We start from the raw sequence: 102,148 nt of genomic DNA, 5'->3' as shown, positions 1-102,148 counted from the left end.
GCATAGTGACGGGCATCTGTAATCGCAACTATTCAGGAGGCTGAGGCAGGAGAATCACTTGAACCCGGGAAGTGGAGGTTGCAGTGAGCCGAGATCATGCCACTGCACTCTAGCCTGGGTGACAGAGCAAGACTGTCTCAAAAAATAAAAAATAACAAAAAGTGAATAAGCCAGGCACAGTGGCTCACACCTGTAGTTCTAGTTATTTGGAAATCCGAGGCAGGTGGATCATTTGAATCCAGGAGTTCTGGGCTATGCCATTCAGGTGTCTGCACTAAGTTTGCCATCAGTATGGTGACTTCCCAGGAGCTGGGAACCACCAGGTTGCCTGAGGAGGGGGGAGCCAGCCCAGGTCAGAAACAGAGCAGGTCAAAACTCCCATGCTGATCAGTAGTGGGACTGCACCTGTGAATAGCCACTGCGCTCCAGCCAGGACAACATAGCAAGACCTCGTCTTAAAAAGTGGACAAAAAGGCAGTGGCTCACACCTGTAATCCCAGCATTTTGGGAGGCCAAGGCAGGAGGATCCCTTAAGGCTAGGAGTTTGAAACCAGCCTGATCAACATTGAAATCCTGTCTCTACAAAAAAATAAAAAAACAGCTGGGCATGGTGGTGCATGCCTGTAGTCTCAGCTACTCAGGAGGCTGAGACAGAAGGATCTCCTGAGTGCAAAAGTTACATGGGGCTACAGCAAGCTGTGATTGCACCACTGCATTCCAATCTGGGCAACAGAATGTGACCCTGTCTATAGTAAAGTGGACAAAAGACCTCCACAGACACCTCCCCAAAGTAGATACCCAGATGGCAAGGATGCACGTGAAAAGAAGATCCTCATTATCAGGGCGTAATCTCAGCTACTCAGCAGGCTGAGGTGGGACGACTGCTTGAGCCCAGGAGTTTGAATACAGCAAGACCCCATCTCTCAAAATAAAAATAACAAGAGGTAGAGAGACCTGGGCTAGCAGTTAGTATGCTCAGCCCCCTTGTCATGGGACGCCTGGGAAGCTTCAGAGAGTCCACACCAGCAAGAAGGCTCTCATCAGACACACCCCTCGGACCTTGAACTTCCCAACCTCCATAACTGTAAGAAATAAATTCCGGCCAGGCACAGTGACTCACGCCTGTAATCCCAGCACTTTGGAAAGCTGAGATGGGGGATCCCTTGAGCTCAGGAGTTTGAGACCACCCTGGGCAACATGACAAAACTCCATCTCTGTAAAAAAAAAAAAAAAAACACTACAAAATCAGCTGGGTGTGGTGGTACATGCCTGTAGTCCCAGCTATTCAGGAGGCTGGGTGGGAGGATCACTTGAGCTCGGGAGGTTGAGGCTGAGTGAGCCGTGACTGTGCCACTGCCACTGCACTCCAGCCTGGGCAACAGAGTGAGACCCTGTCTCAAAAATAAGTAAATAAATTCATTTTCTTTATGAATCACCCAGTTTCAGGTAGTCTGCTATAAGCAACAGAAAACTAACTAAGAAGCCAATCTGAAAGGGCTACAAACTTGTGTGATTCCAACTCCATGACATTCTGGAAAAGGCAAAACTATGGAGACAATAAAAAGATTAGCCAGGGGTTAGGGCAGGGAGGGATGAGTAGGTAGAGCACAGATGATATTTAGGACAGTGAAAATACTGTGTGTGACACTGTAGCAGTGGATACAAGAATGTGCAGCACCAAGAGTGAACCCAAAACCGGATTTTCAGTGATCATGACGTGACAATGTGGGTTCATTGATTACAAGAAATATACTACTCTAGTGGGGAATGCGGATGATGGGGGAGGCTGGGTGTGTGGGTGAGAAGGGGCTATATGGGACCTGGGTGCACTTTCTGCTCTATTTTGCTGTATACCTAAAACTGCTCTAAAAATTAAACTTTAGGCTGGGCGCAGTGGCTCACCCCTGTTAATCCCAGCACTTTGGGACCAAGGTGGGCGGATCACCTGAGGTCAGGAGTTCGAGACCAGCCTGGCCAACATGGTGAAACCCAGTCTCTACTAAAAATGCAAAAATTGGGCTAGGTGCAGTGGTGCGTGCTTGTAATCCCAGCTACTCTGGAGGCCGAGGCAGGAGAATTGCTTGAACCCAGGAGGTGGTGGTTGCAGTGAGCCGAGGTCATGCCACTGTACTCCAACTTGGGCAACAGAGCGAGACTCTGTCTGAAAAAATAAATATATAAAAATTAAACTTTATTAGTTAAGAAAAAAGATACATTGAAGTCTTAACTCCCAGTACCTCAGAATGTGGTCTCATTTGGGGATGAGGGTCTTTCCAGAAGTAATCAAGTTAAAATGTGGTGATTAGGGTGGGCCCTAATCCAATATGACTGTATCCTTATAAAAAGGGAAAATTTGGAGACAGATAGGCACACCAAGGAGAGGCCATGTGAAGAGGAAAGCAGAGGTCAGGGCAATGCTTCCGAATGCCAACGACTGCTGGTGAGAGGATGGGACCCATTCTCCCTGGCAACCTAAGAAGGAACCAACTTTGGAAATGCTTTGATCTCACGTATCTGGCCTCCCGAATGTTTAAGCTACCCAGTCTGTGGTATTTGCTACAGTAACCCGAGCAGACTGATACTGTCCCTAATAAGGCTTCTGGAGAAGCTGACCTATGGCAGCTGAAGGGGCTGGATTAGAGTCGGGGACATGGGGGTGAGGGGTAGAGGTGGCAAGGACAGCAGGCTTGAACTCAGGCAGTGGAGACAGAGACATTTACGAAGACTCGGGGCTGGGACAGGTATGAGGGGCAGAGGGAGGTGAGCAGTGGCTTTTTTCCTTCCCAGGATCCTGGGTACTGTCCCCACAGCAGAGGCACAGCCTTTGGCGCTGGAGCTGTGGGAGCCAGGCAAGCCCCTCCACTCCTTGGAGGCTGTCTGTACAATGGGAAGCACGTGGCAGGAGCCAGCCTGGGAGCCTCGCACATGGCGCTCAGCCTGCGCTCATTTCTTTTCTGGTAGACTGGATTCCTGCCCAGGCCCCAACTCCAGGTGCTGCTGTGGGTATTAGAAGGGGCGCTGGGAGCTGAGATGTGAGCTCTCTGGACAAGGCTATGTACCCACAGCCCTGGTTCCTGGGACTCAGACACCTCAGGCTGCGGAACAAGACATCTGCTGGTGCGGCCTCCAGACTTTTGCAGCCAGGTCACCTGCAGAGAGAAACAGGCACCCAGCTGTGCCCTGCTGTTGAGACCAGGTGCCGTGACGCAAGGCTCCATGGCCCAGCCTACTCCTAAATCCTCCAGGTCTCTCCAGCCACTCAGGAGTGCTCAAGTCCAGTACTCCTCCCGGTCTAAAGGGATGAGGAAAAGGTCCCTAAGGCCAGGCAGGGTCCATTAACAGCAGGGTGAGAGGAGGGAGCCTGAGGTTTTAGGTCCAGGAAGAGCCTCAAGGGCAGGACAGAACAAAGCCTGCTGGAACAGACCCCTCGGTGATCAGCCACAGGCTACCTCTGCTTCCCACTAGAGAAGGGACTGGCCCGGAGTACACTGGGGCCCAAGGAAGCCCTCCCCAGGGTCCCTACTGGAAGGGATTATCAAATTATTTATTCCTCCTCCAAACCCTACGTGGTGAGGCCCTGCTGGGTCCTGCGCATAGTGTAGGCTTGGGCAGCGGCCAAGAGATGCCCCACAGCAGTCACTGCCAGAACTCACCTGAGGCCACCAGAAGCCCCTAGAAGGTGTCTTATTTGGGTAGTGGCCGAAACCCTCTGGCTGTGGGGAGGAGGACAGGTGCCTCTCCAGGCCCTGGATCCCTCTAGGGCACAGGCCTGGAAACGGCCTGCCTCCCCAACGCCATTTAAATCCCCGCAGGGTAAGAGGAATACCACCACATCTCATTTCATTCTACAGATTTGGAATTAGGGCTACTTTTCCCCAAAAATCTGCATTTTGAATAGTACCATCAACATGTAAATGTATTCAACACATGCAAGTGTGTGTTTGGATTTCCTGGAAGAAAGTTATCTGGGGCTGGCTGGTCTTCTCCTGCCCAGCGCAAGCCTCCCTGAGCCCAGACAAGCTCTCTCGGGTGGTCCTGAGCCCCTTGCAGTTGAGTCTGGCCAGCTCTGCACCCCAATCCCCCCCACACACACACCAGGGGCCTCTCCCCAAAGGCGATGTGTGTTGTTGCTCTCAAGAGCAAGAAGGGGCTGGGGTGGTGGCTCATGCCTGTAGTCCCAGCACTTTGGGAGGCCGAGGCGGGTGGATCACCTGAGGTCAGGAGTTTGAGACCAGCCTGGCCAATATAGTGAAACCCCATCTCTACTAAAAATACAAAAATTAGCTGGGTGTGGTGGCATATGCTTGTAGTCCCAGCTACTTGGGAGGCTGAGGCATGAGAATCGCTTAAACCTGGGAGGCAGAGGTACAGTGAGCTGAGACTGTGCCATTGCACTCCAGCCTGGGCAACAAGAGTGAGAAACTCTGTCTCAAGAAAAAAAAAAAAAAGAGCAAGAAGGAACAGGTCCGCACCAGACACCTCTGGTGGGTTCCTGCAGAAAGGAGGCCCTCGTCTGAGGTGCTTGCCATTTGCAGGTGTGTCGTCCGGGCTCATCTGAGAGGCTCCAGGGTGGGCTGTTGATGCTTCAGTCCCGCAGGATAATGCTTTGGGCACAGAGACTGCTGGGACGTTCTGACAGCCAGGGCTGCTTCCCCATCCCTGAAGGCTGAGAGAAGTCGTCCTTGGAGGGCAGGCCTCAGGCAGGTTGGTACGGGCCATCGGAGGGGGGCCTGGGTCCTGGGTGGGACCAGAGTGACCCTGAGCAGGTGGTCAGGGACAGTAGCAGCCAGGCAGAGCCTGGCTCTTTAATCTCTTTATGACTCTCCTCTTTTCTCTAACCAAAAGCTCTGTATCTGGCTGTCAGCCGTATAGTCACCGCCTACTCGGGGCCTACAGCCCTAGGAGGGAGAGTCCTCTCTCCCTTCCATGTGGCTCTTCATGGCTGCATGTCTGGTACCTCCTGGCCCTGACCTCCCTATAAAGGCTGCTGCCAAAGGAGCCCCTGAGCCCTGGCTTGGCCTCCCCAACCCCCACCAGGGCTGGGGTCCCCCAGGGGCCAGGCTCATTGCCGTTTCCATGGAGATGTGTGCACTCTGACCCCAGCCTTTCTCTGTCCCAGGCCAGATAAAGAGGGCTTCCAAGTGGAAACCAGCAGCCTCAAGCTGCCCCGCCTCCCAGGCCCCAGGTGGCTCCTGCCTCCAAGGAGGGGAGGGAAGGAGGCCCCATCCCCTCAACTCAGGGCCCAGCAGGTCCAGAGCTGAAGCAGAGCCGCAGCTAGGGCCAGAAGGGCCTCCCCTGAGGCCCTCCCAACAACCCTTTCCCAGCCTAACCACTCTGGTCTCCGGGTTGGAACCTCACCTTTCCCAAGTTCTGGCTCTGTCCCAGCTCCCACTCAGCCCAAAGGCCACATTGGTTCCCTGGGATGGCCCATGGGAGTGACAGCTGCAGCCACTGGAAGCCCACGGGCAGCACTGCAAGGCGTCTTAGGGCCATGTGAGCAGAGCTTCCACTGAGTTGGGGTCCCCATCGGGTAGGGGTGATGGACATGGGGGCTGAAATCCAGCTGAGGAGCCCCACTTCCCTCCCTGTGTCCTGGCTGAGTCCCAGTGGTCACCTCCAAGAATAAACCACACATCAGGACCAGGCTTCAGTCGTGGGGGCAACTGGAAATCTATCTCCCCACAAAGATGCTTCCTGGAGAGGCCACCCAAGCAAGCAGAGCCCCAGGCCTCAGAGGTGACCCGCACTGGTGTCACCCCTTGGACAGTCAGACACCCACCTTTGGCAAGCACCAATCTGAACTTTACCCCTCTCGCTGTGCCAGCTCTCAGCTGAGGGACAACTTCCTCTAGAGCCCTCCTTCATCCCCCATAGCCCCATGAACACTACCTCTGGACTGGACTGGGGGGCTCCCAGGCCAGGTTCCCGCTCCTACCAGTTTCTTAGGACCACAAAACGCCAGAAAGTTACCCTCATCGTTCTGGAGCCTAGGAGCCTGAAAACAAGTTGCCAGCAGGGTGGGAGGTTTTGGGGAGGGTCCTCCCTGGTATCTCCTCAGCTTCCGGTGCTTGCCTCAGTCCTTTGGTGGCAACCTCTGATCCCTGGCTCCGTGGTCACGTGGCCTCTGCCTTGCACATCGCCTGAGTCTGTTTTCTCTTAGGAGGAGCACAGATCTATTGGAGTAGGGCCCTTCCTAATAACCTTATCTTACCTTGATTACATCGGCAAAGACTCTATTTCCAAGTGAGCTTGCACTTAGAGATACCAGGTTAGGGCCCGAAAATCTCTCTTTTGAGACAAGGTCTCAGCTCTGTCGCCCACGCTGGAGTGCAATGGCACGATCACGACTCACTGCAGCCTTGACCTCCGAGGCTCAAGCGATCCTCCCGCCTGTGCTTCCTGAGTACCTGGGACTACAGGCCCATAAGACCACGACCGATTTCGTTTTTTGTTTTTTTGGTTTTTTTGGTGGGGGGGTCTAGCTATGTTGCCTAGACTGATCTCAAACTCCTAAGCTCTAGCAATCGTCCTGCCTCCACCTCCCAAAGCACTGGGATTACAACCATGAGCACCTGGCTCTACAACACCTCTCTAACTAGTTGCAGGACCTTAGCAACTACAGTTGGGACCTGGTGTCAGGTCAGAGCCAGCCCCAGGGCGTGGCGCTCACCTGCACGCCTTCTCCCTCTCCCCAGGACGGCAGGGCTGGGACTGGTGATAACCAGGCAAGCGCAGTGTCCAGGCAGGAGAAGAGGCCCGCGGGGTCCTTGACCGCCCTCAGGGCACCCACTCAGCCACGACCCCCCCACCCCCAACTCCCCAGTCCTGGCCTCGCTTCCGTGGAGGCCCTGGCTAGGCCCCGCCCCGTCCCAGGCCCCGGTTCCCGCGCACCCCGCGACCCCGCCCCAGCCGGGCTCTTCGGATTTTGCAGCGCGAGGTCCCTCTGAGGGAAGACAGCGAGGCCTGGGTGCCGCGCCCCCCACTTCCTCCTGCCGCCCCCGCAGCCCCCGTTCTGCACAGGGACTTCCCCGGGGTCGGGACCACCCAGAGCAGGGCGCGCGGCCATTGCTGCCCACTCACTCTGGCTTTGGCTAAAGAAACATTGTTTCTTGCTAAAATAGCACTTCTTTTTTTAATTATGAAAATGGCAGGAAATTAAAACCCACAGCAGCAGAAGGAAGAAAATAAAAGTTCTTCCTAAACCCTGTGCCTGCAGCGACGTCTTTGGGGAGCGCGTTGGGCCGCTTCTTCCCTAGACTGGCGACCGTCTTTGGCAGCCTGAGTTAGGGACTGACCAGGGACAGCCAGAGTGCCACCCCAGCCAGTCTGGGACAGCCACGCAGGACAGAGGCTGCCTCCCCTTCTGCCAGCCAGCCAGATGTTTTACTGTTTTTTACTGCAATAATTTTAGATTTACTGAAAAGCTGCGAAGATCATAGGGAGTCCCCCAACCTGGTTTCCCCTAATGGTAACATCTTACATTTCCAGGGTAGCTTGGTGGAAACCAACACTGGTCCCTTACTATTAACTGATCACCAGGGTCAATTCAGAGTTCACCAGTTTCCCCACAAATGTAGAAGGATCTAAAAAGCAAATCTGGCTGGGCACAGTAGCTCCCGCCTGTAATCCCAGCACTCTGGGAGGCCCAGGCAGGTGGATGGCTTGAACCCGAGTTGGAGACCAACCTGGGCAACATAAGGAGACCTCATCTCTACAAAAATTTAAAAATTAGCCGAGCATGGTGGTGTATGCCTGTAGTCCTAGCTACTCCAGAGGCCGAGGCAGGAGGATTGCTTGAGCCTGGGAGTTCAAGGCGGCAGTGAGCTATGATCACGCCACTGCACTCCAGCCTGGGTGACAGAGACTCTGTCTCAAAAAATAAAAAATAAAAAGCAAATCTAGGTGCAGCAAACCACCGTGGCGCACGTTTACCTACGTAACAAACTTGCACGTTCTGCACATGCATCCTGGAACTTAAAGTACAATAAAATTAAAAAAGAAAAGAAAAGAAAAAAAAGAAAATCTATGTGCAGAAGGTGGAGCCCAGCCAGAGCACCAGTGTGCAGCACCCCACTGAACTGGGGGCAGTAGCACAGCTGGAATCTGTGGGGAAGGCCCTGGAGAGGAAAGGGTTTGCAGGGAAGCCTGAGATGTCCCACTGTCCTTGGCTGAGGAGTGGGCTGCACCTGCTCAGGATGAGGCCACCTGGACTTAACAGGAAGCAACTGCCATAGGAATTCTGGCCCAGCCTGCATGGAGAGACCTCATTCTAACCTCATCAATGTCCTTCATGAATGCTTTGGTACCTGGCTCCAAACCCCTCTCAGCCCACAGGCTTGGTATGCAGCTGAGACGCCAGGACCCATGCCCTGGGAACTGGGACTGTGTCCTAGAGCAAATTCTCTAGGCACATCCTGTCTTAGTTATCTATTGCTGCATAATGGACTACCCTCAGTTCTTCCCCATGTGGGTCTCTACAGGCTATCTGAGTGTCCTCATGACCTGGCAGCTGGCTGTTCCCAGAGTGGAAATCCAAAAGGGAGCAGGGAGCCTGTAATCCCAGCATTCTGGGAGGCCAAGGTAGGTGGATTGCTTGAGCCCAAGAGTTCAAGACCAGCCTGGACAATGTGGCGAGACCCCATCTCTACAAAAAAATACATAAATTAGCCAGGCATGGTGGCGTGTGCTTATAGTCCTAGGTACTCTAGAGGCTAAGGTGGGAGGATCCCTTGAGCCCGGGAGGTGGAGGCTGCAGTGAGCTATGATTTTGCACCACTGCACTTCAGCCTGGGCAACAGGGCGAGACCCTGTCTAAAAAAAAAATATATATATATATATATACACACACACATACACATATATATAGTGGGTTCCATTGATTCAAATAAAATTTTTTTTAAATTAAATAAAACAACAACAACAAATTTAGGTCAAGCATGGTGGCTCTTGCCTATAATCCCAGCACTTTGGGAAGCTGAGGCAGGAGGCTCACTTGAGGCCAGGAATTCAAGAACACCCTGGGCAACATAGTGAGACCCTGTCTCTACAAAAAATTAAATAATTAGCCAGGCATGGTGGCACATGCTTGTGGTCCCAGCTACTCAAGGAGGCTGAGGCAGGAAGATCGCTTGAGCCCAGAGGTCAAGGCTGTAGTGAGCCGTGATCATACCACTGCACCCCAGACTGGGCAACAGAGTGAGGCCCTATTTCAATTAAAAAAAAAAAATCCAAATGCATAGCCCTCCCATGTCCCAGCCCAAAGCCACCACTTTTTTTTTTTTTTTTTGAGACGGAGTCTAGGTATGTCTCAAAAAATGCAATGTAGTGTAGTGTACACTGGAGTGTAGTGGCGTGATCTCAGCTCACTGCAACCTCCATCTCCGGGGTTCAAGCGATTCTCCTGCCTCAGCCTCTCAAGCAGCTGGGATTACCGGCATATGCCACCATGCCCAGCTAATTTTTGTATTTTTAGTAGAGACGGGGTTTCACCATGTTGGCCGGGATGGTCTCGATCTCCTGACCTCGTGATCTGCCCACCTCAGCCTTCCAAAGTGCTGGGATTACAGGTTCGAGCCACTGTGCTTGGCCCAAAACCACCACTTTTATCTGCAGGTGGTTCCTCAGTGGGGTGAGAGGAGGCTGGAGGCTGGAGGCTGACCTCCACTTCTCCTGCTGCGTGTACCTGGCTAAAGCTTCTCCCAGCTGCAAGGTGACCTGGTATCCAAGGTTTTTCTCCTGGGCTGTCACCCTAGCCCCTGCCATCACCAGTAAGTGCAAGCACCCTGTGTGGAGCATCCCACTTTCGTCAGCTTACTTGTTCTGGTACCTGGCTCCAAACCCCTCTCAGCCCACAGGCCAGTGATCCTGCTATCTTCTGCTGTCTCCCGCTGCCCCCTCCTGTTCTTCCCTTTCTTTCTCCCCAGTTTCAATTCCTGGGACAAGCCTCATAGTCTCTTGCAAACATCCTTGTCTCTCTTCCTTCATCATACTTCCCAGCAAATCCCCAATCTGGGCAAATGCAACTCTGGCTGCTTTTCACCAGAGCATGGGTCAAGTGCAGCACACAACCCTTCTAAGTCTTCCTCTAGTTCGCTAGCTGGTTCCCTAACCTCCCTAACTAGATCCCTAACCCCCCTCCCTAACTAGATCCCTAACTTCCTCCCTAACTAGATCCCTAGCCCCCCTTCCCTAACTAGATCCCTAAACCCCCCAACTAGGTCCCAACCCCAACTAGGTCCCTAAGCTGCCTGACTAGTCCCTAGCCCCCTCCCTAACTAGATCCCTAACTGCCCTCCCTAACTAGATCCCTAACCGCCCTCCCTAACGGGATCCCTAACCTCCCTAACTGGGGCCCGTGTGCTGCCTGGGCTTCCTGCCCTGTTTCTCTACTGTCACTTGTATACACACCAAGTGACTATGGAAGGTTATGTGTGATTTGTGAGGAACATAGGGAGAAGGAAAAGGAAGTTTCCCCAACCAAAAAAAAAAAAAAGGAGAAGAGAAAAAGGCTAAAAACAGTGCTTGCTATTAAACCACTGCACCATGGTTCTGTGCCCTTGTTCTGCTGCATATGGAGATGTGGGACTGGACGGCCTCATTCCAGCCTTAAGGGTGCACAGTCAGCTGGCTGGATGCCAGATTTCTACTTATGTCTTTTGACCTATTTTTTTTTTTTTTTTTTTTTTTTTTTTTGCGACAGTCTCGCTCTGTCACCAGGCTGAAGTGCAGTGGCACAATCTTGGCTCACTGTAACCTCTGACTCCCTGGTTCAAGCAGTTCTCCTGCCTCAGCCTCCCGAGTAGCTGGGATTACAGGCATGCACCATAATGCCCAGCTAATTTTTGTATTTTTAGTAGACAGGGTTTCACCATGTTGGCCAGGCTGGTCTCGATCTCATGACCCCGTGATCAGCCCGCCTCGGCCTCCCAAAGTGCTGGGATTACAGGTGTGAGTCACTGCGCCTGATCACAGCTATTTTAATTGTTGAAAATTTATCTAAGATCCCACCCTGCCTGGGCTGCACGAGCATCGCAGACAGCACCTGCCTGTGTCAGTCCTGCTGTTGGCTCTCCGCTGCCAGGCTTTCCTTGTTCTGGTCCAGGGATGGTGGGTCATCCCAACTGCAGGCGAGGGTGTGTTCCACATTTCCTCACACCCAGCACTTTGGGCAGGGTGGAGACTGCGGGGAGGGCTTCCCTCCTCTTTCAGTGTCATTCAAAGTCCTGTAAACAGGCACTAGCACAGATGGGGCAGTCACCACCTCCTGCCTGGCCTTGCCGGGACACCTGGGACCCCACAGCATTAACGGGAGGAGCACTGTTTCTTGCACCCTCCCCGGGGTCACCCTCCCTAGCCAGCATCGGGCAGGGTCATCTGGTGCTCAGAACCAATGTCCAGACCAGGACTAGGACATACAGTCCTACAGCTGGGCCATAAAAAGTCCTACAGCTGGGCCATAAAAAGTCCAGTTCTTTCTGACCCTGACCAACTGTCCACTCCAGCTCAGGTCCAACCCTGGGTGGGGAGGCAAGGACTATCCTTCTGTATCCCCCTCTTGCCTCTTGGGGGATGAGTGGAAAAGGGGCCCCTTCATGTCTGTTGGCAGCACAGGCGTAGGTTCAGGCCTAGTTGTGCTTAAACTCAGTCTGCATTTGATGTCTGCAGTGCCCACTGACCGGTGTGGACACAGGGACTTACAGACGGCTTCAAAGTGCCCTGCACTAAACAATGCCCCCTTCTCCCACTGAGATGGGGAATCCAAGCCCATCCAGGCCCAGTACCTGGCAGTTCCTGCTGGGGAAAACCACCCAGGCAAGCAGGCTACGTTTTCCTGATGGGTGAGGACCGACTGCATGGACAGCAGGGGCAGAGGGGACCCTGGGGAGGGAGCCTCCTAGGGAGATGTGCCATTCAACCAGCCTCTCAAGACTGGGGAGCTGGCTGGCATCAGGCGTTTCACACCCCATGCGCTCCAGGGAACAGAGATGCTGAGTGTGCACTACAAGACCCTCCCCAGGCGGTGCCCTGAGGTGCCGCGGAGAAGCAGAAGGAGGCAGGTTACATCCCTGAACAAGACAGAGGGCAGGGCAAGTGCTGTGCTGGGGATCTCCTAGCTGGAGATCTCCACCAGCTGGGCCCCCAGCGCCGCAGGTCCCCATATTTCTCCCTGCCTGCTTTCTCTGCCCCAACTCAGGGATCCTCATCTTAGGGAAGGAAGGGGAAGGTGGAGCTCAGAGGTCACGGTCTGCTAGGAGGCTGCACGGTCTCTCTCCCCTGGACTGCTCAGGGCTGGCTGTTAAACTGGGCTGGGGGAGGCTCCTGGGAGACGGCGCATGAGCGGTCCGCGAGCCCAGCCCAGCTGTGGCGGGAATTCTGGAGACTTCGAGCCAGGTCCTTGGCGTCCTGGGCTTCGGCTGTTCCTTCTTGGACTGGGAAGTGGAGCGGACAGGGTATGGCCCAGGTTAGGAAATCTGGCGCTCTTGCGGCGCGCGGGACCCCAGGGGCTGCTTAGGCCAGAGCGAAACGAGGGGTCCCCCCGCGCCAACGCAGGACCCATATCCACCCCTCCCGCTCAGACGGGAGGACGCGGTGTGCCGGGATGGGGGGCTGCTATGCTGGCTGCGCCGCCACCCGGCCTAGTGCCCTCGCCTCCAGGGGCCGGCATGGCCCTGTCCTTCGGGGCGGGACCCTGCGCTCCCGTCCCCCCAGTGGTGACGGGGACCCCCGACGCCGAGCAGCGCCGTATCTGGGGAGCGCCGCCCGGTACGCAGGGAAGAGGCACTCAGGGCTGCGCGCGCCAGAGTGCGGACCGCCGAGGGCAGAGCCACAGAGCAGGGGGGCCGGCGAGGGACCGCGGCCGAGGGCGTCGAGGGCGCCTCTCCATCCCCAGCGTCCCCTGACTTGCCCTTGGAGCCCCAAGCTCCCAGGAGCCGTTTTCTACTCGTGGGTGCAGGACTTAGTCCCAGAAAAGTTCCGGACACACGCGCTGCTGCCGCCGCCCGGAGACGAAAAGACAGTCCCCGCGCAAGCGCGGCCGACTCCCTCAGCTCCTGCGGCCGCCACGCTGGGAGCCCCGGCGTCCACGGTACGACGGGAACCAGGATGCAGCGAGCCCCAGGAGCCAGCCGCCCCGGTGCACGCCGGGACCGGTAGTCCGCGCCTCAGGGTACTCCGCCGCTCCGGTGCACGCCGGGATCGGTAGTCCGCACCCCAGCGTGCAGGCCGTCCCGGTGCACGCCGGAACCGGTAGTCCGCGGTGGCGCGGTCCGCCCCTCACCTGGCCAGCGGCGGGCGCTGAGGGGCCCAATGGGAGCCGCGGCTTGGCCGCCCCGCCCTGCGCCTCCGGACGCCTGTGCCGGGACAAGGCCGCCGCTGGTGCCGGGTCCTTGAGCAGAGCGCCTCCCGTCCGAGGCCAGCCGCCTCTGTCAGCCGTCCGCGCGGGCCGGGTCTGAAGCGCCGCCGGGACGGCGAAGAGCCGCGGCCGCCGCGGAGAAGGAGGCAGCGCAGGAGGCCGGAGCGGCCGCCGCGCCCGAGCACATGGCGTCCATCTTACTGAGGAGCTGCCGCGGCCGGGCGCCCGCCCGCCTCCCGCCGCCGCCTCGGTACACCGTCCCGCGGGGTAAGCGGCGGGCGCCCCAGGGCGGGGCCGGCTCCCCGCTGGTGGGTCGGGAGCGCGGACGACCCGCGGGTTCGGGCTGGTTGTCACGGCGATGCGGGGAGCCCGGTGGTCCCGGCCTCCGGAGCCCCTGCGGGACCGTGGGGCCCCGGGTCTCGTCGCGGGCTGGGCCGCCAGCGCCGGGCGGAGCCGCTGGGCCTCTGCCGCGTGTTGTGACCTTAGGCGGCCGGGTCCCCCGGGTCACTGCCTCAGAGACAGGCTTGGGAAAATTCTGAAGGGCTGGGCAGCCCTGGCGCGCCCTGCGCGAGTAAGCTTGGTGGAACGTGTCGTCCACGCACGAGGACGGCCGTGCCCTTTGGTCACGTTTGGGGTCCCGGAGACGAGACTGGGTGGGCAGGGCAGACACCGGCGAGCAGGACCTGCTGGGCTGCAGGAGCCTTCCTGGTCCGTCACTGATGAGGTGATGCCAGCACCTACAAACCCCTGTGGTGTGATTAGGCCGCGACCTGCACCCGGGGAACACGGGGACTCCGGAGCCGCTGAGGGTCCTCAGGGTGCGTGGCTTTAGCCCCCCTAGCCTCAGGTGCTGTCTGGAGTGAATGCTGTCCCAGGATGTGCCCACCTCCTCTCTCTCTCTAATTAACCAACTTATTTGAGTTTATGTCCTTATTTGTAAAATTGGAATAAACATAAAACTTGCTAAGAGGGACTCAAGTAAAATAATTAGTGCAGTGGTGCGATCATACTCCCTGCACCTCAAACTCCTGGGCTCAAGCTATCCTTCTGCCTCAGCCTCCCAAGTTGTTAGTTGTGCCACACAACACCCAGCTAATTTTTTTTTTTTTTGTAGTTTTTTTGTAGAGACAGGGTCTTGATATGTTGCCCAGCCTGGTCTTGAACTCCAAGGCTCAACTGATCCTCCTGCTTTGGCCTCCCAAAGTGCTGGGATTACAGGAGCCACCATGCCCAGGCACCCAGCTTCAATATTCTTGTCTCTGTTCCCCACCCCCAGAGAGACAGATTGAAGTTGCCCTGAATGTATCCTCCCAATTCTTGTATTTTTTTTTTTTTTTTTTAAAGACAGAGTCTCAATCTGTTGCTCAGGCTAGAGTGCAGTGGTGTGATCTTGGCTCACTGCAACCTCCACCTCCTGGGTTCAAGTGATTCTCTTACCTCAGCCTGCCGAGTTGCTGGAATTATAGGCACCCGCCATCACGACTGGCTAATTTTTGTATTTTTAGTAGAGACTGTTTTCTCCGTCTTGGCCAGGCGGGTCTCGAACTCCTGACCTCAGATGATCCACCCACCTCGGCCTCCCAAAGTGCTGGGATTACAGGCGTGAGCCACCGCGCCCGGCCCCCAATTCTTGTAATTTTTTTTTTTTTTTTTTTGAAATGGAGTCTCGCTCTGTCATCCAGGCTGGAGTGCAGTGGCATGATCTTGGCTAACTGCAACCTCTGCCTTCCAGGTTCAAGCGATTCTCCTGCCTCAGCCTCCTGAGTAGCTGGGATTACAGGCGCACACCCTCATGCCTGGCTGATTTTTGTATTTTTAGTAGAGATGGGGTTTCCCCATGTTGGTCAGGCCGGTCTTGAACTCCTGACCTCGTGATCCACCCACCTCAGCCTCCCAAAGTGCTGGGATTTCGGGCGTGAGCCACCTCGCCTGGCCAATTCTTGTAAGTTTTACAATAATGGCTGGTTAGCCACTGAAACTTTTGGAGTGGTGAGAGGATGTTGAGTGGTGGAACTGCACAGTCTGAAGGTGGAGCTCAGCATGTGGTCTTTCCAGTTGCTGTGTTAGATGTTAGAGCTCTCTCTGGACCTCTTGATGGTGATAAAAGTACTTTTAACACTTCGTGCTTATGTATCAGATTTTTGATAAATAATAATAATAATTAGCTTTTTATGTGCGATTCTGTCATTTCAGGAACACAAATGTCTTCTGTAGTTACTACTGTGCTTTGTGACAGGGACACTGGCAGGTCTGCTGTAGAAACAGTAGGGATTTCAGAGCCAGTGAGACCCAGGGCTGGACTGTGGAGGAGGTCCCTGAACTGATGAGTGATAGACCGAGTGGAGTGCTGCAGGCCCCTGCTATTAACATCTTAGATGAGTAGGGTTCGTTGTCACAGTTAATGAACTGACCTTGATCTGTTACTGTTCACTAAAGTCCATAACATATTCAGATTTTCTTTACTCTCCCGTTCTTCATTCTGAGGTCCTTTTTCTGTCCCAGGACCCATCTGTACCACCCTTCTTGATTGCCTCTCAGGCTTTCCTTGTCTGCAGTGACCTTGACAGCTTTGAGGAGTACTGCCCAGGTGGAGTGTAGGGTGCTGCTCTACTGGTATTTCTTGATGTTTCCTCATGATTAAGCTGGGAAAGATGGTTTTTCAGGAGGAAGACCACAGAGGTGAAGCATCCTTATCACATCACGTCGAGGCTCCATGCTGTCCAAATGATTTGTCACTGTTGATGTTGACCTTGATTAGTAGGCTGAAGTGGTGTTTGTCAGGTTTTTCACTGCCCAGTTACTCTTCTCCCACCTCTCTATATTGTCCTTTTTGGGAGGAAGTCGCTTTATGAGCAGAAGCAGGGTTGACTCTAAGGGCTGTGTGGGAGAGGTGACCTCTGGCCTGAGCCGCCTGGGGACAACAGTGCCATTTGTTGAAACTGGGGAGGACTTGGGGAGGAGCAGAATGAGGAGGGGCGCTAGTTGAGAGTTCTTGGAGGTGTGGACTGTGCCGTGCCCATCAGACCTGTGGGGCGTGTGTATTCAAGTCAGGGAAGAGATTGCCTGGGGAGGAGGTGGAGGTCAGGTAGGGAGGATCTCCCAGGAGTGGCACGGGTGAAGCCAGGTGAAGAAAGGTTTGTTTGTTCTTTGACCTGATCCTGGCACCAGCACTGAGGGCTGAAAACCCTGGAAGTTTCCTGAATGATGGGAGTGTCTTTTTTCATTTGTTTGTATTTTGAGACAGGGTCTTGCTCTGTCACCCAGGCTGGAGTGCAGTAGCTTGATCATGGCTCACCGCAGCCTCTAAGCGATCCTCCTGCCAGCTGATGTTTTAAAATTTTTGTAGACAGGGTCTCTGTTGCCCAGGCTTAACTCCTGAGCTCAACAGCGATCCACCCTCCTTGGCCTCCCAAAGTGCTAGGATTACAGGCATGCGTTTGGGAGTGTCTTCTGTTATTTGTTATCACTGCACCTGAGTTTATGCTGATGAGGTGACTCCAGGCAGGCCCTTAGATTGAGGTGCTGGCCATGCTGTGATTAGAGGGTGGGAACTTCCTGCCCCTTCCAGGGAGGGGAGAGGGTTTGGAGATTTAGTTCAGTCCCCATGGCCAGTGGGCCAATACTGTAATCAGTCATGAAGCCTTGATGGGAACTTCTGGATGAGGAGGCTGTTGAGGCTTCCCACTGGTGTCCACCTAGCTCCACAGGAAGAAGGATCCTGTGCTGGGGACCTCCCTGGCCTTGCTGTCTGGTTGTTCCTGGGTACCAGGTACCCTTTATAATAAACTGGGATAGTAAGTAGAGCCCATTGCTGACATCTGAGTCATTCTTGTGAATGATCAAAACCAAGGCGGTCATGGGAACCCTCAAATGTGTGGTCAGCTGAAGTTGGGTAAGCCTGGGCACATGGAGTGGGGGCAGTCTTGTGGGACTGAGCCCGTACCCTGTGAGGTCTGCACTAACTCTGGGTAGTGTCAGTATGGAATTAAATTGTTGGACTCCCAGTTGGAGAATTCGTTGGTGTTGGAAAAAAGAACAGAAGGGCTCCCAGCAGGGCCTGGCCACAGATGACACCTGTGCTCGTGAGGGACATGGAGCAATGATCCCCATCACCCCGAACGGCCTTGACTGGGGGTTCCTTGGAGAGCTGGGGACAGAAGCCGTCAGAACAGGTTTTGGGGAGAGCCTAGTAAGGGAGCCAGTGGGACAGGCAGTGTTAGAGAGAAGGTAGGGTCACTGGGGGACAGATCAGGGAACTCTGGGAGACCTGCCAGCCTGCCTGCTTGCCGGGCGGAGCCCTTGAGGCACAGGAGCTGGCCGGGGCAGGGGTGGAGGGGCTGAAGGTACCATGGTGTGGGGAGGATAGCGGAGAATGCGCTGGGCCCTCTTCATGTGGAGAAAGGTGGGGGCCAAAGCTAGTCTCAGCTGGAGTGAGAAGAGCCGTGGCATGCTCACGTGTGCTGTGCTTTGAATTTTAACTTAAAATGTAACTTGCTGTGTATGAGAACATAGCCAACATTTTCCCCTTAACCCAGCTCCCAGTTCACAGACCGGACTGTTACAAGCCCTAAATGTGGCACGTAGTAGGAATTTCCTTCCCCACAGAACCAGGAGAGTTGCCTCCTGTTAAATGAGGTGAAGTGACGTTTCGGTCCACTAGGAGCAGGGTCAGTGCCTGCCCTCCCCATCTTGTCCCTCCTCTCACGGTGGCTCTCGTTGCCGGCTGGAGTGAGCTCCCCCCATCTTAAAGCTGCACTTGCTGCTCCCTGGCTGTTGACTCATTGCAACCCCACTGCCTGGAGGTTCAAGGTCACTGGGCATCTCAGGGTGCTACCTGCTGTCTCCCGGCACCGCCTATCCTCTGCACAGCCTGGCCTGGCACCTCCGTGGGCTGGTGCCTCTGGCCCTGCTGCTCCTATTCCAGTCTTGTTCCCAGCATGAAGTTTGATCACAATGGGCTCTGAATGTCAGTAATATGAATGAACTCTGACTTTATGCTTATAGGAACTAGAGCAAGTTGGGGAAAGCATCAAAAACATGTTGAAATCCTAAAAATGTGCTGTACACTTATCACTGTTGTTTATACAAGAAATGGCTTACTCTTGGTGTTTTTGTGGTTCTTCTCTCTTTTTTTTTTTTTTTTTTGAGTGCAATGGCGCGATCTCAGCTCACTGCAACCTCTGCCTCCCGGGTTCAGGTGATTATCCTGCCTCAGCCTCCCGAGTAGCTGGGATTACAGGCACCTGCCATCATGTCCGGCTAATTTTTTTTTATTTTTGTGGAGATGGGGTTTCACCATGTGGGCCAGGCCGGTCTTGAACTCCTGACCTCAGGTGATCCACCCGCCTCAGCCTCCCAAAGTGCTGGGATTACAGGGGTGAGCCACCATGCCCGGCCTGTGGTTCTAGTAATTCTTTTTTTTTTTTTTTTTTGAGACAGAGTCTTGCTCTGTCGCCCAGGCTGCAGTGCAGTGGTGCGATCTCAGCTCACTGCAAGCTCCGCCTCCCGGGTTCACGTCTGTGCTGGGATTACAGGCATGAGCCACTGCGCCCAGTCCGGTTGTAGTAATTCTTACAGCTCTTGCCCCTTGGGATCATTGCTTGCTCTATAGGGCTGTCTGCATAGAGGTCATGTTTCCACTAGAGCCAGCTGAAGTGAGTGGGGATGGTGCCACCGGTAGGAGTGCTCCCTCCCTAGGGCTGGCCTGCTTGGCTTCCCTCTTGGGGTGTCTGGAGTCAGGATCTACTTGAGGCTTCCCATCTTTTTTTAGGACTACTTTCAGATACTGTTTTCATAACTGGGGCAGACCCTTCACTTAGCAGTGCTCTGAAACCTTCCAACACTCAGAACTGGCTTCCAGAAACTTACAGAGGTTTCTACAAAAGAGATCTGTATTCTTTCAGATTTTTTTTTTCTTTTTGAGACGGAGTTTCACTCTTGTTGCCCAGGCTGGAGTGCAATGGTGCGATCTCAGCTCACTGCAACCTTTGCCTCCCAGGTTCAAGCGATTCTCCTGACTCAGCCTCCCAAGTAGCTGGGATTACAAGCATGTGCCACCATACCCGGCTAATTTTGTATTTTTAGTAGGGACGAGGTTTCACCGCTGGTCAAGCTGGTCTTGAACTCCTGGCCTCAGGTGATCCACTCGCCTTTGCCTCCCAAAGTGCTGGGATTACAGGCGTGAGCCACGGCGCCCCGCCTTCTTTCAGACTTAAAAGAAGGTTTCAGGCTGGGCGTGGTGGCTCACGCCTGTAATCCCAACACTTTGGGAGACCAATGCAGGAGGGTTGCTTGAGGCCAAAAGTTGGAGACCAGCCTAGGCAACAAAACGAAACCCCGTCTTTACAAAAATTAGCCTGGCATGATGGTGCACACCTGTAGTCCCAGCTACTTGGGAGGCTGAGGCAAAAGGATCCCTTGAGCCCAGGAGTTCAAGGCTGCAGGGAGCCATGACTGTACCACTGCATTCCAGCCTGGGCAAAGTCAAATAAATCAAAATGAACAAAAGGCTGGGCACGGTGGCTCATGCCTGTAATCCCAGCACTTTGGGAGGCCAAGGCGGGCGGATCACCTGAGGTCAGCAGTTTGAGACCAGCCTGACCAACATGGTGAATGAAACCCTGTCTCTACTAAAAAAAAAAAAAAAAAAAAATTAGCTGGGCATGGTGGTGGGCACCTGTAATTCCAGCCACTCAGGAGGCTGAGGCAGGAGAATCGATTAAACCCAGGAGGTGGAGGTTGCAGTGAACCGAGATCATGCCATTGCACTCTAGCCTGGGCGCAAGAGCGAAACTCCAAAAACCAACAACAAAAAAAGGTATCAGTATAAATCCCTGATTTACTACTCATTTATTTTCCCCTGTTCCTGTTACAGGTAGTCCAGGGGATCCTGCTCATCTCAGCTGTGCCAGCACCCTGGGGTTGAGGAACTGCCTGTGAGTAAATCAGTATCACTCTGCACCTGTCTGTTTGAAAACAGGGTTTGAAAATGGTGGAGAGTCAGGAGTGACTCTTGATTTTTGAGGGAAACAGTGTATCCTACTTTCCTGTTCTTTGTTTCTTTTAAACCTTTATCTTTCCATTTTGAAAATGATTGTCACATGCCTCAGTGAATCTATAGGCAGTATAGAAACATTCCTAACCTCAGTGCCCAGTTGCACTTGGAGAGCTGGGGACAGAAGGCTTCCTGTCCCGTAACAGGAATTAAATGGAATTTAATTGTTGGACTCCCAGTTGGAGTGGGCACTGGCCACTGTGCCCTCAAAGTGCCCAGTGTCAGTATTTTGATGTACAGCAAGTCTCATTTAATGTCTGTAGGTTCTTGGAAACTGCAACTTTTTTTTTTTTTTTTTTTTTGAGACAGAGCCTTGCTCTGTCACCCAGACTGGAGTGCAGTGGCACATGCTTGGCTCACTGCAACCTCCGCCTCCCAGGTTCAAGTAATTCTCCTGCTTCAACCTCCCGAGTAGCTGGGATTACAGGCATGCCTCACTGCACCTGGCTAATTTTTTTTTTTTTTTTTTTTGAGACGGAGTCTCGCTCTGTCACCCAGGCTGGAGTGCAGTGGCGCAATATCAGCTCATTGCAAGATCCACCTCCTGGGTTCATGCCATCCTCCTGCCTCAGCCTCCCAAGTAGCTGGAACTACAGGCGCCCGCCACCATGCCCGGCTAATTTTTTGTATTTTTAGTAGAGATGGGGTTTCACCGTGTTAGCCAGGATGGTCTCAATCTCCTGACCTCGTGATCCGCCTGCCATGGCCTCCCAAAGTGCTGGGATTACAGGCATGAGCCACCGCGTCCGGCCGCACCTGGCTAATTTTTGTATTTTTATTAGAGACGGGGTTTCACCATGTTGACCAGGCTGGTCTTGAACTCCTGACCTCCCGTGATCCGCCTGCCTTAGCCTCCCAAAGTGCTGGGATTATAGGTGTGAGCCACCATGCCTGGCAGAAACTGCAACTTTAAGGTCCACGAATAACGTTTTATTATAACTTTGGATGAGAAAAGAAATTGGTTTTCTTATGTCTTTTTGCTTAAGGTTGCATTTTCTTTTTTTTTTATTATTTTTATTTTTTTTGAGACAGTCTCGCGCTGCCGCCAAGCTGGAATGCAGTGGCGTGATCTCCGCCCACTGCAGTCTCCACCTCCCGGGTTCAAGCAGTTATCTGCCTCAGCCTCCCGAGTAGCTGGGATTAGAGACGCCGCCACCACACCCAGCTAATTTTTTTTTTTTTTTTTTTTTTTGAGACCGAGTTTTGTTCTTGTCACCTAGGCTAGAGTGCAGTGGTGCGATCTTGGCTCACTGCAACCTCTGCCTCCCGGGTTCAAGCGATTCTCCTGCCTCAGCCTCCCTAGTAGCTGGGATTAGAGACGCTGCCACCACACCCAGCTAATTTTTGCATTTTTAGTACAAAAGTAGAAAATTTTCACCACATTAGCCAGGCTCATCTCAAACTCCTGACCTCAGGTGATCCACCTACCTCGGCCTCCCAAAGTGCTGGGATTACAGGTGTGAGCCACCGCGCCCAGCTGCTCCCGTTATTTTCTTTAGTGAGTTCTCCAGCAGTTGTTCCTCCCTGGGGACCAGTTCCCCCAAACCTCGTCAGTCTGAACCTTCCTTCTAGATGAGCTGAACCATTTCACTTCTAAAACAGTCTTTTTGGGATTGTATCTGAAGTGTCATTAAACCAGTTGGGAAGGAATATTACTTTTTTTTTTTTTTGAGACAGGATCTCATTCTGTTCATTGCCCAGGCTAGAGTGCAGTGGTGCAATCATGGCTCACTGCAGCTTTGATCTCCCAGGCTCAAGCCATTCTCCCACCTTAGCCTCCTGAGTAGCTGGGACTACAGGCATTACCAACATGCCTTGCTAAATTTTTTTCTTTTTGGTATTTTTTTGTAGAGACAGGTTCTCACTATGTTGTCCAGGCTGCTCTTGAACTCCTGGACTCAATCAGTCCTCCTGCCTTTGGCCTCCCAAAGTGCTGGGATTACAGGTGTGAGCCACTGCACCCGGCCTGTTTTCTTTGTATAGGCCACATGCATTGCATTTTAGATAATTCCCAGATGTTTATTATTTTCATTATTTCTTTTCATTATCTTTTCTAAGTGATCATTGCTGTCCCGTAAGTTGCTAAGTTGTACAATTTTCTTGTATCTGGCCCCTTTCCTGTTATTTGTTCAGCTCTTGTAGCAGCCCAGGTTTAGTTTATGGCTGTGATCTTAGTACATAGTAATCATCTGCCTCTTCTTTCCCAGGGCTTCTGCTTCTGAGGTGGTTTCATTTCTTAGCTCAGTAGCCAGATCTGTGTCAGAACAGCTGTAGTCAGTCATGCGGTATCACAATAGCAGAAAATACAGGATCTAGTGTTTGTGACATATGATGTTAGCTTTTGGGTTTAAGTAATCTTTGTTCTGTCTGTTACTCTTTTTATTAGGAATGGATGTTGAATTTGTCAAGCAACTTTTTAGCATTTAAATTTCATACTAAAACATAAATGCTGGCCGGGTACGGTGGCTCACACCTGTAATCCCAACACTTTTGGAGGCTGAGTTGGGCAGATCACGAGGTCAGGAGTTCAAGACCAGCCTAGCCAACATGGTGAAACCCCATCTCTAATAAAAATACAAAAATCAGCTGGGCATGGTGGTATGTTCTTGTAATCCCAGCTACTCAGGAGGCTGAGGCAGGAGAATTGCTTGAACCGGGACCCGGGAGGTGGCAGTTGCAGTGAGCCAAGATGGCGCCACTGTACTCCAGCCTGGGCTAACAACAAAACATAAAAGCTGTAGTTTATTCACGTAACTTTTTTTAAAGTTACCAATTTTGAACATCTACTTAAAAATTTAAACAATGAGGACTGTACAGCTGTTTTGATGGACTTGTCTGCTTATCAAGAATTATGGATGAGGCCGGGCACAGTGGCTCACGTCTCTAATCCCAGCACTTTGGGAAGTTGAGGTGGGCAGATCACTTGAGGCCAGAAGTTCAAGACCAGCCTGGCCAATATGGTGAAACCCCATCTCTACTAAAAATACAAAAATAACTGGGTGTGATGGTGCGCGCCTGTAGTCTCAGGTACTTGGGAGGCTGAGGCAGGAGAATCGCTTGAACCCAGGAGGTGGAGGTTGCAGTGAGCCAGGATCACACCGCTGCACTCCAGCCTGGGCAACTGAGGGAGAGTCTGTCTCAAAAAAAATAATAATATAATAATTATGGATGAGGCAAGGTGCAGCGGCTCATGCCTGTAATCTCATGCCTGTAATCCGAGGCGGGCAGATCACTTGAGGTTAGGAGTTCAAGACCAGCCTGGCCAACATGGCGAAACTTCATCTCTACTAAAAATACAAAAATTACCTGGGCGTGGTGGCACATGCCTATAATCCCAGCTACTTGGTGGCTGAGGCAGGAGAACTTCGTGAACCTGGAAGGTGGAGGTTGCAGTGAGCCCAGATTGTGCCACTGCACTCCAGCCTGGATGACAGAGCAAAACTGTGTCTCAAAAAAAAAAAAGAAAAAAGAATTATGGATGGTGGTAATGTTTCAGCAGCCAAAAAATTTTACTTTTTATTTGGTCACACAATATAAACACCTTTGCATTTTTAGTACAAAAATACAGTTTTCACCACATTGGCCAGGCTCATCTCGAACTCCTGACCTCAGGTGATCCACCTACCTCGGCCTTCCAAAGTGCTGGGATTACAGGTGTGAGCCTTGTAGTCACCAGATAAGTAGCTATAAATGGTAACCATTTACATTAGTTTTTGTAAACAGTTATTTTACAGATGCAGGTAATCCTCAGATGAAATGGCCCAGATCTCTGAGGGTGAGTAGGTGGATCATTTTTTTGGGGGGGGTGCGGGAGACAGAGTCTCACTCCATCGCCCAGGCTGGGGTGTAGTGGCACAATCTCGGCTCACTGCAACCTCCGCCTCCCAAGTTCAAGCAATTCTCCTGCCTCAGCCTCCCGAGTAGCTGAGATGATAGGCGTGTGCCACCATGCCCAGCTAATTTTTGTACTTTTAGTAAAGACGGGGTTTCACCATATTGGCCAGGCTGGTCTCAAACTCCTGACCTCATGATCTGCCCGCCTCGGCCTCCCAAAGTGCTAGGATTACAGGCGTGAGCCACTGTGCCTGGCCTTTTTTTTTTTTTTTTTTTTTTTTTTCTGTAGAGACAGGGTCTCACTATGTTGCCCAGGCTGGGTTCGAACTCCTGGACTTGAGCAGCGCTCCTGCCTTGGCCTCGTGCAGTGCTGGGATTACAGGTGTGAGCCATGGTGCCCAGCTGATAGAGCATTTTTTTTTTTTTAAGACAGTCTCACTCTGTCACCTAGGCTGGAGTGCAGTGGCACAATCTCGGCTCACTGTAGCCTCTGCCTCCCTGCAGCCTCCACCTCCCAGCTTCAAGCAGTTCTCACGCCTCAGCCCTCCAAGTAACTGAGATTACAGGTGTGTGCCACCACGCCCTGCTAATTTTTGTAGTTTTAGTAGAGACAGGGTTTCACTATGTTGGCCAGGCTGGTCTTGAACTCCCAGCCTCAAGTGATCCACCCACGTTGGCCTCCCAAAGCGCTGGGATTACAGATGTGAGCCACTGCGCCCTGCTGGAGTATTTTTGATCCAAGAGAACATCGTGGACATTATGTAGCAGCTTCCAGCCTTCTTTCTCATAGAAACAAAGGCAGAGAAGCAGCACCCAGACTTTGGGTAAGCAAACTATAAGACAGCAGTTGTGAGACCCAGCAAACTTGAATCTCACTCAGTGGGGAAACCTCAGCTGATGTGAGGCTATTTTTATTTCTAAATCTGTACTTAGCGTGAATGCTGATGGGATTTGCCGGGGGATGTTACTGTGGTGAGGACCAGGCCCCTGCAGGTGTGCCCAACTCTGGATGGCTCCCTGCCTTCACTGAATCCACCGTGTGCTTCTCTGCCTGGTCTGTTTTTCCGAGTCTTCGTCTTTGCCTGTCAACACCCCGTGACTGCTGGCATCATGCCTTCTTGTGGAAGCCACCATCTTCCTTGCTAACTGAGGGTTGTGGAGTTGTGTAATTCAGCTTGATGCAGGGAGGAGGTGTATTCCCATGTGTGGGCACTGTCATCACCCACACAGGGAGGTGAGCCCACCTCACAGAAGGAACACAGCCTGGCCAGGGGGCAGTCTGAGCCTGCGTGGGCTCTGCTGCATTCTGTGTGGCTCGGCTCTCGGCACGCCTTGACTCAAGACTGCGTGGATTCAGGGGCCCCTTCCTGGCTCAGAGGTGACCCCAGAGCTGAGGAGAACCTAGAGACATGGTGGCTGGGGCTGGGCCAGCGCCCGGAGAGAGTCTGAAGCTGCCCTCACAGGGATTGGGGAGGTGACCGAGGTGGGGTGCCTGTCCCCCTTCCCACCCCTCCCAGGCCTCATTGGTGTCCACCAGGCACCTTCCACGTGTCTTATTTCCCGTATTCTTGAGAACCTCTCCATGAGGTCAGTGTTGGGTTTGCATGTCTGTAATTGAGGGAAGATTTTGAGCCTGGGAGAGTTCTTGGGGGAGGTCCCCAGACCATTACTGGTGCAGAGTGGAGCCCCTGCTGCTCGGGCTTCTGATCCTGGTGTGTGCTCGCTCTAAGCTGCCCTGGGCTGACAGTGCCCTGCACCAGCCGCACTGCCCTCTCTGGGCTGCAAGCCGAGGATCCCCATCTGAGAAACAAGCAGCGGGTCCAGAGAGTTCCCCGCCTGGCTTCCAGCCCTGATTGGTGGCTTCGCCGAGGCTGCAAGGCGGTGGTAATCACGAGAGCCACGTCGTTGGTGGGTGTTCCCACGTTGCAGGTACCGTCCTGGTACTTAGTATCTGTTAACACACAAATTCACGAGGAATGCTCCCAAAGCACAGAGAGGTTAAATTACTCAGTCAAGTTCACGCAGCAGTAAGTAGTGGAGCTGGAATTTGAGCTCTAACAGTCTGCTCCGGAGCTCGGGCCTTGCTGCTGGCGTCAGGCCAGGCACAGAGAGCTGATGGAAGCAGGAGGAGCTGATGTGAAGTTATGCGACACACATGGCCTTTTAGGTGAGCTCGGGCCACCCAGGGGGATTTGTGTCCAATCAGCAGGGGAGTTTCTAGTGTGCCAGGCAAGACACGCAGGAGATCGTGAGGCTGAATGGGCCTCGCGCAGGTCAGCTGTTTGAATTTTGGACTGTAAATGGTGGTGTGGCACCACGCTGCGGTCAGATGATGGTCTCTGTGTTGCACACAAACCATAGGTTCTGGGCCAGGCACGGTCTATGCTGCAGAAGCTTAGGCTGCAGTGGCCTCCTCAAGGCCTTTCTGTGGGTGGATATGGCACAGGCGGCCACTGGGGCCGATGCAGCGTGGACCGAGATGGGTCTGGGTTAGTGCCAGCCTCCCACTGCTGCCTGTGAGGCCTCGAGCCTGCTCTCTGGCCCTCGCTGGCCTACATTCCAGTTGGGAGAAAGCAAATGTGGTGCACACAGTGTGCACCTGGTCTCTAAGACGGCCAGATGTCAGCAGGGCACCCGCTAGGAGGCAGCACTGTGGATGAGAGGCGAGAGCGGTGGAGTGGTCAGGGAGGTCTGAGTGAAGCAAGGGCATGAGCTAGGGATGTCCAGGCGGGGGGGCAGGTGTGAGGCTCTGGGCTTGGAGCCTGCTGGTGCCGGACAGAGTGGGCAGGTGGGTAGAGGAGGAGGAGATGGGCCTTGGCCCTTATTCTTTGGATTTTGTTGTTTTGCTCTGGTGCCTGCGGGCAGCTAGTGTAGAGGTCTGAGGTCAGCGAGCACCCTTACTGATTTGCAGGACTTGTTCAAGAGCCACGGGTCTTTCCAGAAAGTCACTTGTTGGAGGAGAGGACCTCCAAAGTCAACAAAGTCTCTGCTCTGCACTCCATTCCCCCACGAAGTGCCAAAGCAATGCACCCTACCTCCCCAAGTCTCTGGGAGTGGGCCTGGGAGACCCACCCAGGGATCCAGCCTTTGCTGATTGTGTTTGTGTCTGACTTGCCTGCCTTTCTGTGGGGATCGCCCGCCCATGCTCCTGTCTGACGTGCTGTGGGGCTGAGGGGGCTGCACACTGTCCTGGCCTCCCTTCCGAAGGGCTCCCCAGCGGGCAGTGCAAAACATCAGGAAGTAGGTGGGATTGTGTGTGGTTGTGACATGGCATGGCACGGGGCATGTGGGTTTTGCTGCTGTTGGTGTTCGGTGCTGAGCTGTCAAAGGCTAGTGCTGGCTCTTACTACTGTTTTCCACTCTTCCCTTTTCAAGGAATGTTCCATTTGGCTGCTGCACTCCCATCCACCCTGTGTACCCATCCTCCAGAGGCGATCACCTCGGCTGTTGGACTCTGAGGCCCGAGTGCCTTCGCATAGTGTCGAGAGCACCATGGACCTCTACCTCTGTGGGTTTTGTGGCTGTGGGACCTCAGTGCCTTCCTGTGCGTGGCTGGCACTCTTCGCGCCCTGTCCGCGATGACTCGGTAGTAGAGAAGTCCCTCAAGTCCTTGAAGGACAAGAACAAGAAGCTGGAGGAAGGCGGCCCGGTGTACAGCCCCCCCGCAGAGGTGGTGGTGAAGAAGTCCCTGGGGCAGCGGGTGCTGGACGAGCTGAAGCACTACTACCATGGCTTCCGCCTGCTATGGATCGACACCAAGATCGCGGCACGCATGCTCTGGCGCATCCTCAACGGCCACAGCCTGACCCGCCGGGAGCGCAGGCAGGTAATGGGGACATGTCTAGTCCTTTCTTTTTTTTCTTGCTCTATCACCCAGGCTGGAGTGCAGTGGCGCAATTTCCTGGGCATGGGCGATCCTCCTGCCTCAGCCTCCCGAGTATCTGGGACCACAGGCATGTGCCACCACACCTGGCTAATTGTTTTTTATAGATCCAGGGTCCCACTTTGTTGCCCAGGCTGGTCTCAAGGTCCTGGGCTTAAATGATCCTCCCACCTCAGCCTCCTAAAGTGTTGGGATTACAGGTGTGAGGGCACGGCCCAAATTCTTTTCACTCTGTAGATTGCTTGAAAAATATTTTTAGTGCTTGCTTTCTGTTTGGTAGAGAATAAAAATCGGTAAAACCTATTGCCTAGGAAAAACTCAGTTTACCTGTGTATTTCCTCTACCCTCCACCACAACAGTCATCAACATAGAAGACCACGCAGCAGACACCAGCTGGGTGTCCTCTGATTCAGTTCTGATACTGTCTACCCAGAGATAACATCAGATCCCACAGGGTGAGGGCTCTGTCCCCAAGATGACCCCTACCAGTCTCAAGTCCAGGCCTCTCGGAACTTCTGACAGACTGGCTTCAAGTTAGGTTCCCACCACCCCCCCTTTGTTTTTTTTTATTATTATTATTTTTATTTTTATTTATTTATTTATTTATTTTTTGAGACGGAGTCTCACTGTCGCCCAGGCTGGAGTGCAGTGGTGCGATCTCGGCTCACTGCAGGCTCCGCCCCCCGGGGTCCACACCATTCTCCTGCCTCAGCCTCCCGAGTAGCTGGCACTACAGGCACCCGCCACCACACCCGGCTAATTTTTTGTATTTTTAGTAGAGACGGGGTTTCACCGTGTTAGCCAGGATGGTCTTGATCTCCTGACCTCATGATCTGCCCACCTCGGCCTCCCAAAGTGCTGGGATTACAGGCGTGAACCACCGCGCCCAACCTTATTTTTATTTTTTGAGGCAGAGTCTCACTCTGTCGCCCAGGCCTGAGTGCAGTGGCACAATCTCGGCTCACTGCAACCTCCGCCTCCTGGGTTCAAGTGATTCTCCTGCCTCAGCCACCTGAGTAGCTGGGACTACAGGCATATACCATCACACCCGGCTAATGTTTGTATTTTTAGTAGAGAGGGGTTTCACCTGTTGGCCAGGCTGCTCTCGAACTCCTGGCCTCAAGTGATCCACCTGCCTTGGCCTCGAAAAGTGCTGGGATTATAGGCGTGGGCCACTGTGCCTGGCCCCCTCTTTGTTTTTAAATTGTTTTGTTTTTGTGGGTACATAGTAGGTATACGTATTTATGGGCTACATGAGGTGTGACACCCACCCCTGCCCCTTTGGGTTTGATTAATTTGCTGGAGCGGCTCACAGAACTTAGAGAAACACTTAAATTTATCAGCTTACTATAAAGCATAGTGCAAAGGATGCAGGTGAAGAGACCGTAAGGCAAGGTATGTACGGGGAAGGGGCATGGATCTTCCATGCTTCCCAGGTTGCAATCCCCGGTGAACCTCTACCGTGTTCAGCTTTCTGGAAGCTCCTTGAACCCAGTCCTCTTGGGCATTCCTTCCCTCAGGGAATAGGACGGAACCCTCTTTAGGGAGGGTCTTAAAACCCATAGTCAGGAAGTTGGGAAGATTAGTGACCTGCCTTAGGGCAGGTGAAAGGAGCGTAGAGAGGTCAGAGGCCTGCCCCCAAGGCCTGACACACCTAACATTATCACAAGACTGTAACAAGGGCAGTAGAGCCAGGAACCGATACCTGTCATAACACCACACCTATGGAAAGGCGCACCTCGCCACCGAATTGAATTGCAACACCGTCTGCTCCTGCTTCAACTCTTTCCCACCAGCAGTTTTCAGCACACACCTCCACCCACTCTCGATGCCTTCACCCTCTTGATGCCATGCCCTGGCTCTCCACTGCTGTTTCCTGGGGGGGGGTCTGCATCTGCACAGTTGCACCTCTGCTGCAGGTGCAGGCCCTTTCTGTCTTAATTGCTTCAAGGTCTGTCTGGAGGGGCTGCGCGCGTCCCTCTGGGTGAGTTGTTTTTATTTTTGGGATCCGTGCTTCTGACCCCAAGGTTCCACATCTGCCATCTGTGATAGAACCTGCTCGCTCACCAGTGCCCAGGCTCTTGGGGCTCCTGGTTTGTCCTCTGGTGCACCAGCTCCTGCTGTCCTTCACGGTTCTGAAAAGATTCTCCATTTTCTGTCTTTGTCTCGGGGCTGCAATCTAGATGTTTTCTTTCTATTTTATTCATTCTCTTTTCAGCTGAAGTAATCTTGTTTAATGCAGCCACCAAGGTTTTATTTTCAGTGCCTATGTTTTTAACTCTAGAAGCTCAATTAGTTTATTTTAAATTAATTTTTTAATTTAAAAGAGATGGAATCTCACTTCAGAGGGGTAAACCTTGTGTGATGTAGGTGGTGAGCTAGTTTCTTCAGCACAGATATTGTTTGCTTCTGTGAGAGCCATGGGACACCATGGGCCTCAGAGAGTGCAGCCCTATGTGGGAATCGAGTCCACTCTCTCCCAGGTGCAGCCTCATCTCCTGTCTGCTCCATCCTTTCCTCCCAAGAACACCTCATGGTTTCTAGCTCTTGGGGTTTATATTACGTTTTTGTGGCTCTACTGTTTATTTACTTATTTTTATTTTTGAGACAGGGTCTCGCTCCCCCACCCAGGCTGGAGTGCAGTTGCAACCTCATGGCTAACCAAAGCCTCAGCCCTCCCGGGCATAAGGGATCCTCCTACCTCAGCCTCCCATGTAGCTGGGACCACAGACGCACGCTGCCATGCCAGGCTAATTTTTAAATTTTTCGTAGAGACTGGGTCTCACTATATTGCCAAGGCTGGTCTCAAACTCCTGACCTCAAGCAGTCCTGCTGCCTCGGCCTCCCAAAGTGCTGGGAGGCCTCCCAAAGCCACTGCACCCGGCACCAGCCTTCCTTTTTAAAGATAATCCTGGCCGGGCGCAGTGGCTCACACCTGTAATCCCAGAACTTTGGGAGGCCGAGGCAGGCCGATCACGAGGTCAAGAGATGGAGACCATCCTGGCCAACACGGTGAAACCCTGTCTCTACTAAAAGTACAAAAATTAGCCGGTCGTGGTGGCGGGCGCATGTAATCCCAACTACTCAGGAGGCTGAGGCAGGAGAATCACTTGAACTCAGGAGGCAGAGGTTGCAGTGAGCCGAGATCGCGCCCACTGCACTGTATCCTGGAGACAAAGTGAGACTCCATCTCAAAAAAATAAAAAGTAAAAAAAAAGATAATCCTGTGCACTGAAATGTGCTCTAAAAGGTTGGGATTTGTAGTTCTGCTTTTGTGTTTACAAACATTTAAGAAGTTATTTTCTTGGTTGGGTGTGGTGGCTCACGCCTGTAATCCAGCACTTTGGGAGGCCAGTGCTGCAGATCACCTGAGGTCAGGAGTTTGAGACCAGCCTGGCCAACATAGTGAAACCCTGTCTCTACCAAAAATATTTAAAAAAATTAGCTAGGCGTGGTGGCGCATGTCTGTAATCCCAGCTACTCTGGAGGCCGAGGCAGGAGAATCGCTTGAACCAGGGAGATGGAGATACAATGACCCAAGATCGGGCGATTGCACTCCAGCCTGGGTGACAGAGCTAGATGCCATCTCAAAAAAAAAAAAAAAAAAAAAACAAAAACTTGTAAATTTGGATTTTAGTGATGGTTTTGCAATGTATAAATTTACCAAAAATCATCAAATTTATTTAAAATAGTTGAATGTTATGGTATGTAAATTACACCTCAGTAGAACTGCTAAAAAAATTAATGAGGCATATCAAAAAATACATGTGCCAGCTTTAAGGATATGTCCTGCCCAAATATGGCACCGTTTGGGAATAAAGACAGCCATAAATTGTAAATCAGTCAAAAAAAACAGGAGTCCATGGGTCCAGTGCGATAAAAAACAGAAAAATGAATGTATAGGAAGGCAGGGTTCTCCCCTCCTGCAGATGACAAGATAGGAGAGTTAAGCAGCCCCTGTTTTGTGCCCATGAGAGTGGAGGCTGGGTCAATGAGCGCGGGGTCGGGAGAGAGGCTGATGAGGAGGAGGACATTGCTGCTCTCAGGGCGTCTCCCTGGGAACGCTCACTTGTTGCCAGTGGAAACGCAGGAAACGTAGGAACTACATGGAACACCTTGGCCAAGGGACCCCTGTGAGCAGCACCAAGGAGGGGCAGCATCACCCGCGCTGTTTTCCAGCAGTTGTTCAGGCTTCACAGGGATTTCTGATTATTTCAAATTGGATGTTTCTTTAATGGCATCAAGTACTAGTTTGTTTATGTCAATGAAATACTTGGGTTTTTTCCTAATGATTGCTTTGTAGTATAGTCTTAGGAAACACAAGAGAAGCCCTCCTTATAGAGCACCCTCCAAGAGAAGGTGTGGCTCAGCCTATCCTGGTGACTCTCCACCACGCTAGTAATGCCCAGTCCTCAGCCTGCAGCCCTCACTTGCTGGTCCCTGAGCCCAGAGTGCTGGCCGGTGTCCTTGGAGGACTCGATCGCTGGGAGCACCCAGTGGCCCTTGGTGTCAGCACCATACCCTGCTTTTCTGGAGGCTGCTGGTACCTGCTTTGGACCCTGAGAAAGAAGTGGGTTTTGGGAATGGTCTGCTAAGTGGTTCTGGAACTTAGAGTCCTCAGTGGGTCCTGTGAGTCGCTGCCTGAGGTTGTGCCTATAAACCATTATAGGAGAAATGCTCACACCCCTTGCCCCTGTTCCCACATGTGCTCTGCTCCCCTCTGATGGATTCCGCCCCTTCCAGTTTCTCCGGATCTGCGCTGACCTCTTCCGCCTGGTGCCGTTCCTTGTGTTCGTGGTGGTGCCGTTCATGGAGTTTCTGCTGCCTGTTGCTGTGAAGCTCTTCCCCAACATGTTGCCATCCACATTTGAGACTCAGTCACTCAAGGTAAGGGCAGCATCCCAACTGCTTGTTTTAGAATGAGTCTGACATTCATTGTGATAGCTTCCTTGTTTGTGACTTTTCAGGTGCTAGATATTTTTGAGACTTTATGTATCTTCATATTGTCCTTGTGCTGTGCAATAATTATTTAGTGGATGCTGGGTTTTGGATTTGTTTTTCTTTATTTCGTTATTTATTTATTTATTTTTGAACGAGGGTCTTGCTCTGTCACCCAGGCTGGAGTGCAGCAGTGCGATCTTGTCTCACTGCATACAACCTCTGCCTCCCGGGTTCAAGCGAATCTCCTGCCTCAGCCTCCCAAGTAGCTGGGATTATAGGCGTGTGTGCCACCATACACAGGTCTCGCCCTGTCACCCAGGCTGGAGTGCAGTGGTGCGATCACGGCTCACTGCAGCCTCAAGTTCCTGGACTTAAGTGATCCTCTTGTCTTAGCTCCCGAATAGCTGGGACTACAGGCTAAGCCACCACATCTGACTAATTTTTTTTTTTTTTTTTTTTTTTTTATAGACAAGATCTGCTATGTTGCCCAGGCTGGTCTCAAACTCCTGGGCTCAAGTAATCCTCTTGCCATGACCTCCCAAAGTGTTATTATGGGTGTGAGCCACTGCTTCCAGCTCAATGTATTTTAAAATACAGGTTTCTAGACCAGGAACACTCCCCTACCAGTGCTATAGGGGAGTCATGAGGTCCTTCTAGGGCAGGGTCAGCCAGCTGCAGCCCACAGGCCAGATCAGGACCCTGCCTGTTCTCAGTAGAGCCCTGTGGGGACCTGCGATGCCCAGTCATGTGTCTTGTCTGTGAGGCACCAGCAGAGTTAAGCCTTTGTTTTAGACCACACAGCCATGAAGGCCAGACGCTTTCCTGTCTAGCCCATTACGGAAAGTGTGCCAATCCTTGCTTTAGGGAATCACACGAGTTTGTTTGGTTTTGTTTGTTTGTTTGTTTGTTTTTGTTTTGTTTTTGAGACAGAGTTTCGCTCTGTCACCCAGGCTGGAGAGTGCAGTGGTGCAATCTCAGCTCACTGTAGCCTCCACCTCCTGGGTTCAAGCGATTCTTGTGCCTCAGCCTCCCAAGTAGCTGGGATTACAGGTGTGCATGCCTGGCTAATTTTTGTGTTTTTAGTAGAGACAGGGTTTCACCGTGTTGGCCAGGCTGGTCTCAAACTCCTGACCTCAGGTGATCCACCCACCTTGGCCTCCCAAAGTGCTGGGATTACAGGCATGAGCCACTGTGCCCGGCCCACACGGGTACTTTTTAAAACCATGAAATAAAAGAGTTTGAGAATGTATTGCACTTAGATGAGAGTCAGTGTTTTATGAAATGTTTCTGGGAGTGGGGGTCGGGCACAGGCGTGAGATGTTTTCCTTGCCCGAACCACAGTCTGAGCAGTTGGAATGCAGTGCCCTCTCTGCCTTTGCAGGAGGAGAGGCTGAAGAAGGAGCTTCGGGTCAAGCTGGAGCTGGCCAAGTTCCTCCAGGACACCATCGAGGAGATGGCCTTGAAGAACAAGGCAGCCAAGGGCAGCGCCACCAAAGACTTCTCTGTGTTTTTCCAGAAGGTGCTGTGATACGTCTGAGTCCCTGTGACCTCACAAGGGAGCCTTCCCTGATTTTCTGTTTCCCTTTCGCTGTGCTCAGCAGAGTGGAGCTCCTCCAGGTGCTGGCTGGCGCTTGAAAGTTTACCCAGGAGGCTCAGTCGGGGGCCAGTGGAGTGTTAGGAGTCTGCCCTCACGAGCTCCCAGTGAGTTGAGCTGTGGTGGCTGCACCTCGTCAGCCTTCAGAATTATGGGCGTCTGTGTCTCATCACCCTGCAGCTGTCCAGGAGCAGTAGAATCTGACCCATGAGGAGCCTGAGACCCTGATGGTGTGAGGTGTGGGTGGCTTGGCCGGGCTCCTCTGCTGGGCATTGGCCTCTGGCTGGAGTCAGTCAAGAAGGTCCCAGGTCCCAGGGGCTGGTCAGAGGCCTGGACTGTGGGAGCAGTGGGGGCTGGAGAGGAGGAGCGGCCCTTGAGGTTTCCTGCGGGCATGTGGTGAGTGAGGTGAGGATGGGGAGAGGGCAGCTGCCACGGACGAGATCCCTGAGGACTAGATGGGGTTCACGAGGCCAGTGTTGTTGGCTTGAGGGACTTGTGCCACTTTGGAGTGAGAAGGATGTGTCTGAAGTGCAGGAAGAGCTTAAACCAGGGGCGAGAAACTCCAGCCATGCGTGTGCATTGTCTGTGGGGTTTGCCCGCTGCAGCACAGAGGCGAGTGGTTTCCATGGCTGCAAAGCCAGAAACACTTGCTGTCTGGCCCTTGACAGAAAAGACTGCCAGGCCGAGGCCTAACCACGGAGAAGCCTCTCGGGAGGAGGCGACACAGCCATGGGGCTGCTGAGCCCCCCAGGGAGTGGGTGGTGGTTCCAGCAAGATGTTTTAGGGGGAGCCATGCTTTGGGAGCCTCACCCAGGACGTTGTGCCTTGCAGAGCAGGAGGAGGGGCCCGTCCCAACCTTTCCTGGGCCGCCCAGCTGCCAAGAAGGATGTGCTTGCAGTCACCTGCATTGGGGTGTGCTGCATAGGGCGGCTTCAGGAGCACACCTGAAACAGTGTCTCAGAGCTGGCATCCTGCATGTTACAATTTGAGTTGGGCACCAAGTCAGGCTCGTCCTCCCTCATCTGTCACCTCTGCTAGGTACCCTCCTAGCCCAGCTCTTGGCAGAGACTGAGCTGGTGGCTTGTCCCTCAGGTGGTAGGAACTGCAGAGGATCGCCCAAAGGGCCCTGAGTGATCCGCGCTAAGGGACTCTAGCTCTCCCTAAAGAGCTAGATGGCCACCCCTCCCCCAAGGCTCAGGCAGTCATCCGTGGGAGATGCAGGTGCACACAGGTGCACCTCTTCCTGCCCCAGAGCAGCAGAGTCCCGGCCACTTCTGTGGCAGAGAGAGGATCACAGGACCTGCATGCAGCAGCCTGTGGGCCCGGGCGTCTCCCCCAGCAGACAGCAGCCTCAGCTTTGCTGGTTCAGGCAGGAGAGGTCCACAGGCCAGACGCCACCTTTCCCCAGGCTAGCCCAGCACCAGAGTCAGAAGTCAGTGGTTTGAGGCCAAGCTGGGCAGGTGACTTGAGGTCGGGTATTTGAGACCAGCCTGGCCAACATGGTGAAACCCCATCTCTACTAAAATACAAAAATTAGCTGGGTGTGGTGGCGCAGCCTGAAATCCCAGCAACTCGGGAGGCTAAGGCAGGAGAATCCCTTGAACCCAGGAGGTGGAGGTTGAAGTGAACCGAGATTACACCACTGCATTCCAGCCTGGGTGACAGAGCGAGACCCTGTCACAAACAAAAAAAAAAAGAAGAAGAAGTCAGTGGTTTGAGTCCCTGAGGATGAGAGGCAGCACCCTTTGGGAATGTGGTTGGTCGTGGGAGGGAGCCGGGTGGGCGCGTGTCCCGGGGATGACCCTTGTGACCACTTCCGCAGATCCGGGAGACAGGGGAGAGGCCCAGCAATGAGGAAATCATGCGTTTTTCCAAATTATTTGAGGATGAGCTGACCCTGGACAACCTGACACGGCCGCAGCTGGTGGCCCTGTGCAAGCTGCTGGAGCTACAGTCCATCGGCACCAACAACTTCCTGCGCTTCCAGCTTACTATGCGGCTGCGCTCCATAAAGGCAGACGACAAGGTGAGCCTGGCCATACTCCGTGCCACAGCTCTGGTGTTTTACCTTTTTTTTTCCTGATGATAAAAGCAGCATGTCCTCATTGTAGAAACTCTGGAAGATGCTGAACGATCGAAAATAAGCTCACTAGGAGTCTTGCCACTTGCAGATTGCAGATCCTTTGAAGATGGATGTCTTTTCTCTGGCACCTTCTCAGATGATCTCTCTGTTTGGATTTCGTCAGATTTATAATAACTTGCTTAGGTGTGTCTGTCTTTGTGTTCATCCTGCTTATTGATGACAGTGCCTCTCTGCCTCTCTCCTCACATCAGGGTCTTCATCGAGGGTCCATTTGCCCCTTTGCCCTGTCCTGTCCATCACACTTGCTTGCCTGTGTGCTTCACGCCCTTTTGTGCTTTCAGGGCGCTGCCCTCCTTCTAGGTCTGATTACTCCTTTTTTTTTTTGAGACGGTGTTTCGATCTTGTTGCCCAGGTTGGAGTGCAGTGGCGAGATCTCGACTCACTGCAACCTCCGCCTCCTGGGTTCAAGCGATTCTCCTGCCTCAGCCTCCAGAGTAGCTGGGATTACAGGTGCCCGCCACCATACCCGGCTATTTTTTGTATTTTTTAGTAGAGACAGGGCTTCACCACATTGGCCAGGCTGGCCTCGAACTCTGGACCTCAAGTGATCTGCCCACCTCGGCCTCCCAAAGTGCTGGGATTACAGGCATGAGCCACTGTGTCCGGCTGGTTACTCTTTTATTCATACTAGGAGCTCTTAAGATTTCAGTTCTCAGGTAAAACTGTTCATCTTGTCATCTGTCTTTTTGAATGCACTAACCCTAGTTCACATTGATTACTCTAATAACTGGGTGGTCCGTAGGCCTTTTTCTTTTGCTCTCCCTTCTGATTTTGTTTGTAGTGTTTAGTTTTTCCTGAATGCAGGCATTGTCTGTGGAAGACAAAGAGGTTCAGGGCAGTGTTGAACTCTTCCAGGAAGAGCCTGCCTGCATCTCTGGTGAGCAGGTTGAGGGCCAGTCATTTCCATGAATCAAGGCAAGGCCATGTGGGGAGCCTGTATCCCGCCCTTGCCGGGACACAACAGGCACCCCAGCCCTGGTGGTGATGGTGTCAGAGAAGGCTGAGGGGGCCAGCCCCTGTGGTGTCAGTGGAGACCAGGTGGGGGCTTGAGCTTTCCTCTCATCTGACAGTGTATCCGCCACACTCCCCCACCACTGGGGTGGCCTTGGGGGCCCAGCGGAGAGTTGGGACTTTGACCACTGCCCAGCAGGAACAAGGTCACGTCTACCATGGTGCCAGTGGGAGCCAGGTGGGAAACAGTACTGAGATGCTTCTGCCCTCCTGCTGGGGGAGACACCTGTGAGAGCCAGAACTCCCACCCACCCGTTCCCAGCGGTAGCAAGCAGCACCGCTGTCCCGCAGATGTCTGTGGAGGCTGGATGGGGAGCCTGCACTTCTTACGAGGCAGCGCTCCCACCACTTCTAAAATATGCCTGGGATTTCGCTTATGGATGTGAGTGAGTGACAACATGGAGAGGTCAATGCCATTGAGAGAAATGTGTTACCCACAGCTCCCCTGTCACTCAGCCCCACAAAACCTTCACACCCATGGGGAGCAGTAAGCTGGGGGGGACGATGCCTGCCTTCCTTGTCTGCAGTAGGTGGAGACATGTCTGACTGGGCAGGAAGGGAAACACAGACGTTAGGGTTTGCGGTTGGCCCATGAAAGCTGGACCATAGGGAAGTGGAAACAGCTTTGGCCTTGTTAGCTTGGTCCTGGGATTGGTAGATGCCAGATCATCAATTGCAAACTCTGTGCAAATTAGAATACCCACCGCCCATGCCACCATGCACCGGAGGAGGTCAGCTGCAACACACTGGAAGTCAGATCTAGAGTCAAGAAGCGGGAAGGTATCAGTGAATGAGAAAAAGCAACGCCTGGTACCAACCCTGAGATGACAGTTAGAGACCCTGCACCTGGGCCTCAAACAGCCACCAGCGCAGAGCTCCAAAAGCCACAACAGAGCAGAACATGTGAAAAACAGATCTGGGCAAAGAAAGAGAAGAAATATGTTATTAATAATAATAAAAGATATTGAGAGAAGATATTAAGGCCAGGCACAGTGGCTCACATCTATAATCCCAGCACTCTGGGAGGCCAAGGTGGGAGGACTGCTTGAGCCTGGTAGTTTGAGACCTTCCTGGGCAACATAGTGAGACCCCCCACCTCTACAAAAAAATTTAAAAATTAGCTGGGCTTGATAACTTGCACCTGTAGCTCCAGCTACTCAGGAGGCTGAGGCAGGAAGATTGCTCGAGCTTGGGAGATTGAGCTTGCAGTGAGTTGTGATTGTGTCACTGCACTCAGCCTGGGCAACAGAGGGAGACTCTGTCTCTCAAAAAAATTTGAAAAAGAAGAACCAAATGAAAAATTACAACTGAAAAATACAATATCTAAAGTCAAAACCTGGGTGGGCTCAACAGCAGAATGGATAAGGTAAAAGACAGAACCAGTAAACATTAAGATAAAATGATAGAAATTACCTGTTTGAACAACAGAGAGAAAATAGTAGAAAACATTGCACAGAGCCCCACAGCCTGTGCTGTAGCAAGTGTCGACCATCTGTGTCATCTGATGTTCCGGGGGAGAAAGGATAGAGCAGGGCTGAAAAAGTACCTCAAGAAATAATGGCTGGCTGAAAACTTCCCAGGCTCAGTTAAAGATGTAAATCTGCAAATTTCAGAAGCTGAGTGAACCCTGAGTAGGATAAATCCAAATAAATTCACAGCAAGTCACGTCAGAGTCAAACTAATGAACCCTGAAGACAAAGGGTTTTTAAGGCAGTGAGAGAAAGGCATCGTGTGTGTGTGTGTGTGTGTCGTTTCATTTATGAATGCCAGGTCTTTTTTTGGGTTTTGGGGGAGATGGTGTCTTGTTCTGTTGCCCAGGCTGGAGTGCAGTCCACTGGCACAATCTCAACTCACTGTAGCCTTGATCTCCTGGACCCAAGCCATCCTCCCACCTCAGCCCCCTGAATAGCTAGGACCACAGGCCTGTGCCACCACACCGGCTAGTTTTGTTTATTTTTCTTGTAGAGATGAGGTCTTACTATTATGCTGCCCAAGCTGGTCTGGAACTCCTGGGCTCAAGTGAGTCTCCCACCTTGGCCTCCCAAAATGTTGGGATTACAGGCGTGAGCCACTGTTCCTGGCCAAGAACGGCATCTTTACCATTAGGGGAAAATTTGAATGACAATGGATTTCTCATCAGGAACTGTGGAGACCAGAGGAAGTGGAGCATTATTTTTCAAGTGTTAAAAGAACTGTCAATCCAGGATCTATAACCAGCAAAAATATAGCAATGATGGGGAGCCAAGGCAGTATCAGAGGGAAGGAAGCTAAGACTGTGTCACCAGCAGACCTCCCCTAAAGGAAGGGCTGAGGGAAGCTCCTCGACCAGAAAGGAAACAGTAAGAGAAAGTACCTCGGCGCAGCAGGAAGAGTTCCCAGCAACCAGGGCGAGGGTCGGCATGGCGAGCTGCCCTCTCCCTGCGCCTTCTGCAGCGAGCGGGGCTGAGGGACGGGCTCCACGGTGTGGGTGGAGGCGACGATGTGAGTGGAGGCGACGGCTGAGACTCAGAACAGACGGAGGGGAAGCTTCAGCACTTGCCTTCGTGGGTGGAGCGCCGACTCCACTGCACTGCAGTGAGCTGCGTCCGTGGATTGTGTATCGTGATCCCTAGAGCAACACTGAAAATGGTGCACAGAGACTCCAGACCACCAGAGCGAAATCAAACGGAGGCCAGCCAGCCCCCAGGAGGACAGGGAGAAGAAAGCAGACAGAAAGCATCTTCATTCCTGATCAACTGGCGGAGCCCAGCTTAGTGGGCGAAGGGTTCGGCTAAGGAGGGCACGCATGCTGCAGAATTCCGCATGGCAGTGAGAGGCCTAACCCGGCACACCCATAGCACCCCCAGTGGGTCCTCAGGGAACCCCAGAGGTGACTCCTGCATGATCCTGTTCAGAGAGCACTCCAGGTGACAGCAGCAGACATGGAGACAAGCGCGTCTGTGAACGGGCAGCACCGGGAGCTGGGGAAGGTGGCCTCTGTCTTGACTGCGTGGGTGGCATGTGCTAATTGCAGTGCTGCTGGTGAGACATTATGCTAGGGGAGGCATCTGATGCATGGGAGCTTTGTTACTTGTTAAAACTGGATGTGTGTCCACAGTTACGTCAAGTTTGGTTTTAGAAGTGGAGGTGGTGGTACTGTCTACCCCACAGGGTGGTTGTGATGTGGAGTGAACTCTGAGATGGGGGGCCCTGCTGCAGAGTCCTGGCGTGGGAGCCCTGTTGCCGGCATCTGCCTAGCAGTAGCTGTCATTACTTCTCCGTGTCTCTCTTCACCTGTTGCTCCCTGTATGCCTTGGTGTCCTCTACCTCTGGGACTCCTGTTTGCTTTTCCAGTTGGTGTCACAGTGACCTTGGGCTGAGCAGAAGAGAGGGGTCCTTTGGGTATGAGGTCAAGATGTGTCTTCAGAGCATCTGGTTCCCTCGCCTTCCGTCCCTCCTTCTTTTCCATCCTGGGCACACTTGGGCAGATGGGGGACTGGGGGATCAGGAGAAACAGCAGGTGGCAGGAGTGGCCAGGGTGGGGCTGGTTCTGCCATCAGGACAGAGGGTTGGAGGTGGACTTCTTTGTCTCGGGGTTGATCGTGGCCGTTCTGCACTTCCCAAGATCCTGACCCTCCGTCACAGGCTTCCAGTCACTTCTAACCTAGAACTGGGCTTTGGTGGCCGTGGTTTGATTCTTGCTTGGCAACATCTGTTAGCCACTTACTCTGGAGGGTGTTCACACAGACACTGTCACCCACCAGCAACTGTCCCAGATGATAATTCACTGCTTTGTTTTCTAGCTGATTGCTGAGGAAGGGGTGGACAGCCTGAATGTCAAGGAGCTGCAGGCAGCGTGTCGGGCACGAGGCATGCGGGCCCTGGGCGTCACGGAAGACCGCCTGAGGGGTCAGCTGAAGCAGGTGCGTGAATATTGGCCTTGTGCCAGGCCGGCACGGGCTCAAGGGAAGCATCAGCCTTGAAAGGTCACTCGGAGGCTCTTCCCAAACTCTGGACCGGCCTGGCGAGGCGACACTGTGACCTCTCTGGGGACGGCCAGGATATTTGGGCTGTTTCTCGCCCTTCCGCTCTGACCGCATTCACACCCCTGCATTCTCACCTTTCGTTGCCTTTTGAATATTGCTTTGATTTTTCTTGTTTGCTTTTAGTTGATTTTAAAGACCTTAATAACTTACTATTTTGGTTATCTGTAGTCAGATGAGGACTGGAGTTCACCTCTGAGATGTCGGACGTGTTCACATTTTGACTCTTTCTGAACTGGGGCCATGGAAGGTTTGGGTGGCATGGCACGGTCTGACTTTGGAGCCGCCCCTTCTCTTGGCCACGCCCTATGCTGGTGCCTGGTTCCCAATGCCATCAAATTGAGTGGCTTGTAGGTCGGAAAGTGACAGCCCCAGCCACTCACTCTTACATGGAAAGGTTAAGGGGTGCAGGGCTCCAGCCGGTTTCCTCCCGGTGCCCTGGCACTGGCATGCCCTTGTTGGCAGTCATCCTCCTCCCGGGTTTTTCACACAACCTGCAAGTGTAGATGAAGGTGTGTTTACACACTTCTCCTCTCGACACAGACAGTATTTATGGCATGATCCTGTGGCACCCCCTGCCTTCCACAGCCGCGTCTTCCATCGGATTCCCCAGCAGAGCCTTCTCTGTGTCTGGCATGGGTGCTGACCTCCCTAGCACTCTGCCCAGCCTTCTGGAGCTCCGTGGGGATATGGGCCACACACACAGGGGTGTCTGAGCAGGGGGGCAGGTGCTGTCCCTGCCCAGGCCCCTCGGCCCCCAGGGGAGTGTGGCGCATTGGGGGCCCGAGTGTCATGTGTTCACACTTTTCCTTCTCTACCCACCTCTCGGCGGTGCCTTTCTTCTCTTAGGGTTTGTTCTCATATTTTCTCTACCCACCTCTCCTCAGTGTTGCCTTTCTTCTCTTAGGGTTTGTTCTCATGTTTTGCCCTGTGTTCAGTTTGTCTCTAAATATTGTCACGGTCTTTCTTGCCCATTTGGAGATTGTCTTGGTGTTACTCAAGCAGCCAGCCCCGGAACCTGGCCTGTGCAGAGCCTGCAAGGGCCCGAGTGCTGACCGGCCTCAGTGACACTGCCTCTGTGGGCCCGTATATGTTGACCTGGGCTGGTCTTGTTTCTTTGTTTGAGACAGAGTCTTGCTCTGTCACACAGGCTGGAGTGCAGTGGCGCGATTTCGGCTTGAAACAACCTCCGCCTCCCTGGTTCAAGCAATTCTTGTGCCTCAGCCACCCAAGTAGCTGGGACTACAGGTGCACACCACTATGCCTGGCTAATTTTTGTATTTTTAGTAGAGATGGGATTCGCCATGTTGGCCAGGCTGGTCTCGAACTTCTGACCTCAGGTGATCTGCCCACCTCGGCCTCCCAAAGTGCTGGAGTTACAGGCGTGAGCCACCGCGCCCGGCCCCTGGGGTGTTTTTAAGTGAAGAGTTGGTGCCCTGTTCTGAGGCCCTTGGGGTCCTCGCTGTGGGGGTTGCTGACCCCTAAGCCTCTCTGGTGTTTTGTTTACTAAGGCCGTCATCGGGTCACGCAGCACAGCAACAAACAGACCTTGTAGAACTTGAGACACCATCTTCTCTGAGAGCTATTCTGGTGATGAGATGGGCGGACCTGCTGTGGGGCCAGCAGGGTTGGGGGGCTGCCCATCTGCTGAACCTGGCCTTGGTTGCAGTGGCTGGACCTGCACCTGCATCAGGAGATCCCCACATCACTGCTCATCCTGTCCCGGGCCATGTACCTCCCGGACACCCTCTCTCCAGCCGACCAGCTCAAGTCCACACTGCAGACCCTCCCAGAGATTGTGGTACGTGCTGTCGGAGACCCCTTTTACCTCATCTCTTCATAGGTGGCTCCGCTCTTCTGGGGTGGGGGGAGGTGTGCAAGCGCACTCATTCCTCAACCATGGGCGAGGAGCCTACCTCCCACCCCCTCGCTAGTGCCCCCACCCAGCCACCTGTCCCCTTCCTTCCATCCCTCCTCACCAGCCCCTTGCCTGCCATCCCCCGTGTGGCACAGTTGCCAGTGGTCCCGACCTGGCCACGTGTTGGCTGCTGTGGATCTGGGCCGCGGCCCTTGGAGCTGTGCCAGCAGCGCCTATGCTCCTTCCCACATGTCAGGAGTCATCGGGCGAGCGCAGAGGGCGGCCCAGGGGCCTCCCAGCAATTGCGGGCAGCACCTCGGCAGTGCCTTCTGTCCTGTGTGTGTGAAGCCCAGGTGGTGACAGGGGCAGGGGACACAGGACAGAGGTGAGGGGCAGCAGGGGCCTCTGGTGGCTTCTGGGCTCACCCACAGATGTACCCTCTTCTGAAGGCAAAGGAAGCGCAGGTGAAAGTGGCCGAGGTGGAGGGCGAGCAGGTGGACAACAAGGCCAAGCTGGAGGCCACGCTGCAGGAGGAGGCGGCCATCCAGCAGGAGCACCGTGAGAAGGAGCTGCAGAAGCGCTCGGAGGCGGCGGTAAGCGGTGGTCCTGCTCCGTGCCGCATGGGGCTGTCCTGAGCCAGCCTCCCTAGAAACCCCCGCACGCCCACAGTCTTGGCCTCCCGCGTGCTTGCCCTGCAGCTCTGTCCTGCATGTTTATTTCCTCCTGGAGTGGTCAGGGAGGCAGGGTGCCCGGGTGTGAGGGCTGCAACTCTGACATGGGGACTCCCCGATGGCCACAGTGGTGCTCATGGGAGATATACCTTAGCCATCTCAGAGGGGCAAGCTTAGCATATGGCAGTGCCCACCCTCTCCTCAGGGACTTGCTGTGAGGGGCGCTGGCAGAGGAGCTTCAGGCTCCCCCAGCCTCTGGGCTCCTCTTCAACGCGGGCCCTGTGGTCCTCTTGGGTCACATGCATAGTGCCCACCCACAGGCTCAGCCTCCTGCTCTGCAAGTGACAGGGCAGCTTGGGGGAGTCTTGGGGAGACCAGAGATGGATAAGGTGCTCTAGCCTGTTCTGGAGAGGGCCCCAGGTGACCTGGCAGCTGCATGGAGCCTCCCTAGGGACCTTCTGTGGCAGGTGTGCTGCCCAATGTCACCTGCAGGCCTGCTCCCAGTGTGGCCTCTGCCATATGTTCTGAGCTTCGGGGAGCAAGAAGACTGCTTCTGTGTGATGGCGGGCGCTGGGCCGGTGTCGCCTTGCCTTTCAGAAGGATGTTGAGCCCGAACGTGTGGTAGCTGCTCCCCAAAGGCCGGGGACCGAGCCACAGCCAGAAATGCCTGACACAGTCCTGCAGTCAGAGACCTTGAAGGACACTGCCCCCGTGCTGGAGGGCTTGAAGGTAATGAGGCAGGTTCTGGGGCCCTGGAAGCTGAGGAGGGCATGGCCTGGCTTTGTGGACAGTTGTGGGGCAGGGATGGGGACAGGTTAGCTGGGGCATCTATAGCCCTCAGTGAGAGGAGATGGTGCAAGGGGTTGAGGATGGAGGCCACTGGGCTCCTAGGAGGCTTGGTGGTTAGGAAAAGAGTGAGTCCGGCCGGGCTCCGCACTGTGCCTGGGTGCACAGCAGCTGACGCTGCCGTGAACTTAGCACCCTGGCCCACAGTGTGGCAGGTAGAGATGCCAGTCGGCAGGTTTCAGGGCCCTTTGCCAGCTTGCCCAGACAGTGAAGGGGTGTGGAAGCCAATGTGGCCCCTCAAGGTGGAGCCTCCTCCACAGGCCCAACCTGCTGTCACCTTCTGTGGGGTGATCTGGGCTTGGGGCATCTTCAGACTCCCCATGCGAGCCTGTGAGGTGCAGCCTCCAGGCGCCTGTGCTGCCTACCTGGTGCGCCTCCTGGTACCTTCCATCTTGAACTCGCGGGCTGAAGTGCAGTGGCGCCATCTCGGCTCAGTGCAGTCTCAGCCTCCCAGGTTCAAGCAACTCTTCTGCCTCAGCCTCCCAATATCTGGGAGTACAGGCGTGCACCACCAGACCCAGCAAATTTTTGTATTTTTAGTAGAGAGAGGGTTTCACCATGTTAGCCAGGCTGGTCTCAAACCCCTGACCTCAAGTGATCTTCCCGCCTCAGCCTCCCAAAGTGCTAGGATTACAGGTGTGAGCCACCACGCCCAGCCATAAAAAAAAAATTTGGCCAGGCGCAGTGGCTCACGCCTGTAATCCCAGCATTTTGGGAGGCCGAGGTGGGCGGATCATGGGGTCAGGAGATCGAGACCATCCTGGCTAACATGGTGAAACCCCATTTCTACTAAAAATACAAAAAATTAGCCAGACATGGTGGCATGCACCTGTAGTCCCAGCTACTCAGGAGGCTGAAACAGGAGAATGGTGTGAACCTGGGAGGCGGAGCTTGCAGTGGGCGACAGAGTGAGACTCTGTCTCAAAAAAAAAAAAAAAAAAAAAATTTCACTTTTTAGCAAATCAAATAGAACTATTCTGTAAAAAGAATCATGATCACATGGGATTTGTCCAAAAAATGCAAATTGGCTTGAATTTTTTTTCTTTTGAGATGGGATCTCACTCTGTTGCCCAGTCTGCAGTGCAGACATGACCTTGGCTCACTGAAGACTTGACCTCCCAGGCTCAAGTGATTCTCCTGCCTCAGCCTCCCAAGTAGCTGGGATTATAGGTGCCCACCACCACACCCAGCTAATTGTTGTATTTTTAGTAGAGATGGGGTTTCACCATGTTGGCCAGGCTGGTCTCGAACTCCTGACCTCAAGTGATCCTCCCACCTCGACCTCCCAAAGTGCTGGGTTTACAGGCTTGAGCCACTGTGCCTGGCCAAAATTTTTAAAATGTAATTTCCATATTAACAGACTAAATTAGAAAAGCTGGGAATGTTTATCTCGGTAGCTGCAGAAAGAGCCTGTGGCAGAACCCAGTATCTGTTCCTGATATGCAGATGTCCTGCACATGCAGGCAGCTTTCTCAGCCCAATCAAAAGCATCTGCAGAAACACCTCCAGCTGCCGTCACCCTCAGTGGTGAGACGCTGATGAGGTTGTCTGTCCTCACTCTGAGCTCAGCATCAGCTTGGGGGTTTCAGTCAGGGCAACTGAATACAGAAAACAAAACCATATAGATCAGAAAGGAAAAAGGAAAACTCTTTATTCACAAATGGTGTGAACAATCAATTGGGCTTCACTATGGTAATGAGTAGTCAGAGAAGGTTTGAACAGTATGGCACCCCCCAAAATGAACTACTTAGGGATACATTTGGAAAAAGATATGCAAGTGCTGTCCACGGAGTACTGTAAAATGTTGCTGAGGGAAAGAAAAACCAAACAGAGAGGCTGGGCGCGGGGCCCACACCTGTGATATCAGCACTGTGGGAAGCCGAGGTAGGAGGATCGTCTGAGTCCAGGAGTTTGAGACCAGCCTGGGCAACATAGTGAGACGCCGTCTTTACAAAAAATAAAAAGTTGGACAGATATGTCAGTGTGTGCCTGTAGTCCCAGCTCCTGGGGAGGCTGAGGCAGGAGATTGCTTGAGCTTGGGAGATCAAGCCTGCAGCAAGCCATGATTGCACCACTGCCCTCCAGCCTGGGCAACAGAGTGAGACCCTGTCTCAACAAACAAGACAAGAAACACACGACCACAGGGGCAAATCTCAAAATAAGTGAGTGAGAGAAGTCAGACAAAAAGAGTGCTTGCTGGATGATCCGTCTATCTAAGATGCTAGAAAGTGCACCCGAGTCTGCAGTGGCAGGAGGTGGACCTGAGGTTGCCTGGGGGTCGGTGGTGGGACCCAGTGGGGGCACAAAGATGCATTTGGAGGTGACTCTTTGACTGTAGTGAAGGTTTCACAGTACACGTGTCAATTCATAGATGACACGCTTTAAACAAATGGGGTTTGGCATATGAGGGCAGACAGTGACTGCGTGCAGCAGCCAGCGTAGCAGTGAACCTGAACCCCGCTGGTCTGTTGTTACCAATGACTGTCCAGTGAGACTCTTGCCCTGGGCTGCCCGTATAATATGAACAGAGCAGCTGGTCAGTTGGGAACAGGCCAGTTCTTTCCCTTGGCTCAGGCTTTGTTGTTTGCCCATTTTTATCCCAGGAGGAAGAGATCACGAAGGAGGAAATCGACATCCTCAGCGATGCCTGCTCTAAGCTGCAGGAGCAGAAGAAGTCACTCACCAAGGAGAAGGAGGAGCTGGAGCTGCTGAAGGAGGATGTGCAGGACTACAGCGAGGTGGGTGGGATTTGCTCCCTGGACTCTGAGACTGCAAGAAGAGTAAAATCGCTGTGCTGGCCCCAAAAGTGTTACATAATACTTCCGTCAGATACTTGATAAGCTGGCCAAAGAGTATTTGGAGAGGACAGCACATTATAAATAAACCTTATTCAGTAACCTTTCCACAGCCATTCCGGCTGGACCAATCCTCTGTAATGTGGCTGTGTGCTGTTCTGGCCACAGATGTGTGTGCACCTTTTTTTTTTTTTTTTGAAAGAAGGTCTTGCTCTGTTGTCCAGGCCAGAGTGCAGTGGCACAATTTCAGCTCATTGCAACCTCCACCTCCTGGGTTCAAGCAATTCTTGTGCCTCAGCCTCCCGAGTGGATGAGACTGTAAACATGTGCCACCATGCCCAGCTCAATTTTTTGTATTTTTAGTAGAGACGGGGTTTCACCATGTTGACCAGGCTCATCTCGAACTCCTGGCCCCAGGTGACCGACCTGCCTCGCCCTCTCAAAGTGCTGGGATTACAGGCGTGGCCACCGTGCCTGGCCACATCTTTTAGTTTCTAAACATGGGAAGGTGTCTCATGAAGAGTTTGGTCACTTGACGAGATCTTATTCATGATTACGTGAAAGTGGCTTTTTTCTTTTTCTTCCATGGTGGTTTGTTTCCCTTTTTTTGTAAATATTACTTCCTAATAACGATTTTTTTTTCTTTCTTTCTTTCTTTTTTTCTTTTTTTGAGATGAAGTCTAGCTCTGTCGCCCAGGCTGGAGTGCAGTGGCGTGATCTCGACTCACTGCAACTTCCGCCTCCTGGGTTCAAATGATTCTTCTGCCTCAGCCTCCTGAGTAGCTGGGACTACAGGCATGTGCCACCATGCCTGGCTAATTTTTTGTATTTTTAGTAGAGACAGGGTTTCACCATGTTGACCAGGCTGGTCTCGAACTCCTGACCTCATGATCCACCCGCCTTGGCCTCCCAAAGTGCTGGGATTACAAACATGAGCCACTGTGCCCGGCCCCTAATACGATTTTTTAAAAACTGTTTTCATAGCTCTGTTGGGAATGATAACTGATTTTTCAATTGGCAAAAATAATTGGCCATTTCTAGATTTATGACAGCCCTCATGCCATGTGGGTTCTCCACTGGATGTGAGGTGCTTATCACCAGCTCAGCCTGTTCCTTCCCTCCCCTCCCCTCGCCTTCCCCATTCTTCCTCATGGTGTTTACTCGTGGGAAAAAAACAACTTGGAATTTAAAAAGACACTTAAGGCTGGGCACTGGTGGCTCAGGCCTGTAATCCCAGCACTTTGGGAGGTCAAGGCAGGAGGATCACTTGAGCTCAGGAGTTTGAGACCGGCCTGGGCAACATGGTGAAACACCATTTCTGCAAAAAATACAAAAATTAGCCAGGCATGATGTTGTGTGCCTGCACTCCCAGCTACTCCAGAGACTGAGGCAGGAGGATTGCTTGGGAGTGGGAGGCTGGGAGTTGGAGGCTGCAGTGAGCTGAGATCATGCCACTTTACTCCAGTCTGGGTGACAGAGCAAGACCCTATCTCAAAAAACAAAGACACTTAATTTCCTTGATTAATTAGTTCACTTAATTTTTCTTTGACAAATGTGAAGGAAATTGAGATTCAGAGTAGATTCTATGTCTTTTGCTTGCAAGGCAGTGTACAAAAATAAGAAATTTGTATGATAGAAATACAATTTTATAACTCTCTGGTTTGAATTAATGGGTTTAATTACCTTTACAAGTTAATTTATTACCTTTTTTTGTTGTTGTTTGAGATAGGGTCTCGCTCTGTCACTCAGGCTGAAGTGCAGTGATGTGATCTTGGCTCACTGCAGCCTCCACCTCCTGGGCTCAAGCCATCCTCCTGTCTCAGACTCCTGGGTAGCTGGCACTACAGGTGTGCACCACCATGCCTGGCTAATTTTTTGTTTGAATCTTGGTAGAGATAAAGTCTTGCTATGTTGCCTGGTCTGGTTTCGAACTCCTGTCCTCAAGTGATCCTCCTGCCTTGGCCTCCCAAAGTTCTGGGATTACAGGCATGAGTCACTGTGCCCAACCAGATTCTTTTTTTTTTTTTTTTTTTTTGAGACAGAGTCTCGCTCTGTTGCCCAGGCTGGAGTGCGTTGGCATGGTCTTGGCTCACTGCAGCCTCTGCCTCCTGGGTTCAAGCGATTCTCCTGCCTCAGCCTCCCAAGTAACTGGATTACAGGTGCCTGCCATCATGCCCAGCTAATTTTTGTATTTTTAGTAGAGGCGGGGTTTCACCACATTGGCCAGGCTGGTCTCGAACTCCTAACCTCAGGTGATCCGCCCGCCTTGGCCTTGCAAAGTACTGGGATTACAGGTGTGAGCCACTACACCTGACCCCCTTTTTCTTTTAAGACAAACTTTTTACAACCAAAATAATTTTATTAGGACTTGCAGGAGATCAAGAAGGAACTTTCAAAGACTGGTGAAGAAAAATACGTGGAAGAATCTAAAGCCAGCAAGAGATTGACAAAAAGGGTGCAGCAGATGATCGGGCAGATCGATGGCTTGATCTCGCAGCTGGAGATGGACCAGCAGGCTGGCAAGCTGGCCCCGGCCAACGGCATGCCCACGGGGTGAGTGGGGTGGTGGGCGCGGGAGAGGGATCGGAGACTCACATAGGGAGGCTGGTCCCTTTGCTGGATCCGAGCTGGGCCCTTCTGGCTCCAAAGGGCACATTGTAGCCTCTGCCTGGCTGCCTCTCCACCTTTGACCAGCAGTCCCAGCCAGGAACCCTCTGGCATGTCAGTCTCTGCCTCTCCGAGAGCAGTTCGTCCCTTCCTGGCCCCTCTTCCTCTTCCCACAGCCCCCTCTCCTCCCGCTCCAACCTCCGCCTCTCTTGGCTTCTGTTTTCTCTAATTACCAGGCTCTCTCTTGCCTCTCCCTCTTCCTGACCCCACCCACGCTCAGTAATGACACCAGCTCGGGCAGTCGGCCTTCTCTGTGCCCGACATGTCCCAGATTCCTGCGCAGCAGTGGCTGAGGGAGCTGCCGTTTTGTGAGTCCCTTCTGGGCGAATGAAACAGCTGTTGGGTGACCGCTGGTGCCCTGCAGGTTCCAAATCTCCACCCCCACACCCACAGTGTTGTAGGTGGGCTGCACGTGGCACCCTGCTCATGCTCTCGTCCCTGCTCTTGGAGGCCCTCATCTGCCCAGGGCACTACAGCCCCCATGATCGTGAACGTATTGCCAAGTGGCCACAGGCCTGAGGACAACAGCCCAGCAGCCATGGCCCCAGAGGGGCGGCCACTGAGGGGCAGACATGCCCGTGGAAACCCTGGACCTGGTGGTGTTTCTGTGTTTGTGTCCACGCTGGCCCTGGGAGCTCTTGGCAGTGTATGCAGGATGGGATCATGCCTTGGGGGTCCGTGCTGGAGGTTGCCTGGCTCACGCGGAGCCGCCTGTGTCAGTGCTGACCACTTGCAGCCACAGGTGTGGGCAGTGAGGCCCCGTGTAGCAGGACGCCTGCCCGTGGCTACATGCAGGCTGTGCTTCCACAGGGAGAACGTCATCAGTGTCGCTGAGCTCATCAACGCCATGAAGCAAGTCAAGCACATTCCCGAAAGCAAGCTCACCAGCCTGGCCGCAGCACTGGATGAAAACAAGGATGGCAAGGTCAACATCGACGACCTCGTCAAGGTGGGCCTCGCTGGGGACCACGCAGGCCATCCGCCACCTGGTCTGGAGTGGGGTGGGGCAGGGGGACTGTTCATTGCATGTCCGGCATCCTCCTGGGCAGCTACCCCCTCCTGTCAGGGGTTTGGGTCTGTCACTGCGACTGCTCCTTTAAGCCGCTGCTCTCATTTGAAACATCAGAAGTGAGAAATTATTGAAGTTACAACTCAAGTGTTGAGACAGAAAACGCACCTAGTGGCTACGCATGTCCCTGGACCCCGCCCCCAGCTGGTGGCACTGGGGAGCCGGTGGGGGGAGTGGCAAACACCTCTCAGGGGCCCCCGAGGCTGAGGGGCGACTGCACAGGGAGCCTGGGGGCACTTCACACCTGCCGGGGGCCCCCGAAGCTGAGAGGCAACTACACAGGGGAGCCGCGGGGCAGCTTGGGCACCGCCCCGAGGCTGAGAGGTGACTGCTGGGCTGAGCTCCCAAGTGCAGCCACTCAGGTTCCAGGGTAGCCCCGGAGACCCTGGCCCAGGATCCAGTCTCTGGAGGGAAGGCAGGGCTCTAGCCTGAGTGCGCACACCAATTTTCCCAATCACTGACATCTCTGAGGGGAAGCTGCCTCGTGGCTCCCGGTGCATGCATCAGGTTAGTGATTTTCCAGACGTCTAACAGAAGTGTTGGCTGGTTTCTTGCAGTTCAGTTTGGAAGCAGGGATCATGTATCTACTGCACAGCTGCCCTTCCCTTCCCTGCTAGTCTGGGTGGCAGAGTGGGGACAAGGTCCCTGCATGTCACCCCACTCTGCCCTGGGAAGCCATGGCCCAGGTTCCTGGCCAGAGCAGGAACTTGACCCTGGCAGCCCCATTGTGCTGTCTGCCACCTGTCAAGGCAGCCCCCTGGCTCCTTTGTCCTCCCACTCTGAGCCCCTTCCCCAGGGTCTGTGGCACCCCTTGGGGGAATTGGTGCTCTGAGGACCCTGGGGCCCGCAGGCAGTGATTGCGTGCATGCTGCTGCCACCCCAGCTGGGGCGGCTGACGGCGCTGGCGCTGGCCCCGCCTCCGCCTCACTGTGCTGTAGGGCGCAGCCACCTGAGCCTCTCCCTTTCCCACGTGTGTAGGTGATTGAGCTGGTGGACAAAGAAGATGTTCACATCTCCACCAGCCAGGTGGCTGAGATTGTAGCAACACTGGAAAAAGAGGAGAAGGTGGAGGAGAAGGAGAAGGCCAAAGAGAAGGCAGAGAAGGAGGTCGCAGAGGTGAAGAGCTAGAACCACTGGCTTGGGCACCTGTCCTCCTGCTGTGCCGCCACCCTGGCAAGGGCCGTGAGGGCGATTGCTTTGTGGTGATTCTCAGTGGCTCATCTAATATTTTGGCTGGAATAAGTCAGAGACTTCCATAATCAAGTAAATTTTAATTTTCATCATTCCACGGAGATTCAGTCTGTCTGGAATCCCGGAACCCCTCCACAGAATCGTGTCTGGATCCACACTGTGGTGTGGCTGCCATGGCCTCCTGGCTCCAGAGGCAGCTGGGCCGGGCCAAGGCAGGAAGGCGCCCCCATGTGTGTGGCCTCACGTCTCAGCATCTGACTGTGCTGCCCTGTCCCCAGGGAAGAGAATGAGGACCACGTGGACTCCGCCCACACAGAGCTGGCTGCTGTGCCCACCCTCGGGCGTCAGGAGACACAGCCTGGCCTCCTCAGGGCTGAAGATGCCTCCATTCGCCTGTGGACCTTGATTTCTAGATTTCAGTGTCAATAGACCTGTCTTCCTGCACACTTTCAGTTGGATGTGGGTCACTGTGGAGACAGAGGTGTCTGCCATCTCTGTGGCCTCTGGAGAGTGACGTCTCCCTGCTGGGAGTGCTGGTTCTCACGTGCGGTTTCCCTTGTGTATCGGAGCTCTTTCTCGGCTTTCTATTTCCCCCAGTTCTTTAAGCAGTCAATTGGCACAGAGTTTCCCACGCTGGTCTGCCTGCCCCAAGAGCCGCGCGACTCCGACGCAGCCCTGGCCATGGGGCTCCCTTGGGTGGTGCTTGGGCTGCGTGCCACGGGGGCTGCAGTGGATTCACTGTGTCAGGGATGAGCCTGGCTTGGGGGTTGGTGGGGCTCTGAAGCGCATTTGGGGTTCTTTGTAGCTTCTAATGTGAGGTTTGAGTCCAGTGCACCCACAGCAGCATGCCCTTCTCACCCCTTGCAGTGTTGCAGGCTCAGGCCCCTGGGCTCCTTCAGCAAGCAGGCTAGTCAATGAGGCATGAGGATCCGGCACAGGGCATCCCCTGGGGCTTCAAGGGCAATACCCCCGTGCTTAGGGTTTGCCCTGTGCCCTCTGGGTGGGGTGGCCTCCCCGCACTCGGCACTCGGCAGCATGGCCAGGCTGGCCAGGGCGTGGGCAGGTGGTGTCCTGTGGCACCTCCACCCTCCTGCCCAGCCGGCTGTGTCACACTCATCTTTTTAAGGTCAGGTTGGTTCCTGGCAAAAATGTACCTCCAGGGGCCTCCAAGCATAGGATTTGGAAGACAGGAACGGCACAGGCGTCCAGGAAAGCAGCTGCACTCAGACAATGCCTTCTCCATTACTTGAAGCTTCGTTCTGTTCAGCCATTAAAGAAACTTGACAAAATAGGAACAGGAGATATTTCTCGATTGTAAACCTTTGTGCAGGGACAGTTGGCTTCCAGAGGCTTTCAGATTTCAGTTATTTGAGAAGTTTGTTTTAGATCCTTAACTAATATTTATGAATTCTCTCACCCTGTGTAAGTAGCCTGGTGTTCGTTTGTCCAAGTGTACTTACCCTTGAGAACAAGTCTTGCAGTTGCCAGGTGTGTGCAGACGCCTCTCCTGTGAGCCGCATCGCGGGCCCAGTCAGCTGCCCTGGCTCTCGTCCTCGTCCTCACTGCCTTGGCTGAGCACTGTTGACGTGAACAGCCACTGCAACAGGCAGCCCATCCCACTGTCCCCTCTGCCCTGGACTCCGCGTGGCCTCCGAAAGCCAGCTTGCCCTCCGGGTGCTGCAGGGGCTTGGCAGGTGGGGAAGGCTCTGGTGGGTGCCTTTGGTGGCTTCCGTGACATCAGCCGTGCTCTGATGCAGGCTTGCTCCCTCGTCATCCTCCCTCATCGTTCTGTGTGCATTTTTCTCTATGTCCTGACCTTTCTGCTTGCACCTAAAAGTGGTGTCTGGGTGCAAATGTAAGCAGTGGTGGATCCAGAAATATGAGCTTTGTGTAATAAGCTTCTTAAAACAGTCCTTTCTTACACCTGCCCAGGGCCAGACCCTCGGTCTTGGCCTTTTTCAGGAGCTAGGATATCTGCGCCTGGTGAAAATGAAACGAATTCCTGATTTAGGAATTCAGTATTTCCTCCTCACTCCAGCTAAGCACTCACTTTTTTTTTTTTTTTTTTTTGATACAGAGTCTTGCTCTGTCACCCAGGCTGGAGTGCAGTGGTGCGATCTCGGCTCACTGCAAGCTCCACCTCCCGGGTTCAAGCGATTCTTCTGCCTCAGCCTCCTGAGTAATTGGGATTACAGGCATGCGCCACCATGCCCAGCTAATTTTTTTTTTTTTTTTTTTTTTGAGACAGAGTCTTGCTCTGTCACCCAGGCTGGAGTGCAATGGCGTGATCTCGGCTCACTGCCAGCTCCGCTTCCTGGGTTCACGCCATTCTCCTGCCTCAGCCTCCCGAGTAGCCGGGACTACAAGCACCCGCCACCACACCTGGCTAATTTTTTTTGTATTTTTATTAGAGACAGTGTTTTACCGTGTTAGCCAGGATGGTCTCGATCTCCTGACTTCGTGATCCGCTCACCTCGGCCTCCCAAAGTGCTGGGATTACGGGCAAGTTTTTATTAGAGATGGGGTTTCATCATGTTGGTCAGACTGGTCTTCAACTCCTGACCTCAGGTGATCCACCCGCCTCAGCCTCCCAAAATGCTGGGATTACAGGCATGAGCCACCGCGCCCGGCCTCAACTCTCAGTTCTAACGCAGGGATTCAGGAATTGGGCTTTCAGACTCCTTCTGCAGTGTCACAGTCCAGACTTTTTTAAAATGAAGGACACCCCGCAGTGGCTCGCAGTGGGTCCCAGGGCTAGCAGGAGCGTGCTGGGGAGCCGGCTCTGTCTTTGTTCGCAGTGGGTCCCGGTGCTGGCAGGAGTGTGCTGGCGAGCCGGCTCTGTCTTTGTAAATCCTTCAGGGGTCCTAGGGCTGACTCCACCGGACAGCCCGTCCTGGGCCGTGTTAAGCACCTTTTGTAGAAATCGTATTTTTATTAAAACATCAAATCTGTGTTCCTGTAACAGTGCAGAGTAATAATATTTCTGAACCATTGGGCACACAGGAGCGAGTGGAAGCTGGCAGAGCCGTCCACGTGGCTGCAGGGGCTGGGCCTTGGGGCGCATGTGGCTGTGAGGCCAGTTCCAGAAGGAGCCTCACCATCCCTGGGGGTTTGAGTGCTGGGCCGCCCTCCATGGGTTCAGCCCTTGGCTTCATGCTTCCTGCTCTGCAGGATGGGCCTGCAGGGTCAGGAGACCCACGTCCCCAGGTCCTGTGACAGCGTGAGCTGCTCATGGAACAGTGTGGGACGTTCTCCAGGCCAGTGGCCCTGCCACCTGGTCATGCTCTCTCTGCTCTGGGGACCTCAGTGACTTCTTGGGAGTCCTGGGGTTAGGGGCTGGGACCCTCGCCGAGGTGTCACCCAGGAGGGCCAGCTCTTCTGAAAGACTCCTCAGGCCGCTGAGGGGAAAGAGCACCGAGTACTGCCCTAGGGAGTCCTGGATGAGGCAGGGCTTTCAGCCTGCAGTCCAGCCCACAGGCAGGGCCCAGACGCCCTGAGGGATGTGTGATGGCCTGGGGCCATGGAGGGCAGCCACCAGCCCGGACCTCTGGGTGCCTACCTGCCTCAGCGTGGCCTGGCTGCAGGAGTGCGTGGATGGTTCCAGCGCCAGGATAGCAGTGTGGTGTCTTGGCTCCCGACCCTTCTCAGTGGACAGAAGCTATCCTTTAGGTGCTCTGCCCACACTGGGACCAGGCCCTGTGGGCACCTCACGGGCTTCTCTGCGGCCCTGGCTGCTGGTTTGTTCACACTGAGGGTCCTCCCTCGGGGCCTCCCTTGACCCCTAGGCCCTAATTAATCAGAGGAAATGATGGACCCACAGCTGGGGTGGGAGGTGCTCACTCATGGGGACAGCAGCCCAAAGAGCTGTGAACAAACCAGGTGCCCTTGGTGACCCCAGGAGCCACCAGTTGTGTCCTGGAAGCTGGGCCTCCCATGAGACATGTCCCCCTCAGAAAGCCATCAGCAGACAGCAAGGGCGGGGACCCTGCCAGCCTAGAGCACACCCAACCACTAGAGGGCACCCTGATGGTGGAGGTTCAGTTGTGCTGACAGCTGGGGTCTCTCATGGGCTCACTTTATGGGACAGGGGGAGGCAGCCAGGGAGCCCCTGGTGGGGCAGCTTCAGGGACTGTGCCCTGCCATCTGGGGTCGCTAAGGAAGCACTCTGAGGAGGAGGAGGCTGGCCCACCAGCACCTTCATGGGCCACTGTTCTCCCGGTGGCCCAGCCCTTTGGTCCCCAGCACCCATTCAGGATCCCACTGTGCCCACCAGAGGTCCACCAGAGCCCTGATGGGAGAGGGGCCTTAGGTTGTAGCAGGGACACTGCCCAGCCAGCGCTAGGGGGCGCTCCCGGCCTGCGCTTCGAGCCCCATGCTCTGCCTGCCTTGGTGTGGATGCTGGAACTGCCTGCCTGTTGGCCTGGTCCCCCCACTGCCCTGCGGGCCTCAGCCTTCAGGCCCATGTGGGCCTCCCCATCCTGCCACTGTCACCAGGCGTCCCATGGCCAGGCCTGCCTCTGGGGCCCAGCATGGGGTTTCTGGGCAAGTAGGGGCATTAGGGATGCAGAGTCCCTTGTGAGGCCACTTCCACCAGGCCTGCGCCCACACGTACTTCCCTGAATGGGGTTGAGTTAAACCTTTGCCTGCCCAGGAAACGGGCCAGGAATGCCCCCTGACCTGAAAGGTGACTTTGTAGCCAGAGTATTTTAGAAGCTAGAGTTCATGCAGCTCATGGTTGGGAAACCCTGCTCTTGAGCCAGCAGAGGGGAGGAGAGCAGAGGGAGGACGGCAGAGAGGACAGCAGAGGTGGGGAGAGCAGAGGGGATGGGGGGAGGAGAGCAGAGGGGATGGGGGGAGGAGAGCAGAGGGGATGGGGGGAGGAGAGCAGAGGGGATGGGGGGAGGAGAGCAGAGGGAGGATGACAGAGGTGGGGACAGCAGAGATGGGAAAAGCAGAGGGGAGGACAAGAGAGGGAGGATAGCAGAAGGGAGGACAGCAGAGGGTGGTGGGGAGTCAGGAGAGACAGCACGCCTCCTCCAGGAAGCCTTCCCAGACTTGCTCTCACCATGTTGTCCTCCCACCCTGCTAGCGCTATGAACTTGGGCAAGGGCCTGGTTCCATCTCTGGGTTCTCAGCACCCCCATCAGCACCTCATCTGCCCAAAGGCGCTTTATCACTGTAGGGGACCCTGATGGAGCCCAAGGCAGTGGGGGCACTGGTTGCCCAGCCTGGGAGGGCAGAGAGCTGATCTGGAGGAGAGTGACCGCCTGTGTAGCCCCCAGGACCCCATGAGGGCTTTGCTTACTTTTGGCTCCATAGAGGGATGCCCAGAAAGCTCCCCAGCTGACTGGGAAGGCGGATGCCAGGAGTGGGGTGATGAGGGAAGGTCTGCCTCAGAGCTAGTGAGACAGGGCCCCTCCCCACCACCACCACCACCTCAGGAACCCACGAGCTGGGAGCAGCCAGGGCAGTGCACCCCCAGGCACCCTGCTCCCTTCCGCCAGGCCCCTCCCATAAACACTCCTTGCTCTTGGGGCTCCCAGCCCACCAGTGACTTTCGGTGCTGCTGCCAGCATCCATCCCGCGCAACTGGGACCACCTGGCAAAGTGACCCCTCCCTCCCCTATCCCAGAAGAACTGGAGACAGAAAGCACAGGGCCAGGTTAGCAACCAGGTGTCTTTATTTTTCGGAAAGTTCGTCGCTGGGTTAACAAAATCGCACCTGCCGGTTTGGGTGACACCTCTGGCCACCATGCACTGGGCCCCAAGAAGAGACCACCCTGAGCCATGGCCCTGCAGGCAAGCAAGGGACAGCTGCCCAGACTCAGGGCCCAGTAACAGTACAGAACGAACCAACTGAATTCACGGCTTCCCTCCAAGCTTTGAAAGGTAGCAGTCCAGGCTATAAAACTCTAGAAGCATTGCGTAAGAAGTGTTAAGTCTACAGCAAATACATCTTGTAAAAACTCAATAAATTATATATATAGATATATATAAACTTGTAACATCTAATAACATCGGAACCTGCACACAGGGCCGGCCCCTCCCTGGAAACCGTCTCCCTGCCTGGGACACACAGCAATTAGAAGAATTTGTATGAAAATACCAGCTTGCTTTGAAGTCCAAAAAATAAATCTCCTAAAGGAAAATCCTATAGAAATCTAATTCTCCTGAAAAAGGACAAAGGAAATAAAATATCTTCACTGGAATCGCCTCCAACAACTATTAACAACCTTTTAGGCTTGGAGGGGATACTCCAGCTCCGGGGCAGGCTGGACGTACATTCTTGGCCGTCCCTCTATCGGCGGGATAAACCTTCTCGGTTGTCAATAAGTTAAAAATTAAAACCCTCCGCCATGTGGCTGGCTAAATGCTGGAAGTGTTGGGGTGTGGGAACAAGAGTGCCGGGGGCCCATAAATAGCTTTACAAATATACAGGTCCAGTTTTAAAACAAAACTGCGGTGCCAGAAAAGGCCCTGGTCCTCTGCTTGCATGGGTGAGACCCCCTGGGGCCTCCCGCCCCCGCCCCTGCCCCGCCCAGGGCCATGCCTGCCTCCTGTGCCCCCAGGGTCGCAGGCCTCCGTTGTACCAGCCTTTTCCTCTTCCATATATTTTATATATATGTATGTATATATACCATATACACAGCATCTATTTATAGAAATGTACACTAGTTTCCGGAATAAACCTTTTGCATAAAAGGTAAAGGCTCCCATCTTCAGGTACCCGTAATTTCAGTCTCTGAGGGGCAGGGTGGGAACTGGGAAAGCCTGGAGGTGGGGAGGCGGTGCCACTAACACCCCAGGCACAAGGTGCTGGACATGTGGGGCTTCCCTGCAGGCTCAGCTTTGGGTGTGGGAGGGGCCGAGGCCCACCCTGTGATGTCCCGCGGTGCAAAGGCAGAGGCCTGAGCCATGTCGGGCCCAGCTCCCTGCCCCACGGGGGTCCCACTGGGTGGGCCCACTTACATTCTGCACTGGGTCCCCCCAGAACAAAGGCCCCTCAGTGCTGCAGCACCAGTCAGGAGGCCGTTGCACAGCAGCGGGGACACCCAGGGTACCTCTGCACCTGGAGGCAAGATGCGCACGCACACAGGCACACGCGGATGTGCACACACACGCACACACACACACACACACAGACCAAAGCTCTGTGTAGCTGTCTCTCCACCTGCACTGAGTCTCATGCCGGGGAGTGGCTGTGCACCAGCAGCAGGGTGGGCTGCTAGGGACCCCCTCACATTGTTGGGGACCAGTGGCCCTTCACGTCCGCGAGCCCCCACTGCTGGGTGGGGCCGGGGGCAGCAGGTCGTGGGCAAACACGGAGTCGTCCCCTGAGGAGCTGGAGCTGGGGGTGTCCTGGCCACCCGGGGAGTACTGCTCGAAAGGCGCCGACAGGTCCAGGTACTCCTGCTGGCGGGAGGCGGGGTGAGCGCTGTGCCACCGAGCCCCTCTTCGCACAGCCACCTCTGTGCCCAGGCTGTGCCCCAGAAGGCCCGCCCCACACCTCAGCACTCTGGGGGGCAGGATGGCCGGGGACGGCGGAGGGAGGGGCATAGGCGGGTGGCACCAGGCCAGAGCCAGCACTCACGTCGGTGGACGTCACGGTAAGGACACGGTCCAGGTCCTCCACCAGCTGCTTGAAGGTGGGCCTCTGGGAGGGCGCGGCATGCCAGCACTCCCGCATGATCATGTACCTGCGGGCAGGGCGTTCAGGAGTGAGCCCCGCCGCTTCCCGCCTGATTCGGGAACAGCCTGAAGGGCTGCCAGTCCCTTCCCCGCCCAGCCCCGGAGGGACCCCCACCCCTGAGGACCCAGTGGAGGGCCAGGGATGCCGCTCACAGGTCGTGTGTGCAGTTGGCGGGCTTGTCCATGCGGTGGCCCTCCTTCAGCAGCTTGAAGAGCTCCTCCACAGGGATGCCGGGGTACGGGGAGCCCCCCAGCGTGAAGATCTCCCAGAGCAGGACCCCAAAGGACCAGCTGCAGGGGAAGGTGAGGTCAGGCTGTCCTGAGACTCCCAGGACAGACACCTGGGCAGGCACCAGGGGAATATGCCAGGGCTGCGCTGCTGTCCCCAGGGAGGGGTAGAAACCACACCCAAGAGCTCCAGGGCACAGGCCTGGGGGCTGCAGCTGGGGTCCTGGCTCTGCCCAGTTCCCGCCTCCACCCCTGAAGCCTGAGGTCTGGAGGACACGTACACGTCACTCTGGTGAGTGTAGACTCGGTCAAACAAGGCCTCAGGCGCCATCCACTTCACGGGCAGCCGGCCCTGGGAGGGTGTGGGAAGGCGGTGTTGGCGCCAGGCGTCCTCCTGGCATGACCCCCACCCCCTCACCCCAGGGCCGGGCTCACGTTGGTCGTCTTCTTGTAGTAGTCGAGGTTGTGCACGTCCCGGGCCAGCCCGAAGTCTGCGATCTTCATCACGTTGTCCTCGGTCACCAGCACATTGCGGGCAGCCAGGTCCCTGTGGATGCACTGGGGAAGGGGTGGGAGGCAGGGCTGAAGCCTCTCCACCTCTCCCCGCTGCTCCCGGCATCTCAGGGCAGGGCCCAGCCTATTCCACCCACACCTGCCGCCCTGCTCACCTTCTGGGAGGCCAAGTACTCCATGCCCCGGGCCACCTGGTAGGCACAGGACACCAGGTCCTTGAAGGTGAGCTGCTCCTCGGGCGGCTTGCAGGTGTCGAAGGAGTAGTCCAGGCCCGGGGGCCGCCGCGCCCGCAGGAACTCCCGCAGGTTACCCTTGGCCGCGTACTCCACCAGCACGTACAGGGGCCCTGGGGACACGGGCTCCTCAGAGGGGCTGCCAGGCCCAGGAGGGCCGCCCACCCGGCACCACCGCCGCTACCGCACCTACCGCCCTGCGTGCAGGCGCCCAGCAGGTTGATGATGTTTTTGTGTTTCCCGATCATCTTCATCATCTCCATCTCAGACACCAGGTCCGACAGGTCCTTGTCAGTGGCATCGTCTGTGCAAGGAGCGAGGGGCCTGTGTCAGGCGGCGGCGGCGCCCCCAGCCCTGCTCTGCACCCCTGGCCGCCCCCTCCTCACCTTTCAGCATCTTCACGGCTACGGTGACAGGCTTGGCGGCCCGGTCCTTGTCAATGCCGATGGCCTCCGCCATGACCACCTGGCCGAAGCAGCCCTCCCCAAGGGGCTTGCCCAGGGTCAGCCTGGCAGTGGAGGCAGAGGGGCCATGAGTGTGCAAACTCGCCCACTCTCAGCCCACCACGGTCCCCACCCCAGCCTGGCCCAGCCCTTGAGGCCCAGAGCCACCACCTCCAGGAAGCCCTCCATGCTCCCCCTACAGCCTGCTCATAAGGACGAAGAGTGTCACCCACAGCCTCCCGCCCTTGCTGCCCCTCCGGACAGGGCACCTTGAGAGGGGCAGTCCCTGCCATGCACCCGTCCCAGGAGCATCTCCACAGAACCCCAGCCACACCCAACATCTGCCACATCCCTGACGGCCCCTAAACCCAGCCAGGCCTCTGACTGGTGGCTGTTTCACCCCCACCACCAAGCCCCCTACAGCCAACGCTGGCCCTCAGCACCACTGACCGGGCCCGAGACAGCTCCCATTTGGGGTCGGCAGGCAGCTCGAGCTCGGAGACATTGGCCAGCGTGGGGCCCTCCCCTGAGGACAGCCTTGCGATGCGCACCAGTGGTGTGTTGGAGTTCATGGACGCGTTGGACTCCAGGGACACCTGCTTGGGTCAGCAGGGGCAGGTTGGCGCCGCGTGGGCGACGGGGCGTGGAGGTACAGCCGGGGGTCAGTGCTGGGCCAGAAGTGGGGGCGTTCTGACTTCCACCAGCATTGAATGAAGATTTTTAGAATGTTTCGTGCCCCAAAGTACCCTAGGCTCTACATGGTGAGCAGAGACGAGGAGAGGGGAGCCCGCCCGGCTGCAGAGAGGACTCACACAGCCCAGGACCAGCGTGGGCCGAGGGGGGGGGCTCCAGGAGGCCTGGCGGGCAGGCAGCTTAGAACCTGGTATCTACTTTCTGTTACCTGTCGCTTGAGCGGGAAGCGGGAGATCTTGTGCACGGTGGGGGAGCCCAGGCCTTTCTTGGGGGGGCTGCGCAGGCGGCAGAGCGTCACAGCCGCCACCACCAGGATGAACAGGAAGAAGCCCACCCCGTAGCTGAGGATGCCTGCATACACACTGCCCGCCTCGTCAGCCTCCACCAGCTCCTCCTCGGCTGCAAAGACATGGGCGTTGAGGCCTGGCCTGGGCTCCCCCACACGGGGCTCCCATGGATGCCCATGGCCCAGAGCCACAGGCACCACTGGGAGCGGAAGGGGGCTCAGAACCTCAGCACCCGCCTTGTCTGGAGGGTCTCGCAGTCAGTAACGCCAGTGAGTCTAGAGGGCCAGACCCTGGAGAGGAGGAGCCTAGCAGAGCCAGCCAGTCCCACACCGCCACCAGGCGCCCGGGAGACACCAGAGCCACAGGAGGGGCCTTTGGGGACCCAGATGGGAAGTGGGCTCGAGGGGGCTGAGGGGGCCCCTCTGGGACCAGGACCGGGCCAGGCCAACTTTGTCCCCACACTGGGCACAGGGCCAGGAGTGAGGGCTCAAGGAGCGGGACGGCCATAAGTCACAGGATTCCCGTCCATCCTGGCAGCTTTGGCGTGTCCCGAGCCAGCGTCCCCCAGACAGTGCGGAGCAGCAGCAGCAGCAGAAGCCGGTACCTGGCAGCACCACCAGCCACGCAGAGTGATGAGAAAACCCAATAGAATTGCCCGCCAGGCAGGTGTACTCCCCGGCGTCCTCAAAGGTGACGTTGTGCAAGGAGAGAACCTCTAGCTCCTTGTCGGTGGTGTTAGCGCCCGCCGTCTACAAAGAGAGAGCAGAGCGATAGGCGAGCGCCAGCACCGCCCTGCGGGCACCGCACAGAGTCCACACGGCAGGATCCAGCCGCTGCAAGGAAAACGCCGCCACCACCAACTCCTCAGCCACCGCCAACTTGGTCACCGCCACGCGGCCGAGGGCCCTCCGCCTGGTACACCGGTACTGAGCCCGAAGCCAGGCCCCTCCACCGGCGAGTCCTCTGTCCCAGGTGAGCGGCAGGCGGGCAGGCAGCATGCGGGTTAGCGCAGAGCCGGGCGGGTGCAGGTGGAGGATGGACACAGGGACACACAGGCTGCGGAAGCGAGCAGGCAGCGGGCGGGGGTGGAGAGAGGCGCAAAGGGGTGCTCACAGACGGCACGGAGCCGGCCCGGTGGGCACCGGGCACCTCCTGTGGGGGTCGCAGGCGTGCGGGAAGGGTCGGCGCAGGCCACAGGGCTCGAAGCGGGCGGTCACCATGGAGGCTGGAGCTGCCAGCCTTGCCGAGGCGGCCCCGAGTGGAGCGCGAGCCAGGGGCGGGAGCGAGCAGGGCTGGGCGTGCGGGGCGTGCAAGGCGCGCGGCCAGGGCCTTGGAGCTGGAGCTCTTGTGCCGGCCGGCATGGGACAGAGTCGTTACCTGCTCGGGGCCCGTGAACGCTCAGCCAAAAGGCCTTCTCGGCCACGCCTATGAAATTGGTGGCTCGACAGAGGTACTCGCCCCCGTCCCGCTCCGACACATTGGCCAGGCGGAGGCGCACGTCCGCCTCCACACTCTCACTGATCCAGGACTGCGGGGACAAGAGACCCGGCTCAGGCACGCCCCTGAGGCAGCCCCGCCGGGCACGAGGCAGGATGTGGGAGACCCCCAAGGTACAGATCGAGGCTGGGCTGCGTCAGCCCCAAAGGCTGCCTGGAGGAGGCGTGGAGGCACTTCACGGTGGCTGTGGTTTCACAGGATGCACGTCTCTGCCTCCACCCCAACAACCCAGCCCAGACCCTCAGACAACCTCTGGTCACTGGCCTGCCCTCCCCCGGGCTCTTGCAGAACCTGTACCCTGGACAGGGCCCGAGGCGGCCTCTCTGGGCGGGGTCTGGACTCCACCCTCGCCCTGCGCCTGCTCCCCGCCCCCACGAGACCGTCTTCTCTCTGAACAGATGTTTCTCTTTGGGCTTTGAGTGTCGCAACCATCCCAATTCAGTGGCCCCCACCCGGCAGCCATGGGAACAAAGCTAAGGGCTTCAGGAGGCAGGCAGACAGTGAGCTTGGGCCCCACTGCACACAGCTGACGAGAGCCAATCGGCCAGGTCGCGGCTCAGCCACCGCCTCTGAGGCCCAGAGGGGGCCTGGAGGGCTTGGCCACACTGCCCTCCTGTCCTGGGGCACCACTGCTGCCCAAGCCACACCCACCCCCAAGAAGCCCGTGGGCAGTTCCATGTCAGGGACTTCAGTGGCTGAGGTTGGCCCTCTGCTGACACGGAAACGGGTCCCTACGCAGCTGCCTAGACCCTGAGGTGTGGGGTGGCTGAGACTTGGCCCCACAAGCACCCCCACAGCTTCTGCCCCCGAAGCTCCAACCCCTAGACCCAAATCCTCACGCAACCCCCAGCCAAGGGGCACCCTTGGGGCCAGCCCAAGAGCCCCAGCGGCGGCACCCACGTGCACACGGTGGCCCACCTTGAGCACGGTAACGTAGGGTGTGCCGTCCGGGCCCACCTTGCTGCCGTTCACCTCCACGTGCTTGAGCCACTGGATGTGGGGCTGTGCGTCACTGTACACCTTGCAGTGGAACTCCACGTCGCTGCCCAGCACCGCCGTCTGGTTGGCCGGCAGCCCCGCCTGCAGGATGGGCCGGTGCGGGGAGCGCTCTGTGGGGGCAGATGACGCTCAGGGGCCACCCCCTCCCTCACCACCACCGCCACTGCCGCCCCCGCCCCCGCGCCGCCCCAGGGCCCTCACCCAGCACGTCCAGCGTGTACGTCTGCCGGATGCTGCCAAACTTGTTCTCCACGACGCAGGTGTAGTTGCCGCGGTCCGAGGGCACCACGCTTTCCATGACCAGGCTCCACTGCTGATGCCGCAGCTGCACCGGGACGCGGGCGGGCGAGTGAGCGGAGGCAGCGACCACCGTGCCTGCCAGGCCCAGAGCCACCCCGCCGCGCCCACCTTGATGCCTCCGATGCGGTGCTCGCCGCGGAACTCCCTGCCGTTCTTCAGCCAGGAGATGGAGGGAGTGGGGTTGCCGGCGGCTGGGCAGCGGAAGCGGACGGTGTTGGCGGCCGGCACGGCCAGCAGCTTCTTGTCCATCCGCTCGGGCCGTGTCCAGTAAGGGGCCCCTGCAGGCCGAGGTGCGTGTGAAGGCCATGACCCGAGTGGGAGCAGAGGCCCCTCTGAACAACCCCCTTCCCAGAGCTGCCCCTGCCCATCCCCACCCTCAGTTTCCTGTCCTGTGTAGGAAGAGGGCGGGATGAGGTTCCCAGGAGCCTCCACATCTTGTCCCCTCCCCGGGGCTTTCTCAGAGCTGGGCCGTGTGTCCCCTCCCCTCCCCTCCAGGGTGCTCTGCCGGGACCTGTGAAGTCACAGGGCACAGGGCATTGTCCAGGGGAGCCCACCTGCCCAGAGAGGCGTGCCAGGGCCAGGCCCACCAACGGGGAGACTGAAGACCCAGGGGGCAGGCCCATCTAGTGGACAAGCCAGGACCTGGGAGCAGTTTACCAGGAGAGGAGCCCAGTCGCCTGCAGAGCCAGGAGCCTTGGAGGCAGCTGGGCAGCATGGGCCCACGGGAATCAAGACCCTACACCACCCTCTGCAGAGCTCCAAGTCTGGCGGGCACCCAGAGACGGTGGCACCCTGGAGGCCCTGCCTCCTCCCATCTCGATGTCCAGGGCTCCCACCACCCCTCTCACAGCCCAACTGGTTTTTCTCCTTCCTCAGGGCTGGTGCTGCCTTCCTGCCGGGACTCCAGGCAAGGATGGGCTGGCATTCCCCAGGAGGGAAGCAGCCCTCCCCTCAGTGAGCTCACTGCCAGCCCCCTCCAGGCACACGCCCATCAGGGGCACTGAGGCCCAGCAAGCAGCAGTGTGGACACAGGCTGGAAAGAGGCACCCCACGGTGCTGAGCTCCCTCCCAGGCCTCCTGGAGACCCCCAGGGTGAGTTCCCCCAGCTGTTTCTCTCATGGACTCAGCCTCCCTTCCTCATCTGCTTACCCCACTGGCCCAGGGACCCAGCCCACAGACCATCAGTCCGCAAGTCGTAACTGCCCCCCATGTCTGTGCCACGATGACCCTCACCTGCACGCACTCCCCTCAGAGCTCCCTCCAAAACCAGAAGCCCCACCTCCCCGCCCTACAACTTGGCAAAGTCCACCTGCCACCGTTCCAGGCCGGGACGCCAGGCATCGTCCCCGACTGCTCTCTCACAGCCGCAGCCCACCCACCAGCCACCCTCCTGCCAGCCACCCTGCCCGGCGCCCTCACCCCGGGTCCATCCACCCCACGGCAGCCACCTGAGTGCCCTGCCCTGCTGCGCTCATGTCTGCGGGGTCCACCTCACCTATAGCCAACACCAGAGCCCCACAGGCCAGCCATGGCCTCCTCCTGCTCCTGGAACCCCCAGGGCCCTGTGCCTCAGTCTCCCCATCAGCAACACGGTGTCCCCTTGCACCCCAGCCCTGCCACCAGGGTGGGGCATCTAGAGCCATGTCAGTGGCCCAGCCCCTCCTGCATCCTGAGGGGACCGGACCTTCGGGGTGACCCCAGGGAGGTTGTTCCGGGGCCTTAGTCCCTCAGCTGCCTGTGAAGGGCAGGGCTTGGCGGTGGCAGCGGGCCCCACCCTGGCTGGCCTGAACCCCGGACCCTGCTCCCACCTGTGTCCACACCTGTGTCCTCAGCCTCGTCCTCCCCGTCTTCGTCATCTCCCGAGGATGGAGCGTCTGCAAGGCAGAGATGGCCGCAACCAATGCCCAACCTGCCCCAGGAAGCCCCCAGGTGCCCCTCCCAGATGGGGCAGGGTCCCCCATTTGGGCAGCACTTCCTGGGGGTGCCCTCCTCTCCACCAATGACCAGAGAGACCCCCAGCCGCTCCTGACCCACGCAGGGACTCAGGGAGCTCGGCACTCGGCTCCTTTCTGTAGCTGGCGTGGCCCCAGAGCTCACCTGTCACCCGCACACTGAAGTGGCACAGTACGCGCTGCGTGAGCCGCTGCCGGCAGCTGTAGGCCCCGGAGTCCTCGTGGGAGGCATTCAGCACCTGCAGCCGCTGGGGGCCCACCAGGACACGCTCCGAGGGCACCAGCCCTGCGCCATCCTTGACCCAGACAGTGGGCCCCATGGGACCACCCCCGGGCGGGGGACAGCTCAGCTCCACAGCATCCCCGCTGCCGAAGACCAACTGCTCCTGCTGGCCGGGCTCTGGGCCCGGGACTTCTGTGGGGAAGATGGGCGACCATGAGGCAGGCACCCCCAAACCCGGCACCGTTTACAGACACAGCAGTGGAAGCCTCGGCGGCCCTGAGTGAGGAAGGCTCTGACCCAGATCCAGGGTCCCACCAGACCAGGGGCTGGAAACTGCGTCCCAAAAGGGCCAAAGGTCTCTATCTTCAGCTTTGCCAACCAGTCGGTCCCAAGGACTCCGGTCTGCCTCGGTGTGACAGCCGCCTTCCCCACACAACCTGCAGCCAACCCCACAGCGGTGGCCCCATGATGCTTCACTTATGGACACGGAGAATTCAAATCTCAAAGTGTCACAAAATGTGACTCCTCGTTCTTTTAATTTGTTCAATTGCTTGGAAACACAAAATCCATGCTTGTCTCACAGGCGGCACCACGACGGGCAGGTGCTGCGGGCAAAGGGGACAGGCTGCCCTTTGCTGGCCTCTGACTGAAATGGAGCTCAGAGGGGGTGCCAGGGTTGGCCAGCCAGCCCCCTCGTGGTGCAGATTCACCCCAGGAGGGGTCCGTCCTCAGTAGCCCCCGCACCCCATATGGGCCTGAAAAGCAGTTCAGACGGACAGCCAGGGAACAGAACAGGCGAGAAGGAAGGAGGTGCAGGGTCACGTGGCCGTGTGGACGGATCTGGGGGGCGATGCGTGGGTTCACCGGGCAGAGCACAGGCCGGAGCAGCGCGAGCGGGCCGGGGCGGGGGTGGGGGCTCCTTGGGGTGGGCAAGGTTCTGTATCCTGCAGCTCCTGTGGAAGCTCCACACAGCAGTCATGACGGAAAACATACCGAGAAGAGCAAAGTACAAACACGGCGCTGGGTCCGGCCAAGTGGGTCTCACAGGCCGGGGAGTGGGGAGGCCCAGGCGGGCCCTCAAGGGGGCCGGGGGGTGGAGTCCTGCTGCCTGCAGGGGGACTGGGGCCCCCTCACAGAGGACGACCAGGCTGGGGGCAGGAAGCTGTGAGAGCCAGGGCAGGTCAGCAGCCCTGGCCCCTCCCTGGGGGCTGAGAAGCTGGGGTGGGGGCCCACCCACAGGGGCAGATGTGCAGGTGGCCCCTGGGTCCCTCCCCAGTAGCTGCCCAGCTCCCCAGAGCCACCAAAGCCTGTGACCCAAGGACACACCATGGGCAGGGCTGGGGGGACAATCGCCCCTAGGCCTCCCTGCCAGGGCCAGACAATGCATGCAGGCGGGCGTCCCGGGCTTGGGGCCGGGACGGGGGTGGGTGGTCCCCCAGGCAGCCTCCTTCTTCAGACCCAGCTGGGCGGGTTGCGCCATCACTTGTCATTCTGCAGACGCGTGGCCTAGATTCGGGGGCCCAGCTGCCCACTCTGGCCACACCAGTCCCTGGCTGCCTGGCCAGGCCCTCTTCTGCCCAACCCACCTGATCCAGCCGCACACGCCTAGTGCCCAGGGTGACCCTGCCAGCCAGAAGGGCCCACACTCATCCCCTGAAGCATCCGAAGGAGCCCTCGCCCCACAGGGACCCACAGCTCAAGGACTGCCCCTGTGGGGACCCCGCAGTCAGGGGGGCTCCTGGCCTGACCTCCAGCCCTCCGGTCCTGGCCAGTGTCTTGTGGGGACCACCCAGAGCTGGGAGCTGCTCGAGGCCCCCCAGAAGGCCGAGAACAGGCTGGTTATGGCAGCCTCAGCTGCAGGCCCTGGCCCAAGGGCAACAGCCGGTTGGTTCCGGTTTGGTCTGAGTGGCGACAACAGGTCAAGCGATCCACACAAGTATTTGCTTCAGCCTGGTCCAGCACGGGGGGACGGGGGACACAGCAGCCCCAGGCCAGCCACACCAGTGGCCATCTGCCCGTGTGTGGTGGGGAGGGTACAGCCCTGACTGCCCCCCCACTGCCTGCCTGCTAGGTGCCAGCAGGGGCTGGGTGGCGAGCACCAGGTGAAGGACAGTGTGACACGGGGCATGAGTGGGCACTATAAGTTCAGGGTCTGACTCCCACTGGGAAGTCAGCAGTTGGGTGGAGCCCCCATACCCCACCCAGCTGCCAGGCATGGGGAGAGCTATAGCCCTCCAGCAGCCCTAGGAAGGGTTCTTTCTTTCTTGATCAACAAAAGGGAGGCCCCACTGACACCACACAGACACTGGTGCCCAAACACGTTGGAGACAAAACTCCTGCTGTACCCAAGGCGGGGTAGGAGGCAACGCGTCCCACCTCCCACCCTTCTATGGATCCCACAACACGTGCTCCCGCCGGCGCCCCAACCCCACACAGTGCCGATCTCAACTTGGGCTCCACATGCCAACGACAGCCCTGTGCTGTGTCCCAGAGGGGCTGTGCTGGACCTGGGGGGCGTTTCCTAGTCCCAGAGTCTCCACAACTCTGCCACTCACTGGTCCTGTACCTCAGTTTCCCCCACTGTGGCACAAAGTAAAAATCCCACCCCACAGGCCCAGGAGCTCAGGAAGGGCACCAGGCCCTGAAATGGCTGCAGGAGTGAGCGTAGGGGTGAGAGGCGCTCCCGGCCCTGGGTCTCTGGCCCCAAGACTGATGTCCATTAGGCCAGGGTGCTGGGGACGGCCAAACTCTGGCCTGGGGAACCTTTCTCCAGGCTCTGGGTCTCTGCAGTGGAGGCCCAGTGCATGTGAGGGAGCATGGGTGAGAGGATGGGGGAGCCTTGCTCCATCATAAGCCCCTCGGGTTGACCCCAGAGAACAAGGATCAAATCCAGACTCGCTTCCGGAGCTGGCTGCCCCAGGAGTTTATTTGGGTTTTGGGGTGAAATGAGGGCCTGGAGTCAGGAAACAACACATTCTGGTTTCGGATGCACATGAAGTTCTCTGCAACTCTCTGGGGTACAGGAGGTATTGCCAGGTAGGAGCTATAAAATAGCCTAAGAGGAGGGGGCCCCCAAAAGTCCAGCCTCCCTGTCTCCCCACCTGGAGTTTCACAATAAAGTCAGGAAAAAAGGGATCCGGAGGCTGGGCAGGCTAAAGAGGGCTTGCCAGGGTTATCTGGCCTAATCCTTCAAACAGCCTGCCATTATCGGTTCTCTTGGACAGGTAAGGAAACTGAGGTTCGAAGAGAGCACCCGAGCCTGAGCTGGCAGCCTGGAGGTCCAGGCCGACCCCTACCCCACCAAAGGTGGCTCCACTCCCGGCTCATTCACTCCCGAATCACTCAGGTGAGGGCTGCATGCCTCCCTAGATGAGATGACTTTACACCCCCGTCCTCCAGGAGACCCCAAGCCCCTGGGCTCCCACTCAAGCTCAGCTGTAACAAGGGGTGCCGCAGCCCCAGATCTAGCCCCAAGTGAGACCTGAGGGCTGGGGAGCTGGGGGGTGGGTAACAAGGGGTTCCTAGGCTCACACAAGGACCTGGAGGCCAGGCTCAGCCCAGGTTAATGAACCACCCAGAGGCCCACGCGGCTCAAAGTCCAGCCCTGCAGAGGAGGAGTGGGGGAGGTTGCAGCCAGCACCTTCGGGAAAGGCCCTGCACCCCCAGACCCCTGCTGGGTGGGGTGGGACTGTGGGAGAGCCGACCTTGTCTACCTCCCTGCACCCTGGGGGGTCCCTCCAAGTCCCAACCAGGAATACGGCCCCTGGGGAGATGGGGGCTGTGCTGGCAGGGCCTAGGGTGGCCAGGGCAGTCCAGTGGCCAAAACCTTTCCCACCGCCCTTGACCCCTGCGAGCCAAGGCTCCATAATTTATGTTCCCGGGCAAGCGCCAGCCTAGACCTCAGTACATTTCACGAGATCTTTGTATTTTTACTGCCCGGCCCATCTTGTTAAGGAACCGGATTAAGTTTATTGACCGATCAACTCACTACCTGTTTCACCAGCTCCACTGCGGGCGGGGGCGCCGCCCCGGGGGAGGGGTGGGCGGGGCGTTCCAGGAGCGACTGGGGGAGGCCCCGCGCGCCCGCAGGGGGTCTAGGAGAGGCTCCGCAGCCTGGCCGCCGCCCTTCCCCGGGGCTGGCTGACATTCCCGGGCCGTAGGGAGTAATATCTTTATCTGAATGAGAATGCGAAAGCCAAGCTCCCCCCGCGGCCGCCCCTCCGGCACCCCTGGAAGCGGGGCCGCCCGAGCAGGCGCTAAAAGCGCGCGCTGACCTCCCGACGGCCCCTGTCACGCCGCTGAATGACACGCACATTCAAGCGCCGGGCCACTTTCATTCATAAAAAAAATGACATTGTTCCGGGAGGCTGCAGCCGCCGACGGAGAAAGGGGCGCGGGGGCGCGGGCGGGGCGGCCGCCATCTGCCTCGGCCCTCCAGGCGCCCTCCCCGGCCCGCCGCGCCCGCAGTCGCTCACACCTCCCCGCGAGCCGCCGCGCCGCCATCAATGCGCGGTCTGTGGCCGCGTCGAGGTACAAAGAAGCGGCTGTTCGGGCCTGGGCCCGGGTGGGGCGCGAGCTCACCGGGCCAAGGCCTCCCTCCGCGCGGCCGCCGGGCTGGGCTGTGCGCGCCCCCCTCGCCCGTCCGGAGCCGGCAGCGGGTGTACGCGGCGGCGGCACCGGAGCTCTCGGCCCGGCCCACGAGGAACCGCGGCGCGTGTGCAGGTCCGGCCGGGCGCCCCTTCCCCTCCCCTCGCCCCATGGGACCTCCCTTCAGACCCTCGACGTCCCGCGGGACCTGGACCGCCAGCCCAGTCTAGGGCCCGCGACGCTGGGACACGCGCCCCTCGCTTGCCTGGAGCTCGGCGCGCACCCACGGGGAAGCGCCCTCGGCCCCCAGGCAGGGGCAGGGTCGGCAGCGGGGACGCTGGAGGCTGCTGCCTCCGGGCGGGCAGGGGCCGGGCTTCGCTGACGCGCACACCCACCCTTAGAAGTCCGGCCTCTCGCCTTGGCCGAAGCTGGCCACAAACTGGGGCCCGGGGGAGGGGGACGCCAACAATGGGAACTTTCCGTCTGCGCAGAACCCGAATAACAACAGCGGGAATCGTGGAAATGGGGCCCCCCGCGCCCTCCCGACAGGCCAGGGCTAGGGAGCCGCAGGGGATCGGGGCTGCGGACGCCAACCCCCAGCCTGGCTCCCCGTGGTGGCCTCGCACTTGGAGGGTAGCTGCGGCTCCGGGCGCCCCACAAGTCGCCGCGCTAGCTCTGGCCGCGCTCTCCGGCAAGGAGGCAGCGGAATCCGGGCTCTAACCCCGGGGCGTCACTCACACCCGGCGGCCCCTCCGACCCGGGGCCGGTTCCCGTCCCCAACGCCTCTGCCCGCACGGGCCGGCCTCTCCCGTGCCTAGTGGGTCCCTTCTTACCTGCCGCTCGCCCCACGACGCGCTGCTCCGTCCCCAAGGACTCCGAGGAGGCGCCGGCTACGATGGCCACGGCCACGCAGAGCGCGAGGGCGCAGGCAGGGGCGCCCATGGCGGGGGCGGGGGCCGCGGCGTCCTCAGGCAGCGCGCGCGGGCATGCTGCCCCCCACGGCCCGGCGCGGGCACCGGCGGGAGGAGGGCGCCGCTCGGGAGACTGCAGGAGGAGGAAGGCAGCTCGTTAGAGGGGCGGACAGGGACGAAAGCGGCGGTGGCCGGCTCCTGCGTCCCGACCCCTCCGACCCCCAGCCGCCCCGCCCGCCGCCGCCGCCGCCCAGGGCTCCCGGGCCGCCTGGCGCCGGCCGCCTCCTCCCCGCCGCGGTCCCTCCCTCCTCCCCCTTCCCTCCCTGGCTGCTGCAGAGCCCTCCCAGGGCGGCGGCGGCGGCAAACTTTCCGGAGCGGGAAGCCCGCGCCCCGGCCCGGCCCGCTGCAGGGACCTCTGTGGTTCCGCGACAGCCGCGCCCCGACCCCTCCGCGAGCACCGTTGGACCCCTCCGCGCGCCTGCCCGGCCCCAAGCACCGACCTGGCGAGCGCCGGAGCCCGGCTCGCTACGCGCGGCTCCCGCTCCGGCTCGCTGTCCGCGGGCCCAGCTCCCGCCCCGTCCCTCCGGCCGGCGGCCCGCCGGTGCGTCCGTGCGACCGGCAGAGCAGGACCGCGCGGCGCCAGCTGCCCGCGACGCCGCCGCCACCGCGCACTGAGCCTGGGCAGCCCCGCGCGCCGCAGCCAGTGGGGGACGGTCCGCGCCCCGCCCCAGCCCCGCCCCGGCCCCGCCCCGCTCCCGCCCGGCTCGCGGGGGCGCAGGGCACGCCCCCTCGGGGCGGAGCGGGGCATCCGAGGGGGCGTGGCCGGGCGGGGGCGCCCGGCGGTCTCGAGGGCGTGGGAGCCGGGGCAGGCGGGCTAGGCCCCCAATCGCACCGCGGGGCGGCCCAGGGCTCGGCGGGCACGGGGTGCACCGAGGGCGAGGGCAGGCCTGTGTTTGCATAGCGCGCAGCTCGGGTCCCCTGGGGCCGTGCTCAGGAGCTCAGAGGGGAGGTCTCGGCGGGGGTCGGGATGTCAGGAGGCTTCGCCGAGATGCCGCGGAGCTGAACCCTGTGGTGTGAGCGGCAATTCCTCAGGTGGAGGAGGGCAGGACGGCATTCCAGGCTGAGCCTCCCGTGTGCGCGGCAGGTCTGGGGCAGCCCGGCGCGGCCTGCGTACCTGACTGGCGAGGTGCAGAGGCTGCGTTGACTGACCTGGGGCCGCATGCAGCTAAGCCGCCTGAGAGCCCCGCCCCCCAAGGAGGACACAGGCCTGGGGCTGGCTGCCTGCCCGGCCTAGGATGAAGAGCAGGGGCTGGATACCCCTGGCTTGGGGAGCACAGCCCGGCCCTGAGGAAGGATGACAGAGAGCTGGTGGCAGAGCCTGAGCTGGCCCGAGGTTCTGGGCTCCACGGGTGGGCTCAGAGTCCAGCTGAAGAGGGTTGGGACTGGTAAGGTGGGTTCCCAGGAGGGGAAGGTGCTGCCCTGCGGGGGACGCTGGGGGTGCCTGGGTCCCCTCACCCCACATGACTGTTGGCTTCTGTGTCCACCCTCACAAGGAAAAGGCCATCTGCTCCCACCTTCAGGCAAAGCCCAAGGAGGTCCGGGGGCCATGGGAGCCAGTGAGCTGGCCGGGAGGGCCGGCCGGGTCGGCTGCCTGCCTGGCTTGTGGCTTCCAGGACTGGAGGTGCTCATCAGGAAAATGGGCGCTGAAAGCCCCTCAGTGACTGGCTGCCTGCTGACCCCACCCAGCCCATGCACAGCCCCACCATGAATCTCCCAGAGGCCAGGGTGTCCCTGGGCTGACCTCAGGGACTTGGAAGGGCCCTGCTCCCAGGAAGCCCTCATGCCCACCCCTCTGTGCCGACTCGGTGGCTCAGCACCTGTCCTTGGCCACCGTCATTTCCTGCTCTGGCCAAGCCCATGTCCCCAGACCGTCTTGGGGCCCAGGCTCACCAACCTCCAAGTGCACTGTCCAGCCCCCTCCAGTGCACAGCCCCAGGTCACTGCCAGCCAGGTCCCCTCCCAGGACACCGTTCCCCAAGGCACAGCAGCACATTGGCCCTGCTCTTTTTTTTTTTTTTTTTTGAGAGGGAGTCTCGCTCTGTCACCCAGGTGGAGTGCAGTGGCACAGTCTCAGCTCAAGCAATCTCTGCCTCCCTGATTGAAGTGATTCTCCTGTCTCAGCCTCCCAAGTAGCTAGGATTACAGGTGTGCACCACCACACTTGGCTAATTTTTGTATTGTTAGTAGAGACGGGGCTTCACAATGTTGGCCAGGCTGGTCTTGAACTCCTGACCTCAACTGATCCACCTGCCTCAGCCTCCCAAAGTGCTGGGATTGCAGGTGTGAGCTTTCTTAACCAACTAAGTCATCAGGTTCTGAAAGCACCAGCATGCGTGTGGGTCCTGACCTGACCGTCTTGCCCCTTCCCCTGGGGGACTGGATGGGACTGTGGGAAGGAGCTCACGCGTGGACAGGTCTCCCTCAGGGAACAGCTGCTGAGTGGGGCCCCTCCTGTAGGCAGAAGGGCTCAGTGGAGCTGTAGGCTCCTTTCCCAGTACCTCCAAGAAGGACTGACTCCCTCTGCACCCACGGCCACGGGTCTCTGGGAGGGAAGCATCCGTGCATCTGTGAACACATAGCTTTCTGCTTTCTTCCTCACCAGGATCCTCTCCTTGGCAGAAATGCCCAGTAGGGGTCTGTTCCCCATGTGTCCCTTCCCCAGCCCCTCTCCCATTTGTCCTTGAAAGCCCAATCCTACAGACCCTATCTCTCAGGGTCCCTTGCTCTCCAGCTTCTGGGTGGGTTTGACCAGTGAGCAGAGCTGGCAGGAGAAGGGACTGGGGACCAGGCACTTTCACAACCCACTCCCTCCCTTTGTCCCCGCAGCCCTGGCCCAGGCCCACCACCTCTCCCTCCAGTAGCAGCCGGGGATTCCTTAGTTCAGTAGCATCTTGTATTTCTAGGTTGCCCTCACAAATTACTGCACACTAATTGACTTAAATTTACTTTCTCATAGTCTGGAAGAGCAGATGTCTGGAATCAAGGTGTAGGCAGGGCTGCACTGCCTCTGAAGGCTCCAGGGAAGATCTTTCCTGCCTTTTCCAGCTCCTGGGGCCTCCAAGTGTCCCAGGGCTCCAAGTCCCTTGGCTCGCAGCCTCATTGCTCCAGCCTCTGCTTCCCACTCTGCCATCTTCTCTTCCATCTCTTATAGGGACACTTGTCGTTGGATATAGGGCCCACTTGGATAATCCAAGAGGATCCCCCATCTCAAGATTCTCACCTTAATTACATTTGCAAAGATCCTTTCCCAAATACGGTCACGTTCACAGGCTGCAAGGGGTGAGGACATGACCATGTCTTTTGGGGGCCGCCGTTCTGCCCACTACGCACCGCGTGGCAGCTGCCTCCTCTGGCGCCCTCCACATTCTGAATGGCTTCTCCAGTGGCACTGTCTGGGAGCAGTTAGGTCAAAGGGCAGGAGCATTTCCGTGGTGCCGCTAATTTTGCCAAATTGGTTTCAAAAGGGTCCTAGTGCCGCCACGGCCACCAGCAAGGAGTTGTTGCCCACTCTGCCCCAGGACTGTCAGGGCCACGGGAGGTCTTGCCTGAAAGCTCGGTTTACTTATTGTCTGAATAATTGTATTGTTCAAATGGATCACTTCCAAGCCCACAGGTGCAGGTGGCATTCCCCCGACACTGAGGTGAGGCCAGGCCGGCTGCTTGACTCCTGAATTTCGGTGACTCTGCACATTAGCTGTCAGTAGCCACGATTTCATCACAGTGCCCTTGCTCAAGCGTTTCCACAGACCCTTTGCAATATTACCTGGCTTCATCCTCGTGGCACCTGATGAGGTAGGCCCTTCTGGGGCCTTTGGGGCAGGGAGGGCAGGCGAGGACTGGGGGAGCCTGTTGAGGGTCCGCATGTGCAGGAGGCTCCAAGCAGGTGCCGGCCGGACAGGAACTTCCCATCTGCTGGACTCCGGTTTACACCTCCCTACCCACTCCCCCTGCACCCCCACCCACCTCCTGAGGCCCACACCCAGGGGTCCCCCCTGAAGGTGAGTGCGGGAGGCAGGGGCCGAGACAAGCGGCGCGTGCGGCTGATGGCCCGGCCCAGCCCAGCCCTGGCGGTGACTCAGAGCTGGGCGGCCTGGCTTGCTGGGGCCTGTGTGGGTGAGTGGCAGAGGGTGCCTGGGAGGGAGGCCCATCCTGGGTGCAGGGCCTCCGCAGGTTGCCCGTGGCCCCGCTCACACCCGCCTCTCCTGTGCCTCCCTTACAGGTACTCGGAAAATGGCAGAGGCACCTTCGGCAGAGAGGATGTTCCCAGCACAGTCTCAGATCCACACCGCCTGTTCCCCACAGCACTCCGGGCAGGCAGCTGCCGCCTTTCCCGACAGGGAGGTGGGCAGGGAGGCCGAGGCTTGGAGACCTGGAACCCAGGGCAGGCGAGCTGCCAGAGAGAGCCTCCTGCCCAGCTCCCCTCTGGGATCAGAACCTGGCCTAGGGCTGGGGCTGCTGCGGGGAGCTTCCCTCGGCCCTGCCATGAGGCTGAGTGGAAGGACAGGGGACACAGAGGTCCGGAGTGGGTATCAAGTCCCTTATGCCCATGGGACCCCCTGGGAGCCATGCGATCTCCCCTCGGAGCTCCCCATCTCCTACCACCTTCCCCAGGAACCACTAGTGCCCTTCCACACTGGCAGGGCACAGGGTTGGGTGCCAGGGATCAGGGCAGGCCACCATGGGATGGAGGAAGAAGGGCCCCTGGGTAGCCCTGCTGAACTGGGCTGGGCTGTTAGTGGGGCTATAGCTATTATAGTTTATGGGTAGTTTCTGCCTTCTATTTTATTTTTGAGACAGGGTCTTACTATGCTGTCCAGGCTGGTCTTGAACTCCTGGGCTCAAACAATCTTCCCGTCTCAGCCTCCCAAATACAGGCATGTGCCACCATGCCTGACTTTGCCTTTTAAATTTATTCTCACAAAATTTGAAAAGTATTAAAATAAAAAAACAAACCTTGATTTGCTCATTATAACAGAAATGAAATTTTAAAGAACGTGAAGAAGAAGAAAAAATATTCCAAAATCCCTAAGCCAACGCAGCTAGCAAGACCCTTAATTTTAGCTCTGAGCTTCCTGGCAGGCTGAGGAAAAAGGGTAACACCATGAGTCATGAGCTGCTGGGAGCCTGTCGTCTTGGATATGCCGGGACAGTCCCAGTTCAAACATTCTGGCCTTTTTGCCGTTTGGTTCACTCAGACCACTAGACCTCAAGTTCTGACTTTGGTTTGGAAAATGTGGCTGCTCCCAGATGAGCAAAGAAAGGAAACCAGAGCTGTCTGCAGACACAAGAGAGAGGTGTAGAGATGGGGGCGGGGGTGAACGTTCAGGCTCCCCCTGGGCTCCTGCCCCAGCCTGGGAGTGGGGGAGGCCCAGCTCCCTGCCTGGAGTCTGGCACAGGAGGGCGGCTCGAACCGTGCAGAAGCAGCAGGAGGTGGTGGTGGGGTCCCCCACAGGGGTGGGTGGGGCGGGCAGTGGAGGGCTGGCCAGGGAGGGGTTAAGGCTGGGCAGCTCCCAGGATGGCGGGGGCCAGGCCGGTAGCCGCTGAGCAGCTCAGAATCTATTTTCCTAAGCACTTGGCATTTGCCTGAAACCTCAAGTGTATTTTCCCTAAGTTTTATTTTTTCTTTGACCCCAAACTCTGGTAAATTTAAAGGAAATTTAATTATGGTGTTTTGGGTCCATTTACACTTAAACCCTCTCAGCATTTTTTCCAAGACCCTTTTGGAGTTCAGCACGCCTTGGGAGCCTTCTAAATGAGCGTTTTTATTATTATTATTTTTTGAAAAGGCTTCACTCCCCACTTCTGCCCCCCCAGCACCAGCCTTCCTGCCAAGAATAAACAAGCCCCGACTCCACAGGCTCCGGCTGAATTAGGAATCCAGGCCTCGGGGCCGCCGGTCCAACCCCACGTCACACCCTCCTCCCTCCGCGGCCTCCGCCCTCTTCAGGATGCCCCTTCCTCTCAGCCCTGCCCGCCACTCCGGGTGTCACCTGGCCAGCCTCGGCCAGAGCCCCTTCTCAGGGCCTCGCCTGGCCACCCTCTGCCTGCCTGTCCCCAAACCATGGACAACCTCAGTCGTGCTTCCGGCCAGGGCCCAAGAGTCCAGAGTGGCCAACTGGGCCCAGCAGGCAGCTGCCCACGAGAGGCTGGAGATCCCGTCCAGCCCAGCCGGGGTGTGGGGATGGCCCCACCCCCACAAATGGGTTGGCTTGGGGCAACCCCACACCCTGTGTGGCTGAGAACCTGTGGATGGCAAGGTGCGGAGTGCTGGTGGCTCCTGACAGAAACTTCATGCCAGCCACATCACCAACACCCACTTGACAGGTGGGGAAACTGAGGCACAGAGCCACAGGCAGCAGGAGGCGCTCAGTGGCCTGATCTGACAGCCCTGCCCCAGGGAGGTTTCAGCTGAGCTTGGGAAGGGTGGGGTGTTCGCCACAGTATTTAGGGAGACCCGAGAGTGGGCCAGAGCCCCCTGCCCCAGGCCAGGTGCCCAGCGGCATGAGGGAGGGCAGCCCTGCCCCACCCGGCCCCACCCCCAGCCACTGCAGGGCGCTGCGCCCGTAAGGCTGCATGGGGCTGACTAGAGGAGGCAGCTGTTTGGCTCTGACCCCCTGGGCGGCCTCCTCAGGAGCCCTGCCTCCAGGTGCAGCCTTCAGCCAGGCCTCCACCCGGCACGTTCAGCAGGGGCACAGGGCCCTGATGCTCAGCCCCAGAAGCTGGCAGATGATGGCGGAGGCTGCGGCCAGAGGCCCTTGGCCTGGGAGTGGGGTCGGGAGGCTCCGGGCTACAAGTGCAAAGCCTGATGTCTGAGGCGGGTCCTGGTGGGCCCGGAGGACCTCGCCCAGTTCCAAGGTCTTGGGTAAGAGGCACCTGCTGGGGGCCTCAGTCTCCCAAGCTATGAGGGACTCTATTCACGCCTGCTGAGAGGGCAGTGGGGAGAGCAGGGGCAACCTCCGCAAGTGCCCAGGAGGAGATGGCCCGGGCGCCAGGGCATGCCAGGGAAGGGGCGTGGCTCTGGGGACTCCAGCTCTGGGGGAATCTGGGAGAGAAGGCCCTGGCCAGGCCCTGATGATCGCAGACCTGGGCCACCCTCCCCAGCCCTCTCCAGCCCTCAGGAAGTGGGGCGTGGCTGGTCCCTGGAGACCTCCCCTAGCCCAGCTGTTGACCTGTCAGAAACAGAAGCCACCTCTTGCCAAGGTGAGGGCCTGGCTGGCGTCTTGGGCCCCTTGCTGCAGTGTGTGTGGGGCCTCGTCTGCCCGGATCCGGCAGGGCAGTCAGGGTGAGGGCCGAAACCAGTGCCCCTGCAAGAAGCCTGCTCTGGCCCCAGCCTCCTGGGGGTACGGAGCTTCTGCAGGTCCCCCAGCCCTTATGCTTCCTGCCACCTGCTCCCACAGAAGCCCTCCTGCCACTCCATCTCAGCCGCAGGCACTGGGAAGGGGTGTCTGTTGAAGCCACAGGGTTGCCCCATTTTACAGTTGGGTGTCGTGAAGCACCTCACAAGAGGTATATTCTAACAGCCGTTGGCTGAGGGTCTGCTCAGGCACTGGGTAGAGCGTCCCCCAATGCTTCCGCTCAGCAGGGAGATGTGGGCCGTGGGTGCCTTAGGAGGCTGGCAGGGCTGGGATGTCAGCGCCATCGACACCTCATCCCTGTGCAGCTCCCAGCCACGCTTCCACCCTCCCTGACCACCTGTGGCCAGCCCCGCGCTCTGGGCTCCTCCATCTATGGGCCTGCCTTTCCAGGGACCCAGTCCCAAGGCTGACTGGGGGCCTGATGGACAAGACGACCCTTTCTGCCCCAAGCTTGGGGCCACCTCTGCCTCCAGCTCTCGGAGGCCCCAGGGCTGGGCAGGACAGTGGAAGCAAGGTCTGCAGCCCCTAATAGAGACATCTTCGCCTCCTGAGGCCTCCCTTCCCCGCCACGCCTGCCTGCCTCCCCCGGCCCCAGTCTGCTGACAGCTTCATTGTCCACTGACCTGGGCAGGGGAGGGACTGAGGGCATGGGGGTGCTGACCGGCGCCAGGCAGAGGCAGGCGCCCGGGAGAAGGTGCCCACGCAGTGTGCACCCAAGCCACACATAGCTGGTGCCCACGCCTATGCCACACCTGTGCCCACACCTGTGCCACACTATAGCTCTGGTCAGACAGGGCTGCCCAAAGGGCCTCAAACCTGCTGAGCCCCAGCTGGGGAGTGAGGGCCTCAGGGGCCTCCCAGGGGCACAGCGAAGGGGATGGGAACTGGGGGGCGGGGGAGGTGCCCCTTCCCAACCAAAGGGGACAGAGAGCTGGACACAGAGGTTGGGGCTGGGGAGGCTTTGATGGCAGGGTGAGGACCAGCAGGTCCTGGGGTGGGGGCACATGGAGTGCCCGCCAGGCCTGGGCTCAGACTGCACCCACCCAGCTTGCAGCTGAGCAAGGACCAGTCACTGTCAGGGCCGGGGTCCACCCAGGGCTGGAGGGGCCGGGCAGCGCACACTCAGGAGGGCGGGTTGGCCAGAGCCTTGGGTCCCAGGCCCGGGGTTATCTCAGGATGGGGGTCTGTGTTGCCTCAGTGCGGATCAAAGGGGCAGCTTATCAGGCCAGCCAGGCCAGGGCTGGCTTCCCACGGCCGCCCTTCCGCCCGCCCAGCTCCCCTCCCCGCTCCCAGCAGCCTTTGCTCCCTGCGCCTCCCTGCCCATGGGGACCTTCCACCCTCCCTTCTCTGGGATGCCTTCTGAGGCCTGCCCAGGCCCTGTGGCTCTGAGGCTTATCCCCAGATTCACCCCTCAAGGATCTGGTCTACTGCCAGGCCATGACTGACCCCCAGGAGTGGGCAAGGAATCAGCCTGCAGGTCTAGAGTGGAGGGCCACAGGGATCGCTCCCTGGATGACAGGTCCGTTCATCTGGAGGCAGAAGGCAGGGCAGGCAGAGCGCATTCAGGCAGCAGCAGCTGTGTGCCTAGGGACCACAGGCAGAAGGCAGGGGCGTGGCACTGGTTCTAGGGTGTGAAACCGCTGGGGCTGGGTGGCCACATCCCAGGGGGGCACCCACCCTCTCAGAGGACATGCCCAGGGCACATGGAGCCATCCAGGTGCCCCTGTGGAGCTGCTTTGGGCCCAGGGGATTGGTGTTGCCAAAGAGAAGCTCTGGGAGCCCCTACACCAGTGCCGCCCGCCTGCCTGGGCATGGAAAACTGGGTCAGAGCAAGGCTGGGCAGGCTCCCTGTGCCAAGGCCGCCGCCTTTCTGTGCCCAGCCAAATGGGCGTCCACAGCCAGGGCAGGGGCTTCAGGTGGCAGCACAGCCTGGGGCCCGAACCCGTGCCTGTGTGCTCACATGGTCACGTGTGCATGTGCTCTCACGTGTGATTGTCCTAGGGACACAAGTAATGTCAGAGGCTTCAGCTGACAGCCTTGGCTCAGGCCCCACATGCCCCGACCTGGCTCCAGACAACCTGTTGCCAGTGTGGTGTCCAGGATAGCCGAGTTTCCAGGCTAGCCCACAAAAGCTGCGTGCCCCAAGTGTCCTGCCCAGCTCTGGCCAGCTCAGGAGAAGGCCCCTGCCTGTGATCCTTGTATCTCCGGGGCTCGGGGAGATAAGTGAGTCAGAAAACAGGTGAAGAAGCTCAGCTTCGGGAGGACAGCCCCTGCCCTGGGTGCACAGCAAATCAAGCATAGTCGCTTCCTGGCTGAGCACCTCAGGACTGCCCATCAAGCACCCTCCCTTGGGTCAAGCTCGTCCTGCCTCCCAAGCAACCCCCAGCTTGCTGCACCAGGACACACCCCCATCTTCCGCATGGCTGCCTCAGAGAAGCTGCCAGGGTTCCGCAAGAGCTGTGCCTTGGCCTTGAGGCTGGCCCGGCCGTGTGGGGCTCATTAGCCCTCGAGGCTCATCCTCCTGGCGGTGCAGGAACTGCAGGACACTGTCACGGGCACCTCAGGACTGAAGCCCTGGGCCCCATACCCCTGCCCAGCCTCTAACCTGGTTCCTGGAGGGCAGGGACTGAAGAGAGGGACGGGCTGCAGGTGATCCCCATCCTGGGTGCCAAGGGTGGAGGCCGAGCCATCTGCCCACAGAACCCTGCTGCACCACTCTCTCCTGAGCATGGGGCACCTTCTTTCTCTCTTTGCCCTGGCTGCCAGGAAGCTCAGACCAAGCCAAGGGTCCAAGGGCAGGCACCTCCCTCCACAGAGTTTCTTCATTCCCCACTTCCTCCCTGGCCCCACAGAGGCCTGGGCTTGCCTGGGCTTCCAGCCCTGCCTTGGGGCAATCTGTGCACCTGCTGGGCAGGGTCGGTCCACCAGCTGCTGCTGGCTCTGCGGTCCTCCCGGATCCACCCCACTGAAGAGCAGGGGGATGGGCAAATCTCCAAAACCAGGGGATGGTGAGTCTCAAAGAGACCCCCATCCCACCCCCATCCCTGCCCCTGCCCACCCACCCCTTACTGCCGGAAGACCCTTAGCTCCCCCGAGACAAAATGATCCTGTGCCCAGACCTCCCCCTGCTGCAACGTTGACATTGTGACCCCACCACAGCATGGCAGGACCCCCAGAGCGGCCCCACACACCCTCTCCTAAGGATGCCCTGGACTCAAGTTGCACGGCTTGTGCATGCAGGCCCGTGAGGGGTGCAGACATGGCACTCCGCCCAGAGAGCTTATAGGACCCCACTGCTTGCTACTGTGGAGCTCACAGAACTGGTAGTGCCAGAAATTGGCTTGGGCAGGTGGAGACTCGACAGCCAGCCTGTTCCCCAGGGCCTCTCTGTTCAGGTTCTACCCAGACGCCCTGCACCGCCCCCCCCACCTGTCTCCATTGCTCTCAGACAAGGGGCTGGAGGCGCTGGACACCTGCCGGCACCATACACCCAGAAAGACCCAGCAGGTCCTCTGGCCCCCTTTCCTGCATCCCCCAGTGCTCTGCTCTGAATGTCGTGGGCTGCAGGCTCCATCCTGGGGCCCCGCTGTCATCACCCCGTCTGTCGTCAATGGCCAGGCCCCATCATAACCTGGCTCTGAATGCCATGACCAGCCCCCTCCCCGAGCCCCTCACCTCGGCCATCGCCCGCCTCCTGGCCATGCATCCCATCTCAAGGCCGGTCCCAGCCCGGAGGACCGGGCTCCCTGCATGGCCGTGGGCTCACCCATGCAGCCATCCATAGAGTGGGGGCAATAAAGCTGCGACCAGGCCTGCAAGGAGAGGCCTCAGTGTCTGGAGACTTCTGGAAGGCGCTGGGCCGCTATTGCTTGGGCGTCGCCTCGGGCTGCCCCCAGACCCTGGAGCAGCTGCCCAGGCGGGCACACCTGTGGGGCTGCATGCTCAGGAGAGGCGGCAGGAAGCCCCCGGACCTGCTGTGTGGCTCACGGGCAGTAGAGGGCACCCAGGCTTGACCGGGGACTCTGTGAGAGACAGGACTCCAGTCGAACAGCAGACAGCTGGTTCCTGTGAACAGCATGGGCCCAGCTCAGGGCTGCCCCACCCCCAGTCCAGCCCGGGGCTGCAGGTCCGGGTGGTGGCTCTGCTGGGGCTAGGTCTGCACTGGGGTAGGGTGGCTGGGTCATGCTATCCAGGCCTCAGGGCTGGGAACAGAGAGACGTGTACCCTGCACAACTTCGGCACAGTGGAGCTTTATGCTTCCTGTTTTTTTTCTTTTTTTACTTTTTTCTCGAGACAGGGTCTGGCTATATCGCCCAGGCTGGAGTGCAGTGGCGCGATCTCGGCTCACTGCAGCCTCCGCCTCTGAGGCTCAAGCCATCCTTCCTCCTCAGCCTCCCAAGTAGCTGGAACTACAAGCGAGCACCACCACACCCAGCTAATTTTTTGTTTGTTTGTTTGTTTGGTTTTTTTTTTTTTTTTTTTTTTTTTTTTGAGGCGGAGTCTCGCTCTGTCGCCCAGGCTGGAGTGCATCTCGGCTCACTGCCAGCTCCACCTCCTGGGTTCATGCCATTCTCCTGCCTCAGCCTCCCGAGTAGCTGGGACTACAGGCACCCGCCACCAGGCCCGGCTAATTTTTTGTATTTTTAGTAGAGATGGGGTTTCACCGTGTTAGCCAGGATGGTCTCGATTTCCTGACCTTGTGATCCGCCCAGCTCAGCCTCCCAAAGTGCTGGGATTACAGGCGTGAGCCACTGCGCCCAGCCAATTTTTGTATTTTTTTTAGAGACGAGGTTTTGCTATGTTGCCTGGGCTGGCCTCGAACTCCTGAGCTCAAGCAGTCTGCCCATCTTGGCCTCCCAGAGTGCTGGGATTATAGGCATGAGCCACCATGCCCAGCTGGAGCTTTAAGCTTCTGAGAAGACACAGCTTTTATACATCAGATTTATTTATTGTAATTTTTTTTTTAAGATGGAGTCTCTCACTGTTGCCCAGGATGGAATGCAGTGGCACGATCTCGGCTCACTGCAAGCTCTGCCTCCCAAGTTCACGCCATTCTCCTGCCTCAGCCTCCTGAGTAGCTACAGGCGCCCGCCACCACGCCCGGCTAATTTTTTGTATTTTTAGCAGAGATGGGGTTTCACCATGTTAGCCAGGATGGTCTTGATCTCTTGACCTCGTGATCCACCCTCCTCGGCCTCCCAAAGTGCTGGGGTTACAGGTGTGAGCCACCACCCCTGGCCCTATACATCAGATTTATTTAGGCCCAGAAAATAAAAACACTGCAGAACCTGGGGAGAGAGAATTACCGCCCTTGGGCCCTTGGCTTGGTCTGAGCTGCCCGGCAGGCAGGGCAAAGAGAGAAAGAAGGTGCCCCATGCTCAGCAGAGAGCAATGCAGCGGGATTCTGTGGGCTGACAGAGGGCTCGGCCCCCACCCTTGGCATCTGTGCCCATGTTCCCCCTCCCAGGGCTGAGACTCTGGCCCCCACCCTGCAGATGTGTCTTGGAGCAGTGGAGAGGGCAGAGCCACGATGGGCTCATAACCGGCTCTGGGCTGGACACCACGCCTGCCAAGGGACCCCAGAGCTGAGAGACACTGAGCAGGGCCACTTGGGCCTGGAGGAGCTGGCACAGCCCAGGCCCCAGGGAATGAGGGGAGGCTGTGGTGGGTCCAGCCCTGCTCACGGCGCTGCTGGAGCTGTGTTTTTTTCAAAGCGCACTTGAGGTCCAGGCCCTGTCGCCCACACGGGACATCTGAGCACCCTCTCACAGCCTCACCATGACACCTGTTCCTTAGTCCCTTCTCCCAGACCGTCTAGGGCCCATGGAAACCTGGGTTGGCTCAGTCCCCTTCCTGCGCGGGACTCTTTTTTTTGAGAAGGAGTCTCACTCTGTTGACCAGGCTGGAGTACAGTGCTACAACCTTGGCTCACTGCAACCTCCGCCTCCCAGGTTCAAGCAATTCTTCCACCTCAGCCTTCCACCTGCTCGGGACTCTTACAGCTCCTGAGCTTCTGGCCAGCTCAGCACAGCTAGGGCTTCCCAACAACCTCTCTGACCACCTCGCTCCCCAGACCTGCTGGTGTACACTTCCTTTCCGCATCCTCTCCCCACAGGCCTACCTCACCCCTCAGGGCTATTCAGCCCTCCCCATCTACTCTCAAATCCTACCCACCAGGTGTGGGCCTCCTGACCACAGGCAGAGCCTCCAGAAAGGCCTGGAGGCATCAGATGACCCCATGGGTTTGGGGAGGAGGCTGAAAGGTGGGCAGCCCCTCGGGGCACGTGAGCTCCCAGGGCAGGACCTGGGCCTGGACCAGAGCAGGACCGAGGCCAGCTGGGCCCCCGAGGGGCAGGCAGTTCCCAGAGGAACCTCCTGTAGCTGTCCTTGACCCTGGGGCCTGGCCATGGGCCCTGCCCCACCCCCAACCCAGCCGATGAGGTGTGGAGACTGAGGCCAGCAGAGGGCCCTGCTCCAGGCCTGTGTTTCCCGAATCGCAGGGCAGCGAGGGTCAGGCTTGGGGACCTCAGAGGCCTGTGCTGCAGGCCACCAGCCCTCACAGGACTCTTGTGAATCAGGCGTTGGCCCTTAGCTCTTCACTAATTCATTCAATCCCAGCCGCCCAGCGAGCACCTCCTGGGTGTCTAGGGCTGCTCCCAGCCCTGGAGGCTCATCTGGGCCATAGGCCATGGCCCTGCCCTCGAAGGCCACATGGTGGCCCAGGCTGGAGGTGGGGCCCTTGGGCACTTTGTGCAGGGAGGCTGGTGCGTCAGCCCTGCATGGGGCCCTGCCCCAGGGGTCTCCGAGCAGCACTTGGGCCAGGTCCTGAGCATGAGGGTGGTCAGGCTGAGCCCAGGGGCTGATGCTGCCTGGAGCCCCGGCCCCCATTCCCTGGGAGCACTCGGAAGCCCAGGACCTGCCCCTCGGCCCATCGCTGGGCCTGTCTGGGGATCCTGCCACTCGCCAGGGGAGGTGGCAGGCCTGGCAGACCGCCCATTACAGCCATGGATGCCCCCTTCTCCCCACGCCAGGGAACCCTCCATCCAGGTGGTCAGGGGATGGGGGCAAGAGCTCCTTTCCCAGGCAGCGTGGAAGGAGATGTTCAGGTGGGCCCCTCAACACCTGTCCCCTGGGCATGGTGCCAGCCTCCCCCAGCTCCAAGCTCTCTCCCAAGTGAGGCCCCAGCAGCTGAGGCCTTTGTGCCTCCTGTCACCCGCCAGCCCGGGGACTGCCCCATCCCAGGCCAGGCTCCCTGGTCCTCCTGACACGCTCCTGCCCTGAGTGTGCCCAGACACAGTGCGAGGACTGAGCAAAGCATGCTGGGCTGGCCACGCTCGGGGCTGGCGGGACCCTGTCTGGGTGGGGGAAGGACACTGATGGGCCCTGGTTTGAGGCAGGCATCACAGAGCTGAGGAGAGAGGGAGACCCAGGCACGAGGTGGGATGCAGGCTCTGGGGCCTGGGCTGGCCTCTTGGCATGGGCCTCCGACCACGGGGCTCGAGCAGGGTCAGGGCAAGGGGCCACTGCCACGCCTCCTTCACCCTTGCTTCCAACAGGCTGGCTTGAGGTCACCATGCCCTGAAGTCCTGGGGGCCACGCTGCATGAAAACCTGGACCCCTCAAATACGGTAGGTGTCCCTGAGTGCCAGGCTCGAGACAGACGCTGGACAGAGCAGGGAAAAGGGTCCCTTCGTCTGGGGCTGGCAAGGGTGGGCGATGGCCAGGCAAGGCCTCTTGGGTGCCACAGAACAGGGCCGGGCCAGGGGAGGACCAAGCAGTGCAAGGGAGGTGGCGGGCAGCTGGCCCTGTGGCTGGAGAAGCATGGCCTCTGATGCCGGTGGACATTGGGAATCCCCAGGGGCTTCAGGCAGAAGAAAGGCGTGAGGCGGGAGGCCCCTTTGCTGCCAGGTGGCGAGGGCACGTGAGGTGGAGGCCAGCGGCCAGTCAGATGGACCCCAGGCCCACACTTGCTCAGGGCCCAGCCCAGGAGGGTATCAGCAGGGTCCCTGGAGCAGCTGACACCAGTAACGCTGGGGGGAGGGGCAGGGACAGAGGAGGGGTCCCGAGTGGGGGGCGCTGACGGCTCAATCCTGGCCGTCACTGCTCAATGGGCCCTTGTCCCAAGCCATTGAGCGCTGCATTCCCGGCCCCCTGGCGACGGCCCTGGCCACGGCCATCTCCGGGGAGGCAGGAATGTGGCGGGCGGGGCTCTGGCTGGGGGTGGGGGCTCCCGTTCTCACGCCCGCGGCCACTCTGGCCGACTCAATTGGAATTTAAATGCCGGCTATTGTTGTCCCCAGAATGGCCAGGAGTCAGTGCTGCCCTGGGGGCTTGGCCAGGCAGGACTGGAGTGGCCAATCCAGCAGCTGGCCAGCCCAGCTCCCATCAGGCCCAGCCACCTCTGCATTCCTTTTCCTTAGCCCCCTCTTCCAGGCAGTCCTCCTGGATCTGGCCAGCCCCCTTTTCGGGCTGCCAGCTCAGATTCTTTCTGGCCCTTTCTGCCCTGGGGGGAAGGATGATGGATAGCTCCTACATGGTCCCTGCCTGGGCTACGACCTGCCTGGGGAGCCCCACCCATGGCCTGCTATCTCCCAGAAGAGCTGGGCCAGGCCCATCTGTGAAGAGCAGCCCTCACCCTCCCAAGGGCCCCACTCCAGCCATCAGGAGCCCAGGATGGGGGCTGGAGCAGAAGGAGCTCAGGGCGGCACTCAAGGTTTCTGGGTACCCCGACCCCCTTGGTGGAAGAGGCTGGGGTGGGATGCTGGGCCCACCCCTAAGGCATCCTCAGGCCCAGGCTGGGGGTAGCACAGAGCTCTCAGGGGGTCTGACCCAGGCAGGGCTGGGAGAAACCTCCTGGGGCACGTGTCCCCCTGAGCTCCAGCCTTGTGGAGTTGGAGGGTCCCAGGAAGAGAGGTGAAGCTCTAGCCTCCCACCCTGGAAGGCAGCTCATGGGGGTCCCCATTCCAGCTCACACACTGTGGAGCTCAGATGCACCAGGTGGGTTACTTCCCTGGACTAAGGGTGGTCCCTGGGTCTGAGTCCAAGCAGAAACCCTAGGAAGGGGCACGTGGGGATGTACCCAGCTTTTGAGGACACACAGGGACCTGCCACCATACCGTTGCCCAGTCCGGGCCTGGGGCCTCTGAGTCTGTCCTCCCACAGCCGCCAGGGTGTGTCACCGGGTACCCCAACTCCACACAGAGCCTGCAGGAGCATGTAAAACCCCCAATTCCCATTCTTACACCCCAAACCCCACCAAACACAACTCCAGCCCCCTAGGTTGGGGCCCATTCCTTGGTGCCCTGGGCCATTTGCCCAGCTCAGGCACCCTCTGAGGGCCGGGCCACCTACAGGAGGTGCCAGCCGCCCCCCAGCCCATCCCATACCCCTTCCTCCGCCAGGACTTCATTCATTTATTTATTTGCTGAACCTCTGACATGTCTGAAAGGGGCCTTTGTCCGCGCAGACAATCAATAGCACAAATGGAAATGGATTCGTGTTTGGGGAGAGTCTGGTGTGTGTGTTTGTGGGATGGGGGGGCTGGGCCGGAGGCCCACGGAGCGGACCGCAGGCTCTGTCGCCCACCCGGCCCAGCAAGCTGTGTGCCCTCCAGGAGTGGCAGATGCCCGTGAGCAGACAGGAGCCCAGCCCAGCCTGGACGAGCACTGTGGGTGAATAACGGATGCCATCCTAGCGCGGGCAGTGCTGTGCTCACGTGGCCAGCCAAGCCCAGGCCACCTGCACAGTGGCCAGTGAGGGTGGGGCTGAGAGACACCCAGTGAACGGGCTGTGGCCAGGTCCCTGCATCACCCGGGCCCAGGGTACAGCTTGCAAGAGCCCTGAGGCCAGGGTCGAGGTTGAGGACAGCAGGGCAGGCTCGCAGCCGAGTGGCCCCTGGGACAGGGGAGGAGGCCACTGTGAGCCGCCATTGAGACTTTTATTGGAGTGAAATGGGGGCTCAGGCGGCTGATGGAGGAGGCATGTGACCTACATAAGGTTTTCAAAAGATGGTTTGCTGGATGGGGGCTCTGATGCCGGGGGAGGTGGGTACGGGTCCCAGCAAGAGGAGACCACGTTGACCTGAGCAGGTGGTGGCTGGGAGGGTGGGAAGCATTAGAGCCCAGGTGTGGCTGGAAGGCCCAACCACATGGGTTTGCTGACTGATCCGCTGTTGGGGCGGAGGCACATTTAAGAAAAGGGGAAGGACTCGGGTTGAGCCCTCCTGCCCCTCACTGCCATCCTCCCCATGCACACCACAGTCTGAACTCCCTCGAGGCAGAGAGCCCTGGCCTCTGCACTTGCACACTGACTCACGCAGAGCCTGGGGCTGCCTGGGCCTGGTGGAGCTGGCAGGCAGGGACTGTCTTTTTCCTGGAGGACTTCCTGGTGGAGGCGTGCTGTAGTTGGAGGCCTGAAGCACAGCGGACAGCCCCAGGCGTGTGTGGTGAGTCCTGCTGCTAAGTCCTGGTCCCTTGGCCCAGTGGGGGTCGGGAAGGGGTGGGAGGTTTCTGCCTGCCCGGGGCAGCCAAGCAGCGCTGACCCAGCACTGTCCTCTGTGTCCCAGGCGCTGCTCCTGCCAGCCCCCGGCGCCTGCCCAGACAGACACGGTCCATTCATGGGCCGCGGAGACACAGCCGTGGGCATGTCAGTGGCCTGGCCCGCCCAGCTGGAGCATGGGGCCTGTGGCTGTTTGTCCAGTGTCCGCTCATCCACGGCCAATGGGCTTTGTGGGCTGGCTCAGGGCAGCCGGACTCCTGGCTGGTTCTCAGCTACTGTGACTGTGGTCTGTGAAGCAAGGGTGGCAGTGAGGGCAGGAAGCTTGGGGACACCATGGGAGGAGCAGGTTGAGGGTGAGGAGGGAGCCCCACTGTCCAGGATGTGAGGTGCAGGGTGCATGGGACCCCAGATCTGCAGGTGGGGCTGCCCCACAGGGAGTGCTGGCGGCTATGGGAATGGGCAGAGCTCAGAGGTCCCCTGGGTTATTTATTTATTTTAGAGATAGGGTCTTGGCTGGGCACGGAAGCTCATGCCTGTAATCCCAGTACTCTGGGAGGCTGAGGCAGGCGGATCACCTGAGGTCAGGAATTCAAGACCACCCTGGCCACGGTGAAACCCTGTCTCTACTAAAAATACAAAAATTAGCCAGGCATGGTGGTGTGCACCTGTAATCCCAGCTACTCGGGAGGCTGAGGCAGGAGAATCAGTTGAACCTGGGAGGCAGAGGTTGCAGTGAGCCGAGATAGTGCCATTGCACTCCAGCCTGGGCAACAAGAGCAAAACTCCATCTCGAAAAAATAGATAGGGTCTTGCTATGTTGCCCAGGCTGGTCTTGAACTCCTGGCCTCAAGTGATCCTCCTGCCTCAGCCTTCCAAAGTCCTGGGATTGCAGGTGTGAGCCACCATGTCAGAGGCCCCCTCGGGCCGGCCTGCTGGTGCCCAGGAGCTCCTAATTAAGCCACAAAGGGCAGCTCCCTTTGGGGATATTGCACTTGGTCCTCAGCCTTTGTCTGGAGGTCTACCCCTCCAAGGACCTCAGGGAGCAACCTGCCAATGTGGGGTCTACTCATCCCATGCACCAATGCTCCCTTGGACTGCAGTGGGAGGGGCATCCCTGTGCCTTGGGTGACCTACGTTGGGTCTCAGGCCATCCTATTCTGCCGTGAATACCACCCTCCAGGCCCCCACACTGGGCCACAGACCACCAAGGTCCCCCCTGCTCAGAAGTGGCCTGCCTTCACATAGCCTGACACCCCAGGGCCACAGCCTCTGCCCTGACCCTGTGGCCCACCCCGACAGCACTGGCAACCTCAGCCCCATCCTCCGACTTGGCCCAAGAGGCATCTTCCTAAAACCAAAGCTCTGTCTGTCTGATGCGCTCAGGCCAGTGTCTGTAGGCGGCCCAGGTAGGGTGGGGTTCTTGAGAATATCGGCCCACCCTGAGCCTCTTCTGGGCAGAATGAGAACCCCATCCTCTTTCTGGGGTCTGGGTTCCCTCACGGCTGTAAAGGGCCCATAGCGGCCAGTGGGGCTCACAGTTCGGACTCCTGGCCAAGAGGCTGCGCTGAGCCCAGGGATGAGTCTGGGAGATGTAGCCTGGCTGAGGCCGCTGTGGCCTTGTAGGTTGGACGTTCTTGCAGCTTCAGCTGCTTTGGTCAGGCCCCCGTGTGCACATGGCTGGGTAGGGAGGAAAGGGCAGGCAGGTGGATAGCCTGGGGTCTTCGGGCAAATCCCCAAGGTCTGGAGTTGGACACGGGGCTGCAGAACAGCTCCAGCAGAGCCTCACACAACCGTGTCAAAAACCTCCGTCATGGGCACACCCAACACCCCCATCCTTCCCATGAGCCAGGACATGGCCCAGGGAGCCTCTCTCCGAGGGAGGTGTGCCACCATCAGGACGTGGGGTTCAGGAAGCAGCCCAGGCTGAATGGAGGAGAATGGAGGCAGGAAGGCCAGGAAGAAGTTGAAGCTGCCTTCCCAGCGACAGGTGAGGCTGGGGGCTCGGCTGAGCCGCACCAGAGGATCACGCAGGGCCTGGGGGCTGTCCACCTAGGCATGGAGAACAGGCCCGGAGGAGAGGGCCGCAAGCCCAGCAGTGAGTTCAGGAGCCCTAGAGCCCAGAGCCACCGTCCCAGGCCAGAGCCGAGCACCCGCTGGGATTTGTGCCTGCTGGAAGATGCCCTCCTCAGATCCCCTCACCCCTGTCCCAGGGCCTACCACCCCATCACCCACACTGAGCCATGAGGGGTCAGAACAGACATGGGCTGTGGTCCGGCAGCTGCCCGCACCCCTATGCACAGAGCCACGGGGCAGAGGGGAGCCTCCATCTGGGCCAACAGGGCCCATCTCAGGCAATGAGAACAGGAGGGGAGGTGGGGCTGAGGCCTGGGGTTGAGAGCTTAAAAGGGCTTCCCAGAGCAGGCCACAGCTGAGTTGGGTCTCAGAGCAGAAGTGCATGGCCAGTGAGGGCAGTGGGGGTGGGAGGTGGGACCTGAGGACCCTGGGTGGAGGCCATGGAGGGCAGAGGCCAGCAGCCAATCAGAGCTGGCAGCTCACAGTCACCCCCTGGGGACGGTCTGGGTCCGCATGCCCAGAGGGAGGCCGGTGTGAGAACAGCCAGGTGAGCCAACCTGAACGTGCCTCCCTCCCGGCCCCCACCCTGACCCAGATCTCGCTGCCATCTGAACAGGAAGGGAGCTGGGATCTGAGATTGGGCCTCCATAGACTCAGATGCTGCAGGGGTGGGCCCAACCGGCAAATGGGAGACCAACACCAGAGAACCAGCTGCCCTGCTCGGCCCTGACCCAACCTCCAGAGCCCATCTCTCTCTGGAGGCGGCTCCGTCCCCACCATTCCGGCCCCTGCCCATATCTGGGGCAGATCAGCTGGGGAGGGACAGGGACAAGAGTCGTGCTAATCTCTGCGTCTCCTGGGACGGCCCTGCCAGGTTTGCAGCGGGTGGGGGGTGGTGAGCAGGGTAGGATTTCCAGTTGGCCCCATCCCAGGCGCCGACACCTGCTTCAGGCGCGACGAGTCCATTCTGCTCCTGTCAGAGATAACACCTCCAGCGCTCACCGGCTGTCCAGGGAACAAGGGCTGGCACTGGCTCGAGCCAGGCAGAGAGGTGGGCACGGTGGGCCAGGGCCCAGGGGAGGGCCAGTTGGAAGTGATAACCCCTCCTTCCTGCCTTCCGTCAGGGGGCCCAGAGGGAGGGGCATGGGGTGGGAGTGGAGCAGGCTTGGGGGACCCAAGGGGTCCCTTCCTCTCCAGGACACAAGCCACCTTGGACACAACCGGCCCCTCCCTCATCCCCCAGTCAAACAAGGTGACCAGAGAGGACGTGGGGGAAGGAGGTGGAGGCCTGGGCCACCTCCCCAGATCCCCCAGCCCCTGCCTGACTCTTGGCCATCTGCCCAGCCCTGGGAAGAGAGGGCCACAAGCATCTTTTGGTGGTGCCATAAGTGCCCCCTGACAGTAGCCTGAGTTTCCCATGCTTTGAGATGGGGTGGTGGGGAGGGACTGACCTGTCCCTGGGTCCGCACCATCTCTGGGTCTTTGGACACAAGTGTGTGGGTAACCATGCTTCTGCATGGCATAGAGCTGGCTTTGGGTAAAGTCCCTATCCCTGTGGTCCAGTCTGAGAGGTGGCTGGTCACAGTCACCCCAACCCCCCGCCTCGGAGGCTTGGGTTCCCCCAATAAACTGGGCCACCATCACACAGCCTGCAGGCTGCTTTGCACACTCTCGGCCTCCACCGCTGCCAGGCACCACAAACACCCACTGAGCCCAGACCCTCCCAGGGGCCAGACTCGGGGCCCCTCCCAGGGACCCCTCCCAGGGGCCAGACTCGGGGCCCCTCCCAGGGACCCCTCCCAGGGGCCAGACCGGGGGCCCCTCCCAGGGACCCCTCCCAGGGCTGGGGCCTATGTTTGCCCAGGGGCCATGTATTCATGGGTGTGCCCCACACCCGCAGGCATGTGCTCACGTGTGCCTGTGTGCCCGTGTGTCTGTGTGCACAGAGGGGCCGAGGCAGAGTCCCTGGTAGTGCCCTGCTGAGCAGGCCCCAGGTGCCCCTGCAAGCAGTCAGGTCGGAAAGGTGAGGGATCAGTACACAAGTTGCTGGCACCAGGAAGCCGAGGCCCGTGGTCCCAGCCCCTCCCCATGCCTGCCCCGAGCCCCCCGTAGACTGCCAGTGGCTCCTCTCTGGGCCTCTGTGGGCTGAGCTGGGGCCTCTGCCTGCCAAGGCCCCCGTTCACCCCCCTTCGGAGTCTGGGGCCCCGAGCTGTGGTGCAGAACTGGAGGGCGGGGGCGGGGCTGCGCCACAAGCCAGACCCGGAGGCCCCAGCAAAACCGCGAGGCCCAGCATCGGGCCGGCTGGGGTGTGGGGGAGGAGGGGTCCTGGCCCACACTTCCAGCCCCCGCAGGGTCCTCACACACCCAGCCTGGCCTCCAGACAGGCAACTGGACCCAGAGAGGGGTGGCCACTCCCAGGCTGCATACAGCATACCAGGCCAGGCGAGTAGAGGGGGTGCTCCCGGCAGTGACGCACCACCCGAGACAGAGCGCCCCTGCCCAGCCCACACCCGCTGTCCTCATGGCCTTCGGGCACGCAGTCTGGCCAGGGACCCTCCCGTTTCTCACCCTGGTGAGTCCTGTGTGCTGTGCCACCACCCCATTGACATAGGTCCTCCTATTGCCATAGCCCCCCATCGCCATGGCCAGGCCTCAAGCCTGAGCCCAAGTCTTTGGTCAGGTCACAGCTCCAGAGTGACCTGAAGGCCCTGGGTGGGGAGAGGTTTGCAAACCCACAGAGCCCCCAGGGACCTCACAAGGTTGCCCCGTGCAGTGCAGTCTGAGGCCGGGCACCCCTGGTGGGCCTGAGACGTGCTTGGTCCTGCTCCCCTGCCTCCTCTGCTACCCAGAGCTGCAGAGCCTGCAGCCCTGGGCCGTAGAGACCTCAGCCCTCACTTGCCCTTTGCCTCTCAGGTCCCAGGGTCAGGGTTGGGGTTAAGTTTCCTCCGAGTGAAAAGCCCAGGGGCCCCTCCTAGTGTCTGTGTCCCACAGGAGTCAAGCCTCAGATGCATGCCAGAACATGCACCAGCATGGCCTTTGTCCCCAGGCCACCAATGCCCGCGACCACCAGCGTCCGGAGGAGAGGAAGCCCTCAGGGAGCTGAGACAGTGGGCAGACTCCACCCGACCCCGAGCCCGGTGCCCCCCACCTGGCTACACTGCCCTCTTGGAAGCCGTCTTCCCCCACCCCTGCCCAATGGGGGGTGTCCTGACTTCTGGGGGCGAGTCCTGCAGACCCCTGGTAGGGCTTTGCACTGTGCCAGCCTTTCTCCCATCAGGTGCTTCTCCTGGGGGGTGGGCACAGAGTGGGGGAGTCTTTGGGGTTTTTTCCCAGGAATGGTCCCAAGTCACCCTCTCAGAGCCAGCTCCACCCCCACCCGCTCTGCACCCCCGGCACAGAGCCCAGAGGCCTACAGAGCTCATTAGCACAGCAGCGGCCCCGCCGAGCTCGCTTTAATTGGGGCCGGCGGGACGTGAGAACCCGGGGACCCCGTGCCCGGGCCGCAGGGGGAGGGGACACCCGCCTGGGCTGCCCGCGGCGGCGGCCCGGATTAGCACGAGGCTCAATGGGCCCAGCGAGCGGTAATTAAAGCTGCCCGCCCGGGCTGCCGCGGGGCCTGGGGAGGCTCTGGCGCCCGCCCCGGTTCCACCCCAGAGCCCGCCCCGCCTGAACCTGCACAGTAGCGCCCCGCGCCCATGAGTGCTGGGAGGCCACATCCCCCTCCTCACCAGCCCTCCTCCTTCCTGCCAGGGTGACCAAGGTAGTCGTTGCACGCTGGTGCCTGCCTCGGTTTCCCCTTTAGAAAGCGGGGCGAACACAGCCCTGCCATGAAGTGTCTTGGGGTGGTGGGAAAGGGTTGTGGGTGGACCCTGGTCTATTAGTGGGTGCAGGGGTGTGGCCAGCCACTGCAGAACCCTCCAGAACTCCTGCACGTTCACCTCTGCACTGGACTTCCTGGGAGCTGCCCAAAGGCCTGGCCAGGTACTAGAAACCAGGCCTGAGGGGTCCAGCCCAGACCCTGAGTGGGGCAGCCTCCTCAGGGAGGGCCTCTGGGAGGCCCAGCTGAGCCCTGCCTCGGGGGGCTGAAGGGCTGCAGGCCCCTGGGAACCGTGGTTCCTCCTTACTCCACCTGACTTCCCTGCTGTCCCAACCCTCACCTGGGACCTGGGCCTTGAGGTAGCTCACGGATGAGACAAAGAGGCAGGCTGGCATGGGGCATGGCTTCCCCTTGGCCTGACACCCCTCCTGGGGCTGACTCCAGAAGAGCAGTCCCAACTGACCCAGAAGCTGCTGAATGTTCTAGGGTTGAAGGTACAAGAGCAAAGGCAGAGAACTAGCCCTGCTGCCTGGTCTCAGTGGGAAGTGGAGGCCATGGGACCCCCATGGTGGAGCGGCCACCCCCTTGGCCAGTCGCCCCCACATCAACCCTGTCATTACTTGATCGGGTTTCCCGCTGCAAACCCCAGGCTCCTGTGGTTTCTTCAGAGTCACAGGATCCGGCCAGGCCTGTCCTTGTCCTGGCCAGGAGAGTGGAAGCCATGGGGGACTCGGAGGACTCTGCCTTTCCAGAGGCAAGGGGGTCAGAGCTGGCCCAAAACTCCTCCAACCAGCAAAGACAGGGCTCCTGAGCTCAGGGTCATCACCGTGGGGCCTAGGACAGAGGACTCTGGCAGGCAGGACCCACAGAGCCTCTGCCTTGGGCACTGATAGGCTCCAACGGGTGCCCCCTACAGCCAGGGCCTTCCCCTGAAGCCCCACAGGCCCCACACCTGCCTGAACTGGTCCTGAACTATCTGGGCACAGGGTGGGGGCATCAGGAGACACGGGGCTGTGGGCATGTGGGGGGCAGAGGGGGCCCGCCGATACAGCCCTCCAGGGACTCACTGCAGCCCACCCACACATGCGCTGGGGCAACAGCACATGTAGGTGCCCACCTGGTGCCCACCTGCCTAGCCCTGCTGGCCTGCTTGGCCCCACGCTCCTCCCAGAACGCAACCTGTGTGGGTGCCAGGCCTGTGGGTGGGGGGCAGGGGACTGTCAATGTTTTACCACCAAACTTCAGAGGCCAACGTGACTCTGGGTGGCAACAGGAATGGGGCCCCCAGCCGGCCCCCCACAGGCCTGCCTGGGTCAGGTTTGGCCACATTTTTTCTCTTGGGAGAGGGCTTGTTGCTTCCTCTGGTGAAGATGTTTACTCTCCTGAGGCCGGGGCGCCTGCTGGGGTGCCTGTGCCTGTGTGTGCCTGCGTGTGCATGTGTGCACGTGTCCCTGTGGCTGGGTTGCTGGAAGCGGGTCCTGGGCGGCAGCGAGGGTCGAGCTGCGCTTGGGGCCAGCATGAGCAGGAACAGACGGAGGATTAGAGAGGGGAGCCCGGCCCAGGCCATCCCCTGCGGACCGCAGGGCCAGCCACACGCGTGTGGTCCAGGCCAAGACCCCTGCCCTAGGCCCCTGCAGGGCTGGGCAGATGTGCAGAGCCCCTGGGCTCCTGGGCCAGCAATTACCCTAAATAGGTGGCCCTGGAGACGGCGGGGCCAGGTGAGAACGGGCGAGTACACCCTTGGTGTTGGGGCTGAGGTCAAGTTCCCCCTCCACACCTGCTGTGGGGTGACCTTGGGCTGCCTCACTGCACCTCATTTTCCCACCTGTAAAATGAGAGTAATAACAACACCTTTTTGTAATGTAATCTGGGTCAGGTGTCCCGGGATAGGGCCGGGCATTCAGACAGCGCTCCGCATATGTGAGAGGGCCGGAGCTCTGTCTGGGGACAGCGACATCTCATGAGCAGCCTCCCCTCTGGCCCCAGAGCCCAGAAACTACTTTGAGAGAAAAGGATGAGGCCAGGTGGGGGGTGGGAAAGGGGTGCTAACCTGCCTATGGAACCTTGGAGCCAGGGCTTCCAGGAGGACGGGAGGCGTGCAGGGACCCAGCGACCTAGGGCTGAGCTCAGGAAACTCCCGCAGGCTGCCGGGAGGAGGCGGTGCTGGGGTTGCGAAGAAGGGCTGGAAGCCGGGGCCTGGGGTGGGGGTGGAAGGCGGGGTGGGCTGGGGGGGCGGCGGCCGTGACCTAGCGGGGGCACCACCCCTCCCACCTGGAGAACACCCTTGGGTCTCTCCGAAGGGCACGAGGGTACGGGCCGCCCCAGCTCTGCACAAAGGGCAGCTCCGGGCCGCTGCTGGCGGAGCGGGGTCGAGAGCGGGGCGCGGGGCGCGGGGCGGGGGGCTCCGGCCGGCGCGGGCGTGGCGGGCGGAAGGGGCTCCCCGGGCGCCGCTCAAAGGCCGCTAATGTTCGCTAATCCCGGCCTTTCAGGCGGCTGCGGCCCGAGCTGTTGGCCCAACAACAGGCGGCTGAAAGGGGAGCGCGGGGCGCTGGGGGCCGCTGCCCCCGCCGGCCCCGCCCCCGACCCGGCGGCCTCGCGCCCGGGACCCCAGCCCTCGGCGCCCGGAGGGTCCGCGCGCGCCTCCCGGTGGGGACACCGAGGCCGGGAGCGGCCGGGCGAGCGGGGCAGAGCGGAGGGGGGAAGGAGGGAGAGGGAGGGGGAGGAGGGGAGGGAGGGGGAGGAAGGGGAGGGAGGGAGAAGGGGAGACCCGCCCCCTCAGGCTGCGCCGAGGTTCCCAGGCCGGGAGGGGCGCGGGGGCCCCCTGGTCGCAGACGGGCCGGGCCCCTCTGGAGCGTGACCCCGGCTTTCAGCGCCGCCCCTGGCCCGGCCCCAGCGCCTCGTTAGGGATTTAATTAAGGAGCCGCCGGGGATTTGCATAATCTCCGAGCCGCGCGGGGAGCCCCGGAGGCGGGCGGGAGGAGGGGGCGGCGGGGCCGGGCGCGCCTCTGGGCTTGGGTCTCCCAGTCGGGGCCGCAGGGGCCGGAGCAGACGAGGGACCACCGCGGGCAGGAAGCACCCTTTGTGCCACCGCCGGCCCTGGAATTCCCCGTCGGAGCCGGAGGGTCCCCTCCACGGCCGACTGGCCTCGCGGACCCAGCTGGACGGGACAGGGCTCCCCGGGGGGCCGCGCTCACCCCACCCCCCTTCCCCCGGCAAACAGCAAAGGCAAACATTCCAGCCGCGCCCGCCGGAGCCAGGAGGGTGAGGGCAGGCGGCCGACCCCTGCCAGTGGCAGGACATCCCCCTACAGCCCTGGTCTGAAGAGGGCAGGGACCAGGCTCTGGCTGGAGCTTCTGTGCTGACCCCTGAGGCGGGGATGGCCGGAGACCCGTCCTCGGACCCTGGACTGGAGAGGAGGTGGGGGAGGGGCCTCGGGCGACCTGCTCAAGGGCCCTGTGGCTGTGGCTGAGCGCGGGTCACTAAGGCCCGAACTGGGTGGGTGAACCCTGCTTTCGCACCCGCCCACAGGGCCCCTGCCTCTAGAGGCAGTCCAGATGGAAGACAGGGTCCCAGGCCTAGAAGGGGGGGCACGTCCCTGCCCCTCCCCTCCCTCCTCGACTGGCACCTCAGAGCTGGGAAGTGCATGACAATGTGGCCTTGGGAGGGTTGCCGGGACTCAGCAGGAGGCGTTGCAGGCCTGGGCCATCCTCTGGGCCTCCGCCATGGCCCCAGCAGCCTCCTCACGCCTGGCACTCGCCTGCCCTGCGGGCATTCCCACAGCCTTCAAAGGGCATGTGGGCCCTGAGAGGGGCAGGGCCTTTCATCTCCTGGGTGGCAGGCCCAGAGCTGAGTGATTCCAGGGGTACTGGCCTCCCAGGCCCTGCCCCCTAATACCCTGGTGGGACCTGGCACCCCAGCCAGCCTGGGCTCTGCCCACCATGTCAGGGAGGGGCCCCAGGGCAGGGCAGGAGGTTGGGAAGGTGTGAGCCTGCACCTAGGCCCAAGGCCACCTACAAAGGCCTGAAATTACACCCTCCTCACGTCTGACCCCAGCCCCAGTCCCCACAGGGACCTTGCTGTCCTGGGTGGCCTCCTGTCCCCTGTGCCCACGGCAGCCAGGGGATCCCCCACATCCTGCCCCACCCCACACCTGCAGTGGCTCCTGTGACCTCCAGGTCAGAACCAAAGCTCCCTGGTGCCCACTAGGCTGCAGCACTAGTGCCCTGTGCTCCACGCCCTCCTCCCTCCTCCCTCCTCCCTTCTCCCCACTCTGTGCCTGCTCCGTTGCTGGAACGCAGGTGCCTTGCTCATCTTCACCCCTCTGAGCATCCCCCCAGGGTGCAGGTACGTTGCTGGAACGCAGGTGCCTTGCTCATCTTCACCCCTCTGAGCATCCCCCCAGGGTGCAGGTACGTTGCTGGAACGCAGGTGCCTTGCTCATCTTCACCCCTCTGAGCATCCCCCCAGGGTGCAGGTATGTTGCTGGAATGCAGGTGCCTTGCGCATCTTCACCCCTCTGAGCATCCCTCCAGGGCTCAGTCACGTGACACAACAGGGCAGAGGTGGAGCCCAGGGCTGTGGTGGTGCAGGGCTGGCTCCTCTAGGGAGGCCTGGACAGAGGGGGGTCCACACCCAGGCCCGCCATGGGCTTTGCCTGCAGAACGCCTGCACACTGCCATCTCCCAGGAGCAGAGGGCAGGGGACAAGCCTGAGCAGAGGGCAGGGGATGAGGCCAGCCTGAGTCAGGGGAGCTTCCTCTGCGTGGGTCTTCAGGGGTGAATAGGAGCTTGCTAGGATGGAGGAGGAGGTAGAAGCACCCAGCAGACCCCAGGGATGCAGGGGTGGCAGTGTGAAGTGGGCT

General features: G+C 58.3%; 2 protein-coding genes across 14 annotated transcripts; one reads left to right on the top strand and one right to left on the bottom strand.

Annotated features, from left to right (window-relative positions):
• Positions 1–10,280: 10,280 nt before the first annotated feature.
• On the top strand, positions 10,281–55,892 carry LETM1 (leucine zipper and EF-hand containing transmembrane protein 1). 2 transcript variants are annotated; one of them, XM_034958189.3, is made up of 14 exons: positions 10,281–13,618; positions 20,226–20,286; positions 27,615–28,065; positions 32,866–33,009; positions 34,445–34,582; positions 36,480–36,683; positions 41,594–41,713; positions 43,503–43,634; positions 44,141–44,284; positions 44,963–45,091; positions 47,812–47,946; positions 50,369–50,556; positions 51,481–51,619; positions 52,718–55,892. In XM_034958189.3, exons 1-14 carry the CDS (start codon positions 13,537–13,539, stop codon positions 52,865–52,867), a joined length of 2,217 nt encoding a protein of 738 aa, XP_034814080.1. In that variant the 5' UTR covers positions 10,281–13,536; the 3' UTR covers positions 52,868–55,892. The 2 variants fall into 2 exon arrangements, with proteins under 2 accessions (XP_034814080.1, XP_034814079.1); XM_034958188.3 differs by having other exon boundaries at positions 10,291–13,618; positions 44,960–45,091.
• A 2,696-nt stretch (positions 55,893–58,588) lies between these two features.
• On the bottom strand, positions 58,589–74,161 carry FGFR3 (fibroblast growth factor receptor 3). Of its 12 annotated transcripts, none has more exons than XM_034958185.3 (18): positions 73,986–74,161; positions 73,408–73,618; positions 67,910–68,179; positions 67,621–67,686; positions 65,921–66,090; positions 65,714–65,837; positions 65,432–65,622; positions 63,621–63,765; positions 62,932–63,128; positions 62,487–62,632; positions 61,980–62,101; positions 61,787–61,897; positions 61,516–61,706; positions 61,283–61,405; positions 61,129–61,199; positions 60,773–60,910; positions 60,522–60,627; positions 58,589–60,343 (listed from the first exon to the last, which is right to left on the bottom strand). In XM_034958185.3, exons 2-18 carry the CDS (start codon positions 73,514–73,516, stop codon positions 60,194–60,196), a joined length of 2,430 nt encoding a protein of 809 aa, XP_034814076.1. In that variant the 5' UTR covers positions 73,517–73,618; positions 73,986–74,161; the 3' UTR covers positions 58,589–60,193. The 12 variants fall into 12 exon arrangements, with proteins under 12 accessions (XP_034814076.1, XP_034814077.1, XP_034814072.1 ...); XM_034958186.3 differs by having other exon boundaries at positions 62,487–62,635; positions 62,938–63,128; XM_034958181.4 differs by having other exon boundaries at positions 58,589–60,340; positions 62,487–62,635; positions 62,938–63,128; positions 73,986–74,158.
• Positions 74,162–102,148: the final 27,987 nt, after the last annotated feature.

Source organism: Pan paniscus, chromosome 3 (genome assembly GCF_029289425.2).
Source record: "Pan paniscus chromosome 3, NHGRI_mPanPan1-v2.0_pri, whole genome shotgun sequence".
In the NCBI taxonomy this organism is placed as follows: Eukaryota; Metazoa; Chordata; class Mammalia; order Primates; family Hominidae; genus Pan; species Pan paniscus.
The sequence above is the reverse complement of the archived record's forward strand: the minus strand, read 5'-3'. Positions and strand labels throughout refer to the sequence as shown.

What these genes read in the sequence shown, in the direction of transcription:
- LETM1 (XM_034958188.3), top strand. Translation starts at nt 13,537, where the DNA reads ATGGCGTCCATCTTACTGAGGAGCTGCCGCGGCCGGGCGCCCGCCCGC. An exon ending in TGAGGGGTCAGCTGAAGCAG is followed by an intron (nt 41,714 to 43,502) that starts GTGCGTGAATAT and finishes CCTTGGTTGCAG; the next exon opens with TGGCTGGACCTGCACCTGCA. An exon ending in AGACCCTCCCAGAGATTGTG is followed by an intron (nt 43,635 to 44,140) that starts GTACGTGCTGTC and finishes CCTCTTCTGAAG; the next exon opens with GCAAAGGAAGCGCAGGTGAA.
- FGFR3 (XM_034958185.3), bottom strand. Translation starts at nt 73,516, where the DNA reads ATGGGCGCCCCTGCCTGCGCCCTCGCGCTCTGCGTGGCCGTGGCCATC. An exon ending in GTGGCTGGTGGTGCTGCCAG is followed by an intron (nt 63,129 to 63,620) that starts GTACCGGCTTCT and finishes ATGTCTTTGCAG; the next exon opens with CCGAGGAGGAGCTGGTGGAG. An exon ending in GCCAACTGCACACACGACCT is followed by an intron (nt 60,628 to 60,772) that starts GTGAGCGGCATC and finishes CCCTGCCCGCAG; the next exon opens with GTACATGATCATGCGGGAGT.